Consider the following 117,628-nt stretch of genomic DNA (forward strand, 5'->3'; position numbering starts at 1 on the left):
AGTTAGCTCTACTGGTAGCGAACGCCGTGGAACAGAATAGCGTGGCTACAGAAAGCCCTCTGAGAAATTCTCCTGAAATGGCAGGGACACATTCAAATCGATTATGCAGATGATATCTTCAGTTTTATACAATGCGCTCCTGCCGTCGTTGAATTTCCATACGCCCCTAATTTGTAAAATGCAATTTAGATATCTGGAAAATTCAGTTAATCTTCATGTTCTTCATTGTGTTGACAATGGATCTCTCGAGTAAGCTCCCGTTGATGGCATAATTTGTCACCAAAATCTTCGCTGGTAAAAAGGCAACGTCCCACGAAGTTGTTCCACAGTGGGGGCCGGCTGCAAAGAATTCAGGAAAAGAAAACACATGCATTTTAGACTCCGGCAGCTCATGGGTGGGGTGATGTGAAGTGGTGAGCGGGGTTTCCTGGCACCTGGTTGGGTTTCGGGCCGAGGCCTGTCAGCATGGGCCCGTCCGCGGCACCGCGTGGCTGTGTGGGAGGGTGTTCGCGGCAGACAGATGGCAGGAGGGCCCGGGCGCAGGTCCTCGCTGGTGTACGCAAGGAGTGGATCAGGGCCTCTCCGCACTGACACCACCCTGAGGCGTTCCTGGCCAGCACGGAGGGAGTGTGGCGAACCTGTCACCTACTTGCCCCCCCCCAGCCCACTTCCCCAAGCCCAGGATGCTGTGGCAGGCTGGCAGGTGGGCCAGGGGACCTGGGAGCAGAACAGGGGGGGGGGGGGGGGGGGGGGGGGGGTACGCTGCTGCTGCTGCTGCTGGTGATGACTTGTGACAGTGTCTGCTCCAGATGTGCAGGGCTTGGAGCTGAACCGTACCCCCCCCCCCCGTCGCTGTCCACTCCTCCCCTGCGTCTCAGTCCCCTGCACCCGCACCGTGACGTGAGATCTACCCCCCAGGGGGCTGCTGACCCCCTCACAATGAAGAGCACTGACTCTGCCAACACAAATACCACCACTGCAAGCTAATTAGCCATTTTCACATTTTTCCCTTTAACAGCAAGAGAGTAGCTGGGGAAAAAATAAGTTAAAAATGTTACAGTAAAATTGTAAAAAAATGTCTATTTTCATAATTGCAATCATGATTACCATTGTAATTATTGTATGGCAGTCATTATACAGTCATTACAATGACTGCTTGTCTGCTTGTTTCATGAAAGTAACTATTTGAAGTTATACTGGTAACGACAGTTTTCTGTGTTGTATCGGTTCCATATTGGATGAAAGAGAGAAGGTGCTCGCAGGTCTAGTGTGCTGGAGGGGTAAAATGGAGGGGACTTCTCCTGAGCCCCATCTCTCTGATGAGAATAATAAACATTCTCAGACTGCTGGTCCTCATTAAGTGTAGCCCTGTTAATACTTGGGCTTTGATAACTTCATTTAAACTTAGCTGGAGGCTTGCAAATTACACAGAGCAAGTAGCCTTTAATGTCTCTGCCACCACCAATTCCTTTCCAAGTTTACCTCTTGCCTGGTGCGGTGTTGGGCTGTTTGTGCTGGACCTTGCCCACTCTTTTTTGCACTCCCTCACTGTTTTTTTACATGAAATTGTATAATCAAACAGGTTCATTGAAAACAAAAGTGTCCCTCATCTCAGACAGCTGACCAGATTTTTACTTCTCGGGTGACGATATTAGTGATACCACACAGACTGGCTTTGAGCATGGTCGGCAACAAGAAAACACAAGCGACATCCTGCAGGATAATGAGCAGGGGGTGGCTTGTTCGTTTTAAGACCGGACTGTCCTTCTCCTGGAATATCACGACCTCACTATCAGCAAATCATCGGGTGCTGCCCACCTTGACTGCTCGGTTATTTCAGATCAGCTAGGCCTGATAACTGAAGCGATCTAGACGATTACGAGTTTGCGTGAAGCAAAAGCTGGAGGACGCTGAGGCACCACGGGTCCAGTGACGGCCACCCTGGTGCTAATATCCCGCACTGCCTGTGGTGGGTTTGCGGCTTTATGGAAATGCACAGTGATGGATAGGTCAGTCCGTACGCCGCGTCGCCTCAACATGGAAGTCACCCGAAGTTCAAACTGATAAGAGAGCCCTTGAGGTAAGCGAGCGCATTGTTTTGTGTGGCCAATTGCGTCGTTTCCCCCGTCACACCTGAGGGGACTTGTAACTTATAGGGCAATATCAACGGTCCGGCTTAAATTACCTTGTTTAATAAACTGTTTCTAAATTGGTGAGGGGTGTTTTCTACACAGCTTTGTTTTCACACTGCTGGCTGCTGAAGCAGCTGGAAATTGCTTGAGGTGTGCTATTATGATGCAATTATACGCGGGACTAATATTTGCTTTCAAGGCCTTTTCACATGCATAAAGCAATGGCGTCGTTTAACCACACAGGTGCAATTATTGCATTTCAACGGCATTCGTTTTAATCACGGGTTTCTCCTGCGGTGTAAACTAAGACGCAGGCTTCCCTCACGACGCTGGTTAATTCCAGCCTTCGCTGATATCTGGGTCCTTCTGCTGGGAATGTTTGGCAAGTTGTGAGAGGGGCCGGTGACCTCGGCCGCTTTTGTTTACTGTTAAGTAGGACTACCTGAGGTCAGCGATTGCACGTGTTTATGAGGGACGTCCCCTGCCCCTCTATCTCCAGCCAACCCTTGTCTCTGATGGTGAATAATGGAGTCCCCTTTTGAAAATGGCAGTTCTGCTGGTATTCTCCACCATCCAGCATCATCAGCACTTTAGTAGATTGTCCCACCTTTCTGTATCGTATCCCCTTCTCTCTCTCTCTCTCTCTCTCTCTCTCTCTCTCTCTCTTCCAAGATCTGAACTGCCCCCCCACCCCCCTTTCTTTCTTTTTTCCTTCTACACAGTGCCTCTGTTCCTGCCCCTGAGTGCCTATCTGCTTGTTCCACGCTTCTCCTCCGCCGCTCCCAGCCCCGCTCCGGCCGGCCTACGATTCATCACCGGCAGATCCCGCCGCAAATGGGCACTCCGTCATTGAGCGTTATCTACCGCCTCAATGTCATCCGTCCGGTCGGTGCGCGCGGCCGCTGAATCCACACTCTCCCCTTCCCGGAGCGGTAATATGCCTCCATGCGAATGTGCTGTTTTATGGAGCCCGTCACTCCTGGCCTTCCTGGGGGAGAAAAGCCAGAACCTTTCTATCCGTGCTATCCCACTGTTGGTGTAACCTCTCCGTGCCGACAGCACCCCGGAAAGGAGCTATTTACAATGCTAATGTATATATGCTAATCGCAAGGCGGCTCAAGTCGAGAAATTCTCTGGCATTTAAAGTATTTATCGGTTTACATTGATTGACCTTTTTAGCCTAATTGCGTCTCACTTGCATACCGTGCGGGTCTGTAGGTCTGAAGCAGGCAGTTGAGGAAACACACCAGCATTGTATCTGGATAAGCTTTGACCCACTGCTAATACAGAGCCATCTCTCTCATTATGGTGAGATTGCAGGGGCTGATAAATTAATTACAGCTGCAATCGCATTCACCTGCAGTCATTCTTAGCCAGGCATTGAAATCAATGGTTTATTGTCCGTCTAAGAGCACCACACACTCAAGCAGCACTGCAAATGTGCACAGTTCACAAGGCTCTGCTTTTTCTATATAAATGGCATGATATACTCCTCTTTTACTGATACTGTATTCTGTAAAAAAAAGTATTTCATGGTCAAATGAAATTGCTATGATTTCTCTCTGGCATTAATAATTGGTGCTTCAGTACTCATCCAATTTGCCTCAGTGTCCTTCGCAATGAAAAGCAGGAATATTTCAATCTAAAGAAGCCCTCGTAGTTTGCAAGGCTCTTGTTTCAATACAGGAAATAACTTTATTTGACTTGGTGTTCAGTCGTAGGGTTCCCCCTTTAAAATAAGAACCACAGCTAATCAGATCGGCTGCGCTATGGGGGAGGCAGAAATGTGTCACTAATTAAGCTTTCCATCTCATTAACTGTCCACTACTGCCCTCTTCTGGTCAACTGCTCTCTTTTTAGAGAACTTGAAATCGTCTGTCCCCCCAGAACAGTCATCCACAGACGCACTGACACACACACACGCGCACATGCACTTGTGTGCATACATACAGAGCGATATCATGGAAGATATAAGGATTTCATGTCAAGCTTTGTTGAAGTCTGTCTGACAATAATTTATTTGAAATTATTCAATAAAATGCAATCACAACCTTATTGTCTAGATGATGTGCTGGATCTAGAAGAATGATCCAATACAACTCAATACTGTAAAAGAGAGATAATCATGGGGGACCTACAGAATACATTCCTCTGCCAGACCTCCCATGTAAAATCTACCAGGAGAAGTTTCATTATGCCAGAGACAGCTAACCCAGCTATGTGTTTTTTTTCACCGGCACCGTAATTAATAACAACAGAGGTAACACGTTCATGTATAAAGGGTTGCATTCAACCAATATGAAAGCATGATTAAATATTAATTGTTCACTGAATAATACATGAATAGAATCTGTGTATAGTTCAACAGCCTAATTCCTATTAAAGTATGTCTTTAATCAAGCAATAATAAGCACTATGATGCTGACATGCATTATGCTGCATACAACTAGGAATAGAGTGAATTACAACACCCCCATATCACAGCACATCAGCCAAAGTCTGAGACCAAAATCACTTTAATGTAATTACACTGCAATAATTATAATGATGATAATTAAATTAGGACTACCAGCAGCATCCATCCTTTAAAGCTGTAATAGCAATTGTATTCCCTTGATCTGAACTGTTCAGTTCAATGGGATGTGGGCAAAGTCACACAGAGGCAGAGGCAGGTGGACAGCTTGAGCAACATTAACTGGCGTGAGTGTGGTTCCCTCCCATCTCCCGTCCTCCCTTCTGAGAGAAGAAAAGAGAGGAAGAGCCAAGAAAATCAGCCCGTATCAAGGTTGAATTCCTTGGCAGCACCGGCGAGCTGCACTTTTCACGGTCAGTCCACGGAAGAGGGGCGCGGCGTGTCCGACCGCATCTCCGTCACAGGTCTGACCTAGAAAACGATGGCCCCGCGATCGTTGCGGCGGTACCCGTTGACCCATCCGGGCGGTGGCTGGCGTCGCTCTCCCTCTCCCGGCCCAGGGTGACGAGAGATGGCCGCTCAGGTGGACACGCGAGGGGGAAGCGCCCAGCAGAGACGAGATGTCTTGTGGCAAGGTGGCTCTCCGGCCGGCCCGGCTTGACTGACTGTCAGGCCGAATGTCTCGGGCGAGGAGCGACGCGCTGGGGAAGGATGGGGGGGGGGGGGGGGGGGGGGGGGGAGTTCGCCGGGGCGAGCCGTGAGAGCGCCGGCCCATGCTGTGTGTGTGAGAGCGGTGGTGGTGCGCCCCCCCCTCCCCCCCTTCCTCCTCCCAGTTGGGGCGATACGATCACGCAGACAACAGGGTGGACAAGATCAGAGATTACAGAGTAGGACTCACACCTCGTTCCGGCAATGACACTGGGATGCTGCTGAAGGGCAGCATTCCTGACTGGATATCTGGCACCCAAACACTCACTCTAGCTTTGCACCACTGGCTGCTGCACAAAATCACTGTGACGACAGTCATCGACTGTGGACCCCATCGCCAATTAAGACGTGCTCTTTTGACAGATGGCGGTTACAACAGAAGAGAAAACGACTGTCCCTTTTGAAGAACGTCGCTCTAGCCTCGTGGCAAGATCTGTCACAAGCACACCCCCGCGTCACCATCTTGGTGGCTCAACGGATTTGACATCGACTCCTCTGAGCGCCGGGAGATCAATCCCGCAGTCCCTCTTTCTTTGAGTCCCTCAGAAACGTTCTGTGTCACAAAGTCGAGCTGCGACGCCCTGTATCAGAGGCACTTCTACCAGCAGCCTTTTGTCCACTCTGAGGGGGTCAGAGTCCTGCACAAATCCTCTCTGGAGGCTATCCAGAACTGACCTGCCATAAAAACCCATCGCTTTAAAAACTCCCAGCCATTGATTGCACTTGAACAGAAAGCAGGGGCTGCACATATTGTGTTGCCTTGCCGTTACATGCACTTCTCTGCCCAAATATTGATCTCCAGGGACAAAATTCATTTTCTATATAAAGGGAGATTACACTTGTGTTATTAAAAAAATCCACAATGTAAAAGCACTTCTGCACACTTCCCACACATTGCAATTCTATTATAGGAAGCCCGCATCAGATACAATGAAGCAGTTTCTAGGGATTTTGAGGCAACAAAGTATATAAAATGCCATAAATAAAAGATGGCAGACAATTTTAAGAGCATTGGAAGTTTGATCTCCTTCAGGCGAGGCCGCCGGGGACTTTTGGGGCAGTAATTATTTATAAAAATGAAATGTCATATTAGTTTGTCTAGTTTCAATTGGATTTCGGCTTTATAAATTTCTCCTTTCAATAATTTTAGGGGGACAAAAGCAAGGCTATTCAAATTATTTGTTTCATATTTGTATGTAGACCAAAATAAATGAGAGAATCGCGGGTGCTTTATAGCAATATAACTATTGCAGTCTCTCCATTATGATTTCGCACCCTGAATCCATTCTCAAATTCAGTGCATTCGTGGCATCTTTATGCATAGCAGACCAATAATGCAATAAGCAATAACGCAAGAAAGCAGTCAAAGTGCACGAGGAAATAGTCGGTATGCTTTGAAGAACAATCTCAGGCAACAAGTAATCGAATCCATCCAGCCGTCCACAGCCAAAGGCCGGTTCGTTTCTGTAGCCCTACCTGAAGAGAGGACGGTCACCGAAATGTGAATAAGACATTACCTAAGGCACCAGCCAATGGAGGCATCCTTTAAGGCACTGGGCGCATCTTGTTAAGGGTGTTAGGATCAACAAAATGATTGATCACATGTCACATTTGTAAGCGAAGCGCTGGAGCGGGTGCCCAAGGCTCATTTTCCCTCTCGGAGGTCAATTAAGAGGCGCGCAGGTGAGGGAGGGGGTGCCACCCTGTCACAGTCCCTGACCCCTGCACGAGGGTGGGACTGGCCAACCCCACAACCTCATTGATGGGGACACGTTTGCTGGTCGGTATGTTCCTGGGTTGCTACATTGTGGTTAGAATAAGTGCCATTAAGAAGACACACATGGGGGGAAAACACATGCACAAAGAACAAAGGCACTACAGCGCAACACCAAGAGGCGTGCAGTTTTTTTTACAGTCAAAAAAGAGGGTTAATGATTCACCATGTACAGTGACAGTAAAACACAGAAGAAGGTGACCTCATATTCTGGGTGATGTGACCTAGCGTAGCGCCGTCGAAATGGTTAATGAGCTAAGACTCTGCGAAGTACTGTCTGTTGCCGTCGATCATTGAGTAAATTTTTTTTTTAACTCGTGAGACGTGAGATTTCTTTTCTTGACAGTGTAAAGTGAGCTCACTCTGGTGCCCATTGCGAGAACAAATTGACACTCCTACACGAGTCTATTTACGGGGTCTGTTTAGTGAAATATTGGAGCGTGTCTTCTCAACATTAAATATAGATAGCGTTGGATGAATGTATTATGAGGAGGCATGATTAATGTGAGACTTGACTGGATATCGCCCCTACTTATTCCATCACCATTAGACTAATGGGCTTTCATTTGATACTGATCAAGATTTAACCAATGATTTACCCAAGCTGCGCTGTTTCAGCGGGGATTTCAGAACTTTCTCTCTCCCCGTCTCTCTCAGCCTCGACACACAAAGCAAAGTCCGACACCACAGTTTTAATAAAAAGGGGACATGTGTAAGTGAACACAGGGATTAAGCCCGCTTTTCATTTCAAACCTCATTCTGTGTTTCCCCCCATTGTATAGAGAGCCACCTCCCAGGATCACCAACAAAAGGAAGGATCCCTCTGCCTCTTCTCCCCATGCACAGGTAAAAGCCTTTCCTTTCGCTCTTTTCCTCCAGTTCTCCTTGGAAGGCCTGGAAGGGGTTAAAATCTCCCTCTCGCCTGGCCCTGACTTTGCCTCTCTCCCTCTCCCCCTGTCTCCCTGCATCCATTTGCAAATGATCTCGCTTGTCTGCATATTGTCACTTGCAGCCTGCCCGCACATTCATCAACTGTCGGCCAGCCTGCACGCGCTCTCCGTGCCCTCCACACTTAATTGTTCCCACTCTGACCTGGGAGAATAGAGAATGATGTGCCTCTCTCCCGGCGCAGGGAGGCGCGGAGGCGCGGGGCGAGGAGAATTAACAACTCTGTGGGGATGGCCGTGCCAGAGCGGTCACTCCGGCTCCGGCTCCACCATCCCCCCCCCCCATTCCTCCTCCTCTCCCCTCCCCTCCCCTCCGTTTCTAGGGCACAATCTAGCCCCGGTAATGGAAGAGGAGAGGATTCACGGACTGCAAAACATCGGCGGGCCAGGGACATGCCTTATCATCTCAGTTTAGGAAAAACAGGAGGGCTTTGAAGCAGTTTTGCCGCTGCTGAGCCGACGCGCTTGCTGATTGCTTTGTTTGTACTGTAGATGCATATGGGTATTTCCTGTGATTTTAAGGGGATTATAGAAGATACGCTGGAAGCAAGGTGATGTAGATAGCACAAAATGGGCTGTTTATCAGCGTGGTATTTACATTCAGGAATGAGATCACAGGACATCTCTCTCCCAGTTGTTGAATGGCCTTACTCATTGCCCATGAGATCCCCTGAACCGTTCCTGTTTTTTTTTTCCTGCTGCTAAACATTCCCAGTGCATTAGCTAAGACACTGTATAAATTATACATACGGCGGTTTCACTGTTGCAAAATACTATTTCCACTTGGCTAAAATAGGATTAAAAATTGAATAATGCTTGCTGAAAAGAATATGAAATCAGGCTGAACCGCTACTTTGGAGCAAGGCAGTCCAGGCCACTGGAAGTGGAATTTGTTTTTTTTTTTTTTTGCGCGTCTAAAGTAGTTTCAACGGTGTCCACGAGATATAATGGACTATTTTGGGCTGATCGCATTGACCACATTGAGCTTGCAGTTGCACTTAAATGTACTACATTCTATTCTATATTCAGTCCGACCACATTGTACTTTACTTCACTGTAAGTAACACCCTTTTTTTTTTTTAATCGCACATTTTTCATACTAACAAAGTCGTATTGTTTCAGAAATGCATGACACGGTTAGACATAAAACCTTGTGTCTGTACTGAATACAGCCTTTTAATTCCCCCCACCCCCCCCCAGATCATTTCATAGGAAAAGCAATGCTGACATCCTCTTACATTTAAGCAGTCACCGATTCATTCTCACAGGGGCTCCATTACGCTGTGTGTGTTCACACACATCATGCAGCTAAAGCAATCCTGCTGCTGTTATAGGTATCTGTTCACCTATTTAAATCTTAAACAGCTGAGGAGTGCTTAGGGTTGTGCTGGAGGAGGCACCCGAACTCCAATGTCTTCCATTTCCAGTTTTCTAACACTGCGGCGGAGAGCTATTCGCACCTTCTCCCTCGGAATCCTGCATTTGCCAATCACCTCTCTGACGTGTCACTTCCATGAAGTGGCGGATCATGTGAGCCTTGCTCCCGGTCACGCTAAGCCAGGCCCCGCCGCTCACGATCTCCTGACTCCGGCTCTTCAATAATACATGGCCACTTCCATTACAGGCACTGAAGCAGCCTTTGGACTGAGGAGCAGCCGGTGCTGGGGGGGGGGGGGGGGTTACTTCAGCAAGAGCTGCCACGACGGCTGGCTTTCTGACACAAAATTCACTTCAGCTCGTCCCCGTCACTGACCACCGTCGCACTAACGAGGTTTGGGGAGCCCCTCTCTGCATGTTGCAGGGACTTCACCTTCAGCCAGTTACCTTCACGACTGCTGAAGGAGGTGACTGGTTTTTCCAAAGGTGGTGTGATGAAAGAAGAAACAGCACTGCTCAAAGGAGACAGCAAGCAGGACTATTAAAGCCGTTGAGATGATCACCGCGGTGCGCGTTATGTGACCTTTATCATTATTCAACTTTATCAAAGGTACTTGAAGGCCAAACCACAGAGAAAAAAATACGCACTGTGCAGAGTTAGAAGAATTTTTCATATATATGACAACGTATGTACAATTGACGCCTATGGGTTAACCTCAAGCCATACCTACTCACCTTCTGCTATGTTCTTGTATGACCCACACGCGTCTCGTTGGCCCTGCCACAACACCATGCATACAGTTTCGTGCCTTTGTTCTTTATTAGAGATAGACCTATAGCGTGTGTCTATTGCACAACGTAAACGCTGGACTTCCTGTCCTTGTCAGTGGCTGCTAAAATAGGGAGCGTTAATGTTAGCCAGGTGCGTGTGCGCTGAAAGCCACGATCTGCACCAGACGCACCTGTGATCACTCAGCCCGAATTGGGTGATTAACTGTGACTGGCTTAGCCTGACAATGACAATAAGAGGGTGCCGTAATGAATGCGTTCCACTGACCTCGGACCAGCAAAAATCAGGAGGATTAAGCACAGTGCTGATGCATCCTGACTGAATTAAGCAGTGGGTGAGGGTGCTGTGCTGTGAGGTGCAGGAGCAATTCTGTACTTATAAAAGAGACAAACCCCCTACCACGTGTACACACACACACACACACACTCTAATCAAACTACCCAACCCCCACAGTTACAGGCAAGGAGGAATCTCATACAGGAGGGCTTCATTTCACACATTCATAGTTCTGCCTTTAGAAAAGCATCCTCACATTATAGAAAAATCATACATTGCTATTAAAATTTGAGAATAACAGGCTGAATCGATATCATGAGCTTTAAATAAAACATGATTTTCCTGTTTATCTAACACAGGGAACATCTATGATATGCAAACCGCTAAGCTGCTCAGAGCAAATAAGTGATCAGCGCTGTAGATGCACTGCAAATCAAACATACACATGCTCAAAGATCAAAGAATGTAGGGCCCTGATCCAAGTCTTTAATACACTGCGTGTCAATAGACAAAAAAAATGTTCCTTATTTAGGCAAAGGCCACATGATGACATTGGTAAATATGTGCATAACAAGGGGATTTCCACTTAACTGTATCCAGTGCTATTGTATATTAATAGAGGCGCTGTGCATTATTCATGGACAAGATTACTTTTGTGTAAGTGTCCCGGGCCTAGCTGCTGCTCATGCTCCAGCTTTCAACCATGACACGCATAATACTAACAATTCTGGACATATACAGGGCTGCAATAGTTTACTGTTGCCCATAGTATTGCCCATTACAATAATATATTCAAGAATTAAAGGGTTTTATCTTGGAATGGATGAATAATGAATGTGGAATTTCAAAATTTAATTGCCCCGAATTAAATGATTCAAGATAATGTTTCTTTTATAAATTTGTAATGGGACTAGGGGGTGAAGAAGAAAAAAAAAATACATGAAATAAGTTCCCCCCCACCCAACGAAAAAGGAGGAAAATAATAAAGAGGCAGTAACCTTGCGTTTCCGAGCAGCCCGCGACAGCACGCCGGACGAAGCCGAGAGCGCGTGTGTGTGGAAAGAATACACTGCACAGGATTCAGGTGAAAAATGAGTCCAACTTTAATCTCCCGCCGGAAACAAAGAGCAGACACCAACCCACTCCGCTGTGGACAGCTTCTGAAAAGGCTCCTCGTCTCCTGCAAGCCCAAGCCTTTACATGTCGAACGGCCCCGTGCGAAACAATCGGGGTGAAACCGATTGCGGCTTTGATAACAATGCTTAAGGACCTGAAGGATGAGACTGAATATTGTTAAAGCACTAAGGCTCTCAGTGACTATATAAACGTATATATACAGAGCTGCAGTTACATCGAGATCATTGCGAGGTAGATGGTCGACACCATCTTAAAATGAAGCGTAACAGAAGGCTACTTATTATTGTCTTAAGTAAGTGGGAAAGACAAATGAAAAAAAAAAAAAAACATACAGTGCAGACAGGCGATCGTTAAAAGGTGGAGGTGCACTAAGGTGGAGAAGTAGAAATACAACAGCTACCTCCATAGCAGAAACCGCGTTGCAATTTTTCCATTTTTGTTTGGTGGTGAAAAACTCCAGGAGATCAGGTTGTTAAGGCTTTCCAATACAACAAAATCCGTGTCAATTTTAATGTTGGAGTTTTAACGGTGCAGCGCAATGTAATGTGATCCAGCAAGAATGAAAGGGAACGTCTTTGATGTTAAAGAGTTTGATGTTAAATGAGCCCTCTAAAAGGGTTTTGTTGTTTATGTCCAAAATGATTCCAAGGCTTGTCCACAGGCCTCGAATTATGCACTGAAGAGTAAATGCAGTGTTGTCACTACTATTTAATAGTGACCATAATGGAGAAGCCTTACATAACCCCTGTGCATGAATTATGCAATATGATACCTCAAATCCTGAATTACATTCATAAATCAGTTTTCTAGCAATCCATTAACTGTTACATTTTTAGCAATAAACGCACATATTTTAAGCAAACAGTCAAATTTTAAAGTCCAAATATTTTACCTCAGCAAAAAAAAAAAAAGGAAAATTGATTGTTCACACTCATTCAGTAGTGCAAGATGAAAACCGTGACCATCTCAACAGACAGGAACTCGAACTCACATGAGGAAAGATTGTCAATTCATTACATCAGTCAGGCATGAGGGACACAGAAAAACAGATGTTGGTTTCTGCTCAAGATACATTCATCCACTCAGTTATTCTACGTGTGGGGTGAAAAAAAAAAAGTATATTAAAAAAAAAGCTTGCCTAACTCTGCAAAACCTGACTGAATAAGTTAATGAAAGCAGTCATTAAACCCAAACCTGTAGCCAACCGCCAACCACGAACAATCTACTGCTGCTTTTGTTTCTCTCCTTTGCTCAGTTGTTCATGGTCTCCCAGAGGAACTGCAGTGCAAACTGATCCTGGATCAGAGGGCTGAGCAGGGCATCACCAGTTTGGTCCAAGTTTGGGTCTAACCTGGGCTGACCTTTAAAATCAAAATTTACTAAGAATATAAAGCCAATAAGTATATTTTCCTATAATTTCCCCACATCTCTCTATAAGCAGGAACATTATGCAACAGTGTGGCACTGTTAAAAACTCAACACAGAACACGTGTTAACAATGTCAGAGGGCTTGGTTAAGGACATAAGAGCAGCGCTAAGCTGTACGGTTCTGTCTGCAGCGCACACGTAACTAAGCCACATGGGGGACGAACAGACGGTGAAAAGTTCTGCCTTTTCAGTTTCTGATTCTTTTGTTCCTTTTTGTGTTTTTTTTTTTCTTAAAGTCACTTGGAGAGACAAAAATAAATAAATAACGAGGGAACTACAGGGTGGCGCTCTGCTTGGTGTGGTTTTAGTTACCATCGTCTTTGGCTTCGTCTCCAGTTCGTTTGGCACTTTGGTCGACGTCGTGCGAGGCGCTGTCGCCGTTCTCCATCTCGTCACCCTTACCATTCTCCAGCTTGCAGCCCTCGCTGTTCTCCGGCTTGTCGCCCACGCCGTTCTCCGCCTTGTCTCCGGCTTGCTGCGGCTCTGGCTTGGTGTTGTGCGGCGCCTTCCTTTCCCCATTGAGGAGGGCCTCCTCCGGTCCCTCTCCGGCCTGCACCTCCGCCAGCGCCCGCGCCACGCTCAGGTCCCGCTCCGCCGCCTCCTCCTCCTCCTCCTCCGCCTCCTCCGCCGCCTCCTCCGTCTCCTCCAGCTTGCGTAGGATGATGGGCAGCTTGGAGTCAGAGTCGGAGTTCTCCAGCAGGGAGATGTTGCTCTCCTCGTACCTGGGCAGCGGCGCGCCCTCCTCTAGCTGCTTCTGGAAGTGCTGGCGCTTGGCCCGGCCGCTGGACACCGCCCGCTCCAGGATCTCCTTCTCGGCCAGGCGCAGCTTGACGGCCACGCGGGAGTGGAAGGAGAGGTCGGGCTTCTCCAGCAGCAGGCGGTCCTCCTGGGACACGAGCAAGGGACAGTGACCAAATATCCCTACCACATTACATTACTGTCATTTAGCAGACACTCTTACCAAGAGTGACTTACATAGGTTACTGTTTTATCCATTTATATACCTGGATATTTACTGAGGTGACTCTGGGTTAAGTATCTCACCCAAGCATACAATGGCAGTGCCCCATCAGGGAACAGAACGAGTGACCTTTCAGTTATCAGCCCTATTCCTTACCACTATGCTACCCAACAACTATGTAACGGTGAACTACTCCATCATACATAAGCTTGAGCTCAAAACAATACACTTGGAGTTAACCATTAACAAAGGATACTGTATGCATGTCTGAAACTGTACGCCTCAGTTGTTAAAACTCTTTGAGCACTGGAATCCATAGATCAGAATGTGGAACCAACGCTAATTCGGGAAGCTGTTCAAGATGGCGGAATCACTTATGAGCAGTTTCCTTTCAGTCGCAGAGGACCCTGCACGGTAACCGCTATGTTGACCAGATCCTTACCTCCGAGGTGGTTTTGTAGGTTTTGAGAAGCAGCGCAGCTCTGGTCTCCAGGAAGGTCCACAGCTTGATCTCGTTCTCCCAGCTGACCGGAAACTCCGTGTTGCCCAGAGTGAAGATCTTATTGATGGCGTGGTCACCCACCAGGTAGTCCTTCAGCTCCTCTGTGATCGCACGCATTCAGCCCGTGAGGAATATCCACTCAACTTAGCAACCCTGCTCTAGTCTCTAGTAATTCTGTAGGCCAACTGCTCGTACAGCGTATGGGGAATGGCATGATTACAGGCCGGTAATGAGACAGAATAGGGCTGAGAAAGGCCTGCTCTATGTGCGCATTAAGCATCCAGTCTGAGCTGTAAAAGGGCCTGCTACAGAGCTGCAGTCATTTAAAAATTAACATACGAAATCTGAATAATATATTGCAGCCTTAGAGTTCTTTGCCAGAGGACACGGTCGTGCTTCACAGAATTTATGACACAAACATGTTCTGTATACACGTTTATAAATATTTCAGGCATTCGGAATCATTTCTTTGCCACATCTGTTGGACTGCCTTGATCAATTAAACACCTAAGGGGGTCCCTCTGTAGCTCTGAGCAGGACCGAAGTCATTACGGCGTCTGTTTTATGGCTGATGACCCTTTGGGAAGCCACCGGGACACACACGCGCGTGCCAGCCTCCGTCCCTCAGAGGGAAGGGGACGGGGAGATGACGAGGCGAGGCCTTACCTTCAGTCATGCAGAACACCCGCAGGAACGCCAGGAGCTGGGCTGAAATGGGGGGCTCGCTGCAGTGCAAGGCGAAGATACTGGACCTGCGGGGGGGACCGTTTCAACACCATCAGCCATCTGTGTCGGAGGACTCCATCGTAACTCCAGCTCGCGCCCATTAAGCAATCATAGCTTATTAGCGTCCTTCATAGGGTCGCGTGGATTGACCCGCTCCGTCGGAGCTGGATGGGTATTAGCGTGAGCGGTCTTACACATAGGACCTGCCCTTCTGCTTCTAATTCAGTCAGATCACTCCACATTTCCGACAGTACAATAGCGGAGAAGAAAGCATGTTGCTCAGAGGTGCACAAGTGTCACCAATTCTAACCCGAAGCTGACCAATTCACGGGACTGGCATCTGAAATGCAAGCACCTCATTAGAACTGTAGCGGTCTCAAACAATTCGATTTCCGGGCAGGGAATACGAGGGACAGCTGGAGGCCAGTCCTGGACGAGTCCATCCTTATGCCCCCCCTCGAAATCAAATCCCGATTTGAGGAGCACAGCAGTGCAGTCATGCGGCCGCCTCCGGGTCTACCAGCCTGATTAGTGATTTAACAGCAATGATAACCAGTCAGGTGCCAGTGCCGCCACCGCCCCCCCTCCCACCCCCACCCCTAACCTCGCCCTCTCGCATGACACCTGATTGATCTGAAGTGATGAGGCCGCTGAACCCAATGCATTTTTAAAACTCACTCAATCATTTATAATTTACCGCTTAATGACTGGGAAAGAGTCCGCTGCCGTTTTTTTTGTTGATAACTTTTGTTTGAGAAGAAAAGAAATATCGCTCTAACACTGTCTAAAAAATAATTTTGGGAGGGCAATATTTTCCCGCATCTCGGTGTATTGATCACAGTGACAATACGCAAGACACGAGTGACATTATTGCTCTGAAAACACATTACAGAACTCTTGCAGCTTTGCAATGAAATTATCCCTGGCCACTGCTTCACCAAGCATGAATCGCAGGGAACAGATTTAACCCGTACTGCGTATCACACAGAAAAAGGACATTTCCAGCAACACAACAAAGGCTTACAGGGTTACACACTGTACAGTATACCATAAAAAACAAACATGCTATCATTGATCTTTCTGTAAACACAAATGTGCTAAGTACAGTGACACCCTTTTATTAGCAAATAAGTGAAGGAGCAGGCTAAATGAATTTACTTTCCTCGAAAGGTTTAGAAAGTTTTCCAGCCGTGAGGAAGGACAACTTACATATTAGAAGCTAATAGAAGGCAAACCTGGTATTTCCAGTGTAAATGCATTTTATTCTCAAAGCAGTAAAATAATGGGACAATATTATGTTTATGTATCATCATTTCATTACTGTCATTTAGCAGATGCTCTTATCCAGAGCAACTTCCATAGATTTCCGTTTTATCTATTTATACAGCTGAATATTGCCCCAGTGGGGAATCGAACCAGCAACCTTTTGGGTACCAGCCCTGCTCCTTACCACTATGCTACACTGCTGCCCTGATCATTTATCAAAAGAGCAAACTTAAGAGAGTTTAATATATGCTCAAATACATATAATATCAAGTATTACAACCACAAACAATAAAATACAAGACATTTTACACTGAAAAAAAGGAGGTTTTTTCAAGCTCATGTTTGAACATGCTTTACTATAAAAGAACAGCAGGATGACGTGTTACCGTGAGGGTCACACTTACGAGGGGATGCCAGCCCGTGCCAGGACTTCGGCCTTCATGGCGTACAGCCTCTCGCTCTTGCTCACTCCCAGCTTGATCTTAACCCGGTCGTGGGCATTGTCCTCGTAGAAGAAACCGTTGTGGATCACGAACTCCGCGTTGGATCGTGTCCCATAGAAAATGTAGATCTGACAAACAAACGACCATCAAAAATGATAAAAATGCACACCAAACATATCTAGCCAGCTAGTGCATAAATGGATAAATGAACTCAGTTTAGCTGGCAGATTCTGTAACAATGTTCAGACACATGCTTGTGTAATCTGTAAAGGAGCGTAATTTAATACATGAGACCAAAAAGCAGAATAATTATTTTATTCTTTTTTCCCCCCACTTTTTCACCGACTTTGGAACTGCCTATCATGCATTAAGCTCATCTCACCAGATCTTTGCTACCACAACATTACAGCACCTGTGCAGATGCGCTCAAGCACGAGGAACGCAATCCACCAATACATTCACATGCAGACATGTTGGTGTTTATGGCATTCATGATAGTCACTGGGGGTCATGTGTGTGTTGGCCTGGGTCCCTGCCCTGCTTTACCAAAACTACCTGTACCCAGTACAGTTGGAACAAGCCAAGTTATACCTGACCTACACAAATGTGGCTTTTGGCTACAATCAGGTTTGCTGAGGTCAGTGGAACCACACATTGGAAGTGGCCTATCTAAGACACAGACAGACAGACTCATCTAGTGGGAAACATACCCTACCCAGTTAAGGTTACCCTGGAGCCCTGTCATCACAGCATCAACATAATGCAGCTCTGCTGTAGCATCCATGCAATCGCCACATCATCCAACAGCCAGTCAGACACGCACACTTTCCATTACACCCAGCAGACGTATGCAGATGGTGTGGCGGGGAGGGAGAGGAGCCCCGCGCTGGGACCGGGCAGAAATGACTCACCCGAGCCCCGCGCTCGGCGGAGCGCTGAAAGCTCTGGTCAAATGTGTGAAATCAGAGGCAGGAATCAGGGATCAAACAGCCCCGGCGAGGACTCGGGAGCTCAGCCCCACGCAGCCATCCTTTCTCCCAGCTGTCTCCCCGAATCTTATCAAATAATTCACATTCCGGCGAGGGAGCCGCTACCTGACCGCCCCTCGCGTACCCCCCCCCCTTCCCTTCCTCTCCCCTGGCCAGATCTGAATAGCTCTCCAGTGATATTACTCACAGATTCCTGTAATGTCTTGGGCTGATAAACGCACCAGGCCCCGTGTTGGAGGAGCAGCCCATGAAAGGGTACAGGCAGGGGAGTGGAATAAAATACAGGCGTATCTGAGGACAGCGCGGGACACCGGGGGGGAGAGGTGGGGAAACGTGGCCCCTGTGATCCGAGAGAGAGCCCATCTGAGCCGGTTTATATGCCAGCCATTAAAGGACGCACACATGTCTGCCACTCACCTGTTCGTTCTCTTTATAGTCCTGCAGGGCGACGCATTCGCACCTGTCGTCTTCCAGGTTGTAACCGGTCGTAATCTGGGAGAGGGAAAGAGGAAGGAACGAGAGACAGGCACGGAAAACGACTATCAATAAACACTGATTTCAGAGCGCAAGAGTACAGTGAAAACTTTTTAGTTTAGTATCTGACAATATACTGCTCATAACTTTGGAAAAAAAGTGGCATTCATCGGGAATCGCCAGACTTTCTGCTCAAAGTCTGTGTGTAGAGCTAGACACTGCAGATCAATGCTGTGAGGCATTCACACCAAATGAAATTAAACGGCCACACAGAATGTATAAAAGAAATTAATTTTTCTTATAAACTAAATACCTTTAGGCTCCATAATTTTTTTTTGTTGATGACATGACCCCCAGGGAAGCGATACACAATAACACAAACAAACTGAGAGTGACTGGAAAAAATATTGTTTCAGCATCTCGTGTAATTAAGGGACCATATCCATATATATATATGAATCTCAAAATTGAGTTAGCAAAAACTTACAAATGAGCTGAAATTAAGAAAATTAAATAAACTCATAGATTTGCTTATAATTTCTCCGTGGAGAGGGCTATGTGTGTGTATTACAGCAATAAACAAGGAAAAAATATCTGAAGAAGTTGCAACTCATTTCATTAAGCTGAAACCAGGGAAATACACAGGGTGCCATTTCATTAAACTTCTTAATGACTAGCCCTTTGATTTTATTCACCGTTTTAAAATAAAATTTCACTTCATGATACCAAAGCTCTGAGCGTGCATATGTAAGAAGCCTACTGGAGGTGATATATTGCTCTGTTGCAATCAAACACACAACAGTATGAAATATAAATGCTATTCAAACAAAGACCACGTGTGTAATCACATGAAAAAATGCAGAAAGATCAGAGAAAATACACTCTTGTTATTTTTTTCTCTTTACTTTACACCGAAAATGGTGAATTTAGGGCCAACCAGATCAGATGTTTTCAAAAAAGACTTCATATACGCCTTTTGTTTAAAAATAGGTGAAGCTCATTAATTAACTTGTCGTTATTACAATATTCGCATTTAAAGAGAATCTGTTAGTTGAACACTTTAAACATATCTCCTAAAACACCCCATCTTCTAAAAATTGGCCCCTACAGCTAAGCCCACTGTGCATTGAATGATAAATGGCACCCGAAGCAATAGGTGAAACCCGGAGAACAAACTGCGCTCTCAAACGAGGGGGGGACAGAGAGCAGATCCTGTCCAGGAAGGTGGCCTCACCAGTCCGTTGGTGTGATTACACATGTCCCAGAGCGGGATGAGGGCCAGGGTGACCCGGCTCCCGTCCTCGGTGGGGATCTGGTTCTGCCGAGTCATTACGGACGACACGGCCCATCTGTAACAAACAGGACAGCCCGGGTCAGCACAATACGGCGGCCTCCGCTCGGTCTGCTCGCGCTTACCGCCGGGGCCCCCGTATAAACATATTCAGAACCGCGGCGGATGAGAATGCACAGGACGTCTCCGCAGCCACAAAAGCTGATTTTATTCTCATTTTGCAGAAGCTTACATCAGATTTAACAACCTGGAGATAAAAGGAGATCCACAATGAATAATTCCCTCAAAGATAATGCCATGCTAATGAAAGAACAAAGAGTACAAAAGCCCATTTTGGGTGGCGGTTCTAAATCACGGTTACGATCTGCGCTCTTAATTTAAAGAGGCAATTTTAACCAAGCTGCGTTTTTTTTTTTCTCCCCCTATCCCCCTCCTCCCGCCCTCCTCCCCTCCACCAACCTGTAGTCATCGAAGGTAAAGGCATCCTTCAAGGGCAGTTTGCTGGCGTTCGGATGGGTCTGGGGATTGAAGGTGAAGAGGAGAGAAACACAAAGAAGAAAGGGAAGGTGGAAAAAGAAGAGGGAGAGAGGGGAGAGAAAGAAAAAAAAAAAACAAAAATCAGTCAGTGGAATTTCATTATCTGGCTGCCTAACAGATCCTAACAAGAGCGTAGTGAAGCAGGGAGCGTCCAGTGGCGCTACAGTGGGATCATCATGGCATTAGCCTCCCATACATCACTGTCAACTTAATTTGTTGTGCCCAGCAGCCGTCATAAATCTGCTTCATCAATTTGGGAGACAGAGAGCCACTGGTGCCACAGAAATCTACATTTAAAGCCACAGACTCTCTCCCTCCAAGGGCTCATTTGCACCGCGTGTCAGGGAAAAACTCCCGTTCCCGTGAAAAAAAAAATATATATATGCCAGGATCTAATTCTGCTTTCTGAAGCACCTTCCTGAACATGCAAAATGAGTCGTAAAAATAGACTGCACTATAAATCCAGCCGAGAGTGATGTAGGCGCTTTTGTGAATGCGTTTTATTGATGTTTATGTGGTTCTCACTGTCCACCAAACTAAAGCCCTATCCCTCACAATGAGTTTACATTTTTTGGTTCCCTGGCACCTTCTGATGAGAGCGCAAGACAAAGAATGCAACATTATAACCACTGTGCATAGAACCACTTCAATTTTAGCCTTATAAATCTGTCCTGAAGGATATTTTGAAACAACTGACTCTTATACCCAAGTACTCCTCTGCATTTGACGGTCTCTCAAATGCAAGAAACGATTCGCTCCCACATCCATCTCTTTAACTGCGCAATGCAAGCTTAGCACACAAGCTCTGCTCAAACTGTGGCCATAAAAGGAGCGCCAGATAAAGCCCACCTGAAATTCGGCTCGACCCTTTCAGTCTCTTCCCCCCAAATCAATCTCCCAGATGCGAACTGATCTCGCCTTTTTTTCCCCCCTCTTTCCCCCCTCTCTATAGTCGGAGCTGCGGGTGCGTGAGGCCGCCGCGCCGCTAAAGGTAAGTGAGTGGTCACATCATATTTCTGCCCCCCCCACGGAAGAAGAGCTGGGCGCGGCAGTGGGTAATAGAGACAGTCCGGCACTGACACTGATTCATACATACAGTGGAGTGAGGGAAATCGTGCATCGCGGGGGTCTCTCCGGCGACGCGGTGGCACAACCTCCCCCTGCCACGCGCCTGATACCCACTCCACCCAACCCAGAAAATCAGCATTTGTTCTCGGCCGCGCCGTATCTCCTGCTCCCAGCCTGAAGGGCGGTCCGGCGCAGACGAAGGTCAGCTACAGATGTCCCTAAATATTGAGGGAAATAATAATAATTCACCCGGGAGATTGGCCTCCTTCGGCATACGAGAGAGGGGCTGCCGGACAGCGAACTGGCTTTAAGGCTCCGCTTACACACGCTGACTGACAACTATTAAAAGATAAGAGAGCAGGAAACTAGCGAGCTGGAATCCAGAGCCCGGCATTGCGAGGTCTGAACGTGACATAGCGCGGCTTCTAGGCCGAGAGGCAGAAACGGACTGTTACATTCATATCATGGTCTCACGGCGATAATGGGGACAGAGTGTTGCACAAGAGTACAAGGATATGTATCGCTTTCGTGTTTTGAGACTTTTTAAAAAAATATTTTAATTTTCTAGAATACTCTGTATGGATGTGGAAGGGCATGATCAGTATTCCAATATGAATGGCCAAAATGATACAAATCAGCTTGTTTTCTCAAACATTACTTTGGATACATACATATCCCTTCCTGGTGAGACTGCTGAGGAAATGCAGACATGGCCCTGGCATCTTTTGAGGAGAGGGTGGTGTGATGCCCTGTTTCAGTTTATCGAGAAGGAGAGGATTCGTGGTCTTGGTTTAGTTTCAGGAGGAGGAGGAATGTGTGGCCCTTGCAGTTTTAGGAGCAACGTAATGGTGGCCCCGGTACGGTTTGAGGAGAAGACTGTGGCCCCCCAGTGTGGTTTAAGGAGAGGTGTATGGTGGCCATGGTATGGTTTAAGAAGTGGGCCGTCAATGCCATGGTATGGTTTAGGAAGAAGTTTGCGGTGACCCTGGTATGGTTTAAGGACAATGTTGTAGTGGGGGCTTGCTGGGTTTCAGGAGTTGTGCTCTCAGCACAGAGGGGGACAGGGACCCCATTGTTTCAGCAAAGGCAGACGGTGGCCCAGTCTCTCTCCCGGCCGAGCCGGTGCAGGTTGAGCTCTTGACGCATTAGCATACAAGTGGAAGGTAATTCATCTTGCGGTGCAGTGGAATGTGCGCTGAAACAGCGAATAGGACGGGAGGAGGGACGGGGTATGGGGGGGGGGGGTATGCTGGGGGGGAAACTGCTCCTGTTAATCAATTAGAAAACAAAAGCTCACACGCAGAGCATGGTCTCTGGCTAAATTAGGCCTCTGAAAAGGTAGCTAACTGACTGGAGACCTGCAGGAGGCCATTCCCCGCTCTGTGAATGATCAGATGCGCCGTTCAGCAGCTCACATAAGCCCAGCCTTCAACGACATTACTCTGTCACGCAGCCACTTTCACGTTTCAGGTGAAATCGAATTTGCTTTTCTGTTTTAATTGCATTTTGGAGTATAATTTTCACATCATTAACAAACAAACAAACAACGGGAAAAAAAAAAAAAACGAAAACGACGAGCAGCCCCGTGTCGCATTTGAAGTGCCAACTATCCTTTCAAAAACACCCCTTTACTGCACACAAATACGATGACAGATTTTTTTTTACAAAGGGACTTCACATCCCACCGTGGAGAGGTAAATAATTACCCATCACTGGAGGCAGATACAATGCGCCGAGGTTATTTTGCATTTGCCGCTCTCCGGGGTCAGCGAGAGGACCATCCGGGGAGAATCCCCCCACCCCCCCCCCCCGGCGTCCCGCCGAATCTCGCTGTCACAATCAGCAATCAGAGCGCTCGCTGCTGTCACCCGTCCCGCCGGACACGAACGGTGACTTCATCAACAAACGGCCCGTCTCGCCACTGACAGCGGCCCATTCCAACGGCGGTGCCCGCATGAACGTACACGTTTAAAAAAGGGGGGAAAAACAGCAGGGGGGTGGGAGGGTGGGCGGCTGGGGGGGTTTGAGCCGGGTGCCCCCCTCTCTCCCCGCGCCACTCGCCTGCCCGCACGCCCCGCGTTTCCAGGGGCCGGGCTCCTCCAGACGCACCGCGAAAGGGGCTTTGTCAGTCTCCCCGCTCTGCGTTGGACGGTAGGTGCAATCAGGTCAATTCAATTCAAAGCCAATGCGACAAGCTAATTTTCCAGCCCGGTCATCTGCGGCTGGCTCAGAAAGCCTGACATTGACAGCAGTCATTTACAGTGACACCGGCTCCGAACCTGGGGAAAGGGAGCGGAGCGGAGCGGAGACGGCCAACGCTCAGAGTGGCCCGCTCTCTTAAAAAACACACAGCTGACTGCTCTGGCTGTACAGTTCCGGCTAGTTCTTTTGCACTGGATCACCATTATCGATCTGCTTGGAGGACACCCTTCTCTTGACTCACCCAACTCACACACACACACACTGAAGCCCACACGCTCTCCACCTTTTCACAGGTAGAGGTTGCCGCTCAAGGCCATCAGAGGTTCCACCCTTGATTGTTCCCCAAAAGCCCCTAGCCACAAAGCCAGTTCTAGCCCATGTTGCTGCGCCGCTGTGAATTTGCACATGCTGAAGGAAAAAATTTGCTTAAACCCAATCTGATTCAGGGCGAAATTACCTGACATCCCAGCACCCAATCTATGAAACTTTTCTGGCCCACTTCTGCCACCTACTGGATATTTCCAGACACTAACAGCTTTACAGTTCAGACAACTGCACTCAAAGCAGCAAAACTGTAATTAATTTCAGGGGAAGAGATTACAAGTATTTCAGCACAATTTAATTATTTATATTGAAATACTGGTAAATATGGCGAGAACAAGTAAATCAAAGCTTAAACAACGATGGTACGGATTCTCGCAGCTTCGTCTGTGGGGAAGTTAATTGTATAAGGCCATAATGAAATCTATTATGGGGGACAGGGGTAAACAAAGGAGCAAAAGCAATTGATATCCTGACATCTGAAGACAGGAAGGGTCCCCTAATCTAGTCTTCAAGACTAGCACAAGGAAATTAAAATACAAAAATACAGACCATTTAAAATGACAGCTCCTTCAAATTAAAAAATATCCTTTGATTAAAAAGAGGGAGAAGGGAGAGGAGGGGAAAAAATCAATAAAGAACAGTCTAATTTCTTAAACACCTTCAGCTGAAAATGAACAAACATTTAATGAAAAATATGTCAATATATCTGAAAAAAATGACAAATACATTAACTATTAAATATCTCAGAACAATTTTGCCATTCTGATAAATATTTGATGCCTTATCTTGACAGTAATTTCAAATGTTCATATTTCTAATTGACAGTTATTTAATGAAAGAAGCAAACAGTGCCGACAAAGATTGTGCAAATTATTTGAAGAAACATCTTTTTATTCCTTTGCTGAAACCCAAGTGGAGCGTAAAAAATGGATTATTAAAGGGTTCACTGGGGCATTGGAAAGGAAGGCAAAAATAAATAAAATAATACTTGATTTAGTCTACCCACATCCACAAATTAATAAATCCCATACATTATAGTAAAGTAAAACAATATGCTGCATGTTCAATTTCTGTGTGCATTTTACAAATATGGCCAAAACCAAAGCACACTTCACCGAAATAAAAAATAAACAGGGGCTCTGTAGAGAAAACTAGACAGAAGTGCTATGCAACTGTCCCAAGTCACATAGAAAGGGTGGATACAGCATCCATCTGCTGAACACACTCAAATACGCGGAGGATTTCTAATAATTAGTAAATGTAATGTATTTGTCAGTTTAACTTCCATGCTGAAACATTTGCGAGATTACAGCCAGACTGTGCTTGAAACAGGGAATACCAATCACATTACAAGAAAAGCCAAGCCAAAAACACCCTGAAGTTTAATATCAAAATGAGGAAGGAGACATGGGGAGAAATCTGGAATCAAGCGCTGCTGGGGGAGTTGGCTGTTCCCAGGCAACACCACAGGAACGTCATCTGATATTCTCGCATAGCATTACTCCCACGACCAATCATCTTGTACACATCTTCTGACAAGCAGACACCAACTCACAGTTCTACAGCACTAGGAGATAAACCCTCAGCAACAGGCTCACGCATATATCAGGAAAAACATAAATACTTAAAGAAGCGGTTGAGAAGATTTTATATTCACAGTGGCGCTTTAATTTAAGGGAGAATTTAAGAGTTTTTTTTTGCACACAAGATCACTGTGAGAGTTTATTGTAGAGTAGACATGGGTTTAGCATCACCTGCATTTACCCGAGTAAATGCATGCTTTATGTACTGAAAAATATATTATTTCCATTTGCCATGGTTACCTGAGTATAAAGCTATGACAACATTATCCTACACTGAACAACTAAGATCTTCAAACTTTTTAAAATAAAGGTTTGATCACAGCAGTTTACAGAGTCACCTGAGTCTAGGGTAAACGCAACACCACAAAGAGCATAATAGCTGCATTTCACATCTTCCTCTAGTGGGGAAAACCTGCTACTGCAGAGAACAGCTCTCAGCAGTGTCGCTGGCAGCTTATCACGACCAGTGAAATTGAGTGCAAGAGGGCATCATAAACCTGCTCTTACCCATCTTAAATGTGCTCCTAACAGCTGGAAACCTTTTAAAACCTTATTTCTTTCACCAGACAAGAATTTAAGATGGCTGTAGTCACACAGCACTGGAACTGGAGATATTTGTTATAGGGTGTGCTAAAAGACCTGCAAAACCAGTCTGGTTTTCCCCTCAGCTCTGTGATGGGTTGATTTCACAGTAAAAGCTCTGACTTCTGCCTCAACGGGTGGAGAGACATGTAAATGTTTGTTCACTTTGACTCGCAGCGGGTACATATATCCCGATTCTCAACTAAAAAGCGAAAAATAAAAGATTCAAACATTCAAATGAATTATTTCTAACATCTAAATAAATAAAACAATTTCATTAAATTATTGATTCCTTATTCCAAAGTATGATGAAACAAAAAAAAAATTGGCAATGTCCATTAAAAGTGGGAATACAATACGAGGTCAGGCCTGGCATTAGTAGCAGTGGTACTTTTGAGTAAAACAGAGGCTTTAACAACAGACAGGATAACAGCGCAAAACCACACTAGTGGATTGCATAACCCAGTTCAATTTCAAATATTTCTTCTAAGACGAACATACACGGAGCCATTTGTCATACTGATGCTGAGTAACACATATGGTGCAAGTGGTGTGTTACCTCTCCACTGTGTGAGTCTGCAAAGCTTCAAAGCACTCTTGTCCATATGAAAACACTCAGGGAGCCTTGAGCAGAGAACACCTCTATGACACACACCTGAAAGTCATACCACATATACAGGGTTCTGCTTGCATGGCCTCTTCTAATGTCTTCTTAATTTAAGCCAAATTAAACATTCAGGAACATTTTTTCCAAAGCATTTTACAGCCAATAAATACTAAGGTGTTCTTATTTAGTGTGTAATATCTTACTTATGTGTTAAGTGTAAACATGAAGACATATTGAGGTCTGCAAAGGTATCAGATGTCTCCAGTTAATTCAATATCTGAACCATTTACACCTAGGGTGACTGAACTTACGTATAAAACAAAGGGAATTTCTGGAGACTTCCATGACCTGCTCCACATACTGCAGTCAGACAAAAACTGTGTCAGTTACCACACTCGCACTCGTCACCAAAAATTTTCTCTGATTTTAAGAAAGAGAACATTCTGAACAAATTTTTGAAATGTTTTAAAGGAGTACAGTCCTGATACACTCCCACTGTGTTCAATGTTGAATCTGTTCTTTTCTCAGGTATTTCATCACCGATGCAGATTCAATTTTGTATTCGTGTACTCATGTAATAACATTTACCAAGTTCCAATAAAATTCATGATGCTAGTTTTTTTCTATGATATGAACCTGGGATAAAAATGCTTTGCATTGAAATTACTTAACGGCTATTGAGCTGAACATTAATCATGACTGTTTGAGTGCAGCAGTCAATCCAGTTATTAGGCAAAGCTATGGTCAAGCAGCGTTGGCCAAGCAGAACTGTAGTGAGTTTTTAGTGAGTAAATTAACTTGAGAGTTTTGGCTTGAATTTAAAATGCAAGTGTGGACTACTCCCCACAACATTTGAGATTTCAGGGACACAGGGATATATTGGGAGTATCAGCTATTCATGCTTCATGCTGAATGTAACCAATTCCCTAAACCATCAACAAACTGGGCAAGGGACCGGTTCATTCTGAAGTACACAACTGCTATTATTTGAAATTTTAAAAAATAGATTTACTGTATTCCACTGTAGGAAATTTACATCATATAAAGCAAGTGTGAAAATGCTAATCGCTACTGTACCTCTGCGTGCATGTGTGAGACAGCATGCACACGCATTCAAAGTCATGACCATGCTGCAAAGTGCAGAACCAGGAGAGGGGAAAGGAAAGGTCAGGCCAGCAGCTGCACATGCTTGGCTTAAACTGTCTGCGACACAGCAGGGCGAATGTGCAGACTCCACATTTAGGGAATTTGTTCTAACGCAATGAAAAAGAAGTGTATTACATCACAATTCCTTTGACTCATCATAAACAGCAGGTGACCGCTCACGGCCCGCACACGGCTGAGGCTTACCGCACACGAGACGCCGGCCTTCTGACAACACCTTCAGCGCTGCAGCAGGGGATCCTCCCGGACTCACCTGTATGACCTTGTAGAAGTAGGCGTACTGCCGTGCCGTGTTCTTGTACTGGCTGAAGATGTCCTGGATGGCCTGGGTGGACTGCAGCAGCTGCACCTCTTCCTCCTCGTAGTAGAGCGGCGTGTCGTACTCGCTGGGCAGGGTCTTGATGTAGGGCAGCCAGAAGGAGGCCGGGTTGGCCCGCTCGCACAGCAGGTGGAAGGCCAGGGTCACGTTCCCCATGGCCTGCAGAATCCTGTCCTGGCTGTACAGAGGGCCTGGTGGAGACAGAGCAGAGAAGTGAGACCCATCTTTCCTTGTCCATCTCTCTCTGTCTCTCTCCAACAATCCAATACAGCAACTTGACATGACAGCTTGTACTGCCAAGGTGTGTATGATTCACGTGCAAACAGATAACGTCCATCTCTTTGACTCTCTCTTGCTCTCTGACTCTCTCCTGGATCTGATTCACTGAGACTGAAAGGATAAGCCAGGGCTTTGTGTGGCCAAGTGAGGAGGGAGAGAAATATTTCCAATAGGCCTCAGTGAAAGTATAAGACATCAAATCTTTCTTGGCCGACCACACTTAAAACTGGTGGGGAAAAATAAATCTTGTGTTCATCACTGCCTGTGCTGGGTCATGCTGATTCCAGGTGCTTATTATTCATGCAGACTCACCGAGGACAGAATTCTTGGCTGATTCTACAGTCATCAGCATTTTCCTGGGGATCCACAGAAATAACTCATCTGCCTGTGAAAGGGACAACTCCTTTAGAACAGGCCTGGTCTGCAGAATTACACATTTTTACATTGAAAATACAAAGCTGATATTTACACATTTACCCCGTATTTTAATCCATACTTCCAGCTGTACAGAATGGCGTGTCATCTTAAATCCCAATTACAGCCGAATGAAAATGCTTCCCTTCAATCCTGTGGCACATGTATTGCCACTGAGCCCAGCTGATACATCGGTTGTGGTACACAGTTCTTACACAGTTCTGCCAGAATGGTTGATGCGATTCCCCACTGCACTAAGCAGTAACTGCATAGGGCATACAGACCTTGATGTCTCTTGAGGCCTTCAGACCGTAGCCCTCCTCAGCAAAACTCGAAATTTCGAATCCCTCACAGGACGCGCCGCTTTTTGCAGCCCAAGCCATGAGTTCTGGAAAGTAGTCCTCTCTCGTTCCGTCAAACACTACAGACAAGCCTGCCAAACAATTCAAACAAAACTCCTTTAGCATAATGTTTACAACAAATACATACACCATACAACACCATTCAAACCAGGCCTTAGGCTAGAAGCTACAGTCACTTCTCGATTATTCTATTGCTAAAATAATCTTTTTTTGTTTCTGTTGTTATTGTGAGGTTAGCTAATAGTATGGAATATTGCCAGAAATTATTTAAGGCATGTTCAGTGCCCCATTGTAACAGCAGCTTGCTAAATTATGCGTTTATAGTTGTTTGCTTTTTTGCAGTTAAAGCCAGCAGGCTTAAAGAGTGATGCATAAGAACAAGCATCCTCAAATATAAAACTGCAAGTAGTGAATTGTTTATGTATTTGCCATCTACAGTGGCACTGCGCATTTGAAGTAGTTCAGCTGCTGTCATCTGTAGCAAGTTAGGGATGAATATGCCCTTTTATAAATTCCCTCTAGAATGTTTTCTCACTTGAAGAATATGTTGTAAGAGCAACTAAATATGTGTTTAAATAATCAACTTCGCTGCAAAATAAATGTGATTTGCACTATCCATGATTCCAGGTTTGACACTCCATCCTGTTCATAATCGAGAGTTGACAGTATATACATTCAGTTCACACTGGATTTAGCGAACTCTGTGAAGAAACAAGGCAAGAAGATAAGGTGTGAGAAATGTAGGGCAGCAGTATCTACTGATGAATACTGCAGGGGGATGCATGCAGTCTACAGTGTACCTTTCTGTTTTTTGCGAATTTTCTCCACCAGGCCGCGTATCTGGATGTACTCCTCCCATTCCTTTCCCGGAGACGGGGCTGCGCTGCTGCACTCTGTGGGGCGGAATATCACCTTGTCAATCAAGAGTTCCACCAATCAGCCGGCATCCTCACAGTCCTCTATCCTGTGTTCATGATTATACAGCACTGGTAGACAACTCCAACTTGCTGAAGGAAATATGATGTTGTCCTAGAGGAGGACGCGTGGGAGATATCTGCGCCCAACAACAATAGCCGAAACTACAAGGAAAGCAAAAGTCTAGGCTGCTGGCCACTTCGAAATCAACTATAATAACTTACCAATTTAAGTGTTCAAAACTGTCTGAAACTACAGTGAAAGTATACAAGTTATAACTTACACTAGGGACTGTCAGAACACAGCAAGAACTGTAATCTTCCCTAACAAACAAACGCAAATGCTTACTTTGTAAGAGCTCAGAGATCAGGTTCATCATCTCTTTGGGGGAGACCACAGCTGTGGCCCCTGTTCCCGATTTCTGGGTCTTCACTCTGCTCTTCTTCCCCATATTTGGGCTGGACAGAGATTGGAACAGCTGGATTTACAAAACCAAACAATGCAAATGAAAGGGGAAAAAAAAGATTAGGCTTAGCTTTTGTCTTGATTACGATAAACTCTTACACAAGTTATACATTTCAATAGTCACTAGAGGGCACTCTAAACACTGCTCCATCCTGGCAATCTGAAAGGCCTCTGGCTGCATGATAAAATTCCTTAGCAGGGTTTTCTGCCACCGTGCATGTGTAATTCCAGCACAAACAGCAGCAACTCACTGACAGTCAATGTGCATCAGCCAAATGCTGCCTCCTATTCCTGTGGTCAGATCTGAGAACTTGTTTTAAAACTCAAAACACTCTGCTTCAAAGGCATGAAACTAATACCAATAAAACCTTAAAAACATGTTTGTAATGTTGTAAAAATGAACAAGTATCCTTCCCAACTATGATTTTCTGCTTTCTTTGTAGCTGAACACACAAAATTATACAGTTTACATGCAAAGAAACTTTGCATGCTGTTGTTAAAAAAAAAAAAGCTTGTCTTTCCTGGAACCACAATTCCAGCAGATAGCACTGAATCTAAATGGCTTTGGCTAATTCAGAATGGGTCTTCTAATCAGGATTAAATGCAGTGCAAAGCGTATCATGCAGATATCAACTGTTGGCAGAGGAATCCTGTCATGAAGGCTTGGTCTTGTTGTTTATCTGAACATCCTATACCATCATGAACGCTCTGAAAATGTGCTTCCATTATGTAAAATAAATGGCATTACCATGGAAACAGCTCACTGGGTTGCATTAAAGCAAAACTAAACAGAAAATATTTACAAAGTTGTCAATGAATTATTGTGAAACAATTGATTTGTAGAATTAATCAGTGATTTGTTTTATTTCATATAGGTAGTCACATTTGCGATCTTAGGAGCAGTTAGCTAAAACAATGAGCTTATTACTACTGCTTGATAAAATACTAATACAATTTATTTCAACTGTAGCTCTTAAATGTCATATAGGCAAGAACAGAAATAAAGCAGTCCATCCAGAAATGCTCTGTAAAACTAGTGTTCACAAGTACATAATCACAATGACTCGTAAAATACACGTAATTTATCAATGTTAACGTTCTCTAACGTACCAAACATTAACATTTCTGTAAGCAGTAAAATGTGGAGCTCAAAACTAACACTGTCCAAAAGCCAAAATACAAACAACAAAGTCCATGCCGGTGCTGGTGACTGCAGTGTAAAACACTGACCAATGGAACAGTCAGATTGGTGGACAGGGCATGGGTGTTCAATAAATGGCAGTTCGTGGGACCATGCTTAAATTTAGAGGAGCCACCAAGGAGGGAAATTTTCAAATTAGTTCTCAGCACACAGGTTAACAGGTTAATTGCTATGAATAGTTAGTTTACAGATATATGTTACAATACTCGTGACAATATAAAACTTAAATTGTGCCGGGCTGAATGCTTGATGGGCAGAGGTTATTACCCATCATAATAGAGAGGTTAGTGGCAACAGGATCTTACTGGATTTGTGTTATTAAAATGGACTGAAGAGGATCTAACTGCCACAGATGCAAAAGCCATAAATCATTTGAAAGCTAAAAACCTAAGCTTTTCACTTGTATCAAGGTGGGAAAATGAGAAAAGAATGGAGCAAAAAAAAATGTTTAAAACCACCACTGAAAATGGTTTACACAGGGGTCATTGTTCCATTTTGACTTAAAATGTGTCAGCCCCCACAGTTCCAGCACTAGCTGTGAAGCCTCCAAACCTGTCAGTTGATTGCTCTAACACATGTTCACAAGACAGCTGCATGGTGCCATCTATGAAATTGACCGCAGTGGTTAAGTGTTGCTCTTCCAACACATCCAAATCACACTGCATGACTATCCCTCTAACTACTTAGAGGAACTACAGCCAGCCAGAAAGACAGAAATATACTGATAGCCTCTTTCAACAACTCCTTGCAAATATTGAGTTTGTCAGACTGCCCGATAGTTATGAAGTAAATTTTGGACAGAGTTCAGCTTATTCTCAAACAGAGCAGAAGTTTTGTTGATGTTTGTTTCTTCCCCCAAAAGGACTTCCATGTTCTTCCACCCAACTGCACAAACATCCACCCCTTTCAATAGATTTAGCCAAAGAAGAGGGCCATAGTTCACCCTTACTGACACACTAGTTGAGATGCTGCCAAGAAGCGGCCAATGGACTTAACTGACGCAACCAAGCGTGCACCCATTAGACCGTGTGCAGCAAAAAGTGATCCCAAAACTTTCACTTGACGTTCAGGCCAAACGCAAAGCAGAAATGTACAGAAGTCTGCAACACACAATTACACTATGAGGATTGACAAGCCGTTATTTTAACGGCTAAAGGAAATTAATAGAAAGCGTAAGTGTTGATCTAAACCGCCCGCTGACCGTTAAAAATATGAGTTAAAGTTACCTATGCTCGCAGGCCAATTACCAAAGTAAGAGCCCTGTATGTACAAATTTATTTAAAAAACAACAAATGTCATAACTACTCTACCATTGAAAACACGAGTCAACTCGCAATACAAAGGCAATAGCCAGGTTATTGCCTTGCTCAGCTGTTAACTGACAACAATCCATTCACATTTGTGTGTGTCACCAGTCAAACACATTAAAGTGTGTAGTCATTTAGCTGGCAAGTACACTATCTAGCAATGGAAATCAGAACGTGCATCTATATTAAATTACGATCTGGCTAACTTTTAATTCTAACAAGCTACCTACTTCCTTAGGAGGATAGCGCCCAGCTAGTACAGCTAAGTTACACACTGTATCCAAACTTAGACGTACCTTGCATTAACTAACTAGTTACGTAGGTACTTAACAAAAGACTAATGTAGTTAGTGAGATTACAAGGCAATCTGCCTGTGATTAATAACGGTAGCCAGCTAGCAAACTACCACAATATCACGCCCATCTCGCGAACTGGTTAGCTAGATTCATTTATTAGCTAGCTGTGGTTGTCATTCTCATTCATTTTCAATTCGCCCATTTGGCGAAAGCGGAGTTTACTGTATTGCTTAGCTAACGCTACATCTAAGGAGTTCACAAACCAGCAAGGTGGCTAGCTAATAAACTTTGAGGGGGTGGAGGGTAAGCTAGCTAACGTGAGAATGCTAACGTCAACTCACTGGCCAGCTAGCCTGCTTGCTACAGCAGTTCGCTAGCAAGACAGCTAACTAGTTCGCAATTTTGCACACGACATTCGCATCGCCCTCTTAGTATAACGTTGCAATGGAAAAGACACAGGCAAACAGTAGACAAAACAACAGTAAAATGTTTGCAGAAGTGCTATGTGCAATCTTATTCTACAATATTCGCTAACTGGCTAGCTACCTTCCAATTGAATTGACTCTTGCAGCTCCTCCTGTCAGGCTGGAATTCAATCCTCTTCACCCACAAGATCGGAGAATGCAGCCTAACCTCCTCTCGACATTACTTAACCACGCCCGCAATGGAGGTCTTCGTGGCGATAATAGGCAGACTGGGCTTTCTATCATCAGATGTCCGTAAATGTGTTTGAATTTTTATTGGTAGACTAACAATATGGTCCGCCCCATGTGCTTTACTATTGGGTTGTAGCGCCCTTCAATCAACAAGTTACGTGTTGCTGCTGGGTCTTCGCGGTTATTGGTGTAAATTTCAACTCGCCCCAAATTTTTGTGTATTTCCTTGGTCAACCGCAGCCGTTAATCGGCGTTTCGCAAGTCACAAGTTTGACTGCACGACACAAATGTTAAAGCCAGCCCTTCGTGTCCTGTGATTGGTAGTGTAGTTTTGGCACATGAAATTTCCTTAAAAGGTTACGATTCTGACGTTATTATTGGTTTAGGCGCACGCCAATCGTGTAACTAAAAAAAGAACAAGTGCTGAACGCAGGGACGTTGACCGATTGACGCATGAGTCCAGAATAAAACATGGCGGCGCCCTGTGTTAAAAGCGGAGTTTTGTTGTTGAATTAAATCCCCAGGGAAGATAATCAAAGTATTTATCATCTGATTGTCTCCCATTTATTACTACTGAACAGGTTCCATGTAAAACAGGTATGTGTTTAAATTCCTTATTAATATAACCAAATTAGCTAACATACCAGCCTTTTTCAAAAGCTTAATGTAACAAGCTAGCTATCTTGTAGATTAAGATGCGATGCCTAACGCTAGTTAGCCGCAATTGTCTTAGTCGCTGGAGTTAACAGGCACATCCGCCAACTTGTCTGATTAAATGGCATTATTTCAAACTGGTTTTGTCATTTTAGCCAACTGACGTCAGACATATTACTGTGATGACAAGTTGATAAACTTCATGTCGATTTTTCAGCAATGCGTGGAACAAGGAAGCCGTGTGAGGGAGTAGCAGGTAGCGACTTAGTGAGCCATCATCTATTGGCTAGCTAACATTAGCAGTGTGGTGACATTTTAACTAGCTAGCTAACGTGTGCTAACTTATAAGCGTTACAAAATTCAGACAATTAATGATGAAACGTCAGGCTGTGATACTAATGATACTGGGTGTCTTCTAACAGATTTGTCAAACTTCTTGTGTTTGTCCTGCAGTTTGTCTTGCTAGCTTATCCAGAGCTTTTGACGTCTGACTGAAGAGCCTTCGAGTTGTTAGCTATTTAGTTAGCTGCTACTTCACTAAATGAAGGACAACAAGGAGAACTCAACTCCTGGTAATCCTGCTGCAAGTGTGGACCACATAAAGCCATGCTGGTACTGGGACAAGAAGGACCTGGCGCATACGCCCTCGCAATCAGAGGGGCTTGATCCCGCAACAGAGGCCAGATACAGACGAGAGGGGGCCAGGTTCATTTTTGACGTTGGGACTCGCCTCGGACTGTATCCTTTCTCATTTTACGGGTCCTGATATAATGTTGTTACTCGTGTGGCCTGTGGTCGTCTCCACAATGTGCAGTTTCGCTAAAGATTATGACCGATCAGCAAGCTTTTTAACCGATGCTAAAGAACTTGTTTTCCATGTTTAGTTCATTTTGGTTTGCTTTTTGATGTAACCTTTGTGACAGTAGTGCACAAGTATTGATATAGCCTGAATACAACTTGGATGTGGGTTTGATGTGCCTTTAGCTAGTATATTTATCTCGTGTAGGTGCACATAACAGAAAGTATGTCAATTCATTAAAATTTAATTGAAGTGTAAAACCTTAACACAGGCGTGGACATTATGACACTCTGGCGACGGGAATCATCTATTTCCATCGATTCTACATGTTTCATTCTTTTAAGCAGTTCCCCCGATATGTAAGTGTCTCAGCTGTCTGAGAGTTCAGTTTTGAAGTCTTTGTGAAAGACATATGAAAAGCATCATACATGCACCGCAGTCATCCAGTCCTATTTACATTGACTGTGAATCAAGGAGGTGCTTGCTGGCCATGGCATATTATTACATTGATGAATGTTGTGTGTGTCCGTAGGTTACTGGGGCCTGTTGTTTATTCCTGGCGGGTAAGGTGGAGGAGACCCCGAAGAAATGTAAAGACATCATTAAAACAGCTCGCAGCTTACTGAATGATGTGCAGTTTGCACAGTTTGGGGACGACCCTAAGGTAAGATACCGTGGCTGTCATGCAACATGTCTTTCTGACAGTCGCAGGGATGTGAAGGAAGTTTCACTGTCTCTGTCGTTTGTGTTCTTTGAGAAAACTTGATAGTGATTTGCCTTTGAATTGGTGTCATAATAGGGGAGTCATTATTATCTCCACAGGAGGAAGTGATGGTGTTGGAAAGAATATTATTACAGACAATAAAGTTTGATTTGCAAGTGGAACATCCATACCAGTTTCTTCTCCGATATGCCAAGCAGTTGAAAGGTGTGTATAGTAATATTTATAACCATGTAAGTGATAGTCTTTAAGGGACTGTGGCCTGTACATAGTAACTAAACAAGCATTTGTCTCTTTCAGGTGATAAAACTAAAGTTCAGAAGCTGGTACAGATGGCTTGGACCTTTGTAAATGACAGGTACACAAAAGCCCGCTGCTCTGGATTTTCCTGTCTTAACATCTGTAGTGTATGGCCCTGATTCTTGTCTTAACTTCACTGTGTAATGTACATCCTTGATTCTTAGCTAACATTTGTCTGTAATTTACAGCTGTGATTCCTGTCTAGTTTACCTACTACCCTGTTTCTTATCTAACTCTGAATAATGTACAGTTCTGATTCCTTTGTGACCTCTGTGAGTAATGCACAGTCCTGATCCCTGTAAAACATTTGTGAGTAATGAACAGTCATGATTCATGTCTGACTCCTGTGAGTACTGTGTGACCTTTATTGCTGTCTACCCTCTGTGGGGGCTCTGATCCCCGTCTCATCTGTGTCCCTTCGCAGCCTGTGCACCATGCTGTCACTACAGTGGGAGCCTGAGATTATAGCCGTGGCTGTCATGTACCTGGCCGGGCGCCTGTGTAAGTTTGAGATCCAGGAGTGGACCTCCAAACAGACGTCCCGCCGGTGGTGGGAGCAGTTTGTCCAGGATGTCCCGGTGGAGCTGCTGGAAGGTGGGAGCTCTCAAACTGTCTGACTGTTGTACACTTCTTTAAGGATTGCAGTCCTAAATACTGTATATTTGTATGCCATTCAGAATGATAAGTCACATATTTCAAATGTTCCATTTAGAGAGTTCATTTAGGTGTGATTAATACACAGATAACAAATATGCATTTGTTGTGTGCTTTGTTGTTGACTTATGCAATGTTCTTTCTTTTAGTCACCATAACATTATATTCATTTAGCAGATGCTCTTATCCACAGCACAACAGAACATAAGTGTATTCATTCACGTTGAATGAGTAACAGTGTCCGACCAGGCTAACAACACTCCCAGACCAGTGAATGTGAACTCAACACTATTCAAGCCATACCCTGAGTTAACTTGTGCAACCTGCCTAGACAAGGGAAGCCAAGCATACTGCCATACATCACTCACTACATCACAGAATCCAAAACACATCTCAATACTACACATAAAACAAACATAATTTAGAATGTATGCCTTATCAATACTATTTCCAGTGTTTCACAGACTGCTTTATGACTCCAGTGGCCAGGTTTTCGTAAACATGATTAGTTATTGTTTATTGCAGACATTTGCCACCAGATCCTGGACCTGTACTCGCAGGGCAAGCAGCAGATCCCCCAGCATCCCCAGTTGCAGGAGAAGGAGAAGCCCCCGGCCCCACCCCAGCAGCCACAGGCCCCGCCCACACAGCAGGCGCCGACCCCTCCTGCCCCGCCCCCACCCAAGAAGGCCTCCCCACAGACCAGCCCTCCGAGGCAACTCAAGCGGCCTCACGTGAGTGGATGGAAGTGTCTTTAGACAGCCAGTCGGATTCATTCATTCCAATTCCACATGACACCACTTTACCACACATAATTACAGTGCAATTTACTGCTTCGGTTCTGAATTTAAACAGAAATTGTCGATGATACAAAATGGTTTTAAAGTTGAATGGAGGTTTTACGGTTTGATAGTTATTATACATCTAGATGATGCTTTTGACATTCAGATTTTTTCTTTAGCATGTGCTTGTAAAAATGTTTCCTTGAACCAGGTGTCCACAGTTTGGCCCAGTAAACATTTCCATTTGATTTCCATGAAATGCTATTGTGAATGTCGTGTGGCTTATGCTTTTATTTTTGTTACTAGGTTGTGTCTCCAAAAGAAGAAGCCAAAGCACCAGGTACGGAGCACATATGTTTTGAATAAACTCAGTGTCAGGTTGCCATTGTAGACAGAGCAGTTAGTGGATTCTAACAGGATGGTTGCAGTATGGAAACTACTAGTATGTGCCTTGCCTTTGGTCCATGCTTTAGCGACTCTTTAAAGAATAAATGATTATTATTTGCCCTGCCAGAACAAGTGGGTTCCAAAATCCCCCGTCTGGAGAGCCCGATGCCCCCCCTTCCCACGGCACAGCCTCCTCCCGGTGAGTGTTCTCTCCTGGAGATGTAAGAATCCCTGCATTTCAGGAACTATGACATGCTGAGGTGTTTCACGAGAGGAGTGAGCGACATGGGTACATAGTGTTGAAGGGGAACATATTCAATGACATAACTATACAGAGCAATCTGTTCCCTCCTTTGTGTCATACATACTGTTGTCCAGTCACCTACTGATCTGCTGTGCCAGTGTAAAGCGTCAAAGCAAGGATTTATGTCAATAAAGGTCACGTTGGCCCCATGGCTTCAGTGTTACAGAAATATGAGCACAGGGTAGGTTGGGACTCTGTAACCTGCAGAATGTCACGTCAGTCCCATACTCCCATATCCACTTACATAACTGCATAGTGTACTGCACTCGGATCAGTGCACCGCAACTGACCTTTCAGACAAATCTGGTAATTGCCTTAGCGCATTAAAACTGTTCTTATAGAAACCAGTACTGTAGACGTCTTACTTTGCAAGTTGCTCTGGATAAGCACGTCTGCTGTATGTAAATGTAGACGGCTTTGCTTTGTATCCAGTCTGGCTGTGTTTGTTGAAGAGGAATCCTTGGTAGGTTTTTTGTGCTGAAAAGAGCTGAATCCCTCTTGCCAATGTTCTTGTGTTTCATATAATCTCATGCAGATCGCAAGCCCCCACCTACTTTGGCTGCACCGCCTGGAGAGGCGGAGCTAGCAGCGACGAGCGAGTCGGTGGAGGTGCCGAAAGCACCGATACCGCCCCCGCCCCATACAGCACCAGTGCACCAGCCACCGCCGATTCCCCACCGGCCGCCGCCCCCACCCCCCTCCAGTTACATCATGGGCATCCCCACCTCCAGCTCCTACATGTCCGGTGAGGGATACCAGAGCCTGCAGTCCATGATGAAGACAGACGGGCCTTCCTACAGCACCATGCCGCCCGCCTACGGACCCCCGATGCAGTACCACCCGCATGTTTACCCCCCGACTCCTCCTCCCCCCGTCCCTCCACCCGCTGCCTCTTACCCTCCTCCCAACCTCCCGCCTCCCTCCCCTGCCTACCCCCCTCCGGGCTACAACCACAGCTACCCTCCCCCTCCGCGGATGCCCCCGGGGCACGGCGTGCCACCCCCGGGGATGGGCATCCCTCCTGCCAGTTACCCACCCCCTCCGGGCCCCCCGGGCCCCCCAGGAGGCCAGTCCCAGGTGCCCCCGCCCCTCCCCCCGGGCATGCCTCCGGTCGCAGGCATGAACAGAGGGGGCTGGATGAGATGAGAACACAGCAGGAGCAGAAAGAATGCCATTCTTTCTGCAGGGTGTGGGCATGGATGCAGTGAGATGGGCAGGATGCAGACAGTACCCGTTAACTCACTGCAGATTTTCTTTGTGAAAAGTGCAACAGGCGATGGAAAGCAGCACTTGCTTCAGTGTTGTTTCCATACCACCCATTTGTGTCGGGTAGTGAAAATCTTGATCTGAATATGATTTTGTATTTCTGACGGCACTAATTATTCAAGTGCACTGTTATCGTTTATGAAATCAGAATTAGCTTCACCAGAATAAAGAAAAAAAACTCTAAGTGTAGACTAGCCCAGTTGTTTTACGCAAAGAATTGCGGAATCTGTTCTAATTAACATAGTAGTATTACACTTACATAAACTAGGGTTGTTGGGCTGTTGGTTTCCCAAGGGCAAAAAAGAAATGGGTCACTATAAAATATAGACATCATGTATGATTTCTCCTTTTAACTATTTTTTGTCACTATATTATTTTATATACATTCATGTGATTGTACTTAAGAAAAAACAAGTGCACAGTGCATAGGCATTTGTATGTTGACCAAGGTCTGTGGTGATGAATAAAGAAATGAATTCACATGCCTGAATGAACCATTGTGTGGACAAAAGGCCACTTTGTAAATAATGTTTTGTGGAGCACCATAAATTTGTTTTTTTTTTTTTTTTTTTTGGAAAGAGCTCCTCCAAACGTGCCTTTGGCTTCTCTGTAATGAGCCGTTTAGGAAAGTTAACAAGCTGAAATGTAAAATGTGAATCATTGTCTGATTATGCTGTACATGACTGCTGTTATTTCTTTAAGCAAAAGATAAGACATTAAAAATGCTGTCTGCTTTTACACTTAGTGGTGTCATTTGATCATGAGAACGGACACTGACATGCATTCATTATAGGAGTGCCTCTCTGTGACCTCTGGTGTAGGTAAGAGGAGACACAAGCTTCTACACTTACATCCAAAGCAACCAGCTTAACCATCCAGTGACCCTCACAGATACCCACGGCTTAAACAGCAGATTGTCCAAACAAGCCAGTGACCTTATAAGGTCTTTTTCTCACCGTCCAGGAGAAACAAAGTGCCTGTGCTTCAGATGCTAATGTGTTTACATAAACCGAAACAGGCAGTCTGGGTAATGTACTCATTGACTGCAATTTATGAAGAATGGCTATACAGTTATCGCCTTTACACTGTTCCATGTCTACTGTTGTCCCAATATGCAATTTTCAAGTAACCATGTGTGAAGCACAGCATGCCATTCACGTTTATTCATAAAATATATCATTTTACAATTAATACTATTATTCCATTTCATTACAGTTTTGCTTCTTATTACCAATGAGTAGGTAAATCTTGTCTTTTTAAACTTTACTGTTTTTCAGTACCAGTTGTGACGAGCAGCTGCCTATGCCTGTTTTAGAGTTCACAGCAGATAGCAGTCCCTGCCTACTTGACTGCTGAACTGAGTCAGACATCTTGAAGCAATTACTGTTATCTGCTATGTGTCACTTGTGGATCAAATGTGTAATTGGAGGAATGTTACCTCTAAAAATTTCTCAAATTATTAGTTTAACTTACTCTGCTGTGTCTTGGATTAGAAATATGGAGGACATTCATGGAAACTGATTAATGAGTTGTTCTTTTGGTTGTTATGGGCCCTATAATATTTTAAAAATGAGCTTTAATGAAGTAAGACCATTGTCTTAGGTTTGTTGGAGTGGTACAAAAGGAAAGTACAGTAAATGGCTCTACTGTGGTCTTTTTATGAGTACCATCACTCATTGGACTACATATTTGTGCTACAGTTAACAATGAAATGACATCAGATCCAGACCAGCATTCAGTTAGGTGTTAAAACCTAACTGAGTCTTGATAGAAGTAAAACCCATACACAGAAGTCCACTGGTACCAGGATTGAGAGACACTGCTCTGCTCTTTTTTTTTTAATTGTTTTAAGTAATTCTAAAATTTACCAGCAGGTGGCAAACTTGTGCAGCCCCCAAATCTTACTTGATTCTATAAAGCTCAGCAATCTGCATTTGAAATGATTAAAGAAACACCAGAACTACAAAGCCAATATCTTTTATTTTTTTCAAAATCACCTAAAAGTGGCCTATCCATATTTGATTTTTTCTTATTTTTTAATCTTGCTAAAATACCAGTTAATTTCCAGCTACATACAGCTTATGAAAAAAGTTATAAAGGCATGCTAGTTACAGGTACTCTACAGGAAGTGATATTTACAGAGCACTGTATATTCTAGGATTCCAGTTTATCGCGTGTCACGTATACAGAGAATACAACCGAACATTGAATTAAACCACATCAACAAAAGAAGCAGTGCATTTGAATGACATTAGGAAAATAGTCTACTTTATATTTGTATTCAAATCAACTAATACAAAAAAGTCAGTAGTTGTGTTGCCTATTTGTTCTTAAAGGTCACTTTTTCATAAACAATTAGATAGTGTGAAAACTTAGACAAGTCTACTTTGTAGCTGACCCTATCTGTATGGTTATTCTCATTTGGAAAACCTACAGTAACACCTTAGCACTAACACCCTGTGCTAACAAACAGGGTGTACTGTTGAAGTTGACAAGAAACAAATTTCATTTCCTTTATGGAAGTACCAAATATAAAGACTTTTTTTTCTTTTTTTCTTTAACAAATGATTCATGCTTATTTTGTTCATAAATTGCAACAGAAAAGTCAACAGCAGCAAACATACACCATTGCCTCTGGAAGTCACAGGCTACATCCCCATTTGAAATCATTAAATCACTTTACAAAAGATGATATTCAGCCACCTTTTACACTTCTTGATATCTCTGGATTAGAAATTAAGAGAGACAATGAATTAATAATCTTCCTAATGGAAAACTAGAATAAAGGGGTTTTAAGAACACTCAAAATATGTGCAATATAATTCAGACATAGAACCTTCAGTTCAGGTTCTAGAAGGAAAATATAGATGTGGAGTGTGGAATGCAACCTGTGTCTTCTGTCAGCAGCCTTCAGTCTTGTACTCCTAGGGCTTGGATCCAAGGCCCTAGCTGCACAAATGAGGCAGAATCATCTTTTCATCTCATTCAAATATATCACTGCCATTCAAGCTACAGGTGGGTGAGATTAAAGACATTTCCCCGGTGCTGTCTGCACGATTGTCAAATATGCACACCAAAATTGTCCTCTGACTTTACACACATCTTGTTTACCCACTTTCCGTAATAATTATGCCATATTTATGTCACATTTATGTCATATGGGGACAGAGAGAGTTGAATTTCGTCTTGGTAAAAATAGTACATGATTTGTGTGTGATGAGGTTTTGTGCTTTTTAAACAACAAAAAAAGTTAAAAATACAAAACAGAACTCGGTGTAACACAAATGGCCACTCTAGAATTAAAAAAAAAAAACAAATCGTGACAACGAAGTAGTGCTACGGTTTTTAAGTCATTGTTTTGTACATGTCACTACAATTCAGTTATATTTTCTTACAAGTGATTCCTAAATGTATAATATATTTTATTCTCAAGCAAAGGGGACTGACTATTTGACAGTAGGCTTTACATACAAACCTATAGGCTTTGACATTATTTACCCTGGAACAAACACAACTGCTTGTTAAACTGGATCTCCATATAGATTGTCAGGAAGGTAAATGCTATACAAATTACAAATAGTCTGACAATGTTAACACAGAGCCGCCCTCTAAGACCCATTAGAAACAATTAAGGGAGTTTGTTAAATATCATTTAGCACTGTATTTACCCAAAGTCAATACCTGGAGTGGCAAGTAAGTAAAACTAGCTGCCAGTCTTGAATACTTGAGGTACAAAACAAAAAAAAAATAATGAAACTGGCTAGTGATGAACAAACAGACTGCTTGACCCAGTCAAGCCTTCATGAAGTTGTTTAAATGGTCCAGTAAGACTGAGCTTCCTTACTAAACTGGCAGGGTCTGTGATCAGGAGGCAGTCAGAAAAGAACTGATTTTGGTTGAATATGTCCATATTTTCAAGGTTGCACAGCTCATAAACATTTCTGTCCCTCATTTTTTTTTTTTTAGCTCCGGATATCCCACTACAAAGGTCCCTTGAACTGGTTCCCAGAAAGATGTTGTCGGATTGATGGCTTGGAGCCAGCAGCATCCCCAAGCTTGCGCCACACCACCTGAACACAAAAGGGGCAGGGGGAGGAAAAAACAGAAACACAAACACAAGGGTTACACAACGCAGAGTAATGAACTAACTCGTGGGTAATGATCAACATGCCTCAAATATGAAGGACACACAAAGACTTAGGAGAGGTCTAATCTGGGTCCCGAACATAACTGCATTCGACGAGAGGAATTACAGCGCAGTCCCTTTATCTTATCTCTGTCTTTCATGTATCAGCCTCTGTGACTGAGCGTCTAATGGAATCCGCTGATAAACACACAGCGGCTGCATTGTGCGGGTCCCTGCTTCCACGCTCGTCACATCTATCTGTGGAGGGGCCAGCTTTTTGGCCCGCGGGCTTATCGGGAGGTTCTTTTTATAACCGTACTTGGGGCTCGCGGTACAAGTGGGGTGGGAACCGGCCGCTTTCCGCATTACTTCATTTTAATTGCTCTGACGACTGCTGACAACAAGTCTCTTATTAAGGCTCCCAATTAAGGCGCAGCGTAAAGAGGAGCTCTGTTGTGTCGCTAATTGAAATACAGCCTTCCTTGAAAATTGCAAATCCAACAGGCAAACAAACACGGAGGGAATGCAGGCTCGCCCTGCCTCTTCCTATCCCTGCTCAATCCCTCATTAGCATGCTGTGGAAAGGTTTCGACGAGCCAGTAAAGCACATGAGAGAGAACATCGGTTGATCCCACTCACATTACACATCTCCCGGACGATCGCCTTCTCCTTCTCGCTGAGGTCTTCCTCGTAATCCTCCGGAATTTGTTTGTCCAGGTTTTCGTGAACTTCGAGGACCTGTATGAATTGAGACAGTGAAGAAAATGCATTTCACATAATCAGCGTACACATTCAGATCAGTCCGCGTAGTGACAGTTACGCTGGAATGGTTTCACGACATAAACGGCAACATTTGTTTATAAGATCAATGCTATGCCTGATATTTGAGCACATTAAAATATGAACTGAGAACAAGCTGCAGCCTCATCATTTACAGAATAAAAATCACTGTTACAGCAAGTTGCGCTGCAGCTAGAAGCTAAATTTGCTGCCTTCTTTTTCACTTCCAAACTTAAATTTATGTCCAACACCAAAATTGCACAAGCTATATAGCTAGATTGGTGCTACTGTACTTTTCAGGTAGATGCAGTAAGTTCTGTTAGCTGGCCATCTGCAAACAAGAGTAAGAATCTTCCCCTTGAGTGTAATAATGGCATTAGCTGGCCCATTGACTCCCTTGTAAAAAGGTGTAAACAGTTCTTTCGCCTAAGTCCATCTCATTGGATTAAAACCTAGGTAAATTAGGTGCTCATAGGTGAGCTCCCCAAGAGTTTAGAATCCTTTTCCACATTCAAATATTAAGCATTATATTCTAATATAATATAAATACTATCAACTTTTGTCACATAATTGCATTATATCAGTGAATATGTGCACTATTTGAATATAATTACTTTTGGAAGAATACAATTTACATGGTATCAGAGGTTATGAACACTTTACAATGACCGCATTATGTTTACAATGCAAGAAACAAGGAAATGATTTCTATGTGGCACTTTTAATGCACAATTTGTCATGATTCTTCTAAATTGAGAAATGAGAAGTACTCTCAAAGCAAGTTCCCTGTTGCACCACATGGTGGCACAATTGAGCATGTAACACCGTACATTAGCTGAGATAGAAAAGCGGACCTTTTTGAGTTTGCCAACTGAATCTGCTTTCAGCTTCAGCAAATAGTGGGCACTGGATGAAATAAGCTCTGTGTAAGAATATCTACAGGTCTATTCCACTCCAGTACTAAGTTAATGGTTTCCAAACACGCTGACCCTGTGCTCACAAAGCTAACAGTTTACCTAGGAAAGGGATCAGAGAACAATAAAAGAGCTATTACCATCAATACCTAAAGAATGTACACCCGACTCCCTACAGACAGGCCTCTGAGTGCCAGAGGATTTACTCTGAGGTGTGTTACTGTGACGGCCTCAGTGAGGATATAGGACAGGCACTGGTGCCACAGAGAGGAGAGTAAAGGATACTCCACCTTCATGGCATGAACCACGGCTTCCGGTTTCTGGGCTGATGGGAGGTATCCCGCTGTGGCGGAGGTGTCGTTGGCTGGGATTCTGGAAGTGCCCTGCAAACAGAACAGCACCACAGATTAAGATGCCTCCAGTCACACCAATTAAAACGTGCACACACACACTATTGGCATTTAGCAAACGCTCTTATCCAGAGCAACTGACACAGGTGACAGTTTTTTTAATTGTTACTGATTTATACAGCTGAATATTTCCTGAGGCAATTCTGGGTTTAGTACCTTGCCCAAGGGTACAACAGCAGTGCACCACCAGCAACCTTTAGGTTACGAGTCCTGCTCCTTACCACTATGCTACACTGCCGCCATGTATACAAATATGAACACGGACATCCCCGTGGCCACGTGGACATGCACCAGAAGCACACAAGCACATGGACACACAGGTGCACACACGCCCAAATACGCTGCATACACCATCACAGACATACACACAAGCACACACAGCCCTGTACACGTGCGCACACACTGATAACTCCCCTGGCTCGCATATACGGCCCTCCGCTGGACATTACACTGATGGCATGAAGGAGACTTGCATATCATAAGACGCTGATAACTTATCACTACAGAAGTCTGAGGTGCAGTCTCTGAAACTGAAGCTGCACAGACAGAAGCTGAGGCACCAAACGAGCCGCCCAAAGCAACAGGCAGGCAAAAATCCAGCCTCAGCTGGGTGCAATGAGGCCTGCCTGGGTAGACTGCACTCCAGCCTTAACTGAGAAATGTACTACAAAACTGTTCAAACCTTGAAGACAGAACTGAATTTCAACTACTTGTACCATATATTCTGTACAAAACTGTCCAAATAGAGCACTGTGGATAGCGATGATCACAGGAACATAAACTTGGCGGCGAGCCAGCATTGGTGCTACAATGACAGTCATTTATCATGCAGTAGAAGGGTCATTAGTGTTGCGCCCGGCCCCCCACATACTGAGCGACCAAATAAAAACAGCTGAAGCCGGGAATCCTGTCTCTCTGGGCTGTTGCCAAGGATCGTCCCATCAGACGCTCTGATAATTCAGCTCATTATTAATCATCATCTTTGCTTTGCCCCCTCCCAGGAGGTCAGGGCTCGGGGGAGGGGGGGGGGGGGGGGGGGGGTTCACTGTGCACACAACTCATAAGACTGTTAGGACACAGTGCTGTGTGGTGCTCGATCCACAGCAACACAGTGGCATTCCGACCCCACTTGTCAGAGTGTCCTTTGGACAAGCTCCACATGCCTTACCTTCACCAGCCAGCTTCTTAATGAAACCTTACACTAGGGGCGGCAGTGTAACACAGTGGTAAGGACCAGGAATCATAACCGAAAGGTTGCCAGTTTGATTCCCCTCTGGGACACCGCTGCTGTACACTCGGTCAAGGTACTTAACCCACAAATGCCTGAGATCTAACATGTAATAAACTGTAACCTATGTAAGCAGCTGAAGATAAGAGCTTCTGCTAAATGGCAATATTGTAACACAATGTAATGTAATGTACCCCTGGTGAAGAGTATACTGATGCTGGGGGGTGTCACTTGGCCACACCTTCTGTAGCATTAATCTTCACATAGACTCAGGGGCTGAAAACTTCAACAAAGCAATTTCGTTTAACTGCGGGAGGTGTGAGCACCGAAACACACACAAAAGCACACGCTGTTTTAATTAACTGGCTGCGCTTCAACAATCCCCGCACTACAGGGCATAAAACCAACAATGTAATGGTACATGCCTCCAACGGGCCCACAACGGCTCCCCGGGAGGGGCCTCTGACTGACCGCAGTAACCACAAGGGAGCGGTCCTCCGTGTGGAGCGACCGGCGAAGCCTCGTGCTTCTGTTTCCAAACTCCCGTCAAGAGTCCGCTCCACATTTCTTTAATTGCCTCTGGGCAGCTGAAAGCCAAATTACTCTGATGAGGTGAAGGATGTGGGGAGAAGAGGGGGGGAGCCCCTGTGATCATCCCGTTTGTAAGGCAGTGTTTGCGACGCTGCCAATATCAGCATCTGTGCGATTAACTTCCATTGTGACTCTAATTAGGGAGCATTAGCGTTTCATGATACGGCCCTCTCTGCGGCTCCTCCCGCACCGGGCCCCGACCTCGCCCCAGCTAGGGAGGAGAATGCTCTGTGTTCATACTTCGGGCAGCGGAGAGGGGGGAGGAGGACGGAGCTGAGAGACCGTCTCAACAGAGGGACGATTACTGGAACAGGACTGAGTCAATCGCGCATGCTATCCAGCGTGGATGCTACAGCACGTTTCTCAGCATGTGCACGGGATGAGCTCAAGCCGTGGGCTCACAATGGCCAGTGTTTTTTAAACAAAAGACTAATACACAAGCGTTTTATTTTCATCCGATTTTTAGCTGCCATTAATGGCAGATCCACCACCACCCCCATGCTGTCAGATGTCTCTTTGTGGTACTTTGTGGGGCAGCAGTCCTTCTGCTCACACCCATCCAGGACCAGAACTTTCTCATCACCGTGAGGACCCTGTCCATCTTTCTCCTCCGTAACTGTCTACCTCACGGGCCTCAAGCCACCACTGGGGTTTCCTGATTTCATGTTGCTCAGTAAGCTTCCTGAGCTCCACAGCGGGTGGTTTAAATGACAAAAAAATCCTGTCACAGCATCTGAAAACACAGGCTTACAGATTAAGGATCTCCTCTAAACACAAATAAACATGCACACAGGGCATGCTGAAACCACTGACCTTGAAATACCGCCAAATATCATTTCCATAGGCTTACGCCACCGCAGAAACAAATCTTCCGTCTTTCTGCTCCAAAAAACCCTGACCTCACAGGCACAGTGAATGAGATAAGCTCAGCCATATAGGCAGGGAGACTATATATCTGTGGCCAGTGCATCATGGGAGAAGAGTTTTAACAACAAAAGACACCAACAAAAATAGCATTCATAACCAACATGTGACATGGTTATTCATGTATGGCCTGCTATAAGGCACAGCAAAGCCTCAGAGATAGTCATTATAGGCAAGGGTGAAAAGATTATCTTTTCACACCGTCTTTATGCTAAATTCTGCTGATCTCTAGTCTGAACTTCAGCAAGAAAGGGGAAATAAGAAAGCCTTAGGAGTGGAGAAGTACAACAGATGGTCTTCAACATAAGGTAAAGACGGAAGTCAGGTGGAGAGGCAAAATAGAACTAAAGCATACACATTCAAACACATATTTCCTTCTCAGCAGCTGGAGATGTTTGACGGCAATGACGCATGAATATAGCAAACAACAAAAAAAGTCGTCATTTTTTTTTTTTCAATATACATGACTAAATCTGGATTCTTTCAGCGCTGTGGAGCCCCACTGTGTGAGCTTAAAACGTTCTGCTGGCTAATTTTGGCGTCTGATGTGGGTGGGGGTGGAGGCGACTTCGGCCTGGAAACGTCAGCCTCCTCGTCTGTCGCTCCTGGTCTCAGGTAGCCCCCGACGACGGTGCCGCACGCAAGCATTATCAGTGCATAAAAAGCGGGGCGGCTGCATTATTCAGAAATTCCCCATTTGATGTGAAAGTTCAAAGGCATGGTAATAAGAAGCGAAGCCCGGGGACGGCAGCACTCGCTCAAGGGCCGCGTCTACCCGCCTCTCGGAACAAAAGAGACGCACACGCTCACTAAAAAAAAAAAAAACTAATAAATAAATAAATGAAATAAAGATGGCACATCGCAGCAGCTCCCCCGGCGCAGCCCGCGCCAGTCCCTAATTGATTTCTCCTTCCTGTGGAGACGGCCCCCGAAAGTGTGGCGTCCGCGCCGATGTGTAGGCCCAACTCTGTCACAGCCAATCAGCTCACTGATTAGCTAAACTGCTGCGCAGCACTTTGCCTGGCTACTGATGACCTTTCTGAGAGGAGAATTACTCCAGGGAGAAAGATGGGAGAGATTTTTTTCTTTTTTTTGGGAGGGGAGGGGAGGGGTGTCATAAAGGCCCAGTCATGCCCAGGATCAGCCAGACGACAGAGGGAAAACAAAACCTCAGAGAGCGGACGCTCTTTGAACAGTGAAATGTTCGTTTGATTTAGCCTCCTCACGGATATGGGCTTGTGGCAAACAAAGGCTTGAAACTAGTGGAGTCAGGTGGAACCATCATGCTTTAAGGGGTACATGCACTGCCAAGCTTCAAGAGCCAAAGTCAATACTCATCGAGGATGGCACTTTGCAAATCAAAACAAACTGAGTTCAAAGGGCTTTTTATCAGTTCACTGTTAGGTAAGTTTCAATTTATTCAAATTTATTGTGTACACAACATACATTTCAGCTTCTGCAAAAAAGAAGCTTCTTCACACAGGAAATTCTCTTCCCCAGCTCCACACGTAATTAAAGTGACAGTCAAACTTATCTCTGTACACATACCTATAAATACAGTCATTGGTGTTATTTTGAACACAAAAAACTGCAGTGCAGCATGATCCTCTCGTTGTAAAATTCAGATAAACAAATAAACAATAGACAAATAAATGCTTACAGTAGTTTCAGTGGGACCCTTCCACAACTCTGAAACTGATAAATTACAGTTACAAAGAAATAAAATTAACTTGATAATTTTAAAGTAGCAACAACATGGTTGATTGCACGCACAGAATGGTATTATTCACTGACGTACTGAGCTCATTGTTACTGTATTTCACTAGCATGAACTGAAGATCGAATCACTTCTCCACCTGCCCCATGCAAACAGCAGGACTCCCTTGCTGATCTTTATTCAAAACAAATCTATGTAAAATGGATAGATAAAATCTTATTAAACATCTATTCACACTGTTCTCAGAAAACATAAACTTCAGTTCTAGAGTGAGACTTGCCAGTTGTGACGGAACAGGCCAACTAAAATCGTCTCTTGATTAAACAGCTCAAATACTGCTGCTGAAATACAGCCTTGAGGAAAAACAAACACTTGCTTTCCCCTGAGTAAAAGGAAGTGAGCGTGTTTTCACCACCTAAGAGACCCAAGACTGTCATATTTCTTCCTCCGTTCAGGGCTGTTCCCATTAATCCCTTCCTAACCGTTTTTAATCAGCAGCCCCAATGTTGGTTCTTAAATCCTGTCGGAGTGAGTCACCCCCGGCCGCGACCCAATCCCTCCCCGCCCCCCTTGAAGACCAGTGAATCACTCCTGACAAACAGGCAGCGTCCACAAGTGGCCATGCAAGATTACATCTTGAGAGGCAGCAGCGGGGTTGGTGGGTATGTGGAACACACTGGAACACCCAGCACTTTATTATCAGAAAGAAAATAAGCACTGCTAAACGTTTACAAGCACTGGACTGCCTTAGCCATAATGGCTAGCAAGGAGTCGAAAATATTACTGTCTTACTTTCAAGGGCCTCAGCTGAGCACTCTCTCTGCCACTTGACCCTGCGGTTGCCGTGGCAGGTCACAAGGCAAACCGCATTATTGAAGAATGAAGGCCTTGACCTTCCAACCAACCAGCGTGATGAGAGCTCTTCAGGAGAGGTGCACATCATCAGCACTGCCACTGGCTATCACCCTAAGGGGACGTGCTCTTTCCATAACTGGAGAGGGGAGGAAAAAAAGCAATTCCCCATTTCTCCTCCCAAGCGCCTACTAATTTTTCTTAAAACTTAATCTGCCTGAAATAGGCTGAAGCAGATTCAATCTTTTTTTAGGCCGATCAATATTTTGAGCTTTTTTGGATCTGGCTTTAAAAAATGAGGTCAGTGTGGAAAGTCAGCGTGTACGGTGTTCAGCCCCTGGCTGGTAGTACGTACGTTCTGCAGGGCGTCCTGGTACTGAGGAAGGGAAGACAGCTGGGACTCTGAGTGGTACAGAGTTAGGCCTTTGCGCAGGGTCTTCAGGTCTCCGGCGCTACTCTGCTGCAAAGAGACAAGGTAGTTGAGAAAACAGCTCTCTCTTTCACATCATTCTTTCAGAGACTATCCACCACAGCCTCAGACAGAGGATAACAACGTAAACCACCAGCAGTGCCAAAGATACTGGGAATACAGTAATGTAACTACCCCTTCTTCATAATTTAGAGGTATCAGTGCAAATAATAAAGACACAAACACACACAGATACGGTACCAGGAAGTGAAAGTTAGCACGCTCACAGTGATGCCCTCATAGGGACACATGGGCAGGGGCCCACGGACAGACATCCAACTGTGGCCGTCTTTTGAAGTGACTCATGAAACTTATGAGACTTAAACTTTGCTACTGACCCAGTAAATGACCTTTCCAATTGGCCAATCACGAGGCAGGCAGTCAATTTGTCAACTTGGTTTTCAAAAGGGATCCCAGAGGACCGAAGGAGGCCAAAACCATCCCGTAACAGCCCGTAAAAGTGGAGTGTGGTGTGTTTTATGAGCAGAGAAGTGTTTCCTATGGGGGGGGCTCTGTCACAGGAGCTTCACAGCTGGTCCTCATATGGCGCAGATGCCCACTCAGTACAAGGGGGGGGGGGGGACACTGAGAAACAGCACTTTGCTCAAGAAGCCCCAGAGGAGGACCAGAGCCCCCTTCTCCAGACATCTGCCTGCCAATGCAGTACACTCCCATTGGCCCACTGTGACAGCTAACACCCCTGCTGACCTGCACCACCACTGGAGAACACACACACACACACACACGTTCCAGCACAATCCTCCACCTGATCCCTAAATCTGCTCATCTCAGCGGACAGGCACAAAAAAACAGGCCATTTCAGACTTTCAGCCTTTACTCATTTTAACGCTTCCATTTGGAGTGAATGAGCTATGTCCCTGCATAAAACTAACATGATTTTGGCTTGTGAGAGGAGCATTAACATTCTAATGAAGACAACTAGTAACACAGATTGAGACATTATTAGATTCTGGTAAAAAGACTGACTATAATAACCCTCTGAAGACACCAACATTAAAAAGGACAACCCGCTAGAAGGCACAGCCCTTATTAGGCCAGCCAACGCTATTGTGCCTTGCCTTACGATATTACAAATGTCACAGTCATATTTTTCCCCATGAGCCAAGTCACTCAGTGGAAGAGCAGTACAAAAATAAAACAAAGCTCACAAGCTCCTGCTCACTCATGTAGGCACATCTGCCCACGTACATCGGTGGAAATAACACGCACTTCAAGGCTTTGTCTGCTCAAGAAAAAAAGAATAAGAGTGGGGAAAAAACACTGTTCGCTCCGCTACAAAACACGTTGTGATTGCTGCCTCTCCCAGCACTGAGTCCTCCAAACAGCAATCTGTCATTGTTATCTGTCTCGCCCAACAGGCACGGTTTTCAATTTCTCCCGTCAGCCTGTGAGGAGGAGGTTTGTCAAAATACGGATGATTAATTAACGTGGTCTCTGAAAAAAAATGCGGAACATTCACACAGACAGGCAGAGACAGACAGACAGACAGACAGACACACACACACAAACACACACACACACATGCACAAACACACACACACGCATGCACACACACGTGCACACACATACACACATGCACGCACACACCAGAAGTCCTGTGTGTCTGAAATACAGTTAGGAGCATCTCTACTTAATAGCTTCCATGATTTAGGCCACCTTTTAATTACGCCAAGTTTTTCTGTTGTTGTCAGACAACTTCTGTGTCAGTGGAAATTTACTGTAATATGAACGAATGGCCAAGATCTTATCTGAGATGAATTCAAAAGGGCCCATATTAAACTCATTAATTTGTTAGGTCTCAAAATAACCATCTCACAAGAAGGACGCCCTAAAATTCAAGCCAGGTGCTTTTTATTGCACCCTTGAGTTTCAATAGTGAGACTATAAAAAGCTCACAGCGTTTCTCAGGGTGACCACTCTGGTGTTATTTGTCTCAGGTAAATGCTTTGAAACAGTCAAAATTAGCCCAAGGCAGTCCAAAAGGACAGGTAGTGACAAGAGAGGGTACCCTTCCACCCTCCTAACAGAGGTTTGATGTGGAAGACAAGTCTTTCTGACTTCCACGGTGATGGGAAAAACTTCCCTCAAGAATTCCAACCGTAATCTAGAAATCATTTCACTAGAGCATCCAGGAGATTGACAGCGTGTTTTGTTACAGAATTTGACATATGAAACAGAAGTGTAGGAGTGAATCCTCGGATTTTATTTTGACTGAGTAACAAGGCAGAATCTTACCAGAATTCATGTTTATCTTATATGCACATAGTATAGGTGTGTGTATGTCTGTTGCATAAGCAAAAATGTGTGCATCACCACTGAAGTATAACTGAGGGTAATGTATGAATAAGTGTGCTTTGGTCTGTAAGTGCTGTTGTGTGTGCATCAGTAGTGCTGTACTCTGTGTGCGCGTGTGTGTGTGTATATATGCGTGTGTGATGGACCAACCATTTGTGTTGGATGTATATATTTGTAATATGCTTCTGCTGCTGAGTGTGACTGTTTTAACGCATGTGTATGCAGTTATGCTGTGTTGTTCCTGCTGCATGTGTGCACGCGTGCACATACATGCAAGTTTCTGTGTGTGTGCACATACACATATGTTTGTGTGTTTGTGTGTGTGTGTGTGTATGTGTAGGTGCATCCTACACAGTGCAGGAAGCTACGTGCAGTTCCAGTCTCGAGAGACAAAACCGTTTTCTTTCCTGACATGATGCAAAGATACAGACAGGCAGCTGAAGCAGAAAGGAATCTTTGTGACTACTCCTTTTTATCACTGCTCAATCCCCCTCGGCTGTGCTGGGACAGGCAGTTGGAGGTTATATTCATGTCTGATTCCAAATATTCTCACTCTCTCTCGAAAACGGGCTCAAATTACGGTGACACATTTGTATTTAATTAAAACAAATAATGTGTTCGCAAGGGGTGCTTGATAGGAACCTTCCCCTGATGCCTCCTGTTTATGCACCCGGTGTCTGCATATCTCCGCTTGGCGAAGAAGCACAGAGCCACCCCCACAGAGATTGGGGTTCATCCGCAGGTGAGCTGGAAGTTGTTGTGGCAGGGCTGATTTGTGTAGGTTAACAGTGCCGGAGCATTTGAAGCATACAGCTGACAGCCAGTCAGTTAAAACCGAGGAGCGTTTTTCTAGGTTGTCCTCTGTCCCCTGTCAAGGACACTGGAACCGCAAGGGCCTTGATTTGGGGGGGAGCATTCGCTTGTGCACAATGTGTGTGTGCATCACTAAGAGGGTGTTCTTTCCCTCTCAGCTCGCGTCTGTGTGCTGGCTGCGGCGATGTGCAACTTGCCCATATTGGTTCCTCCTAAGGATTAGAGCTATGGCTCTTCACTGTTACGTAACGACGGCGTTGAGCACTAGGAAAGATCTCAGAGTAAGGCTCTTCACAGCTCCATCTGAAAGTCCCTTCTAAAAAGCACCTCAGCGTAAACAACAGTGAACATTTTCAAAACTTTTAATAGTCAGGTCAAATGGTTCAGGGGAAGTGAAATTAACAAGTGAAAAACTGTTACACAGATCAACCCCCCCCCCCCCCCCCCCCCACACACACACACACACACAAACACTTCTCAATTTGTGTTCCACTTGAAAAGGAGGCTGTGTTTCTTCATACATCATTCCCTTACTGAAAAATAAAATCTAGCATGAATCACAATGACATTGATAAAAAATATAAAAAGTTGTTTTCTGAATACACATTACCTTATCAAGCATACATTATTGAAGAAAAATCCCACCCCCACTGTGGAAGTAAATTATTTAGATCACCCCGCTGTCCAAACAAGTATCGGCAAGCAGCCTCATGCGGCGGATCACACAGTGACATTTAGCTGACAGCACCCATTCTCTCCCTCCTCCCCATCACCAACGGCACTTTGTGTCGACACCTCTGAGCAAAGGCTTATAGGAATGTTGCATAGGAAAAGCAAATATGTGCTCATGTACTCCAACATGCTACTGCTGCCATTCAAACGGAAATGGAGAAGTTAGACTGCAGTGTCTTCGCACAAGATGATAAAGCAGCAAAGACAGGAAGAAGCAGCGAGAAGAGAAAGACCCAGCACCGAAAAGAGACGCCAACGCATCCAAAAGCCACCAACCAGAACACATTGGAAGGGCAACTCTGATGGTTACCTTTGCCGGTATCTTTGGTAAACTATAGCGGCTACGGGGCTGAGAGGAGGGAAAGAGAAGAGACAATGAGTTATTGACCGGCACACATCCAGTCACCAGAATTCCTTCTTAAGGAGGGGGGGCTGGCTGTGGATGCTGCTGAGTTATAGGGTCTATTTCTGGCTGGGGTCACGTGCTGCAGTTGTGGGTTTAAATCGAATCCTGGTCTCCGCCACATCATCCCTAAATGACACCCCTGCCTCCGACGGCGGCCGTCGTTGTCTTCTGCACTGACATCAGCTCCGGGGGGTTCTGTGCTCTGTCAGCACAGTGGGTGGGTTCCATTTTTAGGAGGCACTTTGGAATGATTGCACTGGGTTACCGCTGTACCTAAAAAAACAAATCTTCTTCAAACACAGGCTGCGTTGCTGAATATCAGGGTCATCTGAGGACAGCGGTCATGAAAAGGAATGTTTAGTTCAAAGAGACTGATAGAAATCAAAAGACATAGACAAACGAGCAGTGTTGACTGTAACTCACTTAGACACAAGGTTCACCGCTCAGAAAGCACTGGTTAATGAGAGATTCACCAGCCTGGCCCAGGACCAGAGCCTTTGTCCTATTTTAACTTCTCACTTCTTATTCGACTTAAACCGAACCAAGCCACATTAAAAATAACATTCTCTCTGGGTTAAGCCATACAATCCTTCCTAATTCCGCACTGAACAGGAAAACATTCAAATTGAACCATTTGGAAAAACATAATTAAAACATATTACAGTGAGAGGAGCTCTAGCGTGATATAAAACAACACTCAAAATGCACCACAGCACTTTAAATATTGATCTAAGCTCTTTATGAATAATGGAGACATAAATATGTCGATTCCCTGAAGGGTTAACACGTCTACTCTTGAATCCAAATCAAGATACTACATGGCAAGATATTTACTGCAGGAATTTAAAAAAAAAATTTAACAATTTTTCTTCCTCAAACTCCATCAGCCACCAGACCCCTCATGATGAATAATGGTAAACACCGGCATCCAGTTATACCACAAAAGCAAGACCTCCCACCTGATTAGATATCACTGGATACAGCACTGCATTTCGGACAAACGTCTCTGACATTGTTTATAAATAAAAACTTTAAACTTGGATATGCAGAGCAGGTTTATTATAACTTCCATATATGAATGATAATTTGAATGGCAAATAGAAAATCTCACAATACATTAAGATCTCAAAGGAATTAATTGCCCTCGCTAATTATATAGGCTAGGCATAAAGGTGTGATGTCAGACTCCCACCTACATAATGATGGTAATGTGTTACAGGTGAGATAATTAAAGCAATTACAAGTCACATGATTTCAGACTTCAGAAGCGTGTCTTTCCAGCTTGGACTGCGGTGAGTCTCAAAGGTATCACAGTGGGATCCTACACCGGAATGGGTTTTGGGGGTGGCAGTGTAGCATAGTGATTAAGGAACAGGACTCGTAACCGAAATGTTGCTGGTTCGATACCCCCCGTACCCTTGTGCAAGGTACGTAACCCACAACTGCCTCAGTAAATATCCAGCTGTATAAATGGATGACATTGTAAAAACCTGTAACTGATGTACATCGCTCCAGATAAGAGCATCTGCCAATAATGTAATGTAATGTAATCTCTGTTTAGCCACTCACAGACGCTGTGCCTGCTGGTCCTGTCAGACCACAAGCGCTGTCGATATGGCGCTCTCCGAAGCACCCGCAGTGATGTCGCACCTAGGCCGCTCCAACGAGAGTCTCATGCAGCCGAAGCTGCCGCTCCACCCGACCGCTCACCCATTCTGCATTTGAGAACAGGTCGCTATCCATACACGGCCTGCTATCACTCAGCCAAGGCACAGAGGTCGCGATTTAACCTGCAGCATCAGCCACTTCTAAAAATACTCCAAACGCTCTTCTAGTCAGCTTTACACATTATGGTATGGCGACGCATTTTTACAGCAGAAGTTTCATCTGCTCATATATGGTTAATATCACATTGTTATGATGTTTGATCTTAGTACATTTTATGAACTGAGGATGCTACGGTGTGAAAGAATTGATTGGGCTTGATTTCCTTTACATTAACTGTTTTAAATAGGCGGCAGCTCCCAGATGTGGTTCACTATATTTAGAAAATTATGCGGCCTGCTTGACAGGGAGCCAGGAACAGAGAGCTGTGTGGGAGTTTCGACAGCCTTCTCTTGCTGTGGTGTGAAACACAACAGGACCAATAACTCCAGCACTGCTTAAGAGGCAGACTCAGTCCCTGTAGTCCTGAATTTGCTTCCTGAAAAACATGCAGCACCCAGCTTTCAGTGGTCACACTGAGCTGTCAAACATTGCCATCGGTACAGTTTGTGTGTCCAGTATTCATGGCTTTACCTGTGATAGAAGCTTGTTGTTGTCATCCTCTAAAATCCTGACCTTTGTTTCCAGCTGGCGGATGTAGTTCGAAGATGGATCTGAAAAAAAAAAACATAGAAGAAAAGGTTAATCTTAATCAGGCTACTTCTAACAACACTCAAGAGTCTGGAGTGAGTTATGAATGTAAAACAGCATTAAAGCTGTTATGAAATGGTTTTCAATATGAATTTTTAATGATACAACTGAAAAAAAAACAGAAGCCACCTTGTATTTTGCATGTAATCTTTATTAGAAATACAGATGTTGAATTATTTATCTTCTCTGTACGCAGGCCATTTTCCCATGTTGCTCTGAAATGCACACATGACATCACACGTTAGTTTGTGCCTGACCAGGTAAAAGGGTCTGAAATCAACAGTAACAGTAGCTAGCGAGATTGGCTTACAGTAACTATACCAGAAAACGAGTGAAGAAAATAAGGCAGCGCACAATTCGGATTGCACAATGCAACCTGGCCGCAAAAAAAATGATTTTGCTAGAACACACACCCTGGTAAAGCTTAGCTCCATTGTTTACCATTGAAATGCAAATGGTCTCTCAATTGGTGCCACAAAGTCTTGAAACAGACACTCAATCCACAGAAATGGATATGTTCCTGTTTATACGATACGTTTAGGTACATTCTATTTGTTTTATTGCATAGTTGTTTTAAAAAAAAAGCAGTGGTAATGCGAAAATAAAAAGAAAATATTTTCCGTCTTATGTTAGCTAGTGATCTGACTTCCGCTGTGTAGATTGACCAATATATGAAAGCTAAAGTATTTATTTCTCTATGGTCAACAATTGTACACAGTCATTCTGTCTCTGTGGATGATTGTCACATTGAGTCTTTGGATCATAACAGCATGTCAACTCTAAATCTCTCCAGTCATTCAGATTGACATTTATGTTTAGACCTTATCTGCTTTTCAGTCTTAAGATGCTATAGTTTAGTCAACACTGCTATTGTTCACACTGCCATATCAATTTGTGGTATCTTAAGCCCGGTAATCCAAAAGAGGTTCTTCATTCTATTGACCTTTGAAACCTGACACTGCTAGCTAGCATTCTACCTTCCTTCAAAGAGTTAAATTCAAGACATCTGTCCAAGCAATCAAAGACTTCAGTGACTTTAAAAACACTACAGTTTTACGTCTATAGGTCGAATAATAGTTGTGTACTCTATGAATTACACCATAAATGTAAACCCCACTATGTTCTCCTGCCTTTCCAGAACAGGTTTTTCCTTCAAAAGTTACACCTACAGCTACAAGTACACCTCCGCGGTCATGTGTGAGTGTGGTCATGTGGCAGCTTTGTACAGCGTAGGGTAGAATGCTGAGCTAAACTTGAGCTTTTAAGCATGCTAAGTAAGGTGTCTTCTCCTTACTTCTAGTCTACAGATTTATCAAATGGGAAAACATGACTAAGGCAAAAACAACATAAGCAGAGTTGAGCATTTTATGACACCAAAGTTCCCAAATCCTCCCACTCCTGCCTCGCTAAGGTGTTGTTAGCATTCCCCGCATACCTTTCTGTGACCTCCACACTATCTCAAAGTAATAGAAGCTCTCTCAGAAAGCTCCTTTCTGTGCTGTGAGCCTTTGAACTGGTAAGCCTGTGGAATAGGAATGAGTCCTACACAAGACCTTTGGGAGAAGAGAAAGGGCTTCAAAGATGCGGTGCAATAAAGTCTAATATCTAATGTGAACTTCTCGCAGAAGGAAATAACGGCATTGGCTTTTGGGTTAACAGCTTTGAGCCCACAGCTATGTGAGAGGTACATCCAATCTGTACTTTTCCAACAAAGGGTTTGAACATCTGGTTCGAAGTTTAAATACAACTAATATCAAAAATGCCAGTTTAGAGTTGAGAAAGAAGAATGGCACGAGCCAAAGGGAGGACGTTTATCTGTATATCATAACACGGAGAGGGCCAGAGAAGCTTCTTGTGAATAGCGAGACACACTGCTCATGTGAAATATCTTTTTTATCTGTATCTCCTATGAAAAGGCCCCTGGGATGTTAGGGCGGCTGGGTAAGACTGGGGGGGTTGAGTCCCCTGGGCAAAAGACAAAAGAGTGGGTCCCTCCACAGGTCAGTGCTTCACGCATCTGAAGAGGAGTTACACGTTCCAGTGGTCCCTGAACATGTCTTTCCTTTCTAAGCCTAATGAGAGGACTTGGGCTTCAAATAGATTATAACCCCCAGCTTCCAGCTAGACGGACCTTCACTGCTGTACAGCTGCTCCCTCCACTCAGGAAATAAGTGGAACGGACACCATGACAAGGAATGCAGGGTTTGCTGATGCCTCTGGAACGGGAACGTGAGATTTAACTTCTCTCCGTGTGACGGTGACAAATGATTTACTAAGGAATGTCCAAAATATGGCCAATGATTTAGTCAACTTGAGAAGACACGTATAACAGAAAACACGTGGGAGCTTCACACCTCACTAGTTTAATTTCAGGCCAACTGCTCCATTCCTCAACAATTCAAGTATTAATTTATGTTTCATATTTTCAGCCAACTCACAAAATACATATGAATGTACATAAATAAATATTAATGCTGCACCATTTCAAATCAATAAACAAGCCTTCAATTAATTCCAATCCAACCACCAGGTGTCCATACTATTTTATATTACAATACTTGCAAAATTACACATATTGTAACTATTACACATTAGCACATTATTTCTTTGTTTCTGCTTGTTAATAACAGAGATAGTACCATCATCACACTAACTCATCTACCAATCAAGCCCCTGACTTTTCGGTAGTAAATATTTGGGTGGAGAGTGAAGCGGGCTAGTCTCTTGCACGTAATCGTCTTTACCGTTCTTGTGACCCTCTAATCTAGCTACAGTACATCTGGTCACCTGACTTCCAGCCAGTTCCCAATCCGATTAAACGGCAGTCCCCACAGCCCGGCTGGAGCTGCCACAAAATAAAAACACAAAAAGCCCAAGCCACCTCAACTGCAGTAGCACTTCCCAACATCTGAGACACAGCTACCTACATGTGTGCTGAAGTCATCTTGTTATTCCTTTGCTTCTAGCTGGAAAAAGCCATCAAGACTGAACCAGCTATGTTACTTCTATCTTTATTTTTAGCAGAACGTCAGTACTTCCATACACTCTGCACATATATGTTTCGGTCAGGTTTCTTCTTCCAGTAAGCAGTGTTGTTTACTGTTTGGAGAAGTTATGTCCTTATCAGAGCACGGGTTAGCTATAAATTTTACATGTGCGTTCCTTTCTTGAGTACAGGGAAATGGAGAGGATTAAGACAGGACCACCACACAGTGACAGCCAAAAAACTGAGGTGACCTCGAGTGACACTAGCGGCTGATGGGTCCTGTTTACCAGCGTCTAATTGCGGCGTCAAGCGCCAGCATGGTCCCACACAAACGGGCCCCATGAGGACACTAAAGCCAGTGGGTGGACATAGCTTCACAGTAGAAATGTCACAGAGAAACACAACTCCACAGAGAAATCCACGACAAACACTGTCTTATTGGAACAAATCTTTTCCATACAGACATTTCGGGCTTTATCAGTGGCTCCATGAAGACTTGCCTTGATGTAAAAGATTATATTTTTTCCACGGCAATAGGTACATGTATATGGTTTAAGATCTGTGTGTAACGATGCATGTATTCGTAGTGTAAAACAAGGCTGCAATCTTATTTTGGCTGTGCCTGCATCTGGGCAGATTACACGGAAGAGCGAGAGCAGGGCTCTGTGAGTCGAATGCCTCTGTTTGTCTCTTCCCATCGCGTCATTGCCGTGACCCACTTGCTGCACTGTCTTTCACTGCCGTTTCTCCTTCACGAGCCCTCAGTACCGTGCGTTTCCATTTAACAAAGAACAGGGTCGTCGTGACCACAGCACTTGGCTGTTTTGGGTTGTGGACTTAATGAGCAGCTGTCTGGGGAACCGCATGTCTGTATTTCTCCCACAGATTTCTTTCTGACCACAGATCTCTGTGTTCTATCACTACTGAAGAAAAAAATGTGGGTTACTCCCTGTCTTTGACTTTCAGACCTTTTTTGTTCAGTTAGCCACCACATAACATGTGTCCTAGCAAGACAAATGTAAGACAATTTCACAACTGTATTGCCTACATTTTTGAGGTACAATTAACTGAAGTAATGAACCCCTCTGGTCTGTTTGCCGGTGTTCAGCATCTCTGCATGCAACCTGACCTGTTCTGCTCTAAAAATCCTCTCCAACACAATGGTTAAATGGCAACATAGTCACATGACTGATTCCATGAATCATAAGCACAGTATTGACTAAATTCATACCTAGATCATATTCTAACTTCACCTGGCACATACAGTAGATCCAGCTCCATATCAAATTAAGTCTGAGAGCAACACAATGAAATTCATTACCTGTGTCACTGAGTGTCACTGAGCCACTTTTACACAGCTCACATTACATTAATGGCCTTTAGCAGATGCTCTTATCCAGAACAACTTACATCGTTTACAGTTTTCTACAATGTTATACAGCTGGACATTTACTGAGGTAAGTGTGGGTTAAGTGCCCCAGTGGGGAATCGAACCAGCAACCTTTCAGTTATGAGAGGTTCTGCTCCTTACCACTGTGCTACACTGCCGCTTTCCATGAGTATTGAACACTTCACTGATGCAACATATATTAAGACTTGTCAAGGTAGTTCAGATAATAGACACGGCTGTACATTTTCAATGATTAAAAAAATCTATTCAAGTATGTTACACGTTGATAAGGGGAATCACTTTTACAAATTGGCTAACTCTAGGAAGAATTGTGTTCCATTTGTAATTTTAATTTCCTATTCTTAAGTTAAAATCTGCAATAACATTAAAATAATTTTATATAGGGCTACCATAGAACAGGGAGAATATCTAAGGGTTAGGCCTGACATAAAACAGACGATTTTAATGTCAGCATTTTGTAGTATATGAACATACTGTTAGCAAATATCATACTATTAGCATATACCAATTATTACAAATTACATCAAAATTATTACAAAAAGAGAAATACAATCCTTAACAGTAACTACATATTAAAGGAAAAGTGTAAGGTGGTCCAGTTATTGGTGAACAAATGTTTATTCTTGCTCCTTTGCAGCAAACAGGGAATATGATACATTTGTAAAACACAAATATGTCCAGTGCATAAAATTATCAAAAGGACGATATTTTGTGAGGCAAACCACGTACGAGAGAGCTGCATGCTCTGAAAAACAAGCTCAGCCGCTTTCTGTTGCCGCTGACGAACCCAGCAAATGAAGCATTAAAACCAGATTAACTAATGCAGCAATTAGGACAATTCTCTTAAGTAAAGGAACTGGCAAGTCCTTCAAAAAGCAATTTGTGACTGGCATCCACTAGGATGTTTCTCTGGGTATGCAGGCCTTGGACCACCATCAAAGAGATCCTTGGCTCATCAGACAACCGTGCGCAAACTCAACCTGACTAAATCTGGAGGGAAATTAAAGGTCATAGTTGCTTGTTTTGTCAGGAATAAATATGCTTTACCTTCCTCTGAACTTGGATCAGTAACATTGTCTCCAACTTGTGTAAATTTGTGTAAATTGTACACCTTTTCATTACATTACACCCTGAACACATACAGACATTATAATTTAACATTTATTTGCTCCTTTAATTAGCATAAGTGCACAAAACAAGCAAGCAAGCAACAAAATGTATCAGTAGCTCAATGCAGGAATATATCACCAGACACCCTAGTTCTAAAGCTGCAACAAAATGCCATCTTTCATTTGTGATCTGTAGCACGTTGTGATCATGTTCTATCCATATCTCTACAGTCAACAGACAGCACGGTCTGCCAGAGAACAGGAATTTCAAACAACAACATCACATACACAAATGTAAATAAAAGTTCATGAACTACATTTAAATTTTTTTTTTTCATCTGGAGCATATTTCTCAAAAAAAAAAACTACTAAAACCCATACATAAATTCCATTAAATGTGGTTCGGATTTTTAATGAGGGATATGGAATAAGTAAAGGGAATATGCGGGTGAAACAACACAGCAGGTGGGCATATTAACTTTGATAAATAATGTAGCCGAATAAAAAATGCACTGGACTCATGGCTTTGATGATTATTTCATTACTAAAGTTTTACAACGTGTATATATTTGAAAATGTGAAAATCTCAGGTTGGCTCCACAGGGAGCTGGCAGAAGCCTATGCAGTGGGCTCCTGCGTCTGCCATTTTAACCTTAGTTTAGAGGTTTGTTACAGCCTCCTGTAGCAGCATCAGCATTCAACAGAATTCCGATGATGCATAAAAGATCATAACTCACGGAGCAAAGTGCAATGAGTGTCGTAGCTTTCCATTTTGCAAAGCAGTTGCGGTTTAATCGCCTGTACAAACGTTTGTCCAACGTGAGCAAGCACAGCATTCGGCTCTGCGCCACTAAGGTCAAACTAATAAAACATTTTGTGAATTGGCAATGAATGCCTGTCATATCGTTATTGTTTCTTTTGATAACACGGGGCTGTATTGTTTGCCTAGCTGCTTGCTATCATCAGAGACAGAACATTCTGTAGTGTTGCAGAAAGTGGAGACATGATTACCGGAAAGCACAATATCTTTGGCACTGTTACTGATGACAATTAGAGTATTGAGCTGTGCTCATCCTGTAAAACTATCTAGGTCTAAAAGAGAACAGCAACAGGAAGCCTGGCAGCTAGGAGCTCAGTTTCTGCAAGGCCAGCAGTGGATTCAACCACGTTATACGCACATTTACAAAAGAGTTTTCATCGATTTAACCATTAACTCTTGTGTCCTTAACTGCCCTCAGACCTCTTCTGTGAATAAAGATAAAAATATTAACATGTATGTGTATTCTTGAACTTTTGTGTGATTACATCCTAAATGATGAAAGTGTATCAATTCTAACAAGGTAAATAGAGCAATGTATCAGGCTTCATATCTATTTGCAGATATTTCCCACGCAAACAATTGCAAAATTATGACTAGTGCTGATATTCAATCTCTTTTGGGCCTTCAAATGGTGAAGAAGCAAATAAATTACATATGAATGGAGAAATAATGGGATGGTATGACATTCAAGAGAATTGTGGGTCTACTCATACCAGTCTGAAAAACACAATGTGGAAGATTTGTGGCCCTACTTCAATCTTTGCGACAGCTGTATTATGTTTTTATCATTCCATTTATGTCTGACCTGTAACTATGCAAATAATGCAAAATCCACAGCTAGGATTTGCTGTTTGCTGTAATCACATTTAAGAAGGTGGTTTCCTGTTTTTCCTCTGAGCGCTAGCAGTTCCCCTGAGCAGAAGAGCCCTCAGCACGATCACTGTACATCATGATCGAGACAGAGCATGGCAGACCAGTTAAAAGTCACCTGTTAAAAATAAAATGTCCACAGCACATTGCAGGGAATAATGCCTATACACTGCAGTGGCCACCATTGTCAATCATATCTGCTATACTTAAGCAAAACTTGGAAAATTACATTGGACACAAGAGAGAGTAGTCTTTGACAATGTCTTGGTGCTATTTAATTACCTTTGGACAGGATAAAGGGTATTATTTCTCTTTATTATAACTATATCCATGTATAATCTGCTATATGCCAGGAAGACAAAAACCCTACACAATGTAGCTTTAACTACAGACCAGAAACAAGAATGGAAACTAAACATGTTCAAAATATTTTTGATCAAGCAACTGATGCACTGTGCTGGATGTTGGTCCACTGACAGATAATGTTACATTAGTGGACCAAACAGGGGTCATGTGACACACTCCCCACCAGCAACAATGCTGACATGAGGAGACAGGATTTCTGTATTCTCCCCTCAGCTGCAATGAACAATTACTATCAGCTCATAAATTAAGCATTCCTGGGAACACATTAAAAAACGCATGCAATACACACACAATTAATATATTGCAGGCAGAAGTCCTCAGAGAATTTTAGCATTACAGTATCAGAAAATAATATTCTGTTGATTTTTTCACTCTGACAGCATCTAATTGGTTTTCCGGAATGAGATGTCATATTCAGTCAGACAAGACAAAGAAAGACCACAAGCATGGATGCCCTGGTTATTCCTTACACAATATGAGGTTGAGACTGGACAGGCTACATCGCTTGCTGCAATAAGCCAATAGGTGGATGATAACATCAACAAATGGCTTCCCCAGACACTGCAGATCCTGCAGATGGGAGCAGGCAAGAGATAAAATGTGTCCCTGTGCACCAAAGCTCATAGGGACCACAATCTCTGTTTACAGGGTAGGTTTCTCTCCCCTTTTGTGTTGGATCAGGCTCCACCTCCTATTTGACACCCCATCAGCTTCCACATATTATATGTGTATGTACAGGATGAGGCAGTTCATAATACTGTCCCTACAGGCTCTTAACCGACATGCGTGGTCAAATATATTCAACTATTTCGCCCCACCCTCTTCTTTTATTTTGCATTGAACCACAAGACAAGCGGAATTTTCAGATATTTGAATACATTTCCATGGGGGGAGAAAATTGCCTCAGTGTTGGCTTTGTGTTGCTTATGTAACCACAGTGTAAATATGTTTAGCTGACAGAGGGCTCCAGGAACCCGCAAATGGTAAGTATGTCTGGCATTCTTAGATAAACAGAGAGCTTGCTTCCATGTAATCATCCTTGCCACAAACATTTGTATACTTAAAGCCCTCCATTCATTCAAACTGCAACTAAGTATTTTTACCCTTAAATTTGAGTAACAGTTTAAAGTGTTGATTGGTTTTTGTCCCTCACGTGACATGTTTTGTCAATTTGAACGACCACTGAATCAACTATGTTATAAGGAAAAATACAATATTACTTGCTGAAATTCTTTGCTCAAAATCAAAGAGAGATTCCGATTTGGTCAGAGTGAACACAGACCACAGCCTTGCTGGATGCAGAAATTTCTACATTCTTGCAACCAACACACTGCCAGTCACTGTCTCACCTGTTTGTCTGTCTATGAACTGCATTTCACAAAGCTTAATGCCATGCATTTACCAAAAAACTGTTCGAACTGTTCGAAAAGCAAGAGCAGACATGCCATCTGAAGGTGTCACAACCTGTGCGTGATTCACAGTGAGCTCTGCATGGAAAGTGCCTATGCAAACTTGAATTCCCAAGAAGCACTTACAGCCAGCTGACATTTCAAACCATAATCTGCTGGAGCAAGTTTGTACACAGCACAATATGACAGTTGCAGGGCTGTAGCATGAAGACGTGTGAGCTTCAATGGCTCTGTGAAAGCATAATCAGACTGTTCCATCTTTACATTCTACATTCCATCTTTACTGACATTGTTTTACTGCATTATTTATTTCCTTTCCTTTGTTTCTGATCACAAGGCCACTTCCTAAACCGCTGTGTCTCTGCTGTATTACAAAGAGGGGAACACAGCAGTGACCATGAAAACTGCTTTAGATTAGGTGGCTTCTTTACATTACATTTACACCTAGAAATGAAACTGTAAAGCAAATCAAGATGGCATATATTCACGTTGGAAGGCTCCGACGCATTTATAAAGAAACAGTTACAGTATAATGGACACAACTCTTTCACTCCGTTTCAATGTCACTCTATGTACTTTCCACAGAATTTCTCACCTCTGAATTTTACCGAGACCTTTCAACTACAGTGGTAACGTCAATGGGAATGAAACAAGCCAAGCAAACCACTGCAATAATACACTTAACAAAGACAAGGATTAAAAGATGAGAATAGGGGAAGGTATTTCCTTCAAGAAGAATAACTGACTGACGAGGGATCTGATGCAATGTACTGCTCCATATGGACACTGGACAGGGTAGCATAGTCCCAACCTACATGCATCCATCCCTGGACCTTGACAGCATACAGTGACCACATGATCAATGCTGAAAGGGCAAGACAGAGATGTAAATACAGAGCCATTCCAAACACCACCTTTTGATAGTGGACACCTGCCATTGTCATAAAGGGCTATCTGCATTCACCGCAAGTAGGGTTATGTTGGCATATTTTGAACAATGGTCTTAACTAGCAATGAGTAAAAAGTCTGAGTGGTACAGGCAGTTGTTAGACTGCAATGTCAGTGTGAAAACAGCTTTGTAGATGGAAAAGTGAAGTGGCTTTTTATCCCTTCCTACACAACGATGTTAAGCAGTCACGAAAATGTATCCATTTGCAACTGCATAGCACACCTCCACTGCAGTTCTGAAGAAAATAAGTTCCTATCTTTAATCTTCTTTAGCATGGCATGTAACCACAGATGAACCACTAGATAAGTTAGATAAGATAAGATAAACCTCCCTAGAGAGAACTGTTACAAAGGAAAAGACTTCCAAGACCAAAGCCCTGACATGTTACCTACAGATACACTTCCACAAAAATCTGTATGTTGTCCTGCCAAAATATTGTTTTTTATATGTTCGGACCAAGAAGGCGATGTTCAGCTTTTCCTTCAGCCTAGGGTAACTAAAGTGGAGAGCAGACATGTCTGGCAACCTAATCCAGTTTAACAACTCAATTAACACTGCACCCTACACTCACGATCAGAATAAAACACGCAGGTGTACATAAAGACGGGAGGAAAAGTTCTCTTCCAGGGCAAAACAATCTTTTCTTTGCTTTTTCACCTTCACCTTCTTCTCACTTTCCTTTGTTTCCAGGAGACTGATTAGCTTCGTCTTCTTCACAGGAACAACTGCCATAGAGAAGTGCCTCAAGTGGTTCTGCATTCAGAGGCTAACCTGATTACCTGGCACTGGTCCCTATTATTTTTAGTGTGTTTTACTTGTTGACCTTGTGCCGCCAAAGTTCTCCATGTTTGCCGAAGAAAGGGTAAATTCTGATTGGTTATCACATGTGTTAAAGTACAATAAAATGGAGATTCACTTGCTTGGGTCTGGATTCAATTTCAATTTAGTGAATTCAATTCCAAATTCCAAATTAAATTTTGAGAAACAAATTTACGCATGTCATTACACAAGTCCTTCTGTTAATGGCATAAAAGGAAACAAAGTTTTGTGAGAAATTAAAAGGTAGGTTCACAAAGGAGAAAGTGGACTGTAGTTGGACGGAAGCTGGGCTTGACTGATGACATGGAGAACCAGTGGCAGAAACCATGTTAGCAAGCTGGCTATGACCAGCACACGAGATTTCACACCAAGTTCTGATATTACACTACACTTGCTACATTTCACTCACTGCAGCAATATCGCATACAGACATTACGAAGATGGTAAATTCTGAAAAAACATCATACCCATGTTTAAAATCACCAAGCTATTTTGACCCAACTGCCAAAAATAACATTGTAATAATATTTAGTAATACTTCCACATGAAATCATTTATCCCATGATCAGAATTTTTAATGAAGTCTACGTGGTACAGCTCCATAGTCATCTTATTCCATAAGGAGCCATATGAGACAACAGATGTACTTTCCAATTACTGTGTAAGTCAATACAGACACACAAGGGGAAGGCCACCAAGTGTCAGACCACACAATTTAGCTAGCTCTCTGAAATATGATACTTTGAATATTGTCCAATTCATGTTTTACCACAGCTTGGGCCAGGAGATTGGTCCAAATGTTGTAGCTAACTGGCTTTAGATGGACTACGGTCATATTACCCAGATTTTGATAACGTCTATGAAAGCTGTAATCATCTTACTGTGAAAAGCTGTAGATTAACTGAGTTGGACATATGTTTGTCTTCTGTTAGTTCCCCCCCTCCCCTCTCTCTCCCTCCCTCCCTCTCTCTCTCCCTTGCAGATACAAAACTGAAGGATTCCTTTCTTAAAGGAGGCAAAAGTGACCCTGATTCTGTTTGTTTTCTTTGGAACACAGGAAGGTAGTACAAAGTTCCTTCGTTGACGTGCATCTGCTAAAACATCACCATGGTGGCAGATTGGCAGTAACAGGCTTTAACATGATTGGGCCCTTCGTGAGAAGGTTATGGTGGCCATCATTAGTTTTTTTTTTTTAATTCAGCCCTTTAATGTTACCTAGTAATGCTAATGCTCTCACTCAATGGGTTTCATGAGCACACTCAGTGCTCCCATTTGCCATATGGTCCTGTGGTTTGACTTTCAGTGTTGCAACTATAGATTTTTTCCAGTATGGACAAACAAGGTTCAGACAATGGACATTTGCCTCATTTTCAAATAAGAAACTCAGGGGTCTATAGCTAAAGCCACTTAATCACTTCATCCTGCAGGAGAAGTTCTGGAGAATGGAAGAGGAACTTGACCACTGCTTCGAATCAAAGCTAAGGTTTTCTACAGATAACACAGACATATTGGCCACAATCCCCAACCATTTGGCTTTAAAATGAACACTTCTGTTTCTTGTACAATAAAACACACATTCACAAATTATTCCATGGTGTTTATTTACTGTTTAAATCACAAGGGATAAGATCTCTTGAGCTAACAGAGTGAAGTTTGTATGGCATGTATGACTGCTAGACCGTGCTGCATGAAGAGGAAATTTCCATTACCTCACGAGATATTGATATCATATATTTGATAAAACACTACTTCATTTGTATAAAACCAAATCAAAACAGACCTTTCTGGTACAAATCAATATAAAGCAATTGTTCTAACCGCTTTGCTTAAGACACCTTCCAAAAACAACACAAAGAAGTGTACAATGTTGAAAGTATTTCCCCTGGCTTTCAAATTAGTGTATACAGAGAGCATTTTAAGACAAGGAAATCAAAGGCAGATGGCTGATTGACAATCATAAGAGAATGAAATATTATAAATGAAAGGATGTATATATAAAGATGTTTATGGCATCGTTCCAAGCTTTCCTTTTCATGTTTTCAATCCATTCGTGCATGACTTTTCAGTTTTCCACAATGTGATTTCAATAAATTATTTCCAACAACACGTCTTTTGCGTGAACGCAACTATTTTAGAAAACGCTAAATCATCTGGTTCACTATCAAAATGTCATAACACGGCACACTCCACAAACAATCAGAGGAACCATCAAACAAAGAACACATACATTCTAATAGGATGAATAAATCTTGCATAAAATCTGCATATGCCTATGGAATATCTCTGTAGTTGAGTATAAAAACAATTTTATCCAGGGGCAAAGTCACTGAAATGACCTCTCAGCTTGCCCCTCAATGTGTTTCTTCTGATCCATACACAAGGAAGGATTCTGTTTTCATTTCAATACAGCACAAACATTGCTCAATTAAATTTCAAATAAAGACTTTCCAAAAACACATAGCACTGTCTATGTTACACCATAACTGAGTTACCAGCACTCTGAAAGCATAAATATTGATATGAAAATGTCCCAAGGGTCTCTCCCAAAGGCAGAGAAGCATAACATAGGCAATACTTCCATAGTCCTGCTAGTGGCCCTCTCCAAACGCTATCCAAACATCTGGATCCTACTGTAGTTGTATAAACACATTTTTCTCCACACAATACTCCTGTGGTGCCTGCAGGCCTATGATGTTTTTTCTTGTTTCCCTCTCTGCCTAAACTTGTTCATTAGACCACAGTGTAAGGTGGCACTTTCTTTCCTCTGAAACAAATGTACTGAATATCATGTCTTTTGTAATGTAAATTCTCAACATCTTCACAAAGTGTAACACTGTGTAAAAAACTAAATTATTAACCAATGATTAATAATGTCACAACTGATAAAAGTGACCATAACTTTTTAACACTGACTAAAAAGAGAGAAATGAAAGAATGAAAATAATGAAAAAGAAGTACAACACCCACAGACTGATCATACACAAACTAGAAATGTATTGTTTATGTCATTCGGTGACCTGTGCTGATTTCCTGGTTCCTGAGTAAATGAATGGGTGTTCTGCTTAATTGAAATTTAAATTCTGACAGTTGACCTAACAACCTATGACACACAACATTACACAAACCTATTACACCAAAGCCTTTACATATTTCATATTTAAAACCCAAGTAAGACCCTGGTGTTGGTGTTTCTTCCTCATAGAAAAATACATTTTCCAAAACAAAAATGAACGAGACACACAGTGACTAACATGCACATTCTGTGAAGCGGAGAGAATCCACCTTTCTGCCTGACTTCCTTGTCAATAGTTACACATCCCAGTACTGATGTGTTTCATATAAAAAATTGAGAAGCCCAGCACCTCCTGATGTCATTCCAATGGAATGAGTTCCATTTGTAAATTCATATTCTTTTGCATTAGCACTGAATGTTAACTGTAACATGGATGCAAAACATCTTTCCCTCCCATTTTTATCAGCAGAGGCTGTTACATTACCTTTCCATTTTCCTCTGGGGTTACCGTGCACTTAAAAAGTGCGAACAGAATCATACTTCATCATGAATTGTTTTTATGTTTTTTCCTGGTCAATTTAAAAATCTGTCAAAAATTTGGCCTGTTGGTTTGTTTTTGACAAGACATCACCTTAATTTTCAAATTAAATGAAAATAAAAAAGTGACACCGGACAGCATGGATAAACTCACAAAGCAGACAGATGGCACACCAACACATTGATAAGAATGTATCCCAGCAACGAAGCTCTGTTTGACTAAAGTGGCTGCTTGTACTATAATTCACATACTTCTGGCCTCCCCACCAAACCCACTCCCATAAATATAGAGTGCAAGCAGATAAAAGAGTGAAAGGCAATAGGTTTTCTTATTATTGCCCAGTATTCAAAAGCTCCCTCTGACTCTTCTTCTACTCCACTCTCCCTCCCTAAATTCAGGCTGAGAAAGACTTTCATCTAAACGAAGTGGAAGAATTAAACTATGGTCAATTTATTAGGTTTTTAAGACATTCTCAGAAATAGAGCTTTTTGCAGTTGCAACAAGCAATCTTAAGGGCAGTAAACCCCAGCAGCCACAGTTTCTTTACAAAGACACAACTCTAAAGTCTGTCCAATCTGCTGCCTGCACATCGTCTTCTTGAAGATGGTAGCATAACCGCAGGAAAACTATGTGTGTCTGTGTGTATCTGTGTGTGTGTGTATGTGTGTGTGATTGCTCAGCATGTACTGTAAATAGAGTCTACTATATGTTAATCACTGATTCCAAACCATAGAGAACATGCTTGCATAATACATTTGTTTTCCTTTTCTCTCTTTTTTGCTCTGGAAAAGGAAATAGCAGGAAATAATCGCACATAAAATTCAAAGTAGGGCAAACCACGGCTCTGGTTATCATTAACATAGCTCTCCAAATAAGGAAATGGAAGCAGAAACAGGGCTTTTGTACATGCAAGCTAAAAGACAGGAGGGAGAAAAAGAAACTGTTCCACCAAGGTATTTATGCAAAGCAGATACATATTTATTTACAATTCAATGCAACAATTTGTGTGGGTACGTTACTAGGCGTGTAAGCATTCACCTTTGGGCTAACTAAACACGAACAACTGTACTTCCAAGATCCAAAACATGAGAATATGCTGTACACAAAACTTACACAAAACATGACAGAGAAACTGTTTGTATGTTTTCAAATAAACACAATGGAAAATTGTTTCTGTTCATATGATTTCATATGAAACAATGCAACAAAGGCAGTGATACCATATAAAAGAGTTTTAAGTGCACCTGTTTATTCCTAAAAAATACAATAAATTATGTAAACATTGCTTTCAATGTACAAGAAGATGTCTGCATACTAAAAATGGCAAGATAATAGTTTGATTATGAAAGAACAGATGACATGTGCCACACAGCTAGCACCGTCTAGTAGAGTATTTGTATTATTGGTCATCAATAACATTGTCACACTGCAACACAGAGAAGTCTGTATTTTGCTACTTACTAATAACTGACAAACACATTGTGCTATCTGTTAGGTACCTGATGACAGAAATTTGGAATATTACTCTGACACGAAAGAAGTTGGCTGGCTAGCCAATGATTTGAAGCCAAACACTTTGAAGGCAGATACCTGGTTATGCTACAATCAAATTATCCAAAGTGCCTTGTAAATATTTTGTTTTCTTGTGACTTGCTTCATTTCCTGGCTGTGACAAGAGATTCAATCCATTTCATCATAGCTAACTACCTATCAAAAGCCATAGTTAGATGGCCAATTAAGATTGGTTGTGCAAGCACAAGCTGGCAACTAACACTTGGTTCTGTTCCATCAGAAGTTCCAATAAGCAAACATGATGTTCAAAGTATGTTTTTGAGACACTGAATTTTGCTGCTTAATGATGAAACACGAGGAAGAGAGATCATTTTCTACCCTTTGCTGTCCAATTTGCTTTTCACTTATCTTGGTTGATTCACAGTTTTTAAAATAGCAGAAATGAATCACAAGGCTCTCTCAAGTTCTTCTTTTTACAACATAACTGCCATTTTATTGAAACGTTTTCACCTTGCAATTACCAAATCTGAAGTGTAACAATTCAGCTTTGAGGTTAATATTCTCAATACATGCAACACCCAATATACAAAACATTCATTTATATAAAAACTATCATTAAATATTCATGTCTATGATGTTTCATTGTTCTGCTACAGATATGGTTTATATAGAGGTGCAGCTGACAAGACAAAGCTGACAAGAAATGCAGCTGACAAGAAAAGGTCCTTATTTCTTTTCCAGTACACACTGTACTATTTTCAAGTGAAGCAAATTACGTACTTTCATTTCCAATGGAGGACATGTGCCTATAGGACTTCCGCTTTGAGAGGACCAAAAATAGACCTAACTACTCACCAGGCAAACACAAATCAACAAGATGTTCCCTTTAGCCATCTTCCAGAGGAACCAGATACAATGTGATAGAGGAGAATCATTAGCTCCTCTCCTACATAAACAAATCAGTTATGTCAACTAACAAGAAGGCCAAAACTGGGTTCAGGTTTTCAATTACGGATAGTGAATGTTAAAGTGAAGAACAGCTTGGCATTTAGAAAAAAAACTGATCACTTGCTATAATTACCTATTACTAAAAATGAACGATTTTCTAAACTGTGTTCATATGAGCACTAGAATTTTGTGTGTTTACCTTTCAGCTGCAATAATATCCTCATGAGAAAATGCATGCAACATTAACAAACAACAAATACAAAAAATGCTGAATTTTAATTCAATTTCTCCAAAGAGTATTTGGAACCACCTTCATCTCTGAATGCCACTAAATGTAGCACACAGATCAGTACTGTATGTTCCCAGCTGAAATCAGCTCTGTAGCAAATAAGAACATTGAGGGACTGTTACAGGTCATGTGACATTTCTTAGGGTACAAAATAGAGACGATCGGATTTCCACTCACAGTCCATTCATGCGTGGCATAAACTAAATGTGTAAAGCAATATCAACACTGACACACGCACAGAGAGCTAACACTGAACACTGTAACCCTATGGTGTTAAGTGACATCACACATGCAATGCATCCACTCGATTTTGTGATGTTTCTGACTTTGTCAGAACAGCAGCAAAGGCAACCTCTCCCAGCCCCTGCAGCGATTTAAAGGACTCTAATTATATACAACACCCACAAACAGGATTTCCAAGCGCCAACATGCCTTGCCACCCCGTATCCGAACTAATAAACAAAGGACAACACCTCCACTGATTCCTCTGAAGCAACCTTCCCTTTTTCAGCGTCAGCAGAAAAGGAAAGTTAGCCCTCTTCATTTCAAATTGCAGCTTTTTTATTATTAACATCATGTTTGTAAGCATTCGTAAGTATCTGCTTAATTGTTGCAGATTGTAGGAAAACTCAAAGGTCCCAACATGGAAATGTGGGAAAGCTGCCGTGGCCTGAGGTAACGGCTGGCTGTCGGCAAGTTTAAAAAGGTCAAAAGCGTAGTGTCACCAGCATGTCTTGTTAACAGGCGTTCCAACTGTCAGAAACATAAATGGACTGTTTTACACAATCTCTTCATTACACTTCTGATGGCTCCATATTGGCACCCGTAGTGAAACAAGATCCTACAAGAGAGCTTTTGAGAGCAGTTGTGTGTCAACTGGCTGTGTGATAACAACAGCACATTGATACATTGTAACAAAACTCAATGAGCACACTGGGTCCACTCTCCCATCCTGTGGCACAAAGAATAAGAAGACCGCAGGCTTGTGGTATGAGCTGGTTTATAGGAATGATCATTAAGAAAGGCTCCATTCTCTAAATCCCGTCATTCTGCTGTGTGGTTTGCTCTAGATAAACTCCTTTTGTTCACAGAAACAATATATTTATTAAGCAGGAAAACAATAATTTAAAAAATCAATAGATACATATGTACACTTTACAACAGTAAAGGTAATGCTAAGAGTGAGAATGGCATACCTACCAATGACAGTATATTTGGATGGTCAAGAAACAGCAGGGAGTGCTTCACTTTTTCTGCCATAATGTACTTTAATGGCAGATGCAAAGCTCCACAACACAAGGATTTGCGTGTGGTTTTGCGCAACAATAAAACTGGTCATACAGGCTCCCAAGCAGTTCAGAGAGTTGAGGTTCTTGTTCGAAGTGCAGGCTGAGCCCTCCAGACCAGGATCAAATCTAGCCATGTCTTCTACCAACAAAGACCGGAAAACCACCGCTGCAGAACACACTGCCTTTGTTCCGCACTGCAGGATAGGGGTGGATGTGCCGACTTCTGGTATCCCGCGACTCATTTGGGCCTCAGATGACATCAGGAAGATGTCCCTATCCTCATTTTAGCATCTGCTTCATGGTGTAACGTGGGACTAGCAAAGTAAAAAATAGCCACGGTCGGTTTGTGTACATGTCTGAAGATCTCATTTGCTATGCCCTATGCAAGAACAGAGGTTGTCATGCTGAGACAAGGCTAACGTGCAATTGGTCATTACACAAACTTGGGTGAAAGGGGGGGGGGGGGGGGGGGCAAATAAAGCAATTAATTAATAAGTTGTCATACAAAATTTTCATCAAGTGGTAACAGTCTTGCTTATGTAACAGTGTTACAACGTGACAAAGCGTCCCTTGTATAACAAGAAGCTCAGAAAAATAATTAACTCCAAGGCATCACACTGAACTGAACTCAACGATAGAGCAGAGTGAGGTCATGTTTTTTTTTTTGAGAAAGCTTGGTTGCTTCGGTGTTCTTTTGTGTCACTTTAACTCTTTCCCACTCTGCTGCACAGCCAGGCTACACTGATTATCATATTTCCAACCTGGTGATGTAATGTTGTTATGAATGCTTATGTTACTACCCTGATCATTCATGTATACTCTGAATGCTACTTCACAACAGTTATTCCCTCCTTTGAAAAATGGCTCTTGTCTGGCCAACTACTGAAACTTGGTCATGCCGCAATTCTAATATTATTGGCTCCTTATATGACTTTTTGCTTGTGTTGTACTCTGCCTCACTTATAAGTCACTTTGGATAAAAGTGTCTGCCAAATGAATAAATGAAAATACCGATCAGACATCTTGTCCCATTGCTCCATCATGTCCACCATGAGCTCAATTTAACCCTAAGTTTAACTACTTTAAATGGCAAAAATATTAACACCTTTCCTGGATAAAACTATGTTATCCAGAAGAACTACCTTATAAGGTTGTACAAGGATACAATTATTTAAATATCCTTTCATGTTTATGTAGTAATAGTACAGAAATGGAAAACATTAACATTGATCATAATTTGTTCTTATGAACTGAAGAATCATGGGTCGTTGGACTTAAATCCAAAGATATTAAATTCAGAGTGTTTACACTCTTCGCCCAGTGTCCCTTTCCATCGTGACATATGCATAAAGAGTAGTTACGAAGGTGCAGCTCTTGACTTGACAAATATGAGCACAGTTACGTCATTTTACATGCATGTTTTTGGATGAGTCCCTGCAGAAGCAAAGGCAGCGCTGTGCCCAGTGTCTAAATGGCCTTCATAAAACTTTAATGCTGCAAGATGAAAGGATTCTGTAAACTGCAACAGTTCGCTGGGGCTGAGAACGCTCAAACACACTTCCAAACCAGCCTCGGTAACCTGTCCCCGTGCTTCCATGTCGCGGAACAGCGTGGCTGAGAGGGTCTCGGCCTTTTATAAAATATTTTACAGGCGACGCTAAAAACGAAACCTCCGAACGCACAAGTCTGAAACATTCCTCCAGCTCAGCAGTTCTGCTCCCAGTAGTGATGCGTCCATCTCTTCCATTGAGGTCCTGGCGGGTGACGTTGTGCTCCTATTCACGGCAGTGGGCTTTGAAGGGCCCTTCGTTCCTTTGTTTCGAGAACAATGCTGTCGGACAGATGGTGTGGCGTTTCTGAGACACAGAGTGCAATCCAAACTCTTTTCCATCCAGACGGTGGCAGGAATGTTCCCCCAGCCATTTGGGGGTAAGCAATGTGACTGATGGAAATAATAAAATCAAGATTTTAAGAGCAAACTCAATTGTAATTTTTTTTTAAGGACTATATGTGGCAAATATTACTACTAGACCCCTATGCTAAAAATAATCATCACAGTCTTGCCATGTTGACAAAAATAAAATTACTGTTCAGGATAGCTCAAAGCAGGGAACAGAATCTGTGAGCATTTGGGAGTTACTGCCAGCAAAGAAAATCAGATGTCATTCAGATTAAAACAAGATGGCAAAGAATTGTTGGAGAACAGCCAATTGCTCACTTTATTAGCCGTAACATTTCACATAAGCCATGGGTCATTTTATAGGGGACTTAAAATTATGCCTAAGTGAGACACGAACTGTTGCGGCTTTGCAATTAAGTTCACCCCCCTGGTTTGCTTTAACCCCAGGACCGACAGAACAGAATCAGTCAAAGCACTGCCGCGGATGACTTTTACATCTTACATACGAGTCCTCTAAAACCAGCAACCCCTATCAGCGCTGCACGCTGTCAGCTCCCAGCCACTCGTCTCTAGGGCCGCCGTGAGGGAGAGACTCGTATGTTTGTGCTTGTGGGAAGGCCACATTCCACCCCATTGTCCCGGCCGCTCCCCTCGCCGTGACACCATTGTGCCGGGGAGCTGCCACAAACGCAATGTGACCTCTGACGCGCCTTTGGTGACTCTCCAAACTCTCCCCTCTGGTCCCAGCACCGCCGCTCATCGCTGCCGAAGCCTTTTCCCTCCGCATGGCTTAGCGCTTCACCCCAGCATGGGTGCACTGCCAGCCCCCCTGGGATCAATCAACCGGCTGATAATCGTTGCCATGGCGCCCCACACCACTTCCAGCCCCGACCAGTTATTTATATTGAGAGCAGCCAATCCAGGCGCCCCCCCCCCCCCCGTTTGCCCCCCTTTTCACTCCAATGAGTTCATGCTTTCTGCAGGAAAAAAAAAACTAAACAAAAATGTACCGCAGGAAACACTCAAGCTTCATATGACAAGCTAATTAATTCAATCTGGGCAGGCATTCCCCAGCATTGGGGAAATGGAAAGTTCTGTTCCTGTGCTGCTGCATGCACTTTTACTTATTTATACAATATGGGCTTCATTCTCCAAAGCTGTGATTGTGTGTGTGTGTGTGTGTGTGTGTGTGTGTGTGTGTGCGTGGCCTGTGCTTTGTGTTAAAGTCACCCTGTCGAATGAGGACTCAGCAGGTGTTTACCTGGTACTGTGGTGAATGCTCACTGATTCAGGCAGTAGTGCATTTCCTCACATCACACGCAGGCTGCTTCCTCTGTTGTTTGTTCAGGAATGTGGGTGGGAAGCCTTGACATGGCAACTTTTTGAAAATCCACAGCTGAAAAATTCCCTCTACCATGTTCCCTCCCTAGTGCCTGCAGATAATGCTTTTAACCACTTGAAAACTATACAGGAACTATATTTGAACATAATATCATACACAATTATGAGGGCTGCTCTAATTAGTCTTTTAAATTTTCTGGAATTATCATATAAAAGCTTAAGCTGACAATTTGTGATAAAACTGATCAACTGAATGTTACATATACACCCAGAGCCTTCACAGTTACAGTAACCCCTGTGGTCTGTCACAGGCCCTCGTAGCTGTCCACTATCCTTATTGCATCCTGCATGATTACTGATGCGACATTCCATGCATGACAGGAACGTAAACTGTTCAAGTGCCTGCGGGACCTGCTTTACTGTATTAGATGTTAGATAACTGTCTGAAAATATCTACATTGTGATAAGGGCAGTATGCCATTCAAAAGCATACCCAACTTATCAGCAGTAAAACATAACTAGCTAGCTAGCTACCTTGGTTTAACATAAAATGGAAAACAGAGGGTTGCCAGTACATCTTGTTAGATAACTAACAACATGCATCTTATCTTTCCCAATTTGCTTAACACCTGCCATGCCAAAGAGCACTCATTAATTTGGGACAATTTTTTCTATTGTATTTGCTAATCAAGAATGTTACCAAGTTAACTGCTAATGCTCAAGGAACAATGCAAATTGCAAAAGAGAATATTGACACCAACAACAAAACAAGAACATTCTGCAACAAAACATTAGCATATCAATGAACTTTACCAAGAGTGCAAGATGAGTAATGTCAAGATAGCTAATTAGTAAAACTAACTCTTAAAACATGCAGTTAATTAAGAGAAAAAACAAATGTCCACCAGTAATCAACACTTTTAATGCAGACATTTCATATAGCTACAAAAATGGCTAAAATATAAGTCAAAATGAATAAAAAAAAAATAGGATGGAAAAGGCTAGCCAGCTCTGCTATCAAAGCATTTGCAAACTGTTGCTGTCTATAAGATGCTAACTCAGGGGAAAAACACAGTAATCTGCCACTCCGCTACCCCCTCTTTATCTGACCAGATGTCCAAGAGGTTTGTAGCCAGACTGATCCCAGACTTAATTACTGGCCAAACTTAGGGATAGTGGTTACCACTGCCACTACCGCATCTCAAGAATGTGATTATGAAGCATCATTTGAATGCGCCAATCACCCATCATAACCTGTAGGCCATTAGCCATCTTTTGCAGAGCTGGCAGCATGGGCTGAAAAAGGGGGGCAGTTCCTTCTAGAATTAAACCTTTCTTGCCCAGGCCTCTATTCATTTCTGTGCACAAAGACCTTTCTGCACAGTGGCATTATCATAACAAAACAGCAGTTTTCTTCTCTCTGTGCAGTAAAACCTTTCCAGGCAGGCTGAACACTAATATAGACAGGGCAAGAAGCACTGCGTGCACATAAACAAGCTTCAGAAAGACGACCGAGTGCTCCTACACTCAGACAGAGAGAGGAAACTGAGCTCCTTAGCAATAAATAAACAACCTTTCTATATGACAAAAAGTTTATTTCTACATGTAAAACTGCATAGATTCGAAACGCTCAACTAAACGAATTAATTCTATATGGCTAAATAAGACAGCAGTTTGGAACAAAACAAAAATGGAATTCTAAGTGCATCACAGTGAGAACTGGATAATATTAAATATTGCAGGTCCTAAAAGAAGGGAATTCATTTTCTGCTGGTGGTTCCAGTGAGTAATAATAAAAATTAAATAAAAAAAGAAAAACACTAAAAACATGGAGATACTGTCTGAGATCCTCTGTGGGTCTACAAAACTCCCCTTTTCATTTCTGTCCTTATAAGTGTTTATTGCCTCTTGATCCCAGGAGTATTGTTTGCAGTTGCCAGAGGGTTTAACTGGGACAAGCCAATTACAAGCTCATTTAAGAAGCCCATTTGTGATATTGTTTCTGAGGGGCCGCAATGTTTGCAGGAATTTTTATGAGGCAAAACCTGACAGCAGGGAGCAGGCAATTACTCCTAAATATCAGATTCAGCAAAACCGACAGTCTACTCTGCAAACCACTGTCACAAAGACTGGCTTCCAAGATTGGAAACTTGGTGACTTCATAGCAGCCCTTTTTCTGTTTGTTTTCCTCAACTTTTCAGACTGGAGTTTTTAAAAACTGTGGAGAGGGTATCTGACGCTGAAGTTTTCTCTTCCACATTACTAATTGGAATTGGTATAATGAGCAAAACTCTGAACTTTTTGTCTTGCTGGATTTGACACAACATATTTCACCTGCTGAGGTTAAAAAACAGCGACGCATTAGAAATGTTTGATTTTGACATTTTGTTAAAACCTCATTAAATCTGAAACAGGAACACAAACAGGAACATGTTCTTGTTGTCATGTCAGGCTATGCCAAAAAGTATAATTAAATAATCAGGGACATGGGAAACTAAAATCCTGGTCCTGAGCTGGTCCTGAGTTCATCTGACCATGTGAATTCTCAGGAGCACATTTTCAATATGACACAGTCTCAGCAGGATCTAGAGATTACACTATCAAAATGATATATCTCTACAAGAAAGTGCAGCTGAGAGTCAGTAATATCTCTGTTCTTAGGTATTAAGTCACATGGATGAGAGCTGTACATAGCAAATGCATTACTTCAGCCTTAACCACTCAGACTCATATTCCTCAAAATGCCCAAATCCACTGAAAAACAAGGATACATGGTTTAACCATATCATTCAGAATCATGGGTGATGTTTAACTGACTTTCATTCAGAAAAGGATATATGTGCAATAACCGGAGTTAAAAAAAAGCCTGCCCCCGTAAAATTGGGATCAACTGCTTCACATGAAAGAAACTTTTAGTTTTTACAAGCTCTGATAACTCTATGGGCTTGATGGACTGTCCAGAGACAAGGAAACCGATCCTTTTCACTTTCACCGTGGGAAGAGAGAGGAGGAAACATTATCAGAGCACTGGAATAGGACACTGCCACCACCTAAATGGAGACACTCGGTCCCTAGGTGACCTGCTGGGGGGTCTGTTTTTTTTTTTCAGCCAGGGTAAGAGCCTCTTCCTTTCCTAAGTGCCAGTCCCCAACTCTGACTCTCTGATTACAGTACAGACACTATCCTACAATGCAAAGTTGCCAAAACTACACAGAGCGGCCTCCATCAATTTAGGAATCACGAAAACAATAAAGCACACACACACACATGCACATCCACAAAGCAAAGCAGACTGCACCTGTTAAAGCAATTTCTGCTCTGTTATAAGTAGTCAGTATGACAGATTTAAAACACCTCCCATTTCTCTGCTTTGTTTGGCTTATTTGACTCTTTTTAACCCCGTTTACCCCAGCCATGAAGAGATCAGTACATAAAGGTCTTTGGGATAACTCATTGTGCATAGTACAACTGTGAGTACTGAGACTCATACTTATTCTAGGTACAACAGGAAGAACTGTGGAGTTAGAAAGCCTTAGAAAGAATTGAAAGTGCTATGGGAACAACAAGGGGGGCACCTATACTGAATGACAACAACAGAATGCCCTCCTAAAATTTATGCCAGTGGAGGTGAACAAAGTCTCTCTCCACATTAGCGGGAACATCTATCACTCCTCGACGGCCATCTGTTTTATCTCATGACCCCTTGTTCTCTTATCCAGGTTTAGTTCCACGGCGCGCTGAAATGCACTGGTAATGAACAGCGACGGGCCCAGGTGAAGAGGTTAATCTGGGCAGAGAAACTGGAGAGGGGATGGTTTGCTGCCCCCTCTGTCTCCTCGAAGACCCGTGGCAGCTTTACAGTTGTGGGGCTAAAAGCCTGGCTGTGTTTATTCAGTGGGAGCTCAGAGGTCCCGCTGGCGCAGAGAGGCACAGACTCCAAACACAACCTGTGACAGGGATTATCCCACCGGGAGGTCAGGGCTGCTGGGAACAGGGGCCGCCTCTGTAATCAGTATATCTTGTGACAGCCGCTGATGGAGGGGCTTATTGGAAACAGGCTTAATGATGATCATTCGTGGGGACTAATAAACAAACTGAAGCTCAGCCTTGTGATGACTGTCTTTTTTTCCAAGTTTACCTGTGGCTAAAAACATTTAAAATTATTTTTGAACAATACTACCTGAGCGTCAAATAAAAAAGACCCGCATTATACACATAAATGTTTGGTACGTATTCAACATAACCGATGAATGTTAGGTTTAGCCCAAAGAATGGTAAAGTGTTGTTTTACTTCAATGTGAAACCCATTAACACTGAGTTTGAGACAGTGTAAGAATAATGCCAGTAAAGCTGAGTTAATCGGGAATGAATGTGTCTGAGACTTTGTGAAGTCAAGACCAGCTGAAGTCAAGAGCATCACTGATACTCTGCAAAAAGCCTTTGAGTCAGCTGTGCCTATTCAGACTAACACAAACCAGGACTTCCCACTATAGACTGAAATCAGGAAGTGACCAGAATGAAAGCACTGTAACGCAGCATTCCACAGTAACTGGAGCTAGAATCAAACAGAGTCAATCCAAATCCAGGGGTGGCTGAACGCAAAGCTCGGCTTGAAATAGCTGAAAGTCGTGGCCCAACACAGAATCACATAACTTCTTAGCTACATGTATTTATGTGGTATTCTGCAGTCTGTGGGATTCTGTTTCAGTCTGACTTAAACCCAGCCATCCCATTTTGTGCCACCGCCCCAGGGTGTTGCAGCACCACCTTTGCGCTTCTTCTATTGGCTCTTGAGCGACAGCAATCAGCAAAAATCCAATTATCCAGACAGCAGCGTGGACCAGCAATAGCCCCTCTCCACCCCAAACCCTGTTTGACCCCCGCGGCCTCTGAGAACTCCAAATAACTGTCGTGCTCCTTTTCAGGGCTTTTGTTCACAACTCCCTATTGCACTTTTGCTCTGGGAACCAAAACCAGGGGGGTGGGGAGAGAATAACAGGGAGAGAGAGAGAGGGAGGAGAGAGGGGGATAGACAGGCATGGAATGAGTGAGTGAGGAAGCTGCTGAGAGAAAGAGGGGAGTGCGGGGAAGGGGAGGAGAGAGTTAAGCAAAGAGAAGGAGACCTATTGATGAAACGGGGGGCAGCTGTGGACACCAGTGCAGAGGCAACGCGGAGCGAGACAGGGGCCCTACACAAAGAGAGCCACAGTTTAACTAAGCAGGCTTTGATCAAACGCAATCATCGGGCTCATACACTCGCCAACAGACGGAGCACTGACAAGAGCTTCTCTATGAATTTACACTCTTCTGTCTCAGATGAGCCCCGCACAGGCCCGCCATTGGACGTTGGAGTACGGCGCCTCTCATGTTCCCATTGCTTTTTTCCTTTTTTTTTCCTCTTCATGCATACATCAGCAAGTTTTCTCATCAGCCAATCACCGCACATAACACAACCAAATAACCTGAACGGCCAACACATTCCTATTGACATTATACATTCATACCTACACTATACTCACAGTACATTCATTAAAAAATATGTTACCAACAAAAATGATGATAATCAAACATAAAATATTTTATTAAAAACACACTAAACATACACTGACTGGCATTCCCACATGGTGGGATACGCGTAAGTAAAACATAATTCACCTTTTCAAAAGACCCCTTTCACATTTACGGTGAATGAACTACTCCCCCACCACAAGCAAAGACCCCATACTTTCCTCATCTTGTCTTTAATCCTCCGGCTTCATTGTCAAGGTAATTAAAGCATGCGAGATCTCGCAGCGCCATGTCTACTGTGTATGTATAAACACATGAGTAAACATTCGCCCAATACAGAGAGCCGTACCCCTGCAAGACTGCATAACCCTGGATTCAATCAACATTCCTGAACAATGACTCACAATGAAATGTACTTGTTAGTTTTTTCTTCACAAGCACACATCAGTGAGTTAACTGAGGACTAAATTTAATTTTCAAACTGTGACAGCACTTAAAAAAAGTAACACTTGCATTTATTTTTAAGTCAAGGTTAAGGACAAACACAAAGATGAGTCACTATGCCCGAGTTAATAATTGAAAGAGTCAGTAAAGGAGACCAGTAAAGGAGACCAGTAAAAGCAGCATAAGACTGATTCGTGTTTGGCCTTGCAAAATGCCATCTGTGTTCTTTATAACTTCAATTTCATTTTGAAAAAGGAATGCATGTTGAAACCAAGTCTGCAATTGCAAAAAAAAGAAAGACAGACTGATTTGACTTCACAGCCTAAAACAGTCTTTGTTGTTGGTTTGTTTCATAGGTTAAAGAACTATTTCTTCTTAAAGCTGCCACTTTTTCTTCCTCCAAAAGACATTGATGCAGCAAAGCTCTAGCCACTATGAAAATCAGGGTCCATGAGGAGGGGAGGAGAAGTAACAGACACTTCACTTCCTCAATGAGATGCTACCAATATGTAATATGATTAAAAAGCAACAGATTAGCAGCAAGCAATCAACCCAAGCCAGCCAAATTTATGAGACTAGAGGAAACCACAAAAAGGGGGTATGTGGAGGATACCCAATTTTCATACTGACAGACAGGGGGTGGAGCATATGGCCCCTGAACTGTGGCACAGCTGGAGAAATACAGACTATTAAGAAAATTATATCATTACTATCTGTGCACCCAAACACACAACATATGCATACATTTCACGCTTGACTTGTCACTCTAATTAACAGCCCACATGCATACTGTAAGCACGTGACCATAGGAATACTGTGAACCTCAATGAAATGTGCCTGCGAGCCGTTCCTGTTGATTTCATACACTACATGAACAAGACGCATGACATACAAGCAAGATATGTCATGGACTCAACCTTGATTGTGTTCTATGCAACTTTGAAGTGTACAGTATATGAGAACATGTCTTAAATGTAACCCTCTGTAGACTCATGGACTCTCACAGCCAGTGACCGGAGCCAGTGACCATCAAATGCATCAAATGAACATATCTGCTTTCATGTTTGTCAGGTAATGTTCCTGGTTGTTTAGGGAAATCAGTTTTATGGGCGTGAGCACTTTGAAAAATGTGAGCATGTAAGCAAAGGCAGAGCCCACATGTTCAAACAAAGTAAAAGGCACCTCCCAGCTAATAACGCATTTCTTTTATTTTTTGCTGTGAATCATGGCATGACAGACATTATTGTATTACTGACAAGAATGGGAAATAAAATGTCTCTCAGCGATAGAGCTAATTTCCTGTTTGCTCCCTCATTTCCCTTCTACAGGTGATCTTGCAATGCTACAATATTTTCAATTTCATACTGTTCATAAAGTAAAATGTCTCTGCCTTAACAAAGATGGTGTCAAATATGTTTTAGGGTGTTTAGCCAGACAACTCTTACATTTGAAATGGACTAACTGAATATTTTTCTCATTACTATTTACACACCTGCATCTTTTGTATTTTTTAAAGTTAACACAGATTAGGAAATCAGTCTCAATATCAATATAATGACAAGTAACATGATTATGTAGTTTATCCCCTCATAGGCTGTAAATGAAATTGTTAGTTCTCACAGGAAGTACTGTGCATGCAGCCACTATACAAATTCTTATGTACTGGGTTATGCAACTCAGGGTCCCCAATTCAGACTTCTCTAAGAGAGTTTTCCTAGGCTAAAGCAAAATTGAAACTTGTAACAACATTACTTTTGCATTGTCTTGATATTGAATGACCTGAATCATTGACCTGATATTGAATGTTTGTCTCAAATGAACACATTCATATTGAATTTCATTGCCAAAGACCTCAGTAATTTGGTACTTTGGTATGAAATATTCACTGTTTAAATTCATAATTTCTAAGTTCTTTTTTAATCTGTATTCCATGCCACAGTAGCAGTGCTGTCAATAAAAGATCTCAATGAGAGGTCATGTGACTGGCCCCTGACTTCCCGTTGACTCTTCTTGAAAGGATCCTGGTTCAACTCTGAGTGCACAAATCCTCATCAAATGTGACTGCACAGGGCAGGTCTGTGGGAATTATAACACCACCATCTGTGCAACTGAGCTGCTAGGTAGGAGCGGGGCTCCAGGAGCAAAGAGCAAATACGTCTTTTAGATAAAGCAAATCTCCAAGCCTGGTCACTCTGCCAGCCGGGAGATCAGCGTTGCTCCAGTTACCAATGGAGACACTAGGCAGAAGTATTTCACACTATGTCCCTAACAGGCTCACTCTGCACCACAGAGTAAATATGCACTTGTGCAGGGAACCCAGGAGCGTACACCAGGCACGCTCCACCGTAATGTGTGCACACCGCCTAAGAACAACACACCACGTTTAGCACTGGAACGTTACTTTTTATGTGTGTCTGCAAAATCTTGACAAGCCAGTGACAGTGAGGGTCTGGAGACACGGATGGCCAAAGAGAAGCTGCTATCCTGAAAACTGCTGAGAAGTTTTTCCTCACTTCCAAATCAACTTGCATCGTGTTGCACATGAAATCATTCAAACATTTGACAGATGGGCAAGAGGTTTGATCTGAAGTGTGCAAGTCAATGACCACCCATGGGAAGTTTTTGGGTGCGGAGACATGTGACATTATTCGTTGGAAGCACCACAGATATCACTACAAATGATGTGGAAATGCAGAAGTTCATCCTTTTTACATAAGAAAAGCATGTGATATACAGCACACAAAGGGACAGTGCTAACTTCTCCATCAGAGAGATCAGCAGAATAACGCAACATAGAAAAAACATTTTATGATAATGTATCACGGAAAATGAGGCCATTCTGTACAAAGTTGCAACACAATTTACTCTTGAATAAATAAAGGCAAGAGGTCTCACGATTGCTGAATAAAATAATAACCCTGAGAAGAGAATGTGTAAGGAGGCTTCCTGGTCATGTGAAATCATTATCATAAAAATACTTTGTGTCCTCATATTTGAAATGTATTTATATATTACATCCATCAAAATGCCTGCTACTATGGACTAAAAATACAGAGTAATCTTACAGATTGCACCATCCATTAAAGTGTATTAACGTCCTCACTTAACATCAATTTCTATTATGGAATTTCAGCCACAACTGGATATCAGGGTCTCAAATGGGGTCGCTGGTTTCTGAATTTGTTCAACGCATTCCACTGACAAGTCAGAAATCTCCTTGACAACCACAGAAACAATGGACAGTGGCAAGTCCAAAATGAATTTGCTTAATCTAGTATAAAAGCAATTAAGATAAATTCTTCCTTACAGGCTAAATCTAATTAGGGGACATAAGGCCCGAGTGGGCTTTTTTTGGCTTGCTTCATCAAGATAATCATCCCCATGACACAGCATGCTGAAAGACAAATGTACACAATATAAACCATAAAAAATGTTCATTCAAAACATACACCAGTTGATGAAGAAACATCATACACTAATTACACTCTGTAAACAAGCCCTTTCAGTAAATCCACAAAATCACATTCCTGCATACTGAGATGGGGCTTAAAATTAAGTTGGCAAACATGTATATCAGTTCTGTCTGCCCTCACGGATAGGCACCTGCACAGACTATATTTTTTCCTGTTCACTCTAAAGAAGGCTTTTATTTCTGACATTACTCAAGGTCAAGATGAAACAGCAAGTCTATTGAGAAATTTTAAACATTTCAGAAATACCTAACAATGTTAATTTTGTTACAGATGGTATTTGTCACTGTACACTTGTACTGAAAGATGGCTATTAGTTCCTCTCCCTGATTCACTGCATGTGGAAGTGGTGAATGGCAGCTTCTCACCAACTGACACCTGATTCCTTCAAACTCTATGTGCAGAATTCCTGAGGGCCTTCTTTCTGGCTTATCCCAACACAGTGTGACACTGTCCCAGGACTGTCACAGAAAAGGCCTTGAAGGGACCGCACACACTGTAGATAAAAACCAACACTGAACCTGTATTTGCTTATCCAACACTTCTTTTACCTTATTACTTCCAGAATGTAAAAAGGGCCCAATGACCCACCCTCTACACCCACTTAGCTGTTTGAGAAATGACGGTTGATTTATGCAAGCTCATTAACTGTCATCTGCGACAGGCATGTTTTTCAGAGTTAATTTTTGGGGATATAATAATACTGGCATACAAAATTCAACTGACCTTGAAAATAGCATGGTTCAGTTAGAAATTCAGAGGATGGTTTGAATTATAAGGGGAGGCACTAATAATGTGTCTTATCTAAAACCATACTTTAAATTTTAAATGTAACAACTGTGAGACTGAGACAGGATCATGTCACATGGTCACTTCTTTCTGGTGCGGAATCACTGAGACACAGAATGTAGCCTGTGGTTAGTGTGGATGGATATGGTGGAGTATTGGTGGACGTATCACTGGAAACCTAGCACACTTCACATGATCTCATATCTTTCCTTTTGTGTATTGTTGAATGGCAGCTGGATTAATATGGCTCGGTTTCATGCCCTCATTTGGGGCACACAACCAAAGAGATTTATGATACATAAGTCAAATTAGAGCCTGATGTTATTATAAGCATCCTGGTCTTAACTGTATATGTCTGTCAGTGTGCAAACAAGCACTAAAATCGGCATTGTTCCCTCTCTTGGGCTTGCACAATACATGTAATTGTTTTTCCCAATGTGTAACTTCTTGGGTGTAGAGGCACAGCGCTAAATATCAATGTGGAACTTCAACCTTACCATTCAGTCCATTTGGGATGCTCCTGTGGTGGTGGGGTGTGGAGAGATCATCCATAGACCTCCTGATGGTTCCTATCTTGGCCTCTCCTGGCTTGTGTATGTGGTTGTGGTGGTGATCCGGGCTACCTGCGCTTCCCGTACTGGACGTACTGCTCCCATCGCCGACATCCCGAATGGTGCTGGAGCCGCCGTTCAAATTGGTCAGACTGGACTGACTATCGATGGAGCTCCTCGACCCTGCCCCATTCCTCTCCTCGTCTAGCATCAGTATGATCTCCTTCAGCTCCACGTTCTCCCGCACCACCGTCTCTTGGTTGGCCTCCAGCTCCTTCAGCTTCTGCTGGTATATGCCCACCTCTTTCCACATCACGCTGGCCGTGTACCTGCCAAACCGCTGCCATTCCCGCGACAGCTTTTTACCCTTTTGCCTGTCATCGTCTAAGAAACAGCACAGTTCCCTTAGTTCGTGGTTGTCGTCCTGCAGCTTTTGGTTCACCTCCTTCAGGCCCCGTATCTCGTGGAGATGGACCTGTAGTCTTCGGTTGACATCCTTCATCATGTTCCCATGCTCCAGCATTAAGTGAATTTTCTCGTTATCCGTCTTTCTCAGTCTTTTAATCAAATCTTCCTTGCTCCATTTCATCAGCTCCTCGTCAGGAATCTTACTCAAATCATCCCTCGGACTGTCCGATCCATTTTTAGCCATATTCCCTACAAATGTTCCGCTCTTCGCTTTACACTGTGGTTAGGAAGAATCCGCAGATAACTAGCTACCTAGTCCTGCCTTAACGGCGACATGATATTCAAATCTAAATGTATTATACACATAATAAGTCCGATGAGACATGAAGCAAGACCGAATTGTATTCAATGTGCAAAAGAATAAAATCGTGAGGGTTCGAGCAGGTGACCCAAATATAAATGCATGCAAAAAAAAACTGATACAAAAACAAACAAACAAAAAAAAAACACACCGGCAGAGTCCTTTCCTTTTTTTAATGATAAGAGGTGATATTGAACACGGTACCTGAATAACGACCGATCCAGCAAGTGTTCCTCCCCAGCACTGGACACAGACAGCGATGAGAAATGTATCACGGACAGCTCTAGTAGTTGTCTTTGGCTGTTCCAAAGTCAGTGAATAGCCGTGATGTCAGCGCGTTTGTAAATAACACGCAGCAAGCAAAATTGAGACGGTTGAAGCACAGGCACAGTACAAATTCCAGTCTAAAAATATTTTCCGATTCATTCCATGAAGATGAAAATCATATTTCTTTTCCACAAGGAAAAAATCCTGTATTAGAACAACGTGTTGCTTTGATCCAACAGTCAGATGTTAATTATCAATGAGAAAGAACTGCACCCAAATCCAACACTTCCACACCGAACACTTTCATATGCAATTGTCGGTCGATGGGTCCTCTACCAGGTTGAAATCTGCGTTGCCCTCCTCCTTCTCGTTCAGAGACTTGGTTCAAGTTACTCAAGAGGATTTTGCCTAGGCAACCAATCAAGAAGTAGAAAAATAGTCTGAGCAGGTAGATAGAAGGTGCAGTCAAGCCTTTTAGATGTAAGGCTCTGCCTCCTTAAAGGGCCAGTAGTGACTTTTCGAAAACGCCGCAGGAAAGTGTTTACCGTTTGCTAATCCGTGCTAGTGAATGTTGTATCAATTATGTATCAAAGTAAATGACAAGCCAAGATATTAAGTAAAACATAATTACCCGTAAAAATAACAGCTCCAGATACAGAATTTCACACAGTCAATTATAGAGTGTAACCTTATGACTTTTTTTATCACTATCGGACTTTGGCCATACTGCTTTTATACATGGACTAAAGCCAAGATAGTTGAGTTAGTTGATTGAATTCTCGTTTTGCGGAGGCAACATATACGGCATCCATCGACATACTGCCCCCTCCCTATACTGCATGTTCCGTGACCTAAATTTGCACAATGGCCCCATTGTTCTCACTATGGTTTGGCCGTAAGAATTCAGTGAAAGAAAATGCAAATCTCGAATATCGCATGCTTGCATTGGTAGGCCTACATTTAAGTGATTAAATATTAATGTTTGAGCTGCATTTCCAGTTGTCTGGGAGTTCCACAAGTGCTACACCACGCACATCGATGACGTAAATCTGAATGTTGTGTGGGTAGATCACCACCTTGTGGACAAAGCAGGCTGAGACGGTTTTTGAAGACTTCGTTGTAGGTTTGTGTAGTCCGCCGTCTTGCATGCGTAAACGGCATTCTCATTTACCACGCGTAAAAAAATCTGTTTCAGTGTTCAATCAGGGTTCCAGTGCGCGCCTTCCTCTAGATAATTGTAAACCCTTGAAATGGTGGAATACTAGTACTTTAGCCAGTATCCTACCAGTGAACATACAGAATGACTCTTTTCATCCCATCCAGGTCTTCACCACTTTAAGACCTCTCCCTCAGCCTAGACTCTACAAGCCTTTTCACCCACAGCACTGTCAAAAGCCTTGGCATAATATATGATAGCAAACTGTCCTTCTCCTCTCAGGCTGCAGTGGTGAGTCAGATGTGCAGATTCTTTTTGTACAACATCCACCCCTACATCACTATGTATTCCTAGCTCCTAGTTCTGGCCTTCGTCCTCTCGTGTCTGGACTACTGTAACTCCCTCATTGCTTGTCTTCCTGCTTGTGCCATCAAACCCCTACAACTAATCCAGAACGCAGCTGCACGACTTGTCTAAACCTCAAACATAGTCAAATTACACCCCTCTTCACCTCACTTCATTGGATTCCTGTTATCACTCGCATTAGGTTTAAAACCTTAGTGCTGGCATACAGGACAGTGAATGGGCCAGCCCCCTCATACCTACAATCAGTCTTCAAACTGTATGTTCCGCCAAGATCATTACGCTCTGCAACCATGGGGCAACTAAGTGTCCCATCCCGACAGGGTCGCGCCTCTAAAACATGATTCCTGTGGGTACTGTTCCTTCCATGGTGAAATGAACTCCTTATGGAGGTTAGGACAGTGGACTCCCTGGCCATCCTCCGTCACAGACAGAGGACCCACCCCTTCAGACTGCATCACCATTCCACCTCTAATCCCACCCCCAACACCTGCTGCCTCTAGGATTTGATGTTTATATTACGTGTAGCATTGCAATGTGTTTTGGACTCTGTGGTGTAGTGACTGACGTAAGGTAGTATACTTGGCTTCCTTTGTTTAGTCAGCTTGCACAAGTTAACTTGTGGTAGGGCTTGAATAGTGTTATGGTCACACTCACTGATGTTATTAGCCTGGTCTGATACTTTTGCTCATTCAACTTGAATAGATACTCTTCTGTTCTTTTGTGCTGGAAATCACTCTGGATAAGAGTGCTTGCTAAATAAATGTAATATAATATTAATAATCTATTCATTGTTCATGTGTAACTGTGTAATGCAGTGCAGCGTCCTCCTACATGTGTCTGTAAATCATTCAGTTCAATTTGCAATGTTATGAAAGCTAGTTGCTGAAAAATTCACATACTGATTCTGATTTATCAATGTATCAAAGGCAAGTCTGTCCGTACCCCCCAACACAAAAGCAGTAGCTGTGGAAACATGCACAGAACTCAAAAATATGCACATAGATAACCATTGTGTATTATTTGTCCTGTAGTAAGAACTGAGCATTGTCCTCAGATTTAGAGTAACACAAAGAAAGTTTAGCATGTATTGTTATATGTAACTATGTTTGTCAGTAAATTATACAATTACACATTTCAACACTTACCTATATGTGGAACATTGCTTTAGTACACATGCTAGCCTAAACATTTTCAGATTTGTTGCCAGCTCTTAGTCATAGTTTAATAATACAACAACAGAACAGCTAATACATATAGGGTAATGCATGCTGAGATGTGTATGAATATTTTATAGTTATATACATTTTTGGTAGTTACTACGGGCATAAACCTTAATGTGGTTCTTAATGTAACCATAACTGATAACATTTCTACTTTTTGATGTTTTTATTTTGATGTTTGGTGATGAATTTTGGGGTTTTGTAACAATAATTGTTAATTGAAACATTTTCTTTCAACGGTGTGAGAGCATCATCTACTGGTAGACAAAATCTTACACCTCTGTTCTCCATTTGCTTAACCCTATTCTTTCTCTTCTCAGCGGTGAAGAGCAGACTTTCAGTGTGACGTGTTTAACTAAGTTTTTTTTAAATGCACTGACCTGTCCATACCAATTCATATCGGTCCCTCGGCACCACCCTCCACATCATCAACATTGCTCGTGTCCTCACTTACTATACTTGTAGCGCATTGAGCAGCACAGCGAGGGCAACTTTGTACGTAAGTGAGCATTTATGATGCTACTGATGTGGCTGTGTGTGGTTCGAAAAGAGGAATAGTGTGGTTTCCTGTGACTGACCATGATTTTATCAGTGCGACCTAGGATCTAGGGGATTATATTTAAGTCTATAACAAATAAAAATCCGTGAAAGGCTTCTTGCTTTTTATTGCATTATTTTTTTCGCACGAATGACGTGAACGTTTTCCCGTTGCGTTGTTTTGTAAGGACAAGGATATGCTCGAACATTTTGGTTTGAAACTGCCAAATTCCTGAACGTTAAACGCTTCCCATTAGCTATAAAAGCGCACTAATAAAATTGAAAGCTACCCACACAACTCATTGTCTCGGAACCCAACGTACTACTTTTTTCATTTTATGGAGTTTACACCCAGAATTGTTCCCTTTCTATTCTACTTTTCAGTATATGAAACCACGATCTTATTGCTGCAAATATTTCTTCGCTAACGTTACATCTTGCTGGTTAGCTGACAGACTGACTTCCTCCCTTTGATTTCCTGTTATGAGATGAAGCCACGATTATAGTGATTTGCGTGGTTGTACTTAAGGAAGGATGATGAACGTCTGCGGTGAGACACGGTTTTCGAGGGGAAAAGTTAACTGTTTCGCAATTCAGCGAGGGCAGAAATTTTCAGGGAAGAACTAACTGATGACATAAACAGATACAAAATCTGCGATTGTTCAGCAGTGAAATGCATCGTAGGACAGCAAATAAAATAGTTTGTTGACCGGGTAACGTCGATCATTAAAACCTCGGTATAGTGCACAGCTGAAAGGACAACAGAAGCCTCTCTCTCTCTCACACCCCCTGTCTCTCTCTCTCTCTCTTTTCGTTTGCATAACCAATGTTAAAAGGAAAGTACAGTGTATTTTAACTTAGCGTCCGGACGTTCGAAAAGTATGATGTGGTGTAATTGCAATATCATGGGACTTATCTGGCATGCACCATACATCTTAGTATATTTAGCTGGTTTTGGAGTCGCACCTGTGTCCTTACACCCGCAATGTTTGGATTTTAAGCCCCCATTTAAACCCCAAGAAGGACTTCAATTTTGCGTAATGTACAACAGCTTCGGCTGCTGCGATTCTGCAAAGGACCAGGAATTGATGGCGAAGTTCTACCGGATCATGGACAATTTTGACTATTATGGATATGCGAACTGTGCTGGTTACGTGCAAGATCTTATATGCCAGGTAAGCAATTGAAGCAGTCGTTATTTGTGGTTAAATAATGTTAACTTATACAGTGTAGATGTGTAGCGTTTCATAATGCTGTTTAAATGTGAAAGAGGTTCCCTTATGGAACTTATATTTCTGAAGTATTTTACAACTTGCACATGAATTGGAGACTCATTTTATTTTATGGCACAGGGTACCTCCAAATATATGATGCACATATTTGTATCCTGAAATATTACTCTAGCTGGTCTTACTTGCATACTATTACATCATGCTTTCAGAATGGTCATGAATGATCATGTATGAGATTAGTAATTGATGATATGAACAGGTTTCAGATGATTAAGCTGGAAAATCTGGAAAACAGTCCTTTCACACCATAATTTGACACAGCATGTTTAGATCCCTTGTCCATACGGTGTGCATGTGCACATGTGCACGTACATGTCTTGCACTGCCAAGGTTATGCTGTGGGAGCTGTCATAACAGGGCCCTTAGCTCTTTTCCTGTTTTGCTCGTCCAGGAATGTTCCCCGTATGCAGCTCACCTCTTTGATGCAGAAGACCCCAGCACTCCCGTGAGATCTATCCCGGGTCTCTGTAGGGACTACTGCACTCAGTATTGGCTGAAGTGCAGGTCAACCATCACCCTCCTCTCTGACGACATGCGTCTGGTGGAGGTAGAGCAGGACCAGCACAGGTTCTGTGAGTATCTGGAGCTAGAAGACCCAGACTACTGCTACCCCCACCTACTGACCAATGAGCAGCTGACCAAAAACCTGGGGCGTGTGACGGCAGATTCCGAGGGCTGTCTGCAGCTGTGTCTGGAGGAAGTGGCTAATGGGCTGCGGAATCCCCTGGCCATGGTGCACGCCAACGACGGGACACACAGGTTTTTTATCGCCGAGCAGGTGGGTGTGGTTTGGACGTACTTGCCTGATCGCTCCAGACTGGAGAAGCCCTTTCTGAACATCAGCAAGGCGGTGCTGACCTCTCCCTGGGAGGGGGACGAGCGAGGATTCCTAGGGTTGACCTTTCACCCCAACTTCAAGTACAACAGCAAGCTGTACGTCTATTATTCGGTGGAGGTGGGTTTTGACGAGAGGATCAGAATCAGCGAGTTCCGCATCTCTGCCGCAGATATGAATGTTGTAGACCACAACTCTGAAAGGTGTGTATGTGTTGGAACCAGACTTGATTTATTTAGCTACATTTCAACTTTTATTGAAAGAGGGAAGCAAAGAAAGTAGACATTGTATTGATATTGAAGGATAAGGATATGTTACAGAAGTCACGTATGTTATTGTACAGTAGATAATCCATGACTGTGCCTGATCGTCACACAGATGTACCGAATGTGTGTATGCATTCAAACACTTGTTCTTCTCAGGATTATTTTAGAAATTGATGAACCGGCATCAAATCACAATGGAGGTCAGCTGCTCTTTGCTGATGACGGATACCTGTACATATTCACTGGGGATGGTGGCATGGCAGGGGATCCATTTGGGAAATATGGAAATTCACAGAACAAGTAAGAGCAAACCGAAACTGGAAATTTGTCTCAATTTATTTGGAAACAAGAAGCTTTTAGGCTTTTAGGCAGACATAGCTGGAAGCCTATTGTTTTGGTCCTGTTGTTTTTATTTCTTTCTTTCTGGTTTTCCTCTATGTGTTACTCTTGACAGCATGGTGCAATTTTGTTCAAATTTGGTATGTTTATTAGATAGTCTGTAGACATGCATAAAATAGTTTGTTCTGCCCTAGGTCCCAGGCCACACCAAATATGGCTGCCAAATGGGTTTTCACACTTCAGTAACTTTGCACAGCATGCATTCATTCATCCCATTTGTTAGGCATGGACTATAAATGTGCGCAGACTGCTCCTTATGACTCTCAGTCTCTGGTTATGTCCAAGCAAACCCAGTATGGTTGCACAGCACATGTTTTGCACAGTGTTTCTCAGTGTTACTTTATCGGATTTAGGTTTGGTACACTTATTGTTCATACTGTCTAGAAGTGTGTGAAATGCTTTTTATTATCCCAGGTAAAAAGTCACACCCAATACAGTTACCAGATTAGTTTTTCCACGTATCAGTAATTTATCATTCGCCTGACATCTGACACATAAATCACACATGAAACTGTGGTTTCACAAGTGACCTGGCCAAGTTTAACCAACGCCACGAATGCAGCTGTGTCCAGATGTGCATGATGTCATTTTCTAAAGAATATTCTTGAGAGCTTTTCAGTGTTTTCTTCTACTCGTGCTCATACGCATCTCATACTTGCCATATTTATCCAAAATGGTCTCTTTATGGATTCTTGACCAAACCTCAAAGTCAGAAGCCAATCAAAAGCCTTGTCACCTGCAATCTCTTTTTATTTAGAGCAAATTGACATTTTAGAGAAACATAAACTGATGGGTAGTTTTCCAAAAATGTATGTGGCATCCAGTAGTAAGCCATTAGGCTCAGGTATGTCACTAGCGGTCAGGCTGTACATTTAATATGTTGTGGAAATCATAAGGACTGTCGTTCCCCCTGTTTGCTGTATTTCCTCAGGTCTGCCCTGTTGGGTAAGGTTCTCCGCATAGACGTTGACAACAATGACAGGGGGCCGGTGTATAGGATTCCGCGTGACAACCCCTTCGTGCATGACCCTAGCGCCCGGCCAGAGGTGTACGCTTATGGGGTGCGCAACATGTGGCGGTGTTCTGTGGACAGAGGAGACCCCATCACCAAAGAAGGCAAAGGGAGAATCTTCTGTGGAGATGTGGGACAAAACAAATACGAGGAAGTAGACATTATAGAAAAAGGGAAGAATTACGGTTGGAGAGCGAAAGAGGGCTTCTCTTGTTATGATAAAAAACTATGTTCGAACAGTTCTTTAGGTGAGTGTTCTGCTTCAACATCTGTTTTGCAATATCATCAACCGTGCTAAAAATTGTAATGTCAAAGATCACAGTAGTTTTAGGATTTGCTTCCAAAAACAATGGATTATCAGTGATTAATATGTTGAAATTGACTTTACTATTACCTGAAGACAAAGTAAGAATAAAGCTACTGGTATTTTGTAGCTTCAAGATAGGATTTAAGGTTCAATCACAAATGTCTGTGCAGTAACTCTTTGTCTCCTGCTTCTTTAGATGATGTTCTTCCTATATACGCCTACCCTCACAAAATGGGAAAATCGGTTACAGGGGGATACATCTATCGAGGCTGTGAATACCCAAATTTAAATGGAATGTACATATTTGGAGATTTTATGAGTGGGTAAGGGTCTTACTATCAATGTGAACCATGTTGCTATATTCTTATATATTTGTGACTTGAGAACAGAGGCAGGTACATCTCAGTGTTACTTGACTTTACATACTGCTATTCATGTGACAGAAAACGTAAATGAATTTTCATCTCAAATTGCTCTCTTGGTCATCTCCCTGGAATGGCAGAGTGAAGTATTGCTCTTCTCTCTAGACGCATGATGACTTTACAGGAGAACAAGAACACGAGGCAGTGGGACTACCATGAGATTTGTATGGGAACAGGACTCACATGTGCTTTTCCAGGCCTCATCAACAATTACTATCAGTACATCATCTCCTTTGGAGAGGATGAGGCAGGTAAGATACAGTATACCACTTTTCATAGAACTACTATCATATTTTAGAAAACACAAATTTCTGGTACTTGAGATTTGAGAGCATAAATCATCTACAAATTCTGAAAACATCAAACACATAATTTTCTGTCTGATACAGTATTTAAATTGCAAGCGTAAAGATAAATTGTACCATGTGTCTTTAAGATTTGTTTTAAAACCATTTCCTGTTTGAACTGCCTAGTGAATGAGTCTACTATGGTGAATGATGTAATCATCTTCAAGGACATAGACATTATTTCAGTATGCCTACAAATAGAACCTCCATGTATTTTTTGTCATTTTTTAAATTATAAATAGACTACTTTCCACCCACTTCCCAGTCACATGCCTAATACAGATAAACCCAGTTATTATCCCAGTTAACATCCTAACCAACAGATTATTAAAAGGCAATTTACGATGTTCAATTACAAAGAAAACCCAAAGGAAACTCAGATAACATATATATTTCATTTAAAAATCACTGCAAAGGCACACTACGATATAAGAAAATGGAAAAATGGTGATGGTTGGCATTGAGGCTTGGTAATGGAAACCATTCGTCCATTTTCAGGTTTAATTTTCAACGTGTTTTGCCCACATTTTGGGTAGCTGAGCAAAGTGTCCTTTTATGAACTCATTCTCACTCCCCCTGTTTGTCTTGTATGTATACGTTTATAGGAGAGCTGTATTTCATGTCTACTGGAGTTCCAAGTGCAACATCAGCTTCAGGTGTTGTGTACAAATTTGTAGATCCTTCACGGTAAGGAGTAATCACAGTGATTTCACTTTGGTCCCTCCCCTTCCAAGGTTAGACAACCTAGATTTACTAGTCTACCAGAGTTCCACATGCATTATTTACACAGTTCCCAACATGTTTATGCAGAGCACTCAGTGTCTTCTCATAACAAAAAAAAAAAAGGATTTAGTTGCATTTTGAAGTGCGTGGGCTGAAATATGCTGCATCATCATTACCTTCAGTGAATCCTAATTTGATTTGCGTGGAAATGTTGTCTTTGTACTTTAATACTATAATCACAGATTAGCTTTTTTGCAAGTTTAGGGTTATTTCAGAAAGTTTCTTATTTCAGCTGAAGATTAAAACAATAGAAAGTAAACCTGTTGTTTCTGGAATGCGTTGATACCTAAGATTTGTGATTCATAGGGGCTCCTCGGTGTTTACATTACAGCAAAAAATTTATGTGGGCTGCTGTGTTTCCAGACTCTTGGCAAATGTGAAAGGCATGTGTTGGCAGCGCCATCAGGCACTGTCTTCTAAATCTCTCTGATGTTCTCCCAGACAATGTTGGCACCAAAGCAAAATCACTGTGTTAATGTGATTTGTTCGATGCTCATATTAACCCTGGGCCAGCCCGATAACAGCAGTGTTGCAGCTGAGTTTTTAGGACTTTTTAATTAAGTTTGAAAGCATGCTTTGAAAAGAGGACTGATTAAAAGTGTTTGTCCAAGTATCATGTCTTTTGAATTACAACACCATACAGAACGCTTAATGATCTTCAGATGGTTTTAAAGGTTTAAAAAACAGATAATGTTCACTTCTATAGGAAGTGAGCTTTTGCAGATAATTGTTGAATTCTTTTCTGTTGTGATGTCACCCATGTCATGAACACATCTTTAGGTGTAATTTTCTGTGTAAGTTTTTGTTTTTTAATGCCAAGCCATAACGTAAATCTTTGAAGACATTATTCAGAGAAACAATCTCATGAAGCATCACAGATGTGTTCCGAAAATATATCTTTGTTTTGATTTTGTCTTGCTAACTCTTGACATTTTTATATATCAAGTTAGCTGCTGTAGTTATTTCTGTTCAGAGTCTATTTTTGTCCCTCTGCCATTGGGGTGTTTCCAACACAACCTGGCGTTATTTAAGCTCAACTGTGTTTCAAGTGAAATAACATTTTTTTAAAAAATTATTATTATTATTATTATTTTTACAAATCTAAAATTCTGTACTGGTTTGGGGTAATACTGATACCAAAAAATGTTACATAGACTCTTTCATGAGATTTGTGATTTTGTGACAAAACAAATCAGATGTAGGTTCAGGCAGAATGCCACAGGTCAACATTTTTATTAGTACAGCTAACAGACTTTCTCTGACAGTCACAGGAAAAGGTATTTACTTCAGAATAACAGTGCTGGATCCAAATATAAAAGGGCATTTAAAGTGTTTGGGGAAAATTTGCTATCATTTTAGTTCACCTGATAAACGTCTTAAATTAGTCTATTTGTGCCTTTTTTCTTTAGACGTGCACCACCGGGAAAATGTGATTATGACCCACTACCTGTCAAAGTTAAAAGCAACTTGATAAAATTCAAGCCAAAGGAAAGTAAGTATGGTACATTTCTTGGGACATACAGCCTTTTCACTTGAGGCATATAATACATGTTGGGAATGGTGGGAAATAATGAGAAACTATGTTCATACTTCACTGATGAAAGACAGCTCAATATGTATAAAACACATTTGCTCAGTCAGCAAAGATGTTCATCTTCAACCCTAATTTTTTGGCTTCTGTGAGTTGTTCAGATGGTGTAGCGTCTATTATCCAGTTGGCGCCCACTTCACTATGATGCACTCTATAACTTGTAGAAAAAACAGTCGTTTACTGTGTACTAGTGTATCAAAGGATTGCATTTTGTCTCCTGCCCAAATGCAGGGGATGCCGCAGTGAAATGAGTGTAATGCACAATTGATGATTCTAAAGCAAGGTTGCATTAAGGGAAAAGGCATAAAAATCAAATGAATAAAATGCAATAAAACTTTTTCCCTTAGCGTTGATTGGTGTAGAGTTACCAACAAAGCAGCCAAAACTCCAAGATGGAGCTGCAGGGCCCCATCCAACAGTGCCAGCATACACCCAGACCACCACCACGGACTGGCTCCAGGAACTGATGGATCTTCTTAGGGAGCAAGAAGCTGCCTTAGGGAGGACCACTGCAGCCCCAACCACGACCACCACCAGTGGAACAGGGAGGTCAGGCAGGCGACGCAAAGGTCGGCGGAGAAAAGGCAAACACAAATCGGAGGCAGCGCCCAGAAACGGAGCCTTGAGATTAGTAGGGGATGAGGAAGGTAGAAACGACCGTGGAAGAGTAGAGATCTACATCAACGGGGAGTGGGGAACAGTGTGCGACGATCTCTGGAACACCAAGAATGCAGCAGTGGTTTGCCAGCAGCTCGGCTTCCGGTACGCGCTGAAGGCCTCCAAGCACGCAGAATTTGGGGAGGGGAAGCATTTGAAGATTCTCTTGGATGATGTACAGTGTGAAGGAACTGAGGGGACACTGCTGGACTGTAAGCACACAGGCATCGGCAACCACAACTGTGCTCATTATGAGGACGCGGGAGTCATATGTGGGAACATGGATTATGTAGAGAACTAGAAGACCTCATTATTACAGTAGCCATTTTGCAAAGTGAAATTTTGATTAAGAAAAGAAACATAAAACCTCCTCTAATTTTTGTCAACATTGGCATATAGGTCTACCTCTTTCACCAAGGTTTTAAGATGTCAGCCTAATTGTCTTATTTTAAAGCATGTTTGTATGGACATCATTGTCACGTGTAATATTGATCCAAAACTTACATTTCAGGTTACCATGCAGTAAATTCTTCAAACTGTAATTTGATTGTACATGATCAGCGCTTTAAAAACTTTTAACTTGTTCAATGTACTGGCCTACTGAATGTATCAGAAACTGGATGTTATTTAATATCCCTCCATGTTCATTTACTGAAATAAATGATGCAAAGAGGTTAAGCTGTGATTATGCGTTGTGTCTTTTGTAACGCAAGTTTCCTTTATATCAACCATATGCTTAAAATATATTTTAATGCAACCTTGGCTTCAGAAGAGTAACTTCAGTTTTCACTGAAACCATATAAAGACCATCAATTTCTACCTGTTCAAGTCACTTAGATTATAACGATCAAATGTGAGTGATACTGACAGACATAATTCTTCATAGGACATGGTTTGAAGGTCACTTGACAGAAAAAAGGAATAGACCGCTCTGCAACATACTCTACAGCAGGACTGACCATAGACACCTTTAAAACTAGGTCATTTGGTCTGAATAGGTCTTTGAGGGAGAAAGTTTCTGTCTGCTCTGCATGCTAATAAGTATGATTGTGTCATGAATTGAAAAACAAGCTGTTAGCCCAGGAAATAAGTGGCTAAATGTGACAAGGAAGTACTTATGCTAAATTATGTTGATTCAGTTTATCGTTTGATACACCACTGTACACTGCAATAAAGAATCATTAAGGTGTCAAGGCATATATGTTACGGAACGGACTGAACATGTGATAAAAGATGCAGGAGCTTTCAATGGTAAATGAAAGATCCCTTACAAAATGAGTAAACAAACTCCTGCCAGAACCAGTAAAAGTGGATGATTATTAGCCTGCCAGCTGCAGTTAATCCTCATATGTGATGTCACGCCAAATCACATCCCTTTCACTCTTTAAGGACCCTACATTCAGATAAATGTAGCACTGGAAATTATTATTTGAGCTTAAATTATTTTTGCTAATGTGACAGGTATTAAACTCCGTGAGTAGTAGGGTTTTGGTACTCTGCTCAATCCCAGCACGTCCTGAAAAGAGTTGTTCAGGCTAGTTTAGCTGTTCAGGCTGACTTGTAATGAATGTCCATTCATTACAGGTGTTGTATGGAAATGAATATTTGTATAACAAAGACATTTAGTATACTGTAGGAAAGGGTGGCACCATAGTTGAATCAACTTCCAAGTTACAGGGACAGCAATATTCTAGCAATTCTCATGGTTCAATACTTTTCAGGTTTCTGTCTTACTTGCACTTTACTTGCAAAATCTTTAATATTCCATAACATAAATAACTATTTCCATGTTCATTTTACAGTGCACTAACAATTGCTACCTATTCATGCAATCTGCATTTTTTTTTTTTTTTTTTTTTGGTCAAGGCTGACCAAGTTAACTGTCTAGGTAATTAAATTTGCAAACAGGTGCTGTTGAGCAGACTTACTACGTTGTTTACCATTTTAGGAATCAATTGCCTGAGTTCAAAGATCAATATTAGAAAGGCAATGATGAGAGTATGTATGTATGTATGTATGTATGTATGTATGATTTAAATGCTTTATGCTATCAGATATTTGAAAACATGAAATGTTTTAGCCCCTTCAAAAGTCATGTTAATAATGTATAGCATGGCCAGCAGCAGCAGCAGCGCCCCCCCACCCACACACACGCACGCACGCACGCACATCATAACTTTTTAGCCAGAGTAAAAATTTCTCAGTTGAAACTTGATTGATAGGTAGCTACACACGGGAAATTCACAATGGAAACTCAAAAAAGTGGTCCAGCCCATTTAAAATTTGAATATATTTACTAGAATTACTTTTTATTGTTGTTTCTTGGTTGTCTCATACTATTGTCCATGCTTTCATGTTTTCCAACACGGAGAGTATTAAACACACTTCACCTGCACCAGCTTTCAGGGCCAGTAGGCCCCAGCTGGTGTCCATTGCTAAGCCAAACCGGATGAGCCTGCTGTGTAGTGTTGGTGCTGCAGTACTAAGTGGAGAAAACGGTTTGTTTTTATCAGCGTAAATCCTGAGGGAAGCTTTTAAAGTTAATTATAAATGATGTTAAAGATTTCAAACAAGCAATTCCACTACAAGAAACAAAAGCTGTAAAAAAATTGCAGGACTCATGGCAGGACACCCGTCACTCACATCCAAACGTACATATCCTAAGTTCGAAGCTGAGGTCTAACGTTTACTGGCATTGTTACATAGGAAACTACTGAACCAGAACCAGAAACGATCACAGCATGACAGAAGAACAAAAGTAAAATAAATACATTGAACATGAATCATTATCGTTACAGGAAGAGGCTGTGAGATTTACTAAGTTGTTACATTTTCGTTAACACGTGTTGTCTATAGAAATTCGTTAGTTACCTTGTCCTTTAAGAAGTAGCGCGCTAGTGAATACAGGGGTGGTTTACCTTGTTACCCATGGGCCGTAACCCTTAACGAATTTTGAACGCTTGCTCGCAAGTTAATGCACAGACAACGGACTGCAAGTATGCGTTGTTTTAGCCATTTCGTTTCGGTGTTGATTGTGGTTGTAATGATTATGTAATTAACAAACAGGCTTGCTCAATGTTGTGTAGTTGGTTTATCCTTAGCTAGTTAAGGTAAATAGCTAGATAGGTAAACGTGTGCTGGACGCTACACATGAAGAAATAAGCTCTGCTCAACGGAGACTTCAGAGCAATCCAATCGAAAAGTCCGGCATGACCATCTGGTCGGAAATAATTTTGCTAACTATTGTTAGTTAGCTGACTCTGTAGTTGGCTTGTAGCTAAATTTCGTAGATAACGTGTAGCAAGCTATCTAGCTGTCTGTCTGGCTTTTACACACCATATGTGACTAATGGAATTGCTAAAATTCGCCAGAACAGAGGCAGCCTCGATATTTAATAAACTAACCGATAATGTAACATAAGTAAAGTAGCTAATAAGGTAACAAAGTAATTAGAGTCAGCGAATGATGAGGCGGGATCTGTTATTTAAATCGATAGATATCCATGCGCATGCAGATGGCTCCATAGCTCAGTGGTTAGAGCACTGGTCTTGTAAACCAGGGGTCGCGAGTTCGATCCTCGCTGGGGCCTTCTTTTCTTTTCCTACATATAAATCAGCTCATCAGAAATCAAATCAGCACTAATAAAGTATCTTCCATGAAGTCGCACAAGAGAACGAGCACAAATGTGTTAAATGAAGAATAACCGTAGTTGCACATGACAGTAATGTATGATATCCCATGATCAGTCAGTAAGGGCTGCACCATATAACATAATGTGTTATTTCCCCAGCTTCTAGGCTGGCATTTCAACATCAACAAATATGAATTAAAAGTTAAGAATTGTACTGTAATAATGGAATAGTAGTAGCCTTTGATAATCCAGGAAGTGAAAAATACGGGCTTTATTTCTCAACAGCAGGGGGCACTATAAGATTATACATTTTTGTTCTGTTACGGCAGATTTGAAATCTGATTTTGTTGTTACTTTTACGTTTTCACAAGGTAGGTTTTATATAATGGAGTGAACTGTGTATCTAACGCCATTCATTTCAGGTCGTCTTAAATGATCTAATGTTAGTCCATAATGGTGCTTCATGTGTTTTCTGCATTAGTTTTTATTCCCTCTGAACATATGTCCCAAGATAATTTTGTCACATTGTAATCATATTATCTGAAAAATAACAAACTCTTCCCTATTGCTCTTGCCTATTGCTGCGTGGAGCAGGATTTGCTTAGTCTTTGCATGTGAGACTTCTGGAGAAGCTGGTTTGTTTCTGAAAGACATGTTGGTGGGCCAGTGTAAGGCAATCTTCCCTCTTGTCCAAGTAGGAAAACCAGAGCCTATCACATTGACAGGGACAGTGCTGCAGGAAGCATCAGCTTTAGGATGATAGGTTAACCAGATACACTGATTCAGACTTACTCTGGTCAGTCATGGTCCAGTGACACCTGTTGCAAAAATGTTAGAGGTTCCTCCTGTGCTCCTGGCCTGATGTACAGTTTAAATCCTTCAGTCTGGCCATTTCATAATCCCCAAATTTATTTGACTAATAGATAATGAATAATTGGCAATAGTAGTTATAAACCACTTGTCTTAGTTACATTCTAAGCCACTCTCTCCCTTTCCCAACCACACTTAGCTATATGTGATCAGCGCTCAACCTGTCAGTAGAAGTGCTCATTTGAACTCCAGAATTCATTTCTCATCGGCTTGCTGATGAATTTCCATGTCAATGGAAGGTGGAGCAGGGGAGATGATATTATATCACTAAAACTAACATGCCCACTGCAACATTAAGCCCATACTGTTCACCATCCTTTGTGACAGGAAGCCAACCTGTTAGTGGAGTAAGGATAGTAGCATCTTGTGGTCCTAAGTACAGTGAAGCCAAGCTCAATGCACAGACATTGCAGCACAATGGGTCTCTCAAAAACAGAAAACTATGAGATGTTCCAGTGATTTCTAAACATTGTACATTGGCTGACCATAATTCAATCCAGCCTTTCTCTATAAAGGGAATCCCTCCCTTCCTTTGAATAGAATCATTGCCTTTTCGGGCAGTTGAATGCGTAGATAGAGCAAAATGATTCTGGCTCCTTTGAAATGGCCATCCCTCTGTGTTAACTGTGAGTTTTCCTAAAATAAATGCACTTTGCTTAGGAGGGTAATCAACCGATAAAATAACTGACATACAGTTGGTTTGTGATTTATGACGGTTTGTGTCCTATACAATGAGAGGACATTGAATTCCAAGAGGCAGAGGAAAATTGTTTGCTGAAATTGAGATGGAACATTGTCTTTCATGGCAGTGCGGCTTTCTGTCCATAACTAGGTGACACTGAGTCATTTGTCCCCTACACAATAATAAACTCATGAGCTGCCTATATCTGAACCCATGCCCCAGTAATGATAAGCTGACCACAAAAATCAATTTTGTATCATTCTCTCTGTACTGCTTGATGAGGAGGGTTATCATTAATGTCTAAGGAGTCTATAAGAAATTCATGCAATGAAGTAGTGATTCAGCTGTCAGCCCTTCAGCTTTCATAAAGAAACAAAATTGCAGACCTGCAAAGTGTGCCCCACACTACTGTTCTTTGCATAGAATTCTCTTAAAATGAAAATTTAAATCATGGGTTAAACCGGTGAAGAATGCAATAGAGGAATACCTGGATCTGTTTCTTATGTTGGGAAATGTTAGTGATAGCAAAATGCCTATAAGGACAGGATTAAAAGTTGATTAAAGATTAAAACTCCAACTATGGAGTTAAAATGGTTACTGCAGGATCATAGGATGATGAACTGTGGTGTATTTCTGTTTTTGTGGCATCAGAAAAGCAATCTGATTTATTCTGCAAGGATGTTGTTACTTAAATGGTGTTTGTTATACACATGTAGTGAAGAGTATTTTGTCCTTGGACATGCTTAAACAAAAAAGCATAGAAATATGTGATGTTAGGGGATGTTCGATGTTGAATGGTATAGCAAGTAAAGCTGTCACTTGGTCAAGACTGTATTTTCTTAATTATGGGTGCTATAGCACATGTAGTGTCAGCACTGTGTATGAGCTTAATTTGCTCATGTCTACCATGAGCATACTTTTAAGAAGCAATAAAAAACTCAATTTTTTTCACACATTTCCGTGAAAGAGTTCTTGTACACTTGCAATTATTTTATTGTTTTGCACATGTCAATAGCTCTAGTTCATTTGCAGATTTTCAGCATGAGTGACTGGCAAGTGTCTGGTCAGATTTTCCCCAACAGCCCATCAGTACATGTCCCGATACATCAGCTCTGACCCAAGCTGAAAACCTGCAAGTAAACAAGGCCTTTGAGTTAGGGTTGCTTGTCACTGCTCCCTATGGGATCAGATGTTCCTTGCTGGATAAATGAATCAATTTCTCTTCTTTGGAAACAGCAGGTGGCGCAAGGCTTTTGAAGCATACTTTAGAGACAGTCTCTGTTATCAATGTTTAATGTGGCGCAGTCTGTCACCCAGATGGTGGACTGAATGTGGACCTCTGTCTTAAGAGACAAGGGTCAATTAGGAAAGCTATTGTTTTTTAATGTTGGCTAAGACCCCTATAAAATCTTGTCACCATTTGCTCTGTCCTTAACTTAAAAAATAAAACAAGTATTATATTTTTTCTGTTTTTCAACAAACTAATTCTCACAGGAGAATATGAAATAGTATAACCTGTGTGACTCTACCATCTCCCACACAGTATCAAATACATAGTTTCTGATTCAGTTATATGTACTTGAAAAAAATGAATGTGCACCTTGTTGAATTTGTGTTCTCAAACATCAGTGTGGGTAACATAACAGTCAGTTAACCAAGGGGTTCCTTATTACTAAAGCAAACTATTGATACTGAGCACTTGGCCTATGGTAAAAATTACATTTTGGGGTACAATGGCATCAGTAACACATGGGGTAAGTCTGAAGTAGTTATTCTGCAAACTCTTCACTGACATGGAAGTTTTTTTTTGTAATATTTTAAGGAGCCCACTGCTATGCGAGCATCAAGTATATGATCTGGAATATGTTATGATATGATCTTTGGAATAATAATACAAACGCAGGCAAGAAGACAAAGTCTTTGTAATTATATATAGTAGTTTTGTTTGCAAGTAGAATTAAGATTGCAGTGATTGGTCAATCAGAAAAAAACACAATGGATATCAATGTGTGGGTATAGGGTGTAGTTGCCCCATCTTCCAGAGCGGTTATGAATCAGGACTCATACATCAGCCAGGCTGAGCCAACCTCACTTCCTTCGGAATCTCTTATTTCTCTGAAATTATGGTTGATTAGTAGGACACTAATGACAGCTCTCCTCTAGCAAGCTTTAAGTAGAGCACTGACCTGAACAAATCCTATTTCCTGTTGAGAACTGTGATGTTACCTTCTGTGTGACTTATAGGAACCGGCATTTTAAACCCCATGGAACCTCATCCTGCTGCTCCATAGGGCATATGGTCCATTCTCATCCCACTTGTCACCGCTCATTAAGACCAGAACATCACATACATCACACTGGGGGTGGAGCATTAAAGGTAATTACCAGCTTCAGCTAGTGACATTATGTCATCTCAAATGAACCATTTCTACCAGTACACTACTTTATTGAACTTAGCATGCTCTTTTGCGACTTCAAGAACAGCTTGTGCTGAGTCTTGTTTCTTTTAAGTTCTTACATATTTCTTACATATTTCAAAAGCACAAAATCAGCTGTTTGTCTAATTTCAAAACAAAAGATGTTTGTTTACTTACATATTCATTTAACATTTTACAGAACTGCTGAAAACCTTTATAACTTATATGTAAAATAAGTTATATGTACCATATAACTTATTTTAATTGATTGATGTGGATTTTATTTTCTCGCTGTTATGCAGGAATAGCAATAGAAACACAGGTCAAATTAACTGCAACAATAATGAACAAGCCTGTATAAAGCGCTTACCTGTAACTCGTAGGAAATACAATCATGAAAACTGAGTACCAGTTCCTTACATAACATTATAGTTTCAGTATTGCTGAAAATATTTTAAAAAGTGTAAAAACTGAAAACAAGCAATACTTGCTCAATTCTGTCATTCAAAGTTAAGGACAAAATGTTGCGCGATTACACAATTTTGCCCAAAAACAGACACAGCTAAATCAGAAGAACAAAAACAACACATCAAAATCATGCTCAATGGCATCCTATTACCTCTACTAACATTACTACACTGCTTTTTTTTCTTGCTGGACCTATTCCAGCTCCTTTGAGCAGGATGTCCTGAACAGCCACCATTGGGTCAACGTGTTAGAGCAGGAGTCTTCGGCTGGCTCCAGCCGCCAGCCGATCGTCTGCCGCTGTTGTTTACTCAGAGCCGGGGGGTTTCCTTCACTGCGCCCTCACGGAGCGCCCCCCCCCCCCCCCCCCACCACCACCACCACCACCACCACCACCACCACCTCTCTCACCCCAGCCACACTTTGATTATATTCATAAGCTGTTGGGCCAAAATATTTTCAAAAGGTGAAGGGGCTTCCTTCATGAATGGAAAGCATTTCTAAATGCAAAACTATGGCTGCATTTGTCTTTTGTTAGTGGTTTGAAAAGTTCATACAGTGGAATGGAGTGCTAGTTCATCGGCATTTTTTTTTGTTGTAAGACAACTGTGTTTTCTTTTTGTCGAGATGAACCACAAATGTAAACAAGTGTTAGTTTATAAAGGATTGTTGTACTGTAATACAGCCACTTGATGTCGGTGTTACTATAAACCACAAATTTGTCAGCATCTAACCCACTGTGTGGATATTGCCATTTTAGACACATTGAAGTCCAAATTATACTGATGGAGTGTTTTATGCAGGAAACCAAGATCCAAGTTCAATAAGGCCTTTGTGTAATCCTGTCCCTGAATTGAAAGACAAACAACATGTGATTCCCTGAGTACTGTTTTAAATGTGTAGGAAGGAAGCCACTTCGGTCTAACACCATATACAATTTCTTAAACCAAATAAGAGAAGCTCCCAAAATTGCTCTGTTGGGTGGTGTTAACAGCTACGTACAAATCTGACCATTAATCCAGACAGAAAGATAAACAACTCAGCCGTAGGCCGAACATGTCGTTTGTGTTTTGAATAAAATCTTTAAAGTACAGTCGTTAACTTTAAAGCAAACTTTTGATTGCTGTGTGGTAGAAAAAAAACGTTTGAACTATTTCTTCCATTTTTATTTCAAACTCACAGGTTTAGTTGGAACTCATATTTTGTATGTATACTGGGTGTACAATATTAATAATGTCCTCAGTCAAACAATCACAAAACAGTATCTCTGTTGATTTGTTTATCAAAAGACATGACAGACATTATGTTGATGAAATACATCAGATTATGAAGAAAAGAAACCAAACTTAACACATATTAACACATATTTGTTAACACATATTTGTTGGAATAATGCTGCCACTTTTAGAGTGAGAGAATCAAAGGTTCTGAAATGAGAAAAAGACTTAAACCTCAGATTATTGCTTAAATCCTTTTAGATTAGTAGAAATAATGTATTCGTAATAACTGCTGATTCATAGCCACACAAGGCTGGGGATACCCATTAATGCATTGAACGTTGGAATCTGTTGTGCTGAAATTCTGTTGTAATCTTTAGCTGTGTGTGGCTACGCATCACCTCCATGGATCCTGGGATAAAAAAACTTCTGAACTCCATTGTGGTTGAATGGAGACAGAATTCAGATATCTTCTCCACAGCTAAAATTCCACTACAGCCATTGCTCTGAATTCCACCCACCCACCCCGAGTGTGCTCCTAGCTTGCCCTTTAGGTGTCACAAAGGTCCAACAAACCAGAAAGAATAAGGCTCCGTAAATAAAAGCAAAACAAACAGCGTAAAGAAGGCCAGAGCACGGATAGATGAAGAGCTGTTTAGAGGGACTGTGGCAAACATTTGGAAAGGCCTCGGGTTCAACAATGGAAGGTTAAGGGGTTATTGCCCATCATTGGGATATAGACCGCCATTATCAGGACAGCAAGGTGAGCTATCTTCACCCTATTGTATATTGTCAGTGGAGCTGGTTAGCCATCTACTCTGAATTATCTCCACAGTGGGAAATTGGTGGTGGGTCAGTGATGGCATCTTTAGAGAGCTGATTTTCAAATACCCAAATACCCCCGAATACCCCAGCACACAATGGGCTGACCCCAGGGTTGAGTTCCACTTTAGCAGGATGAGTGCAAGTGTGTGGATGAAGGGACTCTTCCTAAAAGGTTACGTTATCATCTGGAAAATGACAGCAAATCATCGTTGCGGCAGAGATGAAGCATGATCATTGTGCAAGCAGTGTGACTAACATTTTTATGTGTGTACTGATTATATGTACTCATTATATGTATGTATGTAACTTTACTTACCCTTTGGATAACAGTGTCTGCCGGGTGTGTAAATGTAAATGTAATGTAATATGGAATTTAGTACACGGGTCATATGTTTATTATTTTAAAATATGTCTAAATAAAAATCTCATTTGACAGCAAAAGAGGCTTAAGGGATGGTGTTATGGAAGGAGTAAAATTTTTACAATGGAATGGGCCTCTGCACCAAGGAGGGAGATCCAAACCCCCCCCACTCCCCACCCCCATCAGTTTCACCCTCCATTTTCCTTCAGATTGAATATGTCATGTCATGCCTCCAGCTGTCCTTCGGCTGGGCGTTTCTCCACCCTTCTGAACGCTACTCCACACAGGGAACGAGGAGCACGGCAGGCCCTTGGGCGGGGGGGTCAAGCCCGCCTTCTTGACCTCCTCTTGGGTGCCCTAATCCCTGCATTGTGCCAGGCGGTGAGGAAGGGGGGACGGCCGTTGTCTGGTTTGCTTGCTTTCTCAAGCAGCGAGCCCTTGGGTGAGAGTGTCTACTCGCGGGAGAAGAGGAGAGCTTCTTTGTGCCTGTGTTAAATGACCGTGACAAACAATGGGCCTAATTCTTGTCCGCCCCCTTGAGTAAATACCTGCCCCAGTCCAAGCAAGGTCGAGGATCAGGGATGGCAGAAAAAGGAATTCACCCTGGACCACTCTCTTTTCTTTACCTTTGGAAACTCCACTGGACCGTATCTTTGCATTTCTCCCTCTAAATGAACATTAAGAAAATAGAAATCCTGTCAATGTGAATGCTTTAGAGGAGAATCCCCAAGATTTTTATCATCTATGGACACATGTATCCTAACTCCGTGTGTCCTAACATTCTATCCTAATATGTTTCTTAATTTGCTTATTCATTTTAAATCTAGAGGCATCTGATGCTCAAAGGGCAATATTTGTAATGAAGGCTTGTTTTTACCATGTAGCAGCAGGTGGCACTGTAATTCATAAACATCCTGTTAGGAAAATCACAAGCTCTTTGAACAGCTTCTTACCATTGGCCGCAGTTTGTCAGTTCCTGCGTACCCACATCCATTTTATTTGGTTTCAGATGTTTATTTACACTTGTTTTTAATGCTGTCCAAGGACAAGTCACTTAGAAATGATCAGATATACTTCAACCATTTCTTTTGAGAATATATGTTGTTATGGCACTGTTTAGCTAGGCTTGCTCTGTGCCAATGGTGTGCCTCTCCTCTGCATTATATATGCAAATAAATAGAATATGATAAAATTAAAAGGTGGCAGAACACAGTCATGGTTTTTTGTCAAAACTGTCCAAAAGACTTAAAAAACAGTCATGAAACAGTCATGCAAGGACAGGCTAAAAATGTGAATACTTAGATATGAATTTAAATGCTTTTTTCGACAAGGGTTCAGCAAAAGGCTGAATATGCTTTTTTAAATAAAATGTTTACGGTAAAATCCTTTTAAAAATGACTTCTGAAAAATTGATATGTAGCAGTAACTCTTTGCAACTGTTTTTCTCCATTTATCTGTCCCAACCAGTCACAACTGAGTTCAACTGTATATTGCATGTATATGTGTAAGTCCTACAGAAAATCCAAATAATATCCAATAAATGTGCCTGAAATTATGGTTGACTCAACATAGCCACGCAAAGCCAGAGGCACTCACTGTTAAAGTTGGGGTTCTGCTGTGCCCCACATAATGTCCTCATTCTGGTCTCCAATTACTAGACTTTTTCTTTTTTCTTTTTGTCAGACAAAAATTTTAAGGTTGATGTTGATGTTTTCAAGTCATTTTGGGTGATAACAGGTGAAATGACTAAACATTTACAGCTCCCGGCTGAGGCAGACATCTTGTACAGCCTCTGTACAACTGGTGATCTTGTCCAAAAATGTAGTGCATAAGCAATAGTGAGATCCTCACCATATTCAGCATTACAGAACAAATCTCTACTCCTGCTTCGCTCAGTATCTGGTCTCCACCAGAAAAAGCAAATTTTGCAAAGACTACTTGGCCATCAATGAAAGCTAGAAGATGTTTGATGTTTCTTCCCTGCCAGTCAGCCCTCCAAATAGAACATTCCAGGCAAATTTGGCAAAGATGTCGTGAAGCATAAAACTGGCTCATAACATCAGCAATGTTTACTTTGAAAAGAAGACAATGCCTCACATGAATAAAAATAGGAATACAAAAAATAGTAAGGTATCTCTTTCAGAGAAGATGAAAAGGCAGAATACGTTTGGGAAAAGGTCAAGGAGTAAAAATATAAAATTGAAAATTCCCATATATGACCACAGGAAATGGCTGATGTGCTGCAACAGAATTTATTCACACATTTTTGTGTATTTATGATGCAGACAAAGCCTGCAGGTCAAAAGAGTGATGGACAATGGTAACATGACGCTGCACTATAAATACAAGTCTCCCTGACTTTGGGTCTTGTAACTAAAGCATCATACTGTATATTATAAATAATAGTAAAAGATTGGCAGCAAACCCTTACACTGAAATAGATACGGACTCCTCAGTTTAAGGGAGTTGTATAACCTCAACGGCAAACAGACGTTTATACATCCTGTTTATACCTACCCTACAGGAGGGCTGAGCCAAGCGATCCTTTAAATAATCCATAGGAAATCAAAACATCATTGCTGGCTTTCTTCCCTGACAATAAAAGAAGATTACAAGGGGGTGACATCATCGGGCTCTCTCGGCGTTGTTTTGCACTTGCGGAAGTGGGGACCCATGATTAGCACATCAACACAAATCCCCGCTGATGCCCCACTAAATCAGCTGCAGCTGGGGGGCCAGGGGGGAGAGCAGCCCTGCAACACAGAGCTCCTGTCTCACATCCGTGGCAACCTACAGAGACTATGACCCTGATGCACGCTCTGAGAGTCATGTGTCTCCATTAAGGTTCAGGGAGAAGAGTAGCCCAGTGTTAAACTTTATCATGGCAGAATGTGTGGCGGAGAGGCTGTAGTTTTGCTCTGCGACGTAGCGCCTGGTTGAAACTGATCCTACTCCCTGGACACAGACACCTCTCCAGTCTGTTTCCATCTGGACTTCAGCTGGAGGGCTGAGTGCACTTGGCTAATTCACCCTGACACTTCAATACCAGCTCCCTCTTTGAGTCCGCTGGCTAACTTTGGGGGGGTGGGGGGGTGGGGGACCATAGGTGGCTCGTGGGCCCAACTGAGGTGTGGAAAAACTGTTGCGCTGTAATCCTGGTCATTATGCTTTAATCAGAAGAGCTGGGAAATTGATGAGAACAAGGACGTTTATGACGCTGATCATGTAGTCATGTAGTGGTTTGCAGTTTCCACCATCTTTACGAGTCTTTATGTTAGTGGTCTTATTGGGTTAGGATACGAACAGCACATATTGTTGGACAAGAATGGGAGAAACTGAAACAATGGAGCAATATTGGAAAAACTCCACCATTTATTTTATTTTAAAATTGATCATTAATCACTTTGAATGTCTGCAAACCCTTGCTTTGAGACAAACCACCTCAAAACATAGAATGAAACGTCTTGAGCCGATGCCACGAAGACTTTCATTCGTTCAGTCTGTTTTAATGAGCGATAGCTTTCCTTCTTCACTGCGCAAAGTGTTTGCTCAGTAAAAGACTGCCGTCCCAGCCGAGGGCTCGGTGAGGGGTGCTCCGCGTTGTTGACGGCCTCTGAGCAGAGGCTCCGCGCGCATCTCGTTGCGCGATGGGGGCCTCCGTCGCACACTGCGCTTTTTGTGCGGGTTAGCGCGGCGTCCCCGAGCCAGCGCGAGCCACGGCCCGAGGCTCGGCGGGCGACACAGACCTCTCATTGACTAAGAGGCGTGCTGTTTGCTGGTCTTTTTTGCGGGACACACATAGGAAATCTGGTATTCCTGTCGGTTGGGAAGAATAAACAGGGCACTGACCGCCGGGAGCTGGCAGAGGGCCTGAGCGGCTTCGGCTGCCAATGTCAATGCACATTGCTCCTCTTTCATGGCCAAAAGAGTACAGACTGTCTCCCCCCCCGCCTCTGTCTCGGATGGAGAGATGGTTGATGGGAACGAGCTTTATTAATTATGCCCAGAGTGTCTTGGGATTAAGCGCTTAATTTTGTGGGCAAAAGAATGGCAAGTGCTTCATTGAACTGCTTTCAGTGTAATATAATCCTTCATTGTCTTTGAAACTATAACAAGAACAAATATGAA

The 117,628-nt window shown here is 42.6% G+C and overlaps 4 protein-coding genes and 1 non-coding gene across 9 annotated transcripts; 3 read left to right on the forward strand and 2 right to left on the reverse strand.

Annotated features, from left to right (window-relative positions):
• Positions 1-12,519: 12,519 nt before the first annotated feature.
• Positions 12,520-33,869, reverse strand: setd3 (SET domain containing 3, actin histidine methyltransferase). 2 transcript variants are annotated; one of them, XM_036542352.1, is made up of 13 exons: positions 33,806-33,869; positions 30,339-30,468; positions 29,876-29,968; positions 28,998-29,146; positions 28,612-28,684; positions 27,955-28,211; positions 20,094-20,152; positions 19,578-19,692; positions 18,287-18,361; positions 16,842-17,008; positions 15,112-15,197; positions 14,386-14,546; positions 12,520-13,868 (listed from the first exon to the last, which is right to left on the reverse strand). In XM_036542352.1, the coding sequence occupies exons 2-13, from the start codon at positions 30,439-30,441 to the stop codon at positions 13,287-13,289; spliced, it is 1,920 nt and encodes a 639-aa protein (XP_036398245.1). In that variant the 5' UTR covers positions 30,442-30,468; positions 33,806-33,869; the 3' UTR covers positions 12,520-13,286. The 2 variants fall into 2 exon arrangements, with proteins under 2 accessions (XP_036398245.1, XP_036398246.1); XM_036542353.1 differs by having other exon boundaries at positions 30,339-30,448; positions 33,806-33,844.
• A 574-nt stretch (positions 33,870-34,443) lies between these two features.
• On the forward strand, positions 34,444-40,319 carry ccnk (cyclin K). The gene is made up of 11 exons (XM_036542484.1): positions 34,444-34,512; positions 35,023-35,307; positions 35,646-35,727; positions 35,901-36,032; positions 36,191-36,296; positions 36,390-36,447; positions 36,814-36,983; positions 37,569-37,777; positions 38,132-38,165; positions 38,340-38,411; positions 39,052-40,319. Exons 2-11 carry the CDS (start codon positions 35,111-35,113, stop codon positions 39,660-39,662), a joined length of 1,671 nt encoding a protein of 556 aa, XP_036398377.1. The 5' UTR covers positions 34,444-34,512; positions 35,023-35,110; the 3' UTR covers positions 39,663-40,319.
• Positions 40,320-43,057: 2,738 nt separating this feature from the next.
• On the reverse strand, positions 43,058-91,638 carry ccdc85ca (coiled-coil domain containing 85C, a). 4 transcript variants are annotated; one of them, XM_036542457.1, is made up of 7 exons: positions 90,753-91,638; positions 58,359-58,438; positions 55,965-56,003; positions 51,680-51,781; positions 45,893-45,985; positions 44,548-44,646; positions 43,058-43,852 (listed from the first exon to the last, which is right to left on the reverse strand). In XM_036542457.1, the coding sequence occupies exons 1-7, from the start codon at positions 91,456-91,458 to the stop codon at positions 43,763-43,765; spliced, it is 1,209 nt and encodes a 402-aa protein (XP_036398350.1). In that variant the 5' UTR covers positions 91,459-91,638; the 3' UTR covers positions 43,058-43,762. The 4 variants fall into 4 exon arrangements, with proteins under 4 accessions (XP_036398350.1, XP_036398349.1, XP_036398353.1 ...); XM_036542456.1 differs by having other exon boundaries at positions 51,680-51,784; XM_036542460.1 differs by lacking the exon at positions 55,965-56,003 and having other exon boundaries at positions 90,753-91,637.
• Positions 91,639-95,651: 4,013 nt separating this feature from the next.
• hhipl1 (HHIP-like 1) lies at positions 95,652-103,620 on the forward strand. Its single transcript, XM_036542328.1, has 9 exons — positions 95,652-96,296; positions 96,805-97,451; positions 97,671-97,814; positions 98,845-99,173; positions 99,429-99,555; positions 99,760-99,905; positions 100,607-100,688; positions 102,194-102,276; positions 102,723-103,620. The coding sequence occupies exons 1-9, from the start codon at positions 96,003-96,005 to the stop codon at positions 103,331-103,333; spliced, it is 2,463 nt and encodes an 820-aa protein (XP_036398221.1). The 5' UTR covers positions 95,652-96,002; the 3' UTR covers positions 103,334-103,620.
• Positions 103,621-106,548: 2,928 nt separating this feature from the next.
• On the forward strand, positions 106,549-106,621 carry trnat-ugu. Its single transcript has one exon. It is a non-coding gene; the product is annotated as a tRNA-Thr (tRNA).
• Positions 106,622-117,628: the final 11,007 nt, after the last annotated feature.

This window comes from Megalops cyprinoides, chromosome 12 (genome assembly GCF_013368585.1).
Source record: "Megalops cyprinoides isolate fMegCyp1 chromosome 12, fMegCyp1.pri, whole genome shotgun sequence".
NCBI lineage: Eukaryota > Metazoa > Chordata > Actinopteri > Elopiformes > Megalopidae > Megalops > Megalops cyprinoides.

Excerpts from the sequence above, each read along its gene's own strand:
- setd3 (XM_036542352.1), bottom strand. The coding sequence starts at position 30,441 with ATGGGGAAGAAGAGCAGAGTGAAGACCCAGAAATCGGGAACAGGGGCC. Across the intron at positions 20,153-27,954 it reads ACTTCTACAAGGTCATACAG|ACCCATCCGAACGCCAGCAA; the intron begins GTGAGTCCGGGA and ends TTCAATCCCCAG. Across the intron at positions 17,009-18,286 it reads ACTATAAAGAGAACGAACAG|ATCTACATTTTCTATGGGAC; the intron begins GTGAGTGGCAGA and ends TTTGTTTGTCAG.
- ccdc85ca (XM_036542456.1), bottom strand. The coding sequence starts at position 91,458 with ATGGCTAAAAATGGATCGGACAGTCCGAGGGATGATTTGAGTAAGATT. Across the intron at positions 58,439-90,752 it reads CATCCCAAATGGACTGAATG|ATCCATCTTCGAACTACATC; the intron begins GTAAGGTTGAAG and ends TTTTTTTTTCAG. Across the intron at positions 56,004-58,358 it reads ACAACAAGCTTCTATCACAG|CCCCGTAGCCGCTATAGTTT; the intron begins GTAAAGCCATGA and ends CCCTCCTCTCAG.
- ccnk (XM_036542484.1), top strand. The coding sequence starts at position 35,111 with ATGAAGGACAACAAGGAGAACTCAACTCCTGGTAATCCTGCTGCAAGT. Across the intron at positions 35,728-35,900 it reads TTAAGCAGTTCCCCCGATAT|GTTACTGGGGCCTGTTGTTT; the intron begins GTAAGTGTCTCA and ends GTGTGTCCGTAG. Across the intron at positions 38,166-38,339 it reads AGAAGAAGCCAAAGCACCAG|AACAAGTGGGTTCCAAAATC; the intron begins GTACGGAGCACA and ends TTGCCCTGCCAG.
- hhipl1 (XM_036542328.1), top strand. The coding sequence starts at position 96,003 with ATGATGTGGTGTAATTGCAATATCATGGGACTTATCTGGCATGCACCA. Across the intron at positions 96,297-96,804 it reads TGCAAGATCTTATATGCCAG|GAATGTTCCCCGTATGCAGC; the intron begins GTAAGCAATTGA and ends TTGCTCGTCCAG. Across the intron at positions 99,906-100,606 it reads CTTTGGAGAGGATGAGGCAG|GAGAGCTGTATTTCATGTCT; the intron begins GTAAGATACAGT and ends ATACGTTTATAG.